Source organism: Dipodomys merriami, unplaced genomic scaffold (genome assembly GCF_024711535.1).
Source record: "Dipodomys merriami isolate MVZ:Mamm:240054 unplaced genomic scaffold, mDipMer1.0.p SCAF_16, whole genome shotgun sequence".
NCBI classification, from domain to species: Eukaryota; Metazoa; Chordata; class Mammalia; order Rodentia; family Heteromyidae; genus Dipodomys; species Dipodomys merriami.
The window spans coordinates 28,457,952-28,602,130 of NW_027202937.1; the positions used below are offsets into that span (position 1 = coordinate 28,457,952).

At 39.9% G+C, this 144,179-nt stretch overlaps 1 long non-coding RNA gene across 1 annotated transcript; it reads right to left on the reverse strand.

Annotated features, from left to right (window-relative positions):
• Nucleotides 1–39,985: 39,985 nt before the first annotated feature.
• LOC138827876 (uncharacterized) lies at nucleotides 39,986–112,184 on the reverse strand. The gene is made up of 3 exons (XR_011372191.1): nucleotides 112,143–112,184; nucleotides 63,680–63,786; nucleotides 39,986–40,176 (listed from the first exon to the last, which is right to left on the reverse strand). It is a non-coding gene; the product is annotated as an uncharacterized lncRNA (long non-coding RNA).
• Between the last annotated feature and the right edge of the window lie 31,995 nt (nucleotides 112,185–144,179).

A 144,179-nucleotide genomic window follows, 5' to 3' on the forward strand; every position in this document is an offset into this window, starting at 1 on the left:
GCTCTCGCATAGAAAGCAGCTTTAGAGTTCCAGTGAACAGTCCTAAGCCAGAGAATCACACCAAGTGTGCCATCACAGGACAGAGAGTTAGACAAGAGAGGGGAAGCCAAGGCAAGTGGTCGCCAGCAGCCGCCACGGCGGCGGCGGCGGCAACAGGGTCGCAAGCGGCAGAGACCACAGCCGGGGGCCATACCTGAGCGCTCACACAGAGAGTCCGGGACGAAGGAGCCAGACGCAGCGGCCGAGCGGATTCTACTCAACACCAGCAAGAACCAACAAAGAGCGGACATCCTCACCCTGCAGCTTGCAGACCAGAGTCGACCCAGGATCCAAGACTCGGCACCAGAGACGACCCAGGACCCAAGACTCGGCGTGAGTACAAGCCCGACATCCTCACTCCTCAGGGAGCAGAGGAAGGAAGGCCACCCCTCCCCCCCCAGCACCGGTGATCTCCATCTTGGATACCGACAAAGCTCGGAGTTGCTGCTAGCTTCAGCTCAGGCCTTGGAATAAAATGAGTCATTTAGCAGGTCACAAGAACTTAACGCCGAAGTGACCTGCCAGACTCAGCTCCATCCAGGGAAAAGTCACCCAGCACAGGCGCCAGCCTAGCCTCACTGGGTAACCAGAGCCAGAGGCTGCCCCTCCCTCTAGCAGCCACCACAATCAATTGAAAAACAGAAACCCTGAGAATGGCTCCAGGCTGGGCGCTGTGAGTTATCACAAAATAGCCCCAGGGAAAAGCTACTGTTTGCTGAAAGGCCTCAACTCCACCCAGAACCTAGCCTCATCACCACATCCCCCTCTTTTGTGACTCTCAAAGCAGACCACCCTCCCAGAAAACTAACCTGGGAGGGGGATCTCAAAATCTTGGGTAAAGCAGAGCATTTTTCTGCCTCTTCCAACCAACCGACTTAAGAAACCAATCAAGCCACAGGACCCCAAGCTGACCAGAGACTCCAAGAGACTGGTTGCAGACAAAAGGGAGATACAGGATTCTTCCCACTCCTCCCCCCCCCAAAAAAAAATCAAAAGACTTTTTTTTTTTTTTCTTCTTTTTTTTTTCTTTCTTTTTTTTTTTTCTCTTTTTTTCTTCTTCTTCTTTTCTTTTTTTTTGCTTGTTTTTTGTTTTTTGTTACCTTATATATATATATATATATGTATATAAATTTTTTTCCCTTCTAAAACTTTTATCAATCTTTAATTTTTGCCTCTTCTGAAAAAATAATTGTTTTCCAGTAACTTTTTTTTTCTCATCTTATAATTTTTATTTCAGAATTACGTGAATGAGAGTTTTCCTTTCTTTTCTTGTCTTCTTTCTCTTTTTCTTTCTTTCTTAATTATCTTTTTGTTTTTTATCTAGCTCTACTGAACTTCTGATCTTTTCTTCTCCCTTAAAGCTTTTCACATCTCCTCAATGTCCCTCCCCTTCTCTGAACATATTCACATTCCTCTCTAAATAGACGGTCTTTTAACCTCTATAATAACATTAATTTTTACGTTTCTATTCTTTTTCTGGTCTCTCTTTATTCCCCTTTCCGTCTCTTCTTTTTCTCTCTCTCTCTACTTGCATCCTACCCAACCCATTTCCTGCACTGTGAGTAGGACATAGTTAACTCTCCTTGTGCCTCCCCACACCAATCTATTCCTATTTTTTAACCACATCTCTCACTAATCCTAATAATTTCTGATTTTCCAAATTCTTTTCTGCGGTTCGAAGTCCTTTAACATATAGTCGTTTGATGTTGAATAGATGTATCTGTTGAACTAGATTGTATCTGTAGACTATTGACTGTACAAATGCAAACTTTGGTTGATGGTTGCCTTAAGATAGTGTTCTAGCACAAAACTGGTGCAATCTTTATCTCAAATGGGCCGAGTAAGCCGGAAAAACACAAGAAAAATGGCAAATTCGGGTATCTCAATTCCCAACCTTGATAATCAGGGATTAGAACAGATAAAGAATAACCCAGAGGAGAGTTCCCAAATAGCTCTACAAACACTAATAGCAAACATGATAAATGAGAAGTTTGACAATGTACAAAGGACTCTGTATGAGCGTGATAGGGAGAGAGAGGAGGCATCCCAGAAGTTTATACAGGAATATCATAAGCGTGAGGAAGCTTCTCAAAAACTGATACAGGATTTGCATGAACAACTTGAGAATACTCAAAGAGAAAGGGAGGAATGGCGTGAGCAGGCAGAGAACACTCAAAGAGAACTGCAGGAATCCCACAGAAGGGAGGAAACTAATCAAAGAGTAATTCACGAATTAAGAGACCAGGTAGAGAATACACAAAGATCACTAAAGACATTCATGGAATCCATTAACAAAGAGCTGAAGGAAGTCAGGGAGACCACAAAGGGAATGTTGAATGGAACCCAACAGAAGGAATGGGAGTCCAAAGAAACCATAACCAATCAACTAAGTGATTTGAGAACAAACACTGAACACCAAATTAAGGAAGTAAAGAAATTCATACAAGACCTAAAACAGAGCTTCAACAAAGAACTTGAAGCCATCAAAGCTGACCAATTAGAAGGAAAAGAGATAAAAAACAAAGTAGAGAGTCTTGACAGCAGGTTAGACCATGCAGAAGATCGAATCTCAGGGATTGAAGACAGCCTAGATATTATAGAGAAAGAACATACAACCATCCAAGACAAGTCCAAGAAATATGATAGGTCTATCCAACACCTGGAGGACACCATCAGAAGGCCCAATTTAAGGATAATGGGTGTAGAGGAGCACCTAGAAACAGAAGTTAATGGTCTAGGAAATTTGTTTAACAGGATCCTAGCAGAGAACTTCCCAAACATACAAAAAGATAGGCCTATTCAGATACAAGAAGCTTTTAGAACCCCAAATAGACCAGACCAGAATAGGACATCCCACCGTCACATTATAATCCACACAGGATCAACCCAGACCAAGGAAAAGATCCTTAAAGCTGTCAAGGAGAAAAGATTAATCACCTATAAAGGGAAACCAATTAGAATTACCTCAGATTTCTCAGCAGAGACAATCAAAGCAAGAAGAGCCTGGAATGACGTATGCCATGCCCTAAAAACAAACAACTATCAACCAAGAATACTGTACCCAGCTAAACTCTCCTTCATAACTGAAGGCCAAATAAAAACCTTCCATAGCAAAGAAAAATTGAAACAATACATCTCCACCAAACCAGCCCTGCAAAAGATTCTTAAAGATGTCCTACACATAGAAAACCAACAAGAACGCAACAAAGGCCAAGAAACTGCACACAAACTGAGAATCCAAGAACCTTAGGAAGAACCCAGTTTTCACAGCCCCCAAGAAGGTGGATAACATGGCAGGAACTCCCAAATACCTCTCAGTCCTATCTCTTAACGTTAACGGACTGAACTCTCCAATTAAGCGACATAGACTGTCTAGTTGGATTAAAAAACAAGACCCTTCTATCTGCTGCCTGCAGGAGTCACATCTTGCCCGTAAAAACAAACATATTTTCAAGGTTAAAGGCTGGAACAAAATCTACCAAGCAAACGGCCCTCATAAACAGGCGGGAGTTGCAATCCTAATATCAGATAAAATAGATTTCAAATTAAAATTCGTGAGAAGAGATAAAGAAGGTCGCTACATACTAATTAAAGGATCTCTCCTTCAGGAGGATATTACAATTCTAAATATCTATTCGCCAAACAATGGAGCACCCAAATTTATCAAAGAAACACTACTTTCCCTCAAATCCCAGATAGATCCAAAGACATTAATCGTTGGGGATTTTAACACACCACTCTCCCCACTAGATAGATCAACTCGGCAAAAACTCAACAGAGAAACCGCAGATCTAAACAGCTGCATAGATCAACTAGACTTAACAGACATTTACCGAACATTTCACCCAGCAGCATCAGAATACACGTTCTTCTCAGCAGCACATGGAACGTTTTCTAAAATAGACCACATTTTAGGCCACAAAGCAAACTTGTCTAAATTCAGAAACATTGAAGTTATACCTTGCATTCTCTCTGACCACAAGGGAATAAAATTAGAACTCAACACCAAAAGCCACCAAAGAAAGTCCGGTATCACATGGAGGCTGAACAACACACTGCTGAATCATGAGTGGGTCATGGAAGAGATTAGAAAGGAAATTCAAATGTTCATGCTATTCAACAAAAATGAACACACAAATTACCAGCTCCTCTGGGACACAGCAAAGGCAGTACTCAGAGGAAAGTTTATAGCTCTGAGCTCCTACATCAACAAATTGGAGAGATCGGAAACTAACAATTTAATGACACATCTAAACCTCCTTGAAAAAGAGCAGCAAGATAAACCCCAATCCAGTAGACGGAAAGAAATAATCCAAATTAAATCAGAATTAAATGAATTAGAATCCAAAAAAACTATAGAAAGAATCAACAAAACAAAGAGTTGGTTCTTCGAAAAACTTAACAAAATTGACAGACCCTTAGCAAACCTTATCAGAAAAAGGAGAGAGCACACCCAAATTAATAAACTCAGAGATGAGAATGGAAACATCACCACGGAAACAACCAAGATTCAGAACATTATAAGGGAATACTTCTCAAAACTTTATGCTAATAAGTTTGAGAACTTGACAGAAATGGACCTTTTCCTAGCAAATATTGACATGCCAAAACTAAACCAAGATGAGTTAAACCAGCTTAACAGACCCATATCAAGCATTGAAATAGAAACAGCAATAAGAGACCTCCCAGCTAAGAAAAGTCCAGGACCAGATGGTTTTACAGCGGAATTTTACAAGGCCTTCAAAGCAGAGCTCACACCAATACTCCTCCAACTCTTCAATGAAATTGAAAGAGAAAGCTCACTACCAAACACATTCTATGAAGCCATCATAACCCTCATCCCAAAACCGGGCAGGGACTCATCAAAGAAAGAAAACTATAGACCCATTTCTTTGATGAACATTGATGCAAAACTTCTCAACAAAATTTTGGCCAATCGACTTCAACAATTCATCCAAAAAATCATACACCATGATCAAACAGGATTCATTTCAGGGATGCAAAGCTGGTTCAATATACGCAAATCAATTAATATTATTCATCACATCAACAGGAGCAAGAATAAGAACCACATGGTTATCTCAATAGATGCAGAAAAAGCATTTGACAAGATCCAACACCCCTTTATGATGAAGGTTCTGGAAAAATTAGGAATCCATGGAACATTCCTCAATACAATAAAGGCTGTATATGACAAACCTACAGCCAGCATTATACTCAATGGTGAAAAACTAAAGCCATTTCCTCTTAACTCAGGAACAAGACAAGGATGCCCACTCTCTCCACTTCTCTTCAATCTAGTATTAGAATGCCTAGCTACAGCAATAAGGCAAGATGCAGACATAAAGGGGATCCAAATAGGGAAAGAAGAAATAAAACTCTCCCTCTTTGCAGATGACATGATCTTGTATTTAAAGAATCCCATAGACTCCACTCCCAAATTACTCAAGCTGATTCAAAACTTTGGCAAAGTAGCAGGTTATAAAATTAACCCCCAAAAATCAATGGCTTTTCTATATGCCAACAATGAGAAAAGTGTGGCTGAAATTAGGAAAGCAACTCCATTTGTAATAGCCCCACAAAAAATAAAATACCTAGGAATTAACTTAACCAAAGAAGTGAAGGACCTCTATGATGAAAACTTTAAAATCTTGAAAAAGGAAATCAACACAGAACTTAAAAAATGGCAAAACCTCCCATGCTCCTGGATTGGCAAGATTAACATCGTGAAAATGGCAACACTTCCCAAGGCTATCTACAAATTCAACGCGATACCTATCAAAATTCCACCCTCATTCTTCAAGGAAATAGAGGAGGCAATCCAAAAATTCATATGGAACAATAAAAGACCCCGAATAGCAAAAACGCTCCTCAACGGAAAGAACACTGCTGGAGGAATATCAATACCAAATTTCAAACTCTACTATAAAGCCATAGTAATCAAAACAGCTTGGTATTGGCATAAGAACAGACCTCAGGACCAATGGAATAGAATTGAAAACCCAGAAATGAACCTACAGACCTATAGCCATCTAATCTTCGATAAGGAAGCTAAAACAATAGAATGGAAGAAAGACAGCCTCTTCAGTAAATGGTGCTGGCAAAATTGGTTAACTACATGTAGAAAACTAAAGCTAGATCCTTATATATCACCCTGCACCAGAATCAACTCCAGATGGATCAAAGACCTTGAACTCAAAGCAGACACTCTGAAAACATTACAGGATGGAATAGGAGAAACCCTAGGTCTCCTTGGCTCAGGTCGAAATTTTCTGAATAGAGACCCGGAAGCACAACAAATCAAAGAAAGGTTGGACAAATGGGATTGCATAAGATTGCAGAGCTTCTGCAGGGCAAATGACATAGCTGGCAAGATCAATAGAAAGCCCACCGATTGGGAGAAGATCTTTACTAGCCATACAACGGACAAAGGTCTCATATCTAAAATATACTTGGAACTCAAAAAATTAAACCACCCAACAACAAATCCTCAAAGAAACAACTGCCCAATAAATAAGTGGGCGAAAGACTTAAAGAGAAGCTTCTCTGAAGAAGAAAGAAGGATGGCCAATAGACACATGAAGAAATGTTCAACATCCCTAGCCATAAAAGAAATGCAAATCAAAACAACATTGAGATATCACCTCACTCCAGTTAGAACAGCAAAAATCAAGAACTCTAATAACAACAGATGCTGGAGGGGATGTGGACAGAAAGGAACCTTACTTCATTGTTGGTGGGAATGTAAACTTGTTCAACCACTTTGGAAAGCAGTATGGAGGTTCCTCAAAAGACTTCACATAGATCTCCCCTATGATCCAGCAATCCCACTTTTGGGCATTTACCCAAATGTTTACAAACAAGACCACACTAAAGCTACCAGCACAACTATGTTTATTGCAGCATTATTTACCATAGCTAAGATATGGAACCAACCCAGATGCCCCTCAGTAGATGAATGGATCAAGAAAATGTGGTATATATACACAATGGAATTCTATGCCTCCATCAGAAAGAATGACATTTCCCCATTTGTTAGGAAATGGAAAGGTTTGGAAAAAATTATATTAAGTGAAGTAAGCCAGGCCCAAAGAAGCATAGGTCCCATGGTTTCCCTTATTTGCAATATCTAGTATAGGTATGAGTCAAGCGGAAAAGGCCAGATAATGTGATGTTAGGAAAATGAACCCTTAAATATGTATTTTAATGTTTTCGTTTCTTTCATGCATGTATTTCTAATGCATTTATAAGATTATTTCTTTGTTGCTTTGTATGTCCCTCCCCCACAGTGTAACCCCCGCTTTCACTATATTTGATGTCAGTATATCATGTGGAGGAGATGGGGACAAACAAATCGTTTAAGGATTCAGGTGGACCTGTTGCAACAATGAGAAGTACAAAATGTCATGTCAAAACCAGCTTTACAATTTCGGTGTGGGGGGGAGAGGGGGGTATAATTGGGTGGGGGGAGGGGGGTAAAATTGGGTGGGGGGAGGGGGGAGGCAGGGAAGGGAAGTGAAGGGTAAACAAAGGAGGAGGCTGCAATGCTTGGTAAGAAATGTATGCATTATCCTGCCCATGTAATTGTAGCCCCTCTGTACAGTATGTTCTCAAATAAAATAAAATACAATTAAAAAAAAAAAAAAAAAAAAAAAAAAAGAATCATAGGAAGAACACAGTTGGCACAGCCCCCAAGAACATGGATAACATGGCAGGAACTATCAAACACCTCTCAGTCCTAACTCTCAATATTAATGGATTAAATCTACCATTAAGTGACATAGATTGTCTAGTTGGATCAAAAAGCAAGATCCTTCTATCTGCTGTCTTCAAGAGCCAACAAAAACAAACATATTCTGAAAGTGAAAGGCTGGAATAAAATCTACCAAGAAAATGGCCCCCATAAGTAAGCGGGAGTTGCAATCCTAATATCAGATAAAATAGACTTCAAATTAAAATTAGTGAGAAGAGATCAAGAAGGACATTACATACTAATAAGGGATCTCCCCTTCAGGAGAATCTTACATTTCTGAATATCTATTCACCAAATAAGGGAGCACCCAAATTTATCCAAGAAACATTACTTTCCCTAAAATCTCACATAGATCCAAAGACATTAATTGTTGGGGCCTTTAACACACCACTATCCCCGCTGGATAGGTCAACCCGGCAAAAATTCAACAGAGAAACCTCAGACCTAAACAACTGCATAGATCAACTAGACTTAACAGACATCTACCGAATATTTCACCCAGCAACATCAGAATACATGCTCTTCTCAGTGGCACATGGCACATTCTCCAAAACAGACCACATTTTAGGTCACAAAGCAAATTTTTCCAAATTCAGAAACATTGAAATTATGCCCTGCATCCTCTCAGACCACAAGGCAATAAAATGACAATTCAACACCAAAAGCCACCAAAGAAAATCCTGTAACACACGGAGGCTGAACAACACACTGTTGAGCTGCCAGTAAGTCATGGAAGAGATCAGTAATTAAATTCAAATGTTCATGATATTTAACAAAAATGAACACACAGCTCCTCTGGGACACAGCAAAGGCAGTACTCAGAGAAGCAAGTTTATAGCTCTGAGTTCCTACATCAACAAATTGTAGAGATATGAAACCAACAATTTAATGAGGCACTTGAAGCTCCTTGAAAAAGAGCAATAAGATAAATCCCAATCCAGTAGATGGAAACAAATAATTAAAATTAAATAAGAATTAAATGAATTAGAGTCCAACAAAACTATAGAAATAATCAACAAAACAAAGAGTTAATTCTTTGAAAAAATTAACAAAATTGACAGACCCTTAGGAAATCTTATCAGAAAAAGGAGAGAACACTCCCAAATAAACTCAGAGATGAGAATGGAAACATCACCACAGAAGCAACCAAGATTGAGAACATTATAAGGGAATACTTCTCAAACCTTTATGCTAATAAATTTGAGAATCTGGAAGAAATGGATGAATTTCTAGAAAATATTGACATGCCCAAACTAAACCAAGATGATTTAAACCAACTTAACAGACCCATGGCAACCATCTAAATAAAAATAGCAATAAGAGACCTCCCACCCAAGAAAAGATCAGGACCTGATGGATTTATAGCTGAATTCTACAAGGCCATCAATGCAGAACTCACACCGATATTCCTCCAACTCTTCAATTAAATTGAAAGCAAAAATTCACTATTACACTCTTTCTATGAAACCATCATAACCCTCATCCCCAAACCAGGCAGGGAATTATCAAAGAAAGAGAACTATAGACCCATTTCTTTGATGAATATCAATGCAAAACTTCTGAACACATTTTTTGGCCAATAGACTTCAACAACTCATCAAAAAAATCATACTGCATGATCAAACAAGATTGACTTCAGAGATGCAAAGCTGGTTCAATATACATAAATCAATTTATATAATTCATCACATCAACAAGAGCAAGGATAAGAACCACATGATTATCTCAATAGATGCAGAAAAAGCATTTGACAAGATTCAAAACCCCTTTATGGTGAAAGCTCTGGAAAAACTAGGAATCCATGGAATATTCCTTAATATAATAAAGGCTGTGCATGACAAACCTACAGCCAGCATTATACTTAATGGAAAAAAGCTAAAGCCATTTCTTCTAAATTCAGGATTGAGACAAGATGCCCACTCTCTCCACTTCTCTTCAAGTTAGTACTAGAATGCCTAGCTAGAGCAATAAGACAAGATGCAAACATAAAGGGGATCCAAACAGGGAAAGATGAGGTAAAACTCTCCCTCTTTGCAGATGACATGATCTTGTATTTAAGGAATCCCATGGACTCCACTCCCAAGTTAATCAAACTGATTAATAACTTGGGCAAAATAACAGGGTATAAAATCAATGGCTTTTCTGTATGCCAACAACAAGAAGAGCGTGGATGAAATCAGGAAAGAAACTCCTTTTGTAATAGTCCCACAAAAAATAAAATACCCAGGAGTTAACTAAAAAAGTGAAAGACCTCTATGATGAAAACTTTAAAAACCTGAAAAAAGAATTTAAAGCAGAATTAAGGAAGTGGAAAAACCTCCCATGCTCCTAGATTGGGAGGATTAACGTCACTGAAATGGCAAAACTGCCAAAGGCTATCTACAAGTTCAATGTGATACCCATCAATACTCCAACCTCATTCTTCAAGGAAATAGAAGAGGCAATCCAAAAATTCATATGGAACAATAAAAGACCCTAAATAGCAAAAACAATCCTTAGCAGAAAGAACAGTGCTGGAGGAATATCAATACCAAATTTCCAACTTGACTACAAAGCCATAATCATCAAAACAGCTTGGTATTGGCACAAGAACAGACCTCAGGACCAATGGAATAGAACCAAAGACCCAGAAATGAACCCACGGACATATAGTCACCTAATCTTCAATAAGGGAGCTAAAAAATAGAATGGAAGAAAGACAGCCTCTTCAGTAAATGGTGCTGGCAAAATTGGTTAAACACCTGTAGAAAACTAAAGCCAGATCCTTATATGTCACCCAACACCAGAATCAACTCCAAATGGATCAAAGACCTCAAAGTCAATGCAGACACCCTGAAAACATTACAGGAAGGAATAGGAGAAACTCTAGGGCTCCTTGACACAGATCGAAATTTTATTAATAAAGACTCAGAAACATCATGAATCAAAGAAAGTGTGGACAAATGGGATTGCATGAAAGTGCAGAGCTTCTGATGGCAAAGGACTTAGCTAGCAAGATCAATAGAAAGTCCATGGACTGAGAGAAGATCTTCACTAGCCATACAATAGACAAGGGTCCCATATCTAAAACATATTTAGAACTCAAAAAATTAAATCCTCCAACAACAAATCTTCAAAGAAACCAGGGCCTGATTAATAAGTGGGCTAAAGACTTAAAAAAAAACTTCTCTGAAGAGGAAAGAAGGATGGCCAATAGACACATGAAGAAATGCTCAACCTCTCTAGCCATAAAAGAAATGCAAATCAAAACAACCTTGAGATTCCACCTCACCTCCATTAGAATGACTATAATCAAGAAACCTAATAACAACAAATGCTGGAGGGGATATGGCCAAAAGGGAACCCTACTGCATTGTTGTGGGAATGTAAACTTGTTCAACCACTTTGGAAAGCAGTATGGAGGTTCCCCAAAAGACTCCACATAGAGCTCCCTATGACCCAGCAATCCCACTTTTGGGCATTTACCCAAACACTCACAAACAAGGGCATACTGAAGCTACCAGCACAACTATGTTTATTACAGCATTATTTACCACAGCTAAGATATGGAAACAACCCAGATACTCTTCAGTAGATGAATGGATCAAGAAAATGTATATATACGCAATGGAATTCTATGCCTCCATAAGAAAGAATGATATCGCCCCATTTGTTAGGAAATGGAAAGACTTGGAAAAAATTATATTGAATGAAGTAAGCCAGGCCCAAAGAAACATAGGTCCCATGGTTTCCCTTATTTGCAATAGCTAGTTTATATCTAGGACAAGCAGAAAAGGTCAAAAGTTATGTATATATGAACATATGAGATGATACTAGCAAAATGAACCCCAAGATATGGACACCAGAGGTTCTATCTTTCTTGCTGTTGTTTTTAATGTACTTATAATATACTTTATGATATTTTTGTTTCTTTTGTATGTTCTTTCCCAATGGTATAACCCCTGTTTACACTCTATTTGATTCTGGTGCCCTGCATCTTGTATATACATTTTTCTAATTTGGGGAGTGGAAGGGCAATAACAAATTGCTGAAATAAGGATACAGGTTGACCCATTGTAACAATGAGATGTACAAGACACTATGTTGAACACAGACTTTAGGGCTTCAGGGTGGGGAAGGAAGAAGTTGGGGAGGTGGGGAGGGAAGCAAGGTAGGGGAAAAACAAAGGCAGGGGTAACAATGCTAGATAGCAAATGTACTCATTACCTTAGTCATGTGACTGTAACACTTTTGTACAATATCTTTACAGTAAAGATATATATTAAAAAAGTATCTCAAAAATTACATAGAATTTTTATCTTCTTTTCCTGAGTTGCTATCATCTGTCTTTTTTGCCCCTTTCCCATAAGGAATGTCAGACCTATATTAGAATACAGTCCTATTCTGGAAAGTTCTTGAAATCATTTCTCAAAAGAGAAGTTTGATAAAGTGATTATATCATATCATATAAGGTGTTTGGAAAATCATGTTTCACAGCATATAAAAGATATCATTAGCTATAGCTCTTTAGAAATATTCCTTTCCGGGCTGGGAAGGTGGCTCAGTGGTAGAGTGCTTGCCTTGCATGCATGAGGTCTTGGGTTCGATTCTTCAGCACCACATAGGCAGAAGAAAGCTGGAAGTGATGCTGTGGCTCAAGTGGTAGAGTGCTAGCCTTGAGCTGAAGAGCTGAGGGGCAGCGCCCAGGCCCAGAGTTCAGGCCCCATGACTGACAAAAATAAATAAATAAATAAATAAATAAATAAACTTTAAAAATAAATATTCCTCTCCACATTTAATCATATAGCCATACATTTTAAAAGCATAGACATAAAATATTTATTAACTAGCCAGGCACCAATGAGATCCCAAGGATCATTGTTCAAAGCCAGTCTCAGCAGAAAAATCAATGAGGCTCCATCTTCAAAATAACTAGCAAAAAGCCAGCTAAAGATAGGGCTCAAGTGGGTGAGTGTCCATTGATCAAGGGCAAGTCCTAGAATTCAAACCCTGGTAATGCAAAAAAAATCATGAACCAGGAACTGGAAATATTGACAAATATTAACTTGACAAGAGTAGATATAGATACACATAAATAAAGTTCTTAGACTGGACCTTGATTCCTTGTCCTAAACAACTACTTAACTTTTTGAAAGACTTTTGTCTTGTCTCCCCTGTATAACTCCTTAAGAGCACAAACTCAGAGTGTTCTCTAGAAATACAATGAACTTGCATTGTTGTTCATTAGCTTTAGCAACTAGAGTGAGTAAAGAAGTGTTATAGCACCCTTATCTAGGCTCAAACCATAGTCTGTCACACTTTCTCAGCTTCTTATATCTCTCTTACAAGTTATTCCTTCCTTTTAAGGCAAACAAATGAGGGTCCAGTGGATGAACACATTCCCATGAAGGTATCTTGTCATCTAGTGGTATGAGCTCCTAAATAACATGTTCCCAGCTCTGATCAGGCTTGTTTTGTCTAGCAAATGAATTATGTAAACCTTATCCACCAGAAACTGTTTCAAGTCAATTAATTGTTGTAATTACTTAAGATTTCTTTTTAATGAATATGGCTCTCCGGGGATTTGATGATATCCTGTCATCTGCAGGGTCTGATAAATGAAATGTGATTTGTGGCTCACTGCAAACTGAACCTTTGTACTTGGGCAATGTCTCTTCCTCAAGCTGGTTAAATGGGAGAGACGCCCTTGGTGGAGGGGGAGACAGTCAGAGCAACCAGTTCCCAGTTACCTTGAACATGAACTTGAATCCCACTCTCCCTCGCTCCTTCTGTCCCTTTGGAAAGAAATTAACCAAGTCCGTGACCTCAGTGAGGCTGTCGCATAATCATTATCCATCTCATCATTCCATCTCTCATCTCCATTAGGTTCAATAAATTGAGGTCTCAAACAGCTATTTGGGGATGGCATTGGAAGCTCACACAGAAAGGAAGGGTTATTTCCCCCCCCCCTCTCTCTCTCTCTCTCTCTCTCTCTTACTTTTTAAGAACTTTGCTAAGAGTTCATAGAGTCATGTTTATCTTTATTGGGAGCCTGAGTTTCATGTAAGTCATAAACTAGATCACAGCCGTGTATACATAAAAAATGGCACCATAGGCATGGCTCAGTTGGTAGAGTGCTAGACAATGAGTGAAAGTGTCAGGTACCAATCAAGTTTGAGTCCCAGTCTCCAGCCAAAAAAAGAAAGAAAAGAAAATGGAGCCATAGGTTTGGGCAACCAAAACTCAAATTTTCAAACCCATAGACACCATCTTTCCTAGAAGATAAAACTCTGTAATAAAGCATATGTTTTGAAATGTAACTGCTGTCTTCCATGTTTTTATTTTGTCCAACAAGTCACCCCCAACAAAACAATGATTTTCTGGGACATTTTTATTTGGAAGACATCCTGATCTATCATAAAGACATTTGTAGTCAAAATTTACAAAGAGGATTAAAAGAAACACATGTTAGTGAACTTACAAAATGTACCAAATGTTCAGCTGTTTTTATAGTTTCAACACAAACATTTTATTTAAAATTAAAGGGTCATATTGGAAATAACTTCAAGTAAAATATGTTTCTCTTAATAAATCTCATTTTTGCTGTAACTTATTTCAGTAGGTTGTGTGAAAATGATTACAATGCATATCTGTAAAGAACACCTCAACCAGAATTCTAGAAAATACCTATTGAGCCATACTTCTGCTTTTTTGGAAGGAGAAAGGAAGGAAGGAAGGGGAAGGGAAAAACATAGCAGAAATCTCAAGCCTAAATTTTTTTCCTTTCTAGCCTACCACAGAAAACTCTGTTCTACAGGACTAATGCAGGTAGAGGGTATCTGGGTCCCTGAATTACCTCATGGAGCACAGCACTTTTAGAATATTGACCATTAATGTCCACTGACCATTTTTTATTTCTGGAGTGCTGTGAGAGATGAAAGTTAATTTCACAGCCAGACACCAGTGGTTCACACCTGTAATCCTAGCTACCTAAGAGGCTGAGATCTGAGAATTATGGCTTAAAGCCAGCTGGGGTAGAAATGTCCTTGAGACTTATATCAAATTATTAACCAAAAAAGCCAAAAGTGGAGCAGTGGCTTAAATGGTAGAGTTCTAGCTTTGAGCACGAAAGGTCAGAAACAGGGCCCAGGCTCTGAGTTCAAGCCCCAGGACGAGCAAAACTCAAAATTAATCTTTCTCTTATTATATTCAGGGTCTCTTTGATGCAATGATCTTTCATTAATTAACCATATTGGTTATGACAGTGTTTCAATTTGTCGCTTGCAATTTTTAGGTAAATTACAATGTCATTTGTAAACAATAATAGTTCTTTTAGCTTTGATTGTTTTGCTTGAAGTTTGCCCTTCAAATATATCATTTAGGTGTTCCAGAGAGTTGAATGTACATACAGAATTGTTTTGAAAATCTTGAGTTTCCTCTCTTCTTTAGTTCTATCCTTTCTGAACTTCATAGCTCAATTTCTAGGTGCTATGAACCTGAACTTCTGTTCTATGGTTCCTAAAGCCAGTAAGATAGTAGATTTCTATCAAGCTGTTAGTAAAACCCATATGGGTAGTGATTGGGATTATCTCCCAAGCTAAAAAGTTTTAAAATGTGAAAGTCAGTCCCATTCTTTTTTAATGCTTCTCTAACATCTACCTGCTTTTATTTGCTTGTCAGGAACTTCAAGTATTAGAGATATGTGTGTATGTGTATGCATGATGTACTTATATATACACAAATATATGATATGTCATATATAGATGTGTATATAAATACATTAAAGATGTATATATTATGTATGCAAATACATACATGTGATGAATTGAGTATTATCACAGATATGCATATGAGTGTATATGCATATATCACATACATGTGTGCATGTGCATGTATCTTATGTGTGTATATGTGTATGCATATGTATATATGATCTTGAGGTTGTATTCATTACTTATGGAAGGAATGATTTAATAGGATCTACTCTTGGACTGTTAATCATTTTTACATATTTGTTTATTATCCTTGAGTCAGTGTACAGAGGGATTTCATTTCAACACTTCATTTTGTGAGTACAATGCATCTTCATCAATGACACCTATTTCATAATTCTTTCCTGTCTCACCCAACCCACCCATTCTCTCCGATTTCCTAGTTTCATTTTTGCATATATACATTGAATACTATGACTGCATCAGCTGACCCTTCCTCTCTCCATTTAAGTACTTCCCCTCTCCTTGACACCACAAGTTCTAGCTTATTGGTATTTATTTTGTTAAACTGTAACTTAGTTGTTCAAAGGAGGTGCACCATTGGAATCTTCCCCAGCATGCAGCATACCATATTTTGTTGACATGTTTATGCATATATGCATATAGTCTTGCATATATTTATATACATATTTATAAAGTAGATATGACTTCCACACATGAGATGTGCCTTCTTTTACTCTTTGAGTCTGACTTACTTCTCTTAACATCATTTTCTCCATTTTCTGCATCTATTTCCCTGCACATTACATATTACTTTTTATTATTTTCCTGATGGATGAGTAATATATGTGTGTATGTATGTGTGTGTGTGTAGTGGAATTTTACACACCACACACACACATAATGTTTTCTTGGTCCATTTGTTCACCAAAGGGTTTCTGAACTGTTACCATCACTTTGCTATGGTCAATAGTACAACAATTAACATGGTTGTGCAAGCATCCACTGTATCCTGACTTGTTATCCTCTTGATTTATGCCCAAGGGTATTTCTATGTTTAGTTTTTTTAATCATCTCCAAACTGCCTTCCACTGTGGTTGCATAAACTTACATTCCCAACAACAGTGTATTAAGAATCTATTTTCCTCCACATTTGTGCTAACATCAGTTGTTTGCATTCTTGATTGTGGCCAATCTTATTGGGGTGAGATGTGTTGTTTTGATTTACATTTCCTTAATCATCAGAAATTTTGAGCATTTCTTCATGTGTCTGTTAGACATTTTTATTTCCTCTGCTAGAAAGTGTCTATTTAGCTCCTTTTCCCATTTATTAATTGGGTTATCAATTCTTTGAAGGATTAGTTTTTAATTTCTTTGTATATTCTAGATGTTAGGACCTTGTCCAACATGTAGTTGACAAAAACATTCTCACATTCTGTAGGCTGTCTTTTAAACTTAGTAATTATGTCCTTTGCTGTGCAGAAGCATTTAGCTTGATGAAATCTCATTTGTCAATTCTCTCTCTTTCTTTCTCTCTTTCTTTCTTTCTCTCTCCCTCTCCCCCTCCTCCCTTAGTTGCTGAGCCCCTGGGACTCTACTCAGAAATTCCTGCATAGGCCAATACGTTCTAAGATTTTTCCTACCCCTTCCAGTAGTCATTTCAAGGTTTCAGATTTTACAATGATTGACCACATTTTTTGTAATTGTTGTAACTTGGAGATAAGTAGTTTAACAGTCACAATGAAACTTAAAAAGACTCAAATCATATGAAAAGCTATCCTTTTTTTGTGAATATTAGCCAAACAGCATGGTCCTTTAGTACCGCAGCAATTGTTTGAAATGTAATGGGATTTCTTTATCAAAATTCTTCAAACTTGAGTAATGTGCATGTATAAAACAATTTCAACACTTTTGCTTGAAAGAACATACTCCTGTCCTGTGGACATCTTGTAAACCACCAGGGATTAGTAGAAATCTGTAGGGAGTGCTGGGGAAAACACACCTGTCTGTCCATATAGCAGATAGTATCCTTTCTCTTCCTTATCACTATCCTCTCCATCTTCCCTTCTTTATAATCCTTTAGTCTCTTTTTCTTGTTCTCATTAAACTATTCTCTTTTTCCTCAAAAACAAACCCAGATGTTAACTTTGAGACTCTTTATTACTGACATTTATCCCTCCACAATCTGTCCTCAAGCACACAGCAAATGTCATTGACTTTTGCTGCTTCTTTCTCCAAATAGTGCCTGCATTCTTCTTCATTCCCCAAGCAAGACTAACAGATGCTGAAGACGCAGTATGTGTCCTATAAAATCTCAAGCGAATGAATGAATCTTGCCTTAGTTATGCCTCTGTGCATTTTTTGAGTCACCACTTCAGCTATGAAACTTCTTTACTAAGAGGTAAAATTACCTAATTTAAGCACAGTGCTTTATCTTGGATTTAAAGTTTAAGCTCCAGATTATGTTTTCTGAACTTTTCTTATCATAAATATTTAATCCCAAGTATTGTTGATGACAAGCTATCAACAATGAGTTCAAAGTTTCTTCGCAGGTACTTTCTGGGTCTTTGTTCATTACTGTCAACCAAGGGTCACACAGTGACCAAAGGTCAAACAAATCCCTAGGCAAGTGTGAGCAAATGAAGTGACAGTGAAAATGCTCCTCAAGATTTAAGATGTGAGTCCACCAAGTCAAGTCACCCTATTAATACAGTATTCATAAGCATACGAATGAAAAAAGTTAACGGGCATTTAAAGAGGCCCTTCTATGAATTTTACTAAGAGAATCTATAGATACTTACTTTTTGATTTTTTTTTGAGAAAGTAAAAAAAGTAAAGTAAGATTTTGAGTAGCACAGGAAACAAATTTTGCTTTGCACCATCTTTCTGAATTGTACTAAGGAATCATGGTCAGCAAATAGAGGATATAAAGAAACTATTAAAGACATCTGTAAGTGAAGACTTTCCAATTCCCCATTGCATTTCCTTCAAGATTAAAGTTTGGTAATTGTTACATGAAAAAAAAAAGAATAAGAAAGGAATTCAGAGGTGAGAGTCTTCTGAGACCTGATCTGACCAGAAGCCACTGGTGCTAGGTCAAACCTCCTATCTGGCCTGGGGAATTCCAGCACATGCTACAGGAAGTGTCTGTGATCACTTTCCCAGCACCTGTCCTTTAGTGTCTGTTGCTGAGCTCTGCAGCAAGGGAAGGCTGCCTTCTCCTCTATGTGAACCCCATCTGACATGGCATCCAACAGGCAGAACTAATCACCCAGATTCCTGCCTCGATCAGTTCCACACTGGGTCCCCTGCTTTTATTAACCTCTTTATTTTATGCAATTCTGTTCTATAGTCACTGTGTCATCGCTCAAGCCATTCAATATCCAATCTTGAATGCCATCTTCCATGCCATCATCTTATATAGTTTATAACGAATTATAGGTGATAACCAGATAGAGAGATAGATGATACATACATACATACATACATACATACATACACATATACATACATGCATACATGCATACATACATACTTAATAGATACATATGGACATAGACTCATAAATACTTGTTCACAGATTTAACTAAATAATTGGTTTTACTTGCCCACTTTCATGTGAACCATTCTATGTTCTTATACAATATTTCTACAGCATGCTGAGTAGAAAATTAAATGGATGCAAATCATTTTGAGAAATGACTCTATTCATTGAGAAAGGGCTGCTGTGTTACAGAATCCCCACAATATCCAGTAGACTCCTTTTGTTGATGTTTTATAGCACCACAAAACTATTTCCCCCGCTAAATATTTCCAATGCTCATACATGATTCCCCTGCCTTTCCCATCTCCCAGAGACTTCAATTTATAGCTCTTTGTACTACAAGTTTTTTGTTGTTGTTTTTTTCCCTGGAGATTTCTAAAAGCCTTTGCCTACTTTTACAAAACCTTTTTCTTCTTCAAAGAATATATAATCAACTTCCACACATTGCCTCCTTTGCATGAATAATTAATATTGTTTCATTTGTGCACTTTTTTGTCCTCATTGCTTGGAAAATTCGGTGAATGAAGAGATGCATTATGTAGGTTGAACAATGTTGCATATGCATTATGGGCATGAATAAATTATATGATACGTTGCTACAAAATATTTGGTTTGTTGGTTTGTTGGCAGTTGTTTGGTACTGTTCTCCATATGTACTGAAAATCACAAAATAGCCAATCAATCCAAGCAATTGTTTTACTCATACAAGCAAGGTAGAGCAAACAGAAATAAAACAAGAAAGTTGGACTTTTTTCTTGTTAGCTAATTATTTGTGAACAGAAATCCCCATTTCCACTGTTCACCTACAACGTCTCTATTTATTTGCATAGAGGCTCTGTGGCCACGTCTGTTAAACTTTGTAGAGTGCCATATTTTACTATAATGATTATTGTAGAGTGCTAATATCTCCCTCCTGCTCAAATCTGTCAAAGATATTTAAGGTATCACTGCACCACTAACTCAAGCTGCTCCTGAAGAATGAAACTAATCAGAATGGAAAGGGGGAAATAGAAAAGAAAATAAAAAAAAACATTTCCCCAAAGTGCATGATCCTGTGAGAACGTGTCTAGGCTAATCATCAGGAGTGTAAAAATTTTATTTCTCAGTTAATAAGCACCACCTGTGTTTATAAAAAGTCTCTGATGACTTGTTGTTTTGTGTCTCACAAAGAATATAAAATGTTCTCAGTATGGATTTTATTGAGTACATATGGATTATTAATATTCTTCAAATCCCACCTTCTGACTGATGTTGCCTTCATTACCCTCTTTTTTGTCACTATTCTACATGGTGTTTTTGTAAAAACAAAATTTTATTGAAACGTTATAATATAAAAAATCATCGACAACATATAAATCAATTGCCTGTGACATGTTACAGGGGAAAAGAAAACATCAAGATTGCCAATAACAGGCACTCAGTCTCATAAAAGTTGTAATCAACTTCCAAGCTAAGGCGTAAACTGTAATATATTGCTACAAACCTATAACAATAATAAACTATTTGAATTGCACCTTCACATTCTCAGTCGTTAATAACAAATAAGCATAGAAAAATTTTGACAGTCATTCATTTTAATGGGTGTCTGCTTGCTTATCAGATTTGTCATCTGGTATTATGGAATATAGCCTTATCCCAGGGAAGGATTGAGAGAGAGAGAGAAAACTTTGAAACTAGCCAGATAACAAGGGCTCAATCACCAGAAAACTCTAAAAGCAATTTAGTCTTTATGATAGTTCAAATGAAGATTTCACCAAATCTTTCTTCGGTCAGTAATGGAAAGGAAAAGCAAGTCCTCTATCAGCTTAATTTCTATTATTCATTCATTTATCTATTGCTGTATAAAAATCACCACCAAATAATGATTCAACAGCCATTTTTCTCTCCTTCCCCTCTCTCTCTTCTCTCCTCTCTCCCCTTCCATCTCTCCCCTCTCCTTACTCCTCCATCCTCTCTTTCTCTCCTTTCTCTTCTCTCTTCTCTCCTCTCTCCCTTCTCCTCTCACCTCCTCTCTTCTCCCTTTTCTTTCCTCTCTCCCTGTTAGCTTCAGGAGAGCCTTCTTCTCACATGGTGATTGAAGTTCAAAACAATTATACTGAGAGAAAGCAGGTGGAAACTGAATGGTCCACTACGATCTTGCTTACAAATCACACTTTCTGCACTGCATTACAGTCAAGTTGTCACAGAAACACAAGTTTGAAAGGGGAAACAGATTTACATCTTAATGAAGAATGGACCAGGTTCGTATTATGGACAAATGTGTAGTGGATATACTTACAATTCACAGTCTGCACCCTGGGTTTCCAGGCACACTTAGACATTCCAAGGCATACACTAAGACACAGTAAGTAGAGTTTTCGATTGGCAGCTCAGTAGTAGTGTGATATTCTTAAAAGCAGTCACAATGGCACAGTTGTTAGGTTGTAGATAGTTTGTAGATGCCTGTCAGACAAATACAGAGGGATTAATTAGTAGGAGATTTATTTGTGCCTTTACTAGACTAACAGACCACACAAATCTCAGAAGCATTGTTATTCAAAATATTCAAAATATGGTTTCTGGACAAACAATATGACATTTTTTGGGCTCTGGTAGGAAATGCAGGCCCTTGGCCCCAGTGGCAGATCTCCTGAATCTTCCATTATCCCCAGAAGATCTGTGTTTGTGTGTGTGTGTGTGTGTGTGAATGTGTGTGTGTGTGTGTGTGTGTGTGTGTGTGTGTGTGTGTGTGTGTGTGTGTGTGTGTGTGTGTGTGTGAAAGAGATAGAGAAAGATAAAAGAGAGACAGACCGGACTTTGAAAAGGTAGAGCACTCTCCAAACTTGATCATTGGTCTTATTTTTATCCAAATTTTTTCCTGCAATTACTGAGAATTCTTTGGGAGAATCACTATAACATTTTTCAGGTTGTTCTTTTTTCTTTTTTCTTTTTCTTTTCTTTTTCTTTTTTTGCCAGTCATTGTGCTTGAACTCTGGGCCTGGGCTGTCCCTCAGCTTCAGCTCAAGGCAAGCGCTATACCACTTAAGCAATAGCACCACTTCCAGTATTCTGGTGATTTATTGGAGATAAGAGACTCACGGACTTTCCTGTCTAGGCTGGTTTTGACCTATCATCCTCAGACCTCAGCCTCCTGAGTGTCTAGGATTACAGGCAAGAGCCACCGGTGCCTGGCTTTGGGGTATTCTTGGAGAACTGAAGCCTGTCCCACACCATGCTCAACTCTCCAAACTTCCCCCAAGAGAATGTGATGTTCTGGTTGGTTTCCTACCTTAGATCACAGGCATGAGATGGTGAAAGAAGGATTCTGATCCCAGATCTCATGTTGTCTTTCTTCCATCTATCTTCCATCCTCAGAACTTACTGCACCTTGGGAGAGTGGTCATTTCTCTTAACTCACTTCTCCATATGGTTGGAATCTTCCCTCCAATATAATCTAATTCATAATCTGCCATCTTCTCCACACCCAGAGCCCACAACTGTGCCAGGCATATAGGAGGAAATCAGTCAAAGCCTGAAGAATTAATCAGTTAACTAACATTAGCAGCAAGGGACCATAGAAATAGGCTGGCTCTTGGGTTGTGGAAACACAGTCAGGGGACATGGGTATGGCATCTGCATCTCTTCAGATGCACCTATGTTGTCTGCCCAGAGGCTGCAGCTTCCTGGAAGAGCACAGTACTGGTCCTCATCCTACCCAGATGGGAGTTTTCTACAGAGCTGTTCTGCAGAAGAGCAGGGGTCATTCATTCATTCATAGTCAAGGCTGCACATATTCTGAGAGCCATTTCCCCATCTCCAATCCCATCTTCCACCTTCTCTCAGTCTATAGCAAGCAATGTGTTTCATTGAGAAGAACAAGGAGAGGGAAAATGTGGAGGAGGATGAAGAGAAAGAGAAGAGAGGGAGCCATAGGAGAAAAGGAAGAGCATAGGAAGAAAAGAGGGGGGAGAATAAAAAGGAAGGGGATGGGAAGCTAGAGAGGAGAAAGAGAAGGGGAAGTCCAGGAGGTAGAGGAAAAGGAGGAGGAGTTGGGAGGAGTGAGATATCTGGGCTTTGAGGAATCTGAAGCTGATCAGGGAAGATGATGACTACAAAAGGCATCAACAATGCATGTGCTTTAGCAGGTGGTACTGGACAGGACACGTTCTACAGGTTTTCTGCATGGAGGGGAATGTCCCTCCCAGAAGAAATCGGCTTGGTGGCTGCAGGGGAGGAGGGGGAGGAGGGCAGGCGACTCCCCAGAAGTAGAGACCGCTGGAGTTTCGGGTGCTGTGGCCCCGCATTACAATGAGGGAGCTAGGTCAGATCTCAGAAGGACCCCTCTTGCAAAGTCCGCTCACAACAGCTAGATCCCGGTTCATCAATGGGTGACAGCTGTTGGGTAGGATTTTATGGAATATCAAATTGTCTCAAAAATAGCTTAAATTTTTGCTTATTGTATTATTTTTAAAGTAATTGATGTTGGAAATTTTTAGTTCCACACTGGTGGGCTTTTGAGCTAATGGTCTCAACTCCTAGCCAAAAATAATAAAACTCCATAAGGGCCAATACACAAAAGTCACCTATACCCCATTTGTGAATGTCAAGCTACAGAATATTCCACTGTGAGATGAGGAAGGAAGGAAGGAAGGAAGGAAGGAAGGAAGGAAGGAAGGAAGGAAGGAAGGAAGGAAGGAAGGAAGGAAAGAAGGAGGGAGGGCGGGAGGGAGAGAGGGAGGGTGGGAGAGAGGGAGGGAGGGAGGGAAAGGAAGGAAGGAAGGAAAGAAAGAAGGAAAGAAAGAAAGAAAGAAAAAGAAAGAAAGAAAGAAAGAAAGAAAGAAAGAAAGAAAGAAAGAAAGAGAAAGAGGGAAAGAGAGAAAGAGAGCAGAAGGAAGGAAAGAAGGAGGGAGGGAGAGAGAAAGAAGAAAAGAAGGAAGTAAGGAAGGAAAAGGAAGAGAGGAGAAAGGGAGGGAAGAAGGAAGAAAGGGAAAAAGGAAAGGAGGAAGGAAGGGAGGAAGAGAAGAAGGGAGGGAGGGAGAGACAAGTGGAGGGAAGAAGAGGAGATGAAGAAGGATTGAAGCGGGCAGGGTGGAGCAGGACAGGGTGAGATAAACTGGGGCGAAAGAGAAAAAGCAAATGACAAATTCTTTAGAAATGGAAGTAACATATTCAAATCTACCAAAATTCCTATGGTTCTCAAAAGAAAGCGTGATTATTTTTACATTTGCTTATCTTTCATGATAAAAATCTGAAATACCACCCCAAGTCTTGCTCATAAAAATCATGTAGACATAGAAATGATGTACAGGGCTCTGTGAACACTATTGAGTGGATTTCGGCTATGCATTTTTTAACATGGAAATCATTTTAGTGGAGTTTGTATTGTGTGTGTGTGTGTGTGTGTGTGTGTGTGTGTGTGTGTGTGTGTGTTTTAAGGCAGTGTCATTAGTCAAGCACTCAGGCTGCATAACCCTTCTTACAACAGGCTCAGTCACAAGGAACCATGTAGATTGGAAAAAGAAATACATTACTGCACACCCATAAAAGGCGCCTCTGTAAAAGCACTAGGGGCCGGAAGGGGGCAGGCATCTAGATAAATCAGCCTCAAACTCAGGATTAGATATTATCAAAACAGATTTCACTCGTTCTAACAGCTATTGGCTCTTAAATGTAACTAAACATAACTACATACATTGACCTTCTCATTAACAGGTAAACTGTTGGAGGCATTTTTTTTTTTTTTTGCAGAAGAGACTACACAGGATATCATCATTTTTAGACTGTTTTATCCATCCCCTTCCTGGGGACAGAAGGGAGAGAAAATTTTTCTATCCAGGTACACTGTGTACTTTGAGAAAGATGAAGCCTTTCATGTTGGAGAAAAATAACCCAATTTTTAGTGCTCAAGAATACAATAGCTATTTCGTTTTCAACCTGGTGGTTTGCTTACACTTTAGGGACCATTAGAGATCTCACACGAGGCAGACAAAGTGGATTTCATTTTTGCTCTCATGATCCTCAATAGCTGTGCAAGAAATAGCAATTCCTCTCTGTACCAAGTCATGCTAAGTAAGGACAGAACAGAAGAAACCTTACATAGTGGGCTAATTAGGTGGGCTATTTAGCAAAAACTACTGCTAAATTAAGCTACCTGCTTTTAATTCACCAGGCTTGAGCAGGATTACAAATTATTGGGATGAGATGGCCAAATGAACAAAAGGTGATCTGTTACCATGTTTGCTCACTATTACATTTCTTTTATTTTTATTTTTGCCAGTGTTGGGGCTTGAACTTGGGGCCTGAGAGCTATCCCTGAGCCTCTTTGTGCTCAAGGCTAGCACTCTACCACATGAGCCATAACACCACTTCTGGCTTTTTTTTTTTTTTTTTTGAGTCGTTTATTGAAAATAAGAGTCTGGATTGGCTTCCAACTGCAATCTTCAGATCTCAGCCTCCTGAGTAGCTAGGATTACAGACATAAGCCACCAGCAGTTGGCTACAATTACTATTTTGTTGCAGATAAATTCTTTATAACCTGAATTTGGAGAATAACAACATTGGGAATCACTGGAAATATCTATTGGGAGAGGGTTTTCTTTTTTCGGAAAATAAGTGCCATCTAGACAGCTTAATGAAGAAGGGAAAGCCTCAAGGTAAAATCTGAGTCTGTTCCTCAATAGGCCCTCACTCTCTAAGGTGTCATTTAGCCATACTGCATGTAGAACCTACACGATAACCTAATAGAATTTCTTCCAGGTGAGATTTTTATTTTGTGACACTACTGAGGCTTGCACTTGAGACCTGCCTGCTGTCCCTTAGCTTTTTCACTCAAGGCTGGCACTCTATCACTTGAGCCACAGTTCCACTTCCAGCATTTTTGTAGTTCTTGGAAGGTAAAGTATCTCCTGGACTTTTCTACCCAGGCTGGCTTTGAACCACAGTCCTCAGATCTCAGATGTGAGCCACTGGTGTCCAGCAAAGTGAGATTTTTTTTTGATCCTGTGAGTCAAAGCTTTTAGTCTCAAGTAACTTTACTAAAGCATTTCTTAATATCAAAGATGAGAAATGTGTTCCTACGTAAGCCATAGGATATAAAAATAATGACATCACTAAAGAAAAGCTTGAAAAAGTCTGATTGTATACAGATACAAGTATGTCAGCATGAATGAAAGTGTTAACCCAATCAAAAACAGTATCACTTTAATCCCTGCAGCAAACCCTCTCTGAAGAACGAGGAAGAAATGACAGATGTGAGTGGAGATGCTGGAGTGCTTCACCCCTTCTACATGGAGTTCTTGCCGGTCAGCCCACCTCTCTCCAGGTGTGAGTCTCTGAGTGTGTAGAAGTTGGTCATGCAAACTCCTTTTCCTTACCTGTCGCAGTGTGAAGCTACTCCGTTTCTGGCCCTGAGGACAAGTTCTCTTTTCTTGCAGCAAGATAATGTTTTAAAAAGCTGACTTTTAAACCTCTTACTGAATTTTTTAATGGATTAAATTCATCATGTCACCAGCTGCTGTGCAGCTAATAGAGCCATAAAACACTGTATTAAAGGATTACCCATGCAAAATTTCCTCTGGTGCTAATGTGAATTTTAATACTTTTAACATTTAGTTGAGATGGGAATGTCCAAGAACAGCTTGTTCAATAGGTTGTTCTATAAAATTAAGTTCCTCGTCTCATCAGAAATGCCAGGACTCCATTAAGTTAAAATTTTACAGAGAGGCTAAGATGATTCACTGTGCAGCATTTGTGAGGAGGGAGACAACATCTGCTTCTACATTAATGCTATTCAAAAAAAAAAGACAGAAGAGAAAAGCAGAATAGTTGTCGATCCAATAAGCTCATGGAGATCATGCTGAACAGGTCAGTTTCTGCCATCCAAAAATGATGCTGAGAGTTGGGGACATTTCGATCTAATCCCATTGAATGCCACTCATCAGTTCAAAAGGTTTTGACACATACAAAGCAGCAATTATAGGAAGGTACACAGAGATTAGACTTCCTTAGCACAAATCTGATCAAGTATGCCTAGGTGGACAAGAGCAGAGGGGAAAAAACATGCAGCTGGAAAAGAGAATAATTAAAAAAGGATGCTCAAAATCATGCAGTTCAACTTCTTTGTGCTACAGGGGCAATGCATGAAACATTAAGACATTTAAGTTTGCTCAAGGTCAAGCAGAATCAGATCTTTATTCCAAGATTAAAGTCTCTAAGTTTCCAGACTCCACCTGAAGAGACCACACGCTTAGCTTACTTACACTGATTTTGTTCATATACTATAAACATATACTATGGCTTATCTATTCAACAACAATAAAGAATGGATATGTACAGCAATAAGACTAGGATCCTCTTGGGAAAGGTTTATAAATAAATAAAACAACAAATGAGTTCCCAAGCAGACCACCTTCCGAAGCTTCAATCTGAAATTTTATATTCTTAGGCCCATCTCTACTGTTTGTGAATGGCCCTTCAAATCCTGGTTGTAATGGTTACCTGTGTGTCTGAAATGTGACATCATTTCATTACAGTGTATTTTTCTTCCTAAAGAAATTGCATCATATATGAGATTGTAGACACAATGCCGACTTTTCCTTCAGTTGTTGTTCAATAATCGGTCTAAATGGAACCATCAACTGAGGCTCTAAATTCTCAGCCCAATTAAAGCGCACATTAGAATGTGTCCTGTCCCTTGTTTGAAAATACAACCCAGGGATGATGAGTTTAAATGGAAATTCTCTAAAGTCAAAGGTTCTTTACCCAAGCTGAATTTTGTCCACAGCTTCATATTTTGTACTCTGTATGTATTACTGTTCTGAGAGCCTGTCATTTCTTATCAGAATGAGAAAGGCTAAAGAGATAATATTTCAATAACATACTGGCCTGATCATAAAATAACTCAATGGAAATGTGTAACTGCCTCAGGCAGTCCGGCAGGGTACTCAGCAGTCAGATGATTTCTATTCTTGGTTTTTTTTTTATGGTTACATTTTCTGTTATATCAGACATCCCCTCAAGTCTTAGTTATGCTTTTATTCAAAAGGGAGAACCATAGTATAAAGACCTACAAAACTTATTATGATATATTACTATAAAGAAATAAAAGTCGCTGCCACAGTAGCATATTGATAAGGACAGGCCTGCCACATTAATTGACCTTTTTCCATCTCGCCCACCAGGGCTGAGGCCTGAGTTTCTCAGTTGCTAGGCAACGTAGGTCACAGTTTTCAGGTCTTAAATGCACAACCTAGTCAAAAAGAAGATGTGATCTTCAGAGAGAGAGCAGATACTCAGCAGCGGTAAGAATTGCAACACAGACAGTGGGTTGTGATTTTTTTAACCATGCTAAAGGCAGAAAGGAAGAAACTTTGAATGGTGTGAAAGATTGTGAGAACAGATTTTTAAATCCCGGTGATTAGGGTCTATGGCTGAAACAATATGAAGAAAAGACAGGCAAGCTTCTCTGATAAATACACTGACATCTGGTTTAAGATTGTCGCTGACAGAAAAATCGTGATCAAATCCTCATTCAGAATCTGAGCGCACACAGACATGTGTCGAAAACACAGAGCGCTCTCAGAAGATTGATGGGGTGGGACTGATTTGTAGGTGTGGGTGTAGGGGAACCTTTTAACCTTCTTTCACACACATTACTCCAATCCACTGTGTCTAATGAGAGTGGTACCTGAAACACACCAGCCCCTAAAGGTCAGCTACAAGAAAGCTCATTCGCCACCCTTCCCCTGCCCCCACCAAGTCAACACTTCCCTTTAAACTTTAATAAAGGGCACAGGAGAGAACCTATTTCTCAACTAGAAAGAAACCTTGCGCTCCTATGTAATTGTATCTGACTGGAGGCTCCATGGGTGCAGATTTAACTTCAATTAGGCAACCCTCATAACATGTTAATTACCCCGTCTTTTTTTTTTCCAAACAAAAATTCAGTAGATTCAAATAAGCATCAAGATGATGCAGGAGAGAGCTTATGAACTTCTCATTTCATAATTTGAATATTTTTTGGTTAGAAACAAAGAGCAATTTTTTTTTTACTTTCTTTCAAGATTGTTTTTCTCTGTAACTATGTATGAGGGAGGAGACACTTGTAAATTTCTAAAGTTTTAATTCGTTTGATATGATGTTTGGAGGGGAGAAGAATCAAAGTGTGTGTGTGTGTGTGTGTGTGTGTGTGTGTGTGTGTGTGTGTGTGTGTGTGTGTGTGTGTGTTAGGAGAAGAGTAATTACAAACTACAGATGGATGATTTAGAATCTAGACTTTAAAGAGACAAACAGAAGGGTTTCCTGGTTTCACTCAGGGCCCTGTCTGTTCTTAGTGAGCCCACCTGGAGTCAGCACTGGCCACTAGATAGACATCCAGCTCATATAAATAGCAATGAGACAGCCAGGGGCACTGTCATGTGGCTAGAGACTGTGGCTGTCAGATAACTCTAATGATTTCTTTGGCCCTTCAGGGTGAAAAATTTACTTCATACATTTTTTTGTCTAATATTTGCCATTTTCCTTTCCCTGAAGATAACTGTCATTTTTAGATATGTCTGCTGCCTTTTCCAAATTGTCAGCCTCAAAAGAACATAAAAATGAGACAGTTAGAAAAGAAGTAGGACCCTATGGTAGTCTGTGAGTGCAAGTGCGCGCGCGCACACACACACACACACACACACACACACACACAGAGCTGGACTGCAGAGGTGAGTGGGAAAGCACCTTCTCCGCTATGGCCCAGCATTGCCTTAGAGCCACTGTGCCTGCTGCTTTCCCACTCACAGAGCCCGCTCTTGCTCACCCCTCAGGCATCACTACCTGAATATCACAGGTCACACAGCGCAGGAAAGGGAGAGACCAGCTGCCTCCAGAGAAGCTTCCTGTAATCCTCAGGTCAAGCCTCAGGTCATGCCTCAGGTCATGTGTTCTAGCAAGAAAGCACAGTGCTGAAACTTGTGCAGAAACTGGCTGTCTGCTTTCTGTGAAATCCATACAGAGCAGAGAGAAGACTTTAAAACTCCCACTGAACTACATTTTCTTGGGAATTCTATGCCTCCATCAGAAAGAATGACATTGCCCCATTTGTTAGGAAATGGAAAAATTTGGAAAAAATTATATTAAGTGAAGTAAGCCAGGCCCAAAGAAATATAGGTCCCATGGTTTCCCTTATTTGTAATATCTAGTATATGTATGAGTCAAGCGGAAAAGGTCAGATAATGTGATGTCAGGAAAATGAACCCTTAGATGTGTATTTTAATGTTTTTTTTCTTTCATGCATGTGTTTCTAACGCATTTATAAGATTATCTCTTTGTTGCTTTGTATGTCCCTCCACCACAGTATAATCCCTGCTTTCACTATATTTGATGTCAGTATAACTTGTGGAGGAGATGGGGAAAAACCAGTTGTTTAAGGATACAGGTGGACCTGTTGCAACAATGAGAAGTACAAGTTGTCATGTCCAAAACAAGCTTTACAACGTCGGTGTTGGGGGGAAGAGGGGAAGGAGAAGGATTGGGACTGGGGGGGGAGGGGGGAGGCTGGGAAGGGATGTGAAGGGTAAACAAAGGAGGAGGCTGCAAGGCTTAGTAAGAAATGTACGCATTATCCTGCCCATGTAATTGTAACTCCTCTGTACAGTATGTTCACAAATAAAATAAAATTAAATTTAAAAAAAAACTCCCACTGAACTAGAATGGGGTAATTGTTTTCCTGTTGACTCTATAAGAAGAAAAAACACTTGCACCCGGGCTTTTCGAGTAGTTCTTATTCTTAATAGATTATATTTTATAAAACTATGGATCCACAGTAGATTGGAATAATTTTTGTTTTAATATTAGTACTTGGGCAGGAACACTGGGTCTAGATGCTGTCCTTGAACTTTTTTGCTCAAGCCTAGTGCTCTACACTTGAGCCACAGCTCCATTTTCAGCTTTTTGGTACTTAACTAAAGGTAAGCATCTCATGGATTTTCCTGCTTAGGATAGCTTTGAACCATGATCCTCAGATCTCTGCCTACTGAATAGGTAGGATCACAGATATAAACCACCAGCACCCAGCACAGAATACTATTTAAAAAGAAAAAAAAACAATGAGGCAACAATACTTGATAAGAAATGTACTCATTATCTTGCCCATGTAATTGTAACTCCTCTGTACAGTATTCTTACAATAAAAAAAATTTAATCCTTGAGGACTATCCTAAGCTGTCCCAACTTGGAATGGTTCTGATAAAAGTATGTGAGAGCAAACCTCTAGACAGGGTTCTTACATTAGAGGAGGCTAGATCCCATTGGGAGTCCTCATCAAAACCCTGTCACCCTAAATATGGTTTTAAATACCAATGTATTTGCCATCTATTTCTTCCAACTAAGCATTCTTTCTCCGTGCCCGAGAAGCCAATCAATGCAGACACCCTGATACCTGTGTAGATTCCTGTTAAATTGATTCTCTGAACACACAAAGTCAATGTGGAACACTAGATGAGGAAATAGTTTTAATTTTATTTTACTTATCCACTGGAGGGTGGGATTTGGTAGAGAAACCATGAGTCTTGGTTCTAAAAGAAATCTTGGGTCCACCATACAACACTGACCTCTATTCCTCAGCTGCCCTCCATAAGTCACATCTCCCCCACTGTCTCCCTATCCCCAACCCCAGGGAATGGTCCTGATGCTCTCTCCAAAACACTTTGTCACTCAGATCCATCTAATCAGAAATTACCCATCACTGTACTTTTTTTCTCACACCTTCCCCTGCTCTGTTCTGTACTATAGAAAAGGTAGCTTCTAGGCTGCCTTGTCTTCTTAGTCTCCATTTAGGTTTGTTCAATGGGAGACAAGGGCAGGAGACAGGAATGCACAAGCAAAGGGCAAACTGCAGATTCTCTTCCTTCCTTACCTTGCATTTCTCCCAGCAACTGCATCTTCCCAGGATCCTGGCTTCTACCAAACAGCCCCATTGTGGTTTTCTAGGTCTGGTAACAGCTTCTGAGGTCTGGTAATACCATCTCTCCCTGTGTCTCTCTAGCCTTTCCTCCTGCTGCTAATCTCTGTGTCTCTCTCACTGCTCTAGAGTTCCTATATTCAATTCCTTTATATTCAATTCCCTTATATTCAATTTGCTATAGTTGAAATCTCTAAGGCGATCATTAGATCACTGATCATTAAGATGATCATTAGAGAATATATTCTCTCCAATATATGTGTTTGATGTTCTTGTGAGTTAGAAACCTAGCTGTCTGGACAATTTGTAAACTAGATGGAATAAGTCAGCCTACTCACACTGTGGTTTCTGGAGGACTTTGTGGTTTTCCAGGCCTGGGGTTTAGCTGTTTCAGCATATCCATGTAACATTGAGTCCTGTACGCATGTGCTACCTGAGGTAACCCTACACATAGCCTGGAGACTACATGTTCAGGGATGGCTTTGTGTGGCCATCCTTGGCCAAATGCTACTTTTGTCTAAAAAGAACCAAAGAAAAGCAATGGTGTGATACCATCCTTGGACAGTGTGCTATTACACTGTGGTCTGTTATTGCTTTTACACCCAGTGATGAGTCAGTGATGAGATCAATTGCTTTAAATAAAGCGTAACCTCCATTTTCACCTTACTTGGCATTTTTCCGTGGCCCGCGGCATCAAAGAAGAACCTGAGGAGAGAACCACTAGAAACAGCTACTAGGTAATCATCTGAAAATCTAGCTAGCTTGGACAAAATGATTTCTGATGGGACATGGGTCCATGTCAATCATAGTTATAAGCATGTATCCACCTAGAATGGAAGCTCTTATCAGAATCCTATTTCATTCATCCCATTGCCCCAACACCTCATGGATTGCGACCACATAAGTGGTACACAGTAAATACAACTTGTAAATTTTGACTTTTTTTGCCAGTCCTGGGGCTTGAACTCAGGGCCTGGGCATTGCCCCTGAGCTCCTTTTGCCCAAGGCTAGCACTCTACTATTTGAAACATAGTGACACTTCTGGCTTTTTCTGTTTATGTGGTGCTGAGGAATCGAATCCAGGGCTTCATGCATGTTAGGCAAGGACTCTACCACTAAGCCACATTCCCAGCCCTATTTTGACTTTTAAAAGGCAAAAAGAGAATACTTTATGTGGCTGTTTAAAAAAATATGTTCATTGTGTACTGTGAGAAGTTAAGGCTAGAAGTTAGTATTTACCATGTTTAAGCTACAGGAATCCTTGGTCACTCTGGGGTATTTTTTGTTTTTGTTTTTGCTTTTTGTTTTTGAGCAATTTTTGTGATACAATGGTCCAAAAGGAAGATAATTGTCCTATTAAACAAACCAAAGGTGGGGGGAGTAAATCATATTTGTCTTCAAAAAGGTAGAAGTCATTTCAATCAAATTCCTTGCTGAAACCTAAATTTAGACAGTGAATTTCTACCTGGGCAAAGTATACTTACTTGTGAGAAGTAAATTATCGCATCATAAAGCTGTCTAGTGGGATTCTAGCTGTTTGAGGTGTTAAATACCCATGTCACCTTCAAAGAAAACTACTTTTGACATTTACTTCTTAGAAGAAAGGCAGATACTAAAGTAGGCACTGCTGCTGGCCTGCGGCAAAAGCTGGGAAGCCCTGAAATTGTTGTTTCCTGCAGTCGTACCAGTACCCTGGGTCCCCTTTCACCTGCCCCTCAACCTCTGCTGCTAGCTCTCCTAGAACATGGTATACACTTTAGATATTCACTTGCATGAGCCACAGTGGCTGGTTATGGCTTAGAAACCTGCCTTTTCTGCAACAGACCCACGTTTGCAGTAACCAAGTCGATCATGTCTTTCTCGAGGTTTAAAAAACATTAGATTGACCATGAAAACTGCAGATTGCTGGGTAAACCTCAAGATGTAAGTTAGGTAGCACTGAGCAGAGTCTTCTTGTTTTTGTTATTAATAAGATTTTTATTATTGTGAAAATACTGCACAGATGAGTTACAATTACATGAGAAAGGTAATGAGTACGTTTCTTATCAAGCATTGTTGCCTCCTCCTTTGTTTCCCCTTACCATCCCTGCCCTCCTATTTCCCCCCCACGCCCCACCTGACCCCACCCCCCCAACCCCCCTGATCCCCCGCCAAAGTTGTAAAGTTCATTTTCCACATAACAACTTGTACATCTCATTGTTGCAATGGGTCCACCTGTATCCCTATTTAAACAATTTGTTTTTTCCCTTCCCCTCCACAAATTATACCAACATCAAATACAGTGAAAAAAGGGGTTATACCGTGGGGGAGGGACATACAAAGCAACAAAGAAATCATCTTATAAATATGTTAGAAACAATAGCATGAAAGAAAAGCAATTTGAGTCCAAAGAAGTGAAGGACCTCTATGATGAGAACTTTAAAAACCTGAAAAAGGAAATCAAAACAGAACTTAGAAAGTGGCAAAACCTCCCATGCTCCTGGATTAGAAGAATCAACATCGTGAAAATGGCAATACTTCCCAAGGCTATCTACAAATTCAATGCGATACCTCTCAATAGTCTAACCTCATTCTTCAAGGAAATAGAAGAGGCAATCCAAAAATTCATATGCAACAATAAAAGACCCCGAATAGCAGAAATGATCCTTAACAGAAAGAACAGTGCTGGAGGAATATCAATACCAAATTTCAAACTCTACTACAAAGCCATAGTAATCAAAACAGCTTGGCACTGGCACAAGAACAGACCTCAGAACCAATGGAATAGAACTGAAAACCCAGAAATGAAGCTACAGACCTATACCAACCTAATCTTTGATAAAGGAGCTAAAAAAATAGAATGGAAGAAATACAGCCTCTTCAGTAAATGGTGCTGGCAAAATTGGTTAACTACTTGTAGAAAACTAAAGCTAGATCCTTATATATCACCCTGCACCAGAATCAACTCCAAATGGATCAAAGACCTAGGAGTCAAAGCAGACACTCTGAAAACATTACAGGACGGAATAGGAGAAACCTTAGGTCTCCTTGGCACTAGCCAAAATTTTCTTAATAAAGACCCGGAGTCTTCTTGTTTGAAATGTACATCAAAGTCACAAGTGATGCTGACACAGTTGTGTGGGACAACTCCTTAAAAACTAAGGCGTTGGTGGTAGACTCCCTGAGAAGGGCTCACAGAGACAAAGTTAAAAGCTTCTGTACATGAGGTTTGCCTCTTTCTACATTGCCCAAACATATCTGATCATCTAAATTTTAAGAATTAAGCAGTAGTCAGCCAAATATTTTTTATTAAATAATTTTTCCTTGGTTTATCCGCCCCTCCTCATCCAGGATTCTAAACTCATCAGGGCCACGGGTGGCACATAGAAGAACAATTAAGCTACTTCTATGATCTTGAGTGTCCCCTGGCAGAAGGCCATGGTACAGGCCTGGAGTATTGTTTGCTATGTCTACATCCGTTTTCCATCCTAGCCCTACCACTTAGTGCCATTGGAACTCTGAACAAAGGACTGGATCTGTATGATGCTCAGCATGCTAATCCTTAAAATGAAACTTGTCTCTGGTTCTGTCACCTTCAAGTACTATCCCCAACTCTGAATTTTTGAAAAAAACAAACAAACAAAGGTACTGCATCTATATATGACAAGGCTTTGAATTTGGGATCCAAGGTAAAGTTTCATCCAAGCTAAGAAGAAACTCCCTTACTCATTTTTAAATAAATACATCACTCACAATTTGCTTTCTTGCCAAGGCTGCTGCTTGAGTAGTTAGCCTAAATGATGGTGAGAATTTTCAAAAGTGAAGTGGCAGTCATCCTTGTGCTCAAACTCATGGTCTGAACACTGTCTCTGAGCATTTTTGCTCAAGGCTAGCACTCTACCATGTGAACCACAGCTCCACTTCTGACTTTTTGGTGGTCTCATTAGAGATAAGAGTCTCATGGACTTTCCTGCCTGGGCTGGCTATGAGCCACTAGCCTCGGATCTCAGCCTCCTGAATAGCTAAGTTCACAGGTATGAGCCACCAGCACCTGACATGGCTGATTCTTTTTGACCTTGGGTTTCACTTGTGTCATTCCTTCCCCGCCCCCACCAGATCCTAGGATTTTTTTAAATTAGAAAACATACATGAAAGAAAAAAAAACCTGAGAAAAAGGAATTAAATCCATCCCGCTAAACTTGTCAGATTGATTAATTCATTTTACAATCCCCTCTTGCCACAAGAAAATGACATGTGACTTAGCAGTTCACTTAATTTGTTCAATAAACAATTTCAGAGTGCTAGACGCTAGGACTATGAAGATGAATAAGACCACGTCCTCAGTGAGTGGAGTGGCCATTTGTGCCGATCTCTCTACAGAGAAAATATTACAGATGGCTGAAAAGCATCACGAGAGGGTTCAGAGCCTTCCTAAGGAGTCTACGCATTAGATCCGATGGGACATTGTGCTAAATGAGTTTTGCTTTTGAAATCACAGGCGGTTCCCTAAAAGACACAGTAAATGAGTTGTGACTGGGTGCAGACTAAGACACTATGTTCAGAATTTTAAGCATGAATAAAAATCACCTGAAAAGGGCTTGATTAAAAAAACTTAGTTAATTAGTTATTTAATTAATTAAAACATATCCTGGGTCTCCTCCCAGCTTCCAAAAGCCAGGGGGGGGGGGGCGGAATCCAAGAATACGAGTACATCCTACCCATCCACGGGCAGTGATGCTATTGGTCTTTGAACCCGACTTTATGTGATGAGGAATCAGGAAATGAGTTGAGATGGCCCTGACAAAATGTACTCTGAGAGCCTGCCAGGACCATTCACAATGCGAACGTGCATTTGAACCAGCACTGGAGCAGGCTTTACGAGGGGCAACACCGCAAGTGGAGACAGCAGAGCAAAAGTCCGGATCTGAGTTCAGATTTTAGCTTTGCCAGGTACTAGCTTGATGACTTGGAACAGGTTTCCTACCTCTCCATTTCTTCATCTCAAACGTGTACAGAATAATGCCAGACTCCCAGGATTTTTACAAGAATAAAGCTGATGATGTAGATGAGAGGATTTAGTACTAATGCCAACACATAGTAGGCCCATAAAGGGTATTTACTTCTGCTGAAATATGACACTGACATTTAGAAAAGCAAATTTCATGGAAGGATGATTATAATAAATACCACATCCATGGTTGAAATCAAGTGGAAGAGGAGACGTTTTGAAGGTTAAATGAAATAATGCATGTAAAAGTCCCAAATAGGTACCTAGAATTTTTAAATAATTTATTTGTATTACCTCTATGTGTTGTACAAAGGAGTTTCTGTTCAACCTGTCAGTTTGTGAGTTCAATGCATCCTGACCTCTGTCACTCCCTTCATCCTTCTCCCCCACCCCTCCCAACCCCATCCCTCCCCTCAATTTACCGTGCTCCGTTTTCACATATCAGGGGTACTTAGATTTCATAGGCACCTGGCAATTTTGACTTCTTCACTCTTCTTATTGTGCTTTTATGTTTGCTGTTGTTTTTGTTTGCTTTCTACCCCTTCCTTCTTCCTACTTCTAATTGAGATTTCTGGGAAAGTCTCATGATGTAGATTGTAGATGTGCCAAGCAGAGTCAAATTTAAATCCTCATGAACCACATACTGTGTTTGTGGGTTCCCTCCGATGTTTTGAAGGGAAGATAGGCTATGAGCTCACCCTCCACCCACAGAACATTCCAGCCCCTGATAGTCTCAGCCCTGAAGACTGCAAGGCATTGTTATTCCCCAACTAATAAATCCACCCTACCACCAAGTCGCTCCTTCCCTGGGTGATGAAAGGCAAGGGAAAACCTGCTGAAGTGTAACATTAAGGATCAGAAACTTGAAAACGCTTTTTAGAATTCTATCAGAAAGATCATGAAAGCCACTTTGGTCAAACTCACTGTGCATGTGAAGGGCTTTTTGAACTTTTTACCTTTTGGTGATGCTTTTGATCTGCAATGCACAAGATCTCATTAAAAGCATATTATTTAGCTTAAACTTCGAACACTTACCTTTTTTTTTCTTCTAGTAGCCTGGGGCTTGGGGCGGTGTAATGCAGTTCATGCAAGCTTTATGTCAAGGGAACATGTCATAAAGTATCTGCCAGGGTATTGTTGCAAAGGTATGCTGGGGAGGGGTGGCTTCTCCACTCAGATGCTTTAGACAGCTTCGCAAGGTGAGGTCAGAACTCTCTCTCCCTTCCAATGAAGTGAATCCTAATTACTCAGGAATGCTCAGCCTGAGCTGGCTGACACCCAGGGCAATCAATCTTAGCCGAAGAGCCAGAGACACCTGGCTATTTTAGAGCTGGGTGACTTTTTTAAGTCCAGTTAAATTAATTGTCCTGTTTCTCAACCCTCATACTGTCTTTGGAAACAAAGTGCAACTTAAGTTATAAGACCCACCACTGATTTGTGACTTGCTTAGCTTTCCTTGCTGAACTGTGGCTGAGGTCTTACAAGGTAAAGCAAAGATTGTTAATGTGAACATGATGTGTATGTATAATCGTTTCCATTATTTTTATTATACTTGATATAGAGTTTATTGAACATGATTCTTTATATACCCCTATGTGGAAAATAGAATAACAGAGAACAAAACCTTCAGGGCACAGACCTGCTCAACTCTGATTAAGAACTACAGCAAATCAAGGAAAAATAGAACACTAAATCATGCTGGTTTGTTTCCAAGAGTGATATTTTTCCCCAAGATATATCACATTCTCTCTTCATGTAAATCTACACCTTTCTACCTCCATGATGAGATTAATGATGGGATTGTAAGGACACCAAGTCATTCTCATGATGCATTTCAAACTCAAGTACTGAATTCAGAGGTTGGAGGTGCAGAATAATTCATAGGTCAATGTTGTAAAGCATCCAAACCTCTGGTTTTCCTCCCTGGAATACTGCTGGCTTAGAACCTCATGTAGCTTCAGATACTATAGCCATAGCTCAGCTAGAAACAGGAAGATGTAAAGAAGGGGTTGGGTATCAGTCAAGAATTTCCAGAGAATCATCAGCAATGGGATAGATGTTTGCTTGGATGGATGGATGGATGGATGGATGGATGGATGGATGGATGGATGGATGGATGGGTGGGTAGATGGATAGATGGATAGATGTACAGAAATATGTATGTATAGAGAAAGACAAAAATGTGTACAAAGAGAGAGACACATTGAAAATATAAGGAACTGGCTGGCATGATGATGAGCACTAAGAAGTTCCATGATCTGGGCTGGGAATATGACTTAGTGATAGAGTACTTGACTAGCATAAATGAAGCCCTGGGTTCAATTCCTTAGTACCACATAAACAGAAAAAAAGCCAGAAGTGACACTGTGGCTCAAGTGGTAGAGTGCTAGCCTTGAGCAAAAGAAGCTCAAGAACAGGGACCAGGCCCTGAGTTCAAGCCCCAGGACTGGTGAAAAGAAAGAAGAAGAAGAAGAAGAAGAAGAAGAAGGAGGAGGAGGAGGAGGAGGAGGAGGAGGAGGAGGAGGAGGAGGAGGAGGAGGAGGAGGAGGAGGAGGAGGAGGAGGAGGAGGAGGAGGAGGAGGAGAAGCAGGAGCAGGAGCAGGAGCAGGAGCAGGAGCAGGAGCAGGAGCAGGAGCAGGAGCAGGAGCAGGAAGAGGAAGTTGTTGTTCCATGCTCTGCCTGCTGACTACAAGATGGTGTCCCAGGAAAACAAATCCAATGACCTGAGAACCAGGTAAGCCAATGATATGAATCTTAGTCCAAAGGCAAAGGATAGGATGAGATGTCCAGCTCATACCATGGCAGAAAAAAGGAAACAAGTCCTCCTGTCACCACCATTGTTCTATCCAGACCCGTAACCCATTAGGTGATGTTCACCCACACTGGGAACAGCAAACTTTGGAGAGAGCGCTCTCATCAGTTCAAATATTAATCTCATCCAGAAACTCCCTCACAGACATACTTAGAAGTAATGTTTAATCCAACCACATATCCCATGGTCCAGTTAACATATAAAATTAACCATCACAGGTGAGATCTTCCCCTCAATTCTTCTTTGTCCAGGTGATCCTATTGCAGACTTTCTCTTGTCTTACTGGTCAGAATTAGGATATATTTAATACAGCAGCAAAAGAAGCTTGGAAACTGGAAAGCAGAATGGCTATAATTGCTTGGACTAACAGCAATCTAGCCATAGGAACAGGACAACTGGCAGCCCAAACAAAATCAGGGTTCCACTCACTGAAAAAAACAAAAACAGAGAAGGGAAAAATTGGTATCAGGTAGATATTACTTGGCTTTTCATCATTGTGACAAAGTGCCTAAGATAAATAACTACAAGGAGGGAATATTTATTTGGGGTCCATGATTTCAGAGGTTTTAGCCCATGGTCAATTTGTCTCTGTTCTTTTTGATCCTGTGAAGAGACAGAAGAACATCATGGCAAGAAGAATGTGGTGAACAAATCTACCTACTTCATGATCTCTGGCTAGCAGAGAAAGAGAAAGAGAGAGAGAGAGGTTCCAGTATCCCTTTCAAGGGCACACCCCCAAATGATCACATTTCTTCCCACCAAGCCCCATCTCTTAAAGGTACCAAGAAAGTAAGTCCACCACTCCCAATAGTGCTAAGCTGGGAGCCAAAACTTTAAGTCATAAACCCTTGGAAGACACTCCAGATCCAAACCATAACAGCAGATAACTAGCAGGAGCTGTTAGGGCAATCTAGACAAGTTTAGACAAGACTAAAGGACTCATGAGGGTAGACAGAGACTTCTTGATGTCTTGATTTCTTCTGATAAGGATTAGGATTTATTAGCTTTGAGAATGCGCCAAAGTATAATGCTGGGTGTTTTGTTGTTGCTATTGTTTTTGTCAGTCGTGGGGCTTGAACTCTGGGCCTGGGCTCTGTTCATGAGCTCTTCAGCTCAAGACTAGCACTCTACCACTTGAACCACAGCTCCTTTTCCAATTTTCTGGTGGTTAATTGGAGATAAGCATCTCATGGACTTTCCTGCCTGGGCTGGCTTTTAACTGCAATCCTCAGATTTCAGCTTCCTGAGTAGCTAGGATTACAGGCATGAGCCACTGGTGCCTCGCTGATTCTGGGTTTTTTTTTAATACCTTTAACCGCGGAATTTTGCCATCAGCATCTCTCAGAGAAGAGACCAAAGCTGCTTTTCTTCCTCCTGTAAGCAAGAGCATGGAGGACATGCAGTATTCTACCAGACTCTCTATGTGACCACGAGCCTCCCATCACTTTTGCACCAGGGTTAAATTATTCTTTCTTTTCCCTTTGTTTCTCAATCCTCACAACAAGGAAATTCTAAAGCCATCCAGAGGAACAACTGTCTGGTCTTAGTTTTAAGAATCAGTTCCCTGGTTTTCACACGTGGATGTGTAAAATAGTTTGCATGTCTAGGAAGCCAGGTAGAAGGAAGGTGCAAAACTCCTACATAAACTCCAGAGCATGCTCTCAAATAAATTACCTAAAAGTAATTTCCTTCACTAAAATGTCTCATGTGGCATTTGACTAATAAGGTCTCTAAGTTCAATGCATTATCCAGGAGCACCATCCCTCAGAGCAACAGGAGTCTCTGAAGAAAAAAAAATTTTAAACTTCACAGTAAATTAAGTACAATTAGCAGAGCAAACATCAACACTAGCAGACCAGTAAAGAAGTAATCACTCAGCCTTCATTCTCAATGCCCATTAAGTCTTGAACCATTTCTCAAATCAGTGATCTCTATAAGTGATCATCATCATGAACGCCTGCCTAAATTAGGGAATCCTCATTAGGGTACCATAATGATATTAAGCTTCAGCCTTGGCTAAAAAGTGGAGGTAATAAAGCTTTCTGAGAAGTGACAGCTTATATTTTTGATCCACACAATAAAAATGTAGCTTAAGTACTTTCTAATGCTTTGATAAGCTAGGCTTTTGGAAATGTTCCTTTAAAGAATTTCCGTGGATAATGCACATAAAGAGCTGGAAGGGACCTGTATATCTGTTCTCTCTTTAACAAATGAAAAGACTATACATGTGAGATAATGTGCATAATGCCTTATACCTAGTTAGTTGCAGAACTGGCTTAGCATATAAAATATAGTCAGAAATGAGCTTTACCATGTCAGAAATCTAAACATAGCTGCATTTCTCTGCTTTAGCCAATTCCAATGGGTACCTGGGCACATGAATGGAACTATAACAAAGGAGCCAAGCTCACAGATTCTTTGATACCAAACTTCCAGCCTCCAGAACAGTGAGATAACACAGTACTTACTCGAAGCTACTCAGTTTTCTGATGCTTTGTTATGACTCCAAGTTAATGCATCTGAGTGGGAGCCAAATTTCAGGCTATCTAGTTAAATTTGAATTTCACATTAACAACAAATAACTTTGGTCATGTTAGTATAGCCCATTATTAGTATTAGCCCATGTAATTAGGATAGCCTATGCAATATTTGTGAGATGTGCTGTGTTCAAATGTCTTCTTCAATAATGACACTAATCATGTTGGATCAGGGCCCATCCTAATGAATTCATTTTAGCTAACTACATCTCCAAACACCTTACCTCCCAACAAGGTCATATTCTCCAAACATGATGAGAAGGTATCATTTTACCAAAAAAATGAATAATCAGTGAGAGCGAGAGCTACATATAATACTCTGTGTGTGTGTGTGTGTGTGTGTGTGTGTGTGTGTGTGTGTGTGTGTGTGTGTGTGTGTGTGTGTGTGTGTGTTGGTCCTGGGTCTTAAACATAGAGCCTGGGCACCGTCTCTAAGCTTTTTTGTTCTAAGCTCGTACTCTTACACTTAAGCCAGAAAGTCCATTTCTGGCTTTTGGTGGTTAATTGGACATGAGTCTCATAGACTTTCCTGCACAAGCTAGCTTTGACGCACAATCCTCAGATCTGAGCCTCCTAAGCAGCTGAGGTTACAGGTGTGAACCACTGGCACCTGGCTTGTAGCATACTTCTAAGGACAAGAGCTTATGAAAGGTCTACAGAGCCTTGAGGACCTTTCACTCAGGCACAAGTGGTCATCTGTTTTAATGAGAGATACACAGGGTCACTGACTTACATGGTTTTTCAGCTTTACCATGGTGTCAAGGAAATATACATTTACTAGAAAGTGTAGGTGGAATGTTTGTTGTTGCTATTGTTTGTTTTTTTATTTTCAAGTAGTTATACAAAAAAAGTTTCAGCTCAGCGTGTCAATTTATGAGTGCAGGCTGTACTTGGAATTTTGGATTTGGATCTTTTCCTGAGCTCTGAGCTCACAATTCCTCTGACAATTCTGGGTGTGGTACTGAGTCAGACACAGCTCCCGGTCAGTCCCTTTCATGATCATAAGGGAACACTGCTGGAAGTCTGCAGTATGCTGTATGGCTAAGCTAGAACATGTAATATGTCAAGTATAGTTATTTTTGGTTTGTGTTATTTTCAATTTGCTAAGAGCTTAGCAGGATGTTAACTGTGTGGTAAGGTGGTAAGTCAAGGAGCATTTCTATTTCTATAGGACCTAGATTCCCTACTTAATAGTACCCATCTAGGAATCATTCTTGGACATTGCTCTTAGTCTCTGTTCTTAGGTTCAGGACTAGATTCCTGGAAAGGAATGTGAGTCCCTTCCCTAATGCTCTGCCCCAGTTGGTTGCTAACATTGCTTAGCAGGACACAGTGGACTGCAGCCTCTGCCCCTCCCATAGAGTCCCCTTGTCCTATTTCTTCTGTGTCCAATCTAGTGACTTTGTCCTCTCTGACCATAACAGCAGCCTTTGATAAGATGTGCACAGGAGGGCTGTCTCATTAAGGCAGATTCACTTCCTGCTTGAAGTCTGAGCCGAAAGTGCACCTGAGAATTGAGTGTTGGAATGACTGGATGATTTTCAAAATTTTTATCATTAAGTAGTAGTCCAAAGAGGTTACAATTCCATAAGTCAATTTCTGAGTACAATGCGTCTTGATCAATGTCACCTCTTCCTTGGTTCTCCTCCATTTCCTCCCACCCATCTCAACCCTCAACTTACATAGTTCAGTTTTTACATAATGTACATTGACTATAATTACTACATTTGCTCACTCTTCCTCCCTTCTTTCATATGGATGGTTATTTCACAGCCCAATGTATGAGGGCTCCACAGAAGACCCAGATATGTCAAATGATTGCTCAGTGACTTACAGACATAAGACATTCTACAAAACTAGCTTAATATAGAGGAAGTCTACATGTTTCCTATAAAATAAGAAATATAAATAAATGAGAAGCAAATTGCTTTCAGACCAAAGTCTAATGGTTTGAACTCAAACCCTGGATGTTGGCAGCAGATTTAGACTTCTTCAGATTCCCAGTATTACCTGAAAAGACAAAAAAGATGCAGACTTCACCTGACTTAAAAAGCTGGTTCCTCTGATTGGTAATGACTTTGGACAGTGACTTGGATGTGCTTGGTTGACTTGTAATATTTTCTACAAATATTGCACTCAATGCTGTAAGGTGCCCCTAATTAGAATGTCTAATCACCTAGATTTATACATGATGGATAGGGAAGGAAGGGCTTACTACAATATTATAGGCCTTATGCCCTTAATATGGCATGTTAGTGATCCTGCTCTAAGAAGTGTTGATAAATTAACAAGATCTCATCCCTTCAACCTAAGATGTTAAAATGGTCTCAGAATAAAGAATGTCAAAGTTGCTAAACAAGAAATGAATGATATTTCCCATTTTACATTCCCAAACAAAGGAGAACTATTATTCACAACTAACATTTTTAAGCAATAAAATTGATTTATCTTATTCTTTATCTAATGGTTTTTTTGTCTTCTATTTGGAAAGAATTTAAATGTGTGGTATAACTTCTAGATGAAAAGCTCTTTAAAAGCCTCTACAATCCCAAGGCTTCTGAGTCAGGAGAGACTGAGATTATTATTGTTTTGGGCCAAGATGTATGCAATACTAAAGCAAAAAAGATTAAATTTGACCTTCAAAAATGTCTTAAAGTTTCAGACAGATCAAAGTAAGGATTTCATTTGGATTAAGGAAATATGTAATTTCAAATTCAGTTCCACAAAGCCACCTTTCAGGTTGATTGAGCTGCACTGTCAAATTATTTTGACTCTGATTCTGATAAACAATCTTTCTACACAAAGACAAGAGATCAAAAGATATACCTGAGTCAGTCATAATGTGTAAATTCCTATTTCTGGAGTTTTTCTTTAGTGATATCAATTTCCTAAAAAGTCAGCACCTCTTGCCCAATGAAGCTATATTACAAGATAAAATGAAAATCTTAAAATCCTAACCTAGTTCAACAACAATACAAAAATAAATTATTAAGTTAGAGTTATGTGATATTTGGTCTTAATGTATCAGCCATGCCCAGTATAGAATTTTAAAAATCTTATCTAGACTTGAGAGGGAAAAGGCCTGTATTCCTAGCTACTTAGGAGGCTAAGAGAATTGTAGATTAAAGAACAGCTGAGAAAAAAATGTCTAATAAAGCCCTATCTCAAATCAACTAGCAAAAATCCAGGATTGAGGCATGGCTCAAGTGGTAGAGCACCAGCTAGGCAAGCAAGTCAAGCAAGGGCAAAGCCCTAAGTTCAAGCCTCAGGACTACAGGGGAAAAAATGATGTTTTATAGTCATTGTTGATGTAATCTACCAAATAGATGAAATATATACTCAAGAAGCAGATCTTTTGATTAAATGTACATTGCAAAAATCAGTGTTTACTTGAAAAATGAACCAGAAATCCACCGAGGTAAATCAATTCTAATATTTTAATAAAAAGCCTCTCTCAATTCTGTAACTATAAATGACATGCCTTCATACAGTCATTATTGATATCAAAATATAATTAAATACCACAAGGCACCAATTGCTCATGCCTGTAATCCTTGATACTCAAGAGGCTGAGATCTGAGGATCATGATTCAAAGCCAACCCAACCAGAAATGTCTATGAGATACTTATCTCCAATTAGCCACCAAAAAACCCGAAGTGGAACTGTAGCTCAGGTGGTGGAGCTCTAACCTTGAGCAAAAAAGCTCAGGGACAGTGCCCAAACCCTGAGTTCAAGCCCAGAAATGGCATCATAATAATAATAATATCATCAGTATACATATTAGAGATTCTTTAATTTTAAAATGTTTTTGATTTTCAGATAGAATAATAATACCTGATGAGTATTTTTTAGAGTAAGAAAATTAGCTTCAGGAACAAAAGAATTGATAGAAAATATTGAAATACTTTAAATGCAGTAATAAGATTCATGAGTCTATCCGGCCAAGGTGGTGCAATATTCTCTCTTCCCCACCCCACCCCCACCCACCTACCCCCCCCCTCCCAAAACAATTCCAGAAAAATAAACCACTGAAAGATAGTGGGGTTTGTTTGATTGATTGTTGTTTTCAGGTAGGAAACTCACCAAAATCAACTTAGCAATGAAAATCATATGAACTAACAAGTGTGTCTTTCTCATTTTTACTATTTTTATTACTATCACTTTTATATTATTTTATTGATTTAACAGAAATACCAATAAGAATAAGCCATTGAATATTGCATACACTGAAGAAATCGTGTTATTTTTTTCAAAATACACAAGCAAATATTACTTGCATTTCTTATTCTACACTATATTTCTTATCTGTCAGAGACACTTGAATATATTTATAATTACCAGTGAATGTGATGAAATCAAAGAAAATATTATGTGACACAAAATTCTGAACATTCTAGAGATACAGATTTTCCAATATTTTTTAAATGACTTCTTTGCCAACCTAATAAAAAGCAATCCATTTTTAAAATACTTTAACAGAAGTCTTCATTCATAGCTTAGAGTTGGTGATTGTTATGATGCTTTAGAAATATCCCTAAAACTAAAGATATATTTAGCCTAAAACTAAATGTATCTTTAACTTCAACTTACTGAAGGCACCCTTTTTGTTTACTGGAGTGAATCAAACCCATTTTGGAGTTACCCTAGTTGACTAAGTACTGGCAATCAGTAAGTTAAACAGCACTTTCCACAGAATATTTAGCATCTATTGATCACATGAACAACCCAAATGGGAATTTAGCATCCTTTTCTCTGAAAATCACAAGTTAGAAAAAAAGTGAATTCTAGTCCCAGTTTTGCCACTTACCTATCTGTGCCACCTTAAGGAAATTATTTAAACTCTTTTTAACCTTCTTCCCTCCAAATGAACCGCTAAGGAAAATGAAGTGTTCTAAGATTCCATGCTGTGCTTAAATTCTACTCTAATATCATGAAATATAGTGAAGTATTTTAAGGTCAATTACAAAATTTAAGCTAAGAAAAATCCCTATAATGGTGATCATCCTTATCTCCCCTGATAAATAGAACCTGGAGTCCCAATCACACAAGGAAAAGGTTCCAAATGTAGCCTTTGCTTTAGAATTTGTTGGCTTGCCCTGGCTAAGTGATAATTAATTAGCCACCTGTCTGGACTGTTTCCGCTCACTTTTTAACAGATTCCAGCTCCAAGGAACTACCACTTAAACTCCCAGGAAGAGTGAGAGCCTTGACTTTTGAGGTATAGTCTCAGGTGTCAGTGGCTCATGTCTATAAATCTAGCTACCCAGGAAGCTGAGCTCTGAGGATCCTAGTTAGAAGCCAGCCTGGACAAGAGAGTCTATGAAACTCATCTCCAATTAACCATCATAAAGTTCAAAATGGAGCTGTGGCCTAAAGTAGTGATGTACCAGCTTTGAGCAAAAAAAAAGCTAAGACAGTGCTCAGGCCCTGAGTTCAAGTCCCATTACTTGTACCAAAGATAAAAAAAATAAGGGTCACATACCAATATTCCAGTCAATTGCAGTCAGTATGAATGACAGTGGTCCCATAAAATCATAAGGCCTGATGATGTAGGGCTTGTCTTTGTATAAGTACACTCTGTGAAGTTCATACAGAGTCCAAAAAAACCCCACCAAATGGCATTTCTCAAAATATAATCCATTGTCAAGCAAAACATGACTGTAAATATTAAATTGATCCTGCTTAAATTGATCCTGTAAGTATTAAATCCCATTTCTCATAATAGGTTCTATATTTAAGAAAAAAACTTGTTATTCCTTATATTTGAGCAGTATTATGTCTCCTCTAACCCCATTAGATTGCAAAAGCAATAATGTATGACTTCCTCAAATTTGAGAATGATTATATACAATATATTTGTATTATATGACATATAATAACATAAATAAAATATAATGTTAGGTATCATATACTACATATTATATAATAACATAATATGCAATATATTATATACAGAATATGTATTATATTATTATATTATGTTATAAATAATATACTTATATGTTGTATTTGCATATAATACAATAATATATAATATATAATGTTAGATATTATATATTATATAATATATAATAACATAGATGATACACAATATGTTTTTTTATTGTGAAAATACCTACAGAGGGGTTACAATTACATGAGCAACATAATGAGTACATTTCTTATCAAGCATTGTTACCTCATCCTTTGCTTCCCCTTCCCATCCTGTCCATGCTCCCCTCCCCACCCTCCCCCCCACCCCATCCTTTCCATCCCCCTACGCCCTGCCAAAGTTGTAAAGTTCATTTTTCGACATAACGTCTCCTACATTTCATTGCTGCAATGGGTCCACGTGTATCCCTATTTAAACAATTTGTTTTTTCCCTTCCCTTCCACAAATTATACCAACATCAAATACAGTGAAAACAGGGGTTATACTGTGGGGGAAGGACATACAAAGCATTCATTTCACCTAACATCAACTTATCTGACCATTTCTGCTTGTCTCAGACATATAGTAGTTATTGCAAGTAAGGGAAACCATGGGACCTATGTTTCTTTGGGCCTGGCTTACTTCACTTAATATAATTTTTTCCAAGTCTTTCCATTTCCTAACAAATGGGGCAATGTCATTCTTTCTGATGGAGGCATAGAATTTCATTGTGCATATATACCACATTTTCTTGATCCATTCATCTACTGAGGGGCATCTGGGTTGGTTCCATATCTTAGCTATGGTAAATAATGCTGCAATAAACATAGTCATGCTAGTAGCGTTAGTGTGGTCTTGTTTGTGAACATTTGGGTAAATGCCCAAAAGTGGGATTGCTGGATCATAGGGGAGCTCTATGTGGAGTCTTTTGAGGAACCTCCATGAACATGTTTACACTCCCACCAACAATGCAGTAAGGTTCCTTTCTGTCCACATCCCCTCCAGCATCTGTTGTTGTTAGAGTTCTTGATTATAGCCATTCTAACTGGAGTGAGGTGGTATCTCAATGTTGTTTTGATTTGCATTTCTTTTATGGCTAGAGAGGTTGAGCATGTCTTCATGTGTCTATTGGCCATCCTTCTTTCCTCTTCAGAGAAGTTTCTCTTTAAGTCTTTAGCTCACTTATTTATTGGGCAGTTGTTTCTTTGAAGATTTGTTGTTGGAGGATTTAATTTTTTGAGTTCCAGGTATATTTTAGATATGAGACCCTTGTCTGTTATATGGCTAGTGAAGATCTTCTCCCAATCCATAGGCTTTCTATTGATCTTGCTAGCTATGTCCTTTGCCATGCAGAAGCTCTGCAATTTCATGCAATCCCATTTGTCCAACCTTTCTTTGATTTGTTGTGCTTCTGGGTGTCTATTAAGAAAATTGAGGCCTGTGCCAAAGAGACCTAGGGTTTCTCCTATTCCATCCTGTAATGTTTTCAGAGTGTCTTCTTTGACTCTGAGATCTTTGATCCATTTGAAGTTGATTCTGGTGCAGGGTGATATATGAGGATCTAGCTTTAGTTTTCTACAAGTGATTAACCAATTTTTTTTATTGTGAAACTACTGTTCAGAGGGGTTGCAATTACATGGGCAAGATAATGAGTACATTTCTTATCAAGCATTGTAGCCTCCTCCTTTGTTTCCCCTGCCCTTCCCATCCTCCCCCTGCCCCCCCCACCCAACCCTCCTCCTCCCCCCCTACTAAAGTTGTAAAGTCCGTTTTCGACATAACGACTTGTATGTCTCATTGTTGCAATGGGTCCACCTGGGAAAAAACAAATCGTGATTAACCCAATTTTGCCAGCACCATTTACTGAAGAGGCTGTATTTCTTCCATTCTATTTTTTTAGCTCCCTTATCACAGATTAGATGGCTATAGGTCTGTGGGTTCATTTCTGGGCCTTCGGTTCTATTCCATTGGTCCTGAGGTCTGTTCTTGTACCAGTACCAAGCTGTTTTGATGATTATGGCTTTGTAGTAGAATTTGAAATTTGGTACTGATATTCTTCCAGCACTGTTCTTTCTGTTAAGGATCGTTTTTGCTATTTGAGGTCTTTTATTGTTGCATATGAATTTTTGGATTGCCTCTTTTATTTCCTTGAAGAATGAAGTTGGAATAATGATAAGTATCCCATTGAATTTGTAGATAACCTTAGGAAGTATTGCCATTTTCACGATGTTGATCCTTCCAATCCAGGAGCATGAAGGTTTTGCCACTTTCTAAGTTCTGTTTTGATTTCCTTTTTCAGGTTTTTAAAGTTTTCATCATAGAGGATCTTTACTTCTTTGGTTAAGTTAATTCCTACGTATTTTATTTTTTATGGGGCTATTACAAATGGAGTTGCTTTCCTGATTTCAGCCAGGATTTTCTCATTGTTGCACATAGAAAAGCCATTGATTTTTGAGGGTTAATTTTATACCCTGCTACTTTGCCAAAGTTTTGAATCAGCTTGAGTAATTTGTGAGTGAATAATATATATAATATATAATGTGAGATATTATATATTATATAATAGCACATATAATATATAATATATTATATGCAGTATATGTATTATATTATGTTATAAATATATTATTTATATATTGTATTTTCATATAATTAATAAATTAATATAATATGTGTTATATGTTATATATGTAATAATATTATATTATACTATATAATCATATATAACATATTTGCATAAGTATTCAAGGGATATGTTTAATGGACTAAATGCAGCACTATGTTGCTTTTTCTTTATAGACAAGGGATTTCTTTCCTCCTTGGTTGTGCATTTTAAACAATATTTTTAAAAGACTTTCATGAGGGATGGATCCTTAATTAAGACTCTTAAATGAAAGCAATAAATACACTTTATTAGCTATACTATCTTCTTCTTTAGTCAAAGGACAACAGACTGCTAGTTAACTGATCATGAAATATTAATTAAAAAGTAAATATAGATGATAGAAGGAATCTCATGACTATGGGAGCTCATTTTTCCTGCACACTGGATTTTTTCCTGTATACTTAAAGTCATATGCACACAAATTTGTCACCCATCTGGAAAACTAGAGGGTCTTACAGTTTTCATACCAGGTCTCATGCAATAACAGGAAGTTACAGTCTTTCCTGCACCAACATTTAGACCCTCCTGCAAGGCTGGTGGCTCACACTGTAATCCTAGCTACTCAGAAGGCTCAGATCTGAGGATTGTGGTTCAAAGCCAGCCTGGGCAGAAAAGTCTGTAAGATTCTTATCTCTCATTGACCACCAGAAAACCAAAAGTGGAGCTGTGGCTTACTAGCTTTGAGTGAAAAAGCTCAGGCACAGATAGTGCCCAGGTCCTGAGTTCAAGCACTATGACCAACAAAGAAAAAAAAAAGAATGAATGAAACCCCCCCTTGAACAACTAAAGCCAGAAAGCATGCCTGAGATGAGCACTCTCAGCATACCAGCCTCTACAATCACTACCAAAGCCCTGCATGGAAAGAGTCACCCTACCAACAACACAAGGCTGCAACAAACTGTCTACTGGTATGCACCTATCATTAACCAGAACCTTCTATAAGTTTTCATTATTTCATTTCCTCCTGATTTTACTTCCTCTTGATATTTTAGCCTGTCCCCTTAATTGGCTTGGGAATGGTTAACTTAAATTAAGGGTGGGAGGGGAATGTTTGTGAACATAAGAAAAACAAGCTTGAATGCTTTCTCTGGTAGCAAAACTGGCATTAGGCACAATCTCCTTGGGAAATTCTAATACTGGTCTCCTTTGTTGGAAGAAACCCTAAAAAAGAAGACAGGAAAATACCTTCACCTTCATGTGCAAACAACAGCAGAGATAAATGTGACTCAGGTCTTACTGGCAAACTATGGGCAAGCCAGAGCCATTAACCAGTCATTCCTAAACTTTCCAGTGCATTCAAAATCCCTAAGGCCATCTTGCTAAATTGGAACTTCTGATTTTGCAAGTCTGGAGCAGTGCCAATGCTGATATTTCTAACTTCACTGGAAAGAGCAAAGCCATCTCCTTCTCTCCCGGATACCCTGAAAATCTGACCTTTGTCCAATAAAGGAAGGGGTGCAGAACGTTGACTGAAGGCTAAAAGATTATTTTACAAGATGACCTTCTATAGTTAGAGATTCCCAATGACTTTTTAAATTCTTCGTCATTTGCAATATCGTTTACATAATAAAACCAAAAAAAGTCTTTGAAAATTTTTGTGAAACAACTTTTAACATCATTGATAATCCCAAGATGCTTTTTATTTTCTAGAATTTTCTTTACTTTCAAGGTTGAACGGGATTGGAGATTTTAGTTATCTCCTGGTAAATAATTTATTTTCTTTTAAAAGCTACCCCACAGGGCTTCTTTTGGTGTTAAGATCTACAAATTTTAACTCATATACAGATTTGTGTGACCATCACTGTAATTAGGATAGAGAATAGTTCTGCTACTCAAAATCAAAACAAAACAAACCAACAAAAATGGGTATTACAATATGGGTTCAGGTCCCCACATGTTTCAAGTTTTCTTTTCCCTCTTTTCTCTAGTTCTCCCATGTACGCTTTCATTTATTTTAAAAATGAAGCTAAGCATTGTTTGGGGACACTTTCCAGAAAATTTACCTTCTCTCTAAAGGAACAGAAAACACAAGTATAGAGATTCTAAAGCTTGCCACCAGTACAGCAAATCAAAGATGGCAAATTGGATCTGGGCCATACAACTGAATCAACACAGGTCACTTGCAAAAGGATATGTTTCCATAGCACACTATAGGAGTTAGTGGTGCAATGACCTCCAGTCACACCTGTTGGGCAGAAAGATTGCTCAGCTTCCTTCCTTAAAGTGTCAGTCAGCTTCCCATCCCTGTGATGGAATATCTAAGCTAGTCAACTTTAAAGGAAGAAAGGATTCTTCTGTCTCAAAATTTCAGGGGTTTTACTCCATAGTCACTTGAATCTCATTGCTTTGGGGCCTCTGGTGGTCCATTACTTTATAACAGAAGCACATGATATAGTAGCTGCTCACATCTGGTATCTGAGAAGCAGAGAGAGGAGTTGGGGTCCCAGTATCCCCTTCAAGGTCACACCCCCAATGACCTAACTTCCTCCCACTAGGTCCCACTTCTTAAAGATTCCATCTCTTCCCAATGGCATCATTGGTTGTCAACCAAGCCTTTAGTACATGGACTTTGGGGGGACTTTCTAGATCCACACTACTGCGCTGAGATGCACTACAATATTCTCTTTATTGAATCATCAATCGATAATGACAATAAATACTAATCCTTAAGATTGGAGAGTAAAACACCTAGCTGCAGGAGAACTGCATCTAAGAGCTTCAACATAGATTACTAGCAGAGGCAGATATGAGTTAGGTTTCTGCTTTTAAGGCAGTGGTAACTGTTGAATCTGTACCCCCAAAAAAGTTTCCAGTCACAGAAAAGCTGTCAGATTGTTAAATTATTCATAGTAACAACTGCAAGTTAAAGAATAAACCTTCAGGAGATGACAGAAAAGGTTTAATTTGGGGACCATTGCCAGCCCTGTATACTTGTAACTCCGTTCATGTCACATAACTAAAAGTCTTGTAATACCACCTCTGATTTATGGAAGGAAAAAAAAGATGATATTACTGAAAAGACCCATTACTCTTGTGCCTCCTCATATAGTTCAGTGTTAAGTACTCTGCAAAACTGAATCCTTGGTGGAATGCAATTCTGTAATTCAATTGAGAGATCCTGCTAATGTCCCAGTCTGCAAGAACATAGCTTAAGGGTTTAGGTTTAGCAGGAAATCTTACAACCCAGAGACAGAATTACAACCTGCCTTCTCAGACAAGGAATGAGGAAAGGGTGTTAGCAATGTGATATTAGATCATCATTAAGACTTGTAAACAAAAATTAAAGGATTATAAAGTTCAATTTGTATTGATGAGAAGGTAAAGAATGAGTAAAAGAAAATAGAGGGACAAAATGTTGATCATTATTGCAGCTGATGATTAGTATAGACATGAGAGGTAGGTTACTCTGTCCTTTTTCAAGTGCCCCTAATAAAAAGTTTTAAAACAAGAAAAAGGAGAGGATGTCACCAAAAAGTACTATGATGGGAAAATAAGGATTCTTAAAACTTAGAAGATGTAAATATTTCTTATTTAATGTAACAAATGTCCATAAGATAAATATTATATAATAATTTCTACGTGGTTGCAGGTCAATTAATTGGTATAAACTGAAACTTACTGTCTGTTCTGGAGTAATATGCTTCCATAGCACACTAAAGGAGTTTGTTATGCAGTAACCTGAGGATTTGTGTGATCTGCATGTTATTCACACACACATTCATGATAACGTTTGTGTGTATGTGTGTGTGTGTATGTGTGCGTGCATGCACATGCATGCGCACACTATACAGACAAGCTGTTGTCACTCTTAACAATGACAAATCATTGTCACTCCATGATCCTTAAAAATCTGTGCTTGGGAACAAACAGGTTAAACCTTATATATGGAAGGTCTATTTTGGCTCAGATGTTTGTGTATGATCAGTTGGCCTCATTGCTTTGGGTGTGGATCACATGATTGAGCAAAGTTCATGATGGCCAGGAGACGGAAAAAAAAAAAAAAAAAAACAGGAAGGGTCCTGCCTGGGTCCTGGATAAGTTTGGCCTAAGTCTCTTTCCATACTTAGGTGTCTAAACTTGTCTTGGTAAATACTAAACTGCAACTTAACTTAATATGCAAACAAAATGAAAATTAGGTGTATATTCTTGTAACACATTATTTGAATCTTAATCATATCAATTAGCTTCAGCCAATCAGAAGTTGCCAACTCTGAGGAATATAAAAGGCAAATGCCTCATAAACTTATAAGGCAAGTGCTGACTGCAGCCAATCAGGTTGTTTGTATGTGTCCCTTCCTTTCCCTGTCTATAAATACAAACTGTACTTGGTAGGGCAGGGCATTCCCTACCAACTTTCAAGATTTAGTTCTAGAACCTTCTTCTTGCTCAAATAAGCCTTAAGTTTAACTCAACTCTGATAGTTCCTGTTATGCTTTAGATGAAACTAGGAAGAAAGGCTTTCTCAAAATAGATAAAATTGTAATTCCAACAATAACTCATAGAAAATAAACAGGAAATAAAATTAGCAGTATGGTCAATAAAAGCTACAGGACCTGAAGGTTCAAAAAGAATTTTTACATAGGTCCCATGGTTTCCCTTACTTGCAATAACTTGTATATGTCTGAGACAAGCAGAAATGGTCAAATAAGTTGATGCTAGGCGAAATGAACCCCAAGATAAGGACTCAAATGGTTTTTCTTTCTAACGTATTTATAAGATGTTTCTAACATATTTATAAGATGATTTTTTGTTGCTTTGTATGTCCCTCTCCCACAGTATAACTCCTGTTTTCATTGTATTTGATGTTGGTATAATTTGTGGAGGGGAAGGGAAAAAACAAATTGTTTAAAGAGGGATACAGGTGGACCCATTGCAACAATGAGATGTATGAGACATTATGTTGAAAAACAAACTTTACAACTTGGGTGGAAGAGGGGAGGGGATGGGAGGGCAGGGATGGTAAGGGGAAACAAAGAAGGAGGCAACAATGCTTGATAAGAAATGTACTCATTACCTTGCTCATGTAATTGTAACCCCTCTGTACGGTATTTTCACAATAAAAAACTTCATAATAAAAAAGAATTCTTAAAATATTTTTTCAATACATATTTCTTCTAAAAATCTTTCCTGAGCATCTTATTCTTCCAGCTTGGAGATCATGGAGATTTGGGCATGGATAGGTACTACTGAAGAATATACCTCAGTGACTTCTCAAGGTCCAGTACATACTTGATGTAACCTTCCTTCCTGACAAGGTAAGCAAGGCTGGGGCTGGTTTCCTAGATGCCATAGTAAATTACACGTTTGCAAATGGCTCCCTCCTGCACCTATCCTGTCCCTGTATTGTGCAGCAGTTTGTATCTTGATCAACCCATGGATAGAACATTCATGGGACAGATTAATCTACCTAATGTGCCATGAAATGCCTGGCACTGTCTTGAGCAATCCAAGAGACATGACCTGTTCTGCTCTATAACTATGTTGATCTATCAGGCTCTGGAGCCATATTCTTCTGGTTGTTACCCCTGACAGTCACAGGGGAAAAGAAATCTCTGAGCAACTCCTGGCTCATCTGTCTTCCCAGACCATTCAGCTACACATCCTTCCTTTATTTTTGCCAAAGCAATTTCTCCTACATCTCAGTCAAAGCCTACTTACTCCTTAACAGGCAAATAAAGGAAGTGATCTCAAAAGAATTAGGGTGCTCTTTTTTTGCCAGTCCTGGGGCTTGAACTGAGGGCCTAGGCACTGTCCCCGAGCTTCTTTTGCTCAAGGCTAGTGCTCTACCACTTGAGCCAGCACCATTTCCAGGTTTTTCTGTTTGTGTGGTACTGACGAATTGAATCCAGGGCTTCATGCATGCTAGGCAAGCACTTTACCACTAAGCCACATTCCCAGCCCTGGGGTACTTTTTTTTAGGAGAACATGAGCTAATTTTAACAATGTGGGGTTTGTTGTACATGTTACTAAGTTCACAACAATATTACTACAGAGAAAATTACAAATTTAACACTGGGCTCTTGGTGGCTGCTAAGTGATTTTTTTATATCTAATTTAATTAGCCATATCAAACTTAACTAGTTTATTAAATTAAGTAAAAGCTGTGTCCTTACCATGCACCACAAAATACATGTGAAAATATAATTGTAAAAAAAATGCAGTGAGGGCTGGATGCAGGTGGCTTATGCCTATAATCTTAGCTACTCAAGAGGCTGAGATCTGAGGATCACAGTTCAAATCAGCCCAGGCAGGAAAGTCCGTGAGAGACTCTTATTTTCAATTAACTACCAAAAAAAGCCAGAAGTGGAGTTGTGGCTCAAATGGTAGATTTCTGGCCTTGAGCAAAAACTCTCAGGGATAGCTCTTAGGCCCTGAGTTCAAGCCCCAAGCCCCAGGATCAGAACACACACACACACACACACACACACACACACACACACACACACACACACACACACACAAAAGTAGTAAGGAGGGCAGGTGCATGTGCCACTGTGCCCAGCTATGGGTTGAGAAGTGGGAGGGGTCTCTCAAACTTTTCTGCCTGGGCTGGCCTCAAACTACGATCCTCCTGGTCTCAGCCTCCAATGGCAAGGCTTCTGGGTCTGACCCACTGGCATCTAGCTTTCCTTTTGTATCTTTTTTTGTTTTTTTTTTTTTTTTTTTTTGGTCATGGGGCTTGAACTCTAGGTCTGGGCGCTGTCCCTCAGCTCTTCAGCTCAAGGCTAGCACTCTACCACTTGAGCTACAGCGTCACTTCCTGTTTTCTGGTGGTTTATTGGAGATAGGAGTCTCACAGACCTTCCTGTCCAGGCTGGCTTTGAACCTCGGTGCTCAGATCTCAGCCTCCTGAGTAGCTAGGATTACAGGCGTGAGCCACCAGCTCCCGGCTCCTTTTGTATCTTTTGATATATGTGATTTTTTTAAAAAAAGATATCCATTCTAAGTTACACTCCTTTCTGTTCTCTATCTCTTTTTTACCATGTAAGTAATATTTGAGCTATTTTCACTTTTTTGGACCCAATGCAAAAACTGAACGTGGTGACTTCAATTAATTATAACGGGTCTTCATGACCAAATCTGGATTCTTTTTCTGAAATTAAAAAGCTGGTGAAAAAAATCTTCAAATGCACCTACCAAATCTTCAACTTATTCCCCTGCCCACTTCCTAGGCATATCTCAGTTACAATCAGAACCAAGTTGTCTTTGTTCCCTCTGGAATTTCCCGCTGACACCCATCAGATCCGTGAGTGCACAGGGTTAGGCCGACCAGGGCCTGGAAGATTGCCTTAGCTCACTCTGACTAGCATAACTAGACATGATTCTAAAGACCTTAACCCACCTCTCCTCCCTGCCCCCCAGAACTAATCTATATGCTAATTTGCACTTGATAATGCTGCCCCACAATATGGTAATTGCTGTAATGTTTTCCAGGGAGAAGGAAGGAAAAAAAAAAAGTAGAAAGTGAGCCCTGGCTTCATCACTAATGCTTATGTTACTGAGACACTTCACACACAAAGAGAGTGAGTCACTCTGAGCCTACATCCCCAAGTCTGTCACGCTTCATGTGGAAGAAGAACAGAGGGAAATCATTCTAGAACAATGGGGACTGTGCTCTGGGGCAACATGGTTTTCCAAATGATCCTCAGAAACAAGATGTGTGTGAGAGGCGGTGAGTTGAACCTTGTTGTTGAGTAAAACACAGTTACCACCCCCCACCTGTAAGAGCATCTGGATTTATGAGAAATCTCAGACAGTGGCTTCTCCCCACATGAGGTCATTCCCTGCCTGCCTGTTTTCCTACACAAGCTCTTCTGTGCTATTAAGATATCAAATGCAGGAATGACAACAAGATAGTCCTAATTAAACAGCAGCAGCAGCAGTGTGCGCCCTCATAGGAACAGCCCAAACCCAAATAAGAGAAGCTGGGGACCTGAAAGGAGAGAGTGGGGAAAGACAACCAGGGCTTTGAAGTCAGTTGGGTTTAAATGCTACAGGTTTGTTGTGTGTATTTAAAGGGCCAGATGACACAAAGAGCTCCCAAGCTGTCAGGCCAGAGACCAAAAACTCCTGATTCAGTGAGACAAAGTCAGTCTTGTGACCAGAATCCAATTGTAATTGGCCTCTGAGATCACTTATGGCAATCTGGGAAGTAATATGCTTCTGAATAATTATGAATAATTAGGCACATGTATGAATAATTACACTGATAATAACTATCTAACTCATTCCATTTTAAAATTGTAATTCAGTCATTATGGGGAGGGGGGAGTCATTCCCTTCATCCTACTCTCTGCATATTCATGGCCTAATCCATCTGCCAATCTGACAAAGACTAGGTTTTGTCTCCAGGAGAGCACTGAACTCTCCTTGGGGACAAAGGGACACCTTGGTCTTCAGCATAGAAGCTTCATATTCCCTTGATTGAATTGAGAGGAATCTATACATAAATAGACACAGAAGGGATGCCTAGAAGTAGTTTCCTAAAATACCAGAGCTTCGCCACCTAGTGACTCATTTATCAACATGCAAATGGATTTAATAGTGTTGTCCAGGAACTTATTGCTACATTCAGTGCTGATGCTATTGTCACTCCATGTTATTGTATAGAAAGAAGAGCAGTAGTAGGTTGTACAAGAGCGACCTTCTTCAGATCTTCTGGTTCAGTATTAGGCTGTAGAGAAATGCAAAAGTCCAAGACTGAAAATGGAATCTGAAAATAATGTGTCGGTGGACTTCAAACAAAATATGCCCTGTGTCCTACTGCCCTCATATCTTCCTTTTCTCATCTGCTTCTGTCTCTCCTCTCTCTCTCTCTGTCTCTCTCCTTCCTTCCCTCTCTCCTCCTCACTGCTTCCTTTTTTGTGCGTGCTTCTCTATTTATTATTGTCATGTCTCTTTCAGTTCTAAGCCTAACAAGGACAGTCATACCATAAAAGTAAGCTTATGCTTCCTTAATTCAAAAGTAGTATCTGTTCATTCCAATCCTTGGAAAGTATCAAGATGAGAAATGTGTGTGTGTGTGTGCACCCACTCACACACACGCACACGCACGCACACACACACACACACACACACACACACACACACACACACACACACACGCACACGCACCTTCCCTGGGCTTGAATTCAGGGTCTGGGTGATGTCCCTGAGCTTTTTTGCTCAACTCTAGCACTATACTACCTGAACCACAACTCCACTCCAAGCTTTTTTGGTTTGGTGGTTAATTGGAGATGAGAGTTCATGGACTTTCCTGCCTGAGCTGGCTGAAAACCATGTTCCTCAAATCTCAGCCTGAGCTGGCTTCAAACCATGTTCCTCAAATCTCAGCCACTTGAGTAGCTAAGATGAAAGGCATGAGCCACTGGCATGGGGCAGGATGAGAAATTTTTGTAAAGAATTTTTCAAAAACATAGAATTTTTCAAAGCAATCATTTCAAAAGAATAAATCATTTCAGTACTTGAGAAAATCAATAGTTACTTAATTGGGGAGAGAGGAGTGGGCAGTCCTGGGATTTGTACTCGAAGACTTGTCCCTGCTAGCTAAGCACTCTGCCAGTTGAGCTCCTTTTTGAGTAAGTTCCTGCCTTTGCCCTGGCAGGCCTGTAGTACGGGGCCTACAGTATGGTATTTCTTTTTATGCTTCCAGCATAGCAAGAATGGCAAATATGAGCCATCATGCCAAGCTTTTTTAGTGGTTGAGATGAATTCTCGAAAACTCTAAGCCTGGGCTGGACTCAGACCAAGATTTTCTCAATCTCAGCTTTCACAGAAGCTAGGTTTGCAGTTAGGAGCTACCATGTCTGTTTTAGCTTAAGATTTTAAAGTGTTCTCTTCCTAAACATATTTTAGACAATTGATATTTTATTACAAAATTTTGTGTCTTGACATTTCCCTTAACATTATTTTTTTCTAGGTGGAATAAATAGAAGATACTAAGAAATATATCTTAACTTTGAAAAAAAAAACACTAAAAATCACAGCCAAAAAGATTATTTAGCAATACAGGGAAATGCTTAACAAAAGAGAATCAAATTGCAAAAGCCAATATGCCTCATGGGTACAGCTATGCCTTTAAAGTATAAGAGTGGGAAGAAGGATTAATAATAGTGAGGCTGGGTGTCAGTGGCTCATGCCCCAGCTACTCAGGAGGCTGAGATCTGAGGATTATGTTTTGAAGCCATCCCAGGAAGCAAAGTGTGTGAGACTCTTATCTCCAATTAACAACTAGAAAACCAGAAGTGGAGCTGTGGCTCAAAGTGGTAGAGTGCTAACCTTGAGAGAAAAAAAAAAAGCTCAGAGACAGCATCCAGTCCCTGAGTTCAAGCCCTATGACTGAACAAAAAAATAAAATTAACAATAGTGTGTAACATCCAGGATCATACATTTTATAATTTTATAGTTTATAATTTTATAATTTATCATTTTATAATTTTTCATAACCTGGTCATATAAAAAATGTGCAGCAGTCAGATATTGAGAAACAGAGGAGTAAAACCTAGAAAGATGAACTGGGCATGGCAGTGCATGTTTGTAATTGTAGCCCATGAGAGGTTGAGGCAGAAGGATAGCAAGTTGAAGGCCAGTTTAAGCTACAATAGGAGGCACTATCAGAAGGAAGGAAGGAAGGAAGGAAGGAAGGAAGGAAGGAAGGAAGGAAGGAAGGAAGGAAGGAAGGAAGGAAGGAAGGAAGGAAGGATGGAAAGAGAGGGGAGAGAGAGAAAGAAGGGGGGAGGGAGAAAGGGAAGGAGGGAAGAAGGAAGAGAAAAAGAGAAAGAGAGAGAGAGAGAGAGAGGAGGTAGTCAGGCACTAGTGGCTCATGCCTGTCATCCTAGCTACTCAGGAGGCTGAGACCTGAGGATCTCCATTCAAAGCCAGCCCAAGCAGCAAAGTCCATGAGACTCTTATCTACAATTAACCACCAGAGAAAACAGAAGTGGTACATTGCTTCAAAGTAGTATAGCACTAGTTTGAGTGAAAAAGCTCAGAGACAGCACTCAGACCCTGAGTTCAAGTCCCAGGACCAAACAAAAAGAAGGAGGAGGAAGAGGAGGAGGATCTTGCCCAAGGTCATACTGCAAATGGAGAAAAGAGAATTATATACTTCCTGGATCAGCAACAAGAAGAATACAACTTCATCTTGCATCTTTGCTGGAGGCCCTTGTTTACAAAATAGAAATGTGGAGCTTTCCATTGTAAAACCAGAGGTAGGCCCAAAAGCAGGTGGATGAACAGCCTGGAGGCAGAGTACTTTCTTCTTTAGCCAAAAGGACTGTACCCACCATATAAGCTGCTGCTACACCATCCACACCCTGAGAGACACCTGCTTTTAAGCTGTCAGCAAGCCTCCCCCTGCCTCCCCTCCTGACTCCTTGCCAGCACAGAGAAGCTATTTCTATTCTACTGTTCTTGTTAATAATTCTGTTACCTCCATAGTCCCCCTTCTTCGCTGCCAGATACATTGCAGTGATGAAGGCAAGGAATACTTGGAAATTTTCACATGGGGGTGCTGCAGGGGAGAGGGAGGACGGGTCCTGGAGAGGCAGAAAAGAAGGGAGGGTGTTCTGCCAAAGCACTGGGGACATTAGGACATGTCAACACTGGCAAATGATTCATTGAGTTAATTATGATAAACACTGCCTGTGTGAGCATCTATGTGCATTGTACCTAACGATCTCAGGCGTCCATCAATGAAGAAAGCTGGGAATCAATCACAGGAACAGGCCCTAAATGAGAATCCCTTAGGAATGGGATTGGAATTGTAAATGCCTGCTGGAATTTCACACATCAAATTACAATAAACGGCAATTACAATAAGCAACTCAGTACTTAAAGGGTAGCATATGGGGTCTTGAGGATTTTCTTCTCCTTACAGATTTTTCCCTGGGCCAGTGGGAGCTTTGTACATCCATATCTCTTGCACACTTGGTGGATTCTGAAGCAGAGTGAAGGAGAGAGGTTTTTATAATTTCAAAACTGCTTGAGTGGCAATTTCACTTATCCATGACCCAATCTTCCCATGGCTTCAGATTCATTTCATGCCTGTGGCCTTTACTATTGCCTAAATTCCCGAGGAGCTTGAAAACAGACAATGGCCCCACCACATATAAAATTCTCGAACATGATAATATTGATACATTTCAGTAACATTTTTTCATCTGAAAATAAAAGTGTGATGGTTGAAAATACTACAGGATTGATCACATTTATATCCACAAAGACTTAAGCATCCTCTTAAGACAATAACCATCCTCTTGTTCAATCAACATAATGATCAAAGACAGCCTAGTCTCGGACATAACCATGGTCTAATACCTTAGATTGGTTGGCCCCAGAAACTCACTTTGAGAGCAAGAACTTTATTTGGAAAATAATTCCAGAAAAGAACAGGAACAAGGCAGAAAGGACCAGAGGAGAAGCAAGGGAGGGTAAAAAGGAAGGAAGTTGGCAATGGGTGTCTGGTAGAGCAGGGGTGAGCCAAACTAACACTTGTCTCTACTGGGATGCTCTGGAAGATGGTCGAAAGTTAGTGGTACTCAAACAAAGTCTTATCTCCAAGACAAGAACATCTGCATCTTTTTTCTCAGTGCATAATTTATACACACACACACACACACACACACACACACACACACACACACACACATATCAACTTGCCAGAGAAATGAAGTGTTGGGTATCTGGTTAAACACTGTTTCTGGGTTAGTCTGTGTGTTTTCAGATGAGGTCAGTGTGTTAGACTTTACATGGCCATAACAAATAACCTGAGAGAACCAGTTTAAGAGCGGCTAGGTTTCTTTTGGCTCATACTTACAAGGTTTTAGGTCATGGTCACTTGCCTCATTGCTCTGGGCTGTGGTGAGGCTGGACATCCTGGTGGCAGGATGGTGTGGTAGGCCAAAGTTGCTCATCAGATGATGTCTAGGAACCAGAGAGAGACAAATGAAGGGGCCTAGGACAAAATATATTCCAAGAATATGCCTCTGTTGACTTACTTTTCCAATTAGGATCTAAAAGCTTCCCTCCCCCCTTCCAATAGTGCCATCAAATTTAGAATTAATCAATGGATTAACCTATTAAGTCAGAGCCCTGTGATCTAGTCACTTCTCAATGATTGACGCTTAGGACCATGTATAAATACATAGCCCCTTTGGGGGACACTCCATAGTCAAAGCCTAACAGCAGTTGAATTGGAGATTGGGTATTGATAACCCTTCCAGTATGATGGTCCTCATCCAATCCTTTGTAGGTCTGCATAGAATAAAAGGCTAGGAAGAGTCAATACTCTCTACCTATCTTCAAGTGGAGACATTGGTTTCCCCATTCAAGCTAAGATTCTGGAGTCACAGATCGGAATGGAACGCTAGAGGAATGTCCTCAGTTCTTCTGGACTCTCAAACCTTCCCATGCAAACTAGAGCCACACCATGAGCTCTCCCAAGTCTGAAGCTCTCCCACTACAGTTATTTGAAATTCTCAGCCTCCAAAATCACAAGATCCAATTTCTTACCATGTCTCATAGATAGATGATTGATAGAGATAGATTAAGAGTAAGATAAGAGATACCTAGAGAGGTAGATGATAGAGATGACAGAAATAGACAGATGATAAATAGATAGATAGATAGATAGATAGATAGATAGATAGATAGATAGATAGATAGATAGATAGATAGATAGATAGATAGATAGATAGATAAGATTCTTGTTCTTGTTTCTCTGAACATGCCAGATTTTATCCAAAAAGCAACAAATCTACTGATTAAGGAATTTCGGAGTATTAGGAAACTGAGTCATGAGTCTTAGGAAAGATCAAGCAGATGAAAGGAGAGAAGGAAGGCAGAGACCTCCACAGATCAGAACAGGCTTTAATCATGGCTGCAGAAGGACTCCATGTAACAGCCAGCAGGGTCAGAGAAACAAAGAGCAGGAACTGTGGCTGAGGGTGAGGGCGGGAGGGGGTGTTAGGTTTTCATACGTCAGAAGATAGATCCTTCTTTGGAATGTCTTTTTCCTGTCCTGTTGGGGTTTTATGGTAGGGGTATCCTTCTAATGCTGACAGTCTGGTGCTTTCAGACAAGGTCAGGGCTGAAGTTTTCCTGAGAACCAGGAGGGGTCCCTGGGGGAAGGGTAATCAGTGGGCCTTGGGAGCAACACTAAGTCATGAGGACAAAGCAGATTCCTATCACTGGGGATAGATTTTAATAGCCTTGGGGTCATTGTGGAAACAAACTGAAGTTTGAGAATCATTGGTATGGAGCATGCCTCATAGCTAAGGCTGTTCACTAAAGCTTCACTCTCTGACATTTTTAGACTTCCCAGTGCATAGACTAAGAAAATGCCCTCAGTTGCTCAAAAGGAAACAAGCAGGGACTCAAGAGCATCTACTGCATCTACAGCATCTACCATACCATAGCTGCACTGACCTTGTGCCTCTGCCTCTGATGGTTGGACTGGCCTCTCTCCCACCCAAAGAACCTTTCTCTTTCAGTTGAACAGGTTTGGTTTCAACACAAAAGAACTGCTGAAAGTCTACAGTGATGACCAATACTGTTCCCCAAGTATTCATTTGTCTCTCAAGTATGTAAGAACGAAGAATTTTCCCTCATGCTCATTAGGTATGGCCATGCTACTTACTAAGAAAGTAAACATGTTGAGTGACATATACCTTCCAGCCATGACAATCATTGATACGTATCAAGAGGAGGCTTCAGACAGTCTTGAACACAAGGAACACAACCCCTTCCTAGGGCCAAGTTCATGGCCATGTGTGTGATCTCTGTAGACCCCAAAGCACATAAGGACCCCTATGGCTGTCACCATCTTGAAATTATTCATAACATTCATTTTGCATTGTGACTCCCAAATTATGTAGCCCATCCTGTCTCTGCAAAATCCTATCCTATATGTAATGACAAAATAAAGGTCAACATGGCTGCAAAATAGTCAAAGAGAAAGCCAAAATCCCTTCATAAGCATTTGATACTTCATTGGTGGGGACAACTGGCTGGGTGGATCTGTATCAACAACTGAAAATTTTCAGTACTTTATCTATCACTCATGGGCCTGGAGAGATTCCAGTGTGACAACCCTGACCTTGACATGGATTTTCAGTGGACGTGGAAACTTAGAGCCCACTGCGATTCCATCTGTTTCCCATCACTGAGCTTGCTCAGTCCTTGCTTATTTCTGAAGGATACTGAGCTGCACTTTCCAGGATTGCTGAGCCACTATCTCCAGCTGTTTCTCCAACTCTAGTCTGCTATAAAAGCTCCATTCCTACCTCACCCCCTTGGAACACTCCTTTGGTTTCTAAATTAAGCTTGTGTATCCTGATTTTCAAAACTGTTCTGCATCCAAACAAGACTGCCTTTACTTTCATTTTGACCTCAGCTGTGATTTCTGGTTCACAGAAGCATGAGCCAGATACAAACTTTCGGGCTGTAAAGCAGGGAGCTCAAAGCTAATCACTTAGATGAGTCTTTAATGGTACACCGTCCACCTAATCCCCAACAGCCTGTTAAGAAGTAAATAATTTTGCTAGGTTAAAACCAAATTTGTCTCAAAGGCCAAGAAATATTACAAAGAAAATTTCAAACATGAATCAATTTCCCCATCAGTATTATAATTATCGATACTCATTAGACACAATTTACTATAATTACTTGTAGTTGCACTCACTACTTAGAAGTGAAGGAACAGATTGAATCTGCACTATATATTGGTTTATCTAGTGACACACAATATAGAAGCCTAAAATTATCTAGCAGGTATATATGCTATACTATACTATACTATAATATACATTAACACTGTCCAAAATATAGTCTTCCAGGATGGTAAGCAACAGGATTTTCCAACTCTATAATCATAATTTTGAGCATCATTTGTTTTAAGGATTTTTTTCCTGTGATGAAGATGAAAACAATGTTGAATAACAGAGCCTTCATAGCAGTAATGATAAATGTACCACATAGTAGCATTCTGAGGGCCCACTCTATGCCAAGTAAACAATTCATTATCTTTTCAAAGTCACATGAACAGACTCTTCTCTGATTCCTTTTTACACTTGGAGACTTTCCAGAAACCAGGAAATCCTTTCTGTACAGGACAATCAATGAAAGGCAGACATCAGAATTTGAACCCTGATCTATCTACTTCCAAGCTACTCAGTAGGTTGAGTTCTGCGGATCCCAGTTCAAAGCCAACCCAGGCAGATAAATCCAAGAAACTCTTATCTCTAACCAGCAAAAAAGCTGAAAGTGGAGATTTGGCTCAAATGGTAGAACTAAAGTAATAGAATAATATATATTATATATTAAAAGAGTTCTATAATCTATAAAAGACCTTAAAATATGTCTTTTCTCATTTTATATGGAATGTATGATGTTTTCTGTGAGAAAATTATACATGGAGCATTAGTTATACATCCCTTACAAGTTTTATTTATTTATTTATTTATTTATTTTGCTGGTCCTAGGGCTTGAAATCGGGGCCTGATCTCTGTCCCTGAGCCTCTCTGTGCTCAAGGCTAGCACTCTACCACCTGACCCACAGCACCACTTCTAGCTGTTTCTGAGTAGTTTATTGGAGATAAGAGTCTCAAGGACTTTCCTGCCTTGGCTGGCTTTGAACTGTGATCCTCAGAATCTCAGCTTCCTGAGTAGCTAAGATTACAGGAGTGAGCCACCTGCACCCAGCTTAAAGTTTTTATTTTTTCAATGTAGTAGCTGAATTACATTTGATTGTTACATTTTGTCTTTCTGGCTCTAGAAACTGGTGGGAAAAGACAAATTAAATTGATGAGATCAGTAAAAGATTAAGTACTGTTGAAGAAAATGAAACATTGTATGGTATCTTGTGAACATCAGTCTCAGCCAGTGATCAATCTGCCACTTGAGATATTTGACTATTGATTAATTTTCTGAAAAATGTTGACATTAAGTCTTACTGTAAAAAGAAAAACACCTCCTGTGTCTCCTGCCACCAGAGTTAGTCACCTGTCTTTGCCTTTTTGCATGATTAATGTTGGTCTCAACTTAAAGAATCAATAAACATTTTCTGAAGTATAGATATCTACCTCCCTAAAGAGAGCTGCCTATTTAATTTCATATTCAAGTCTACAAAATTCATTAACCCTTTGGAACGGAAAGGTCAGGACTGGTTGGCTCATGATAATCAAGAATTTTTCACATTTGTTGATCTTTTCAGTATACCTACACTTATTCCTGGAATGAGTCAAGTCAAACATGGGAAGGAATGACTTTGAAGACTAAACGTAAGCTCTGTCTCAAGGAGATGAAGAACCAGAAGTATATAAACAAAGTATGTCTAACACACAAGAGCCTAGAAGGAAAGCAGAAGATCTCAGCCAGTAGATGTAAAAATTAGACAAGAAACAAGTTTTGGTCTGGTAGCACATACCTGTAAGCCCAGATAACTGGGAGATGAAAGTAGGAGGATTCACTTTAAGGTCAGCCTAGGAAAATACACAAGACCCTATCTGAATAGCAAACTAAAAGTAAAAAGGCTGGAAGCATGGCTCAGATGGCAGAGCACTTTCCTAGCATGCGTGAAGCCCTGAGTTCAATAAAACTGAACAGAGGGAGGTCTCCTCTGCTCCATACCGTTCTAAAGGGTTGTCAGAGCCAACGTGTCAAAGTTAGGAATTGTTGCAAACTATTTCACTCATTTTATTTTACCCAGGTAAAATAAATGGAGTAATTAGAAAGTAAGCAGGGAGGAGGGGTGACCTGACCCCTTTTGCTACACACATTCATCCTCCCGGGAGCCAAGGTGTAAGATCAGGAGCTCCAGCCTTGATGATTATCTGACATAGAGTCACATGTCACTCTGTATTGCTCCAAACCCAGAGATGGGTAAGGAAAATTGGTGACTGAATGCATGGCTGAGTTCTTTGTCTAACAGGGATTTTAGTTTCCAGGAGTTGGGGCTGAGTCCCAAAATAACAGGCAAGCAAGGAAACCTGATCTACTAGGTCTAGAAAGGTCTGATGACTCACTCAGGATGAAGCAGGGCCCCCACAGGAACCTTGTCAACACAGGATTTACACTCCAGAGTTTTAAGGAAAAGCTTTTTTTGAGTGCTCTGTTCTGGGCCATCAGCTTCCAGAGAAAGGTTGAGAAGATTTAATTTTCCCAAAGACAATGCCATGGCAAGCCTTGGTTTTACTCCAGCATTGATTCCAAAATCAGCCTGTTCTTGGGGTTATTCATGGCACAAATCTTCAGAGAGAATTCTCCATGAGCCTAGAAAGAATGAAAATTAACAGTCCAACCATGTCATTGAACCAACCTGGGACATTGTTTCATATATCTAATTACATGAGGATAATTTCATTAGCACCAGCTTTCATTTGAATTTGCTGCAAATGGTCAAAAAATTTTATCTCCTCCCTAGACCACAGCCATAATGAGATCTTGTGGCTGAGGATTTATTTCATGTGACAACTACCAGGTATGAAATTTTGAGCTAAGTGCATACATTAAGCAAGTGGGATATACTTCTTGGGTATTTAATTACCATTATTAACAAAGTACATGTATGAGTACTCTTCTGAGTACTCAAAGTACTCTTATGAGAAGCAGATAAAGGTCATGAAAGCCCAATGGACAACTTTATAAAGAGTATGCCTTTACAGAGGACAAAGACTGCTAGACTTCAGAGACTTCTATCTCTCCCAAAGTGGAGATGTGGGCTGAGATGCAGAAGAGCTCAATGTGTTCTCCACTTGCCTCAGTCTCCCTTATGAAGCCATTCTGCCCTAGATTTCCTTCTTCCCCTCCCTCCAACCTTCCTGTTTCCTATCATCTGTTCCTTCCTTTTCTTTCTCTCTCCTCTCCTCTTCTATTTCCGCTCTTCCTTTCTCAAGCCTTGAGAGAAAGAATTTATCTTAGTTCATGGGTTCAAATATTTCATTCCATACTCAGCTGTTTCTGTTGTCCCTGGATGTGTAATGAGACAGAGAACCATAATAATAGGGAGTAGTAGAACAGAGGTATTCATCTCATGGTGGCCAGAAAGCAGAGAACAAGACAGAGAGGGGAAAAAATAACCTGCTTCCTCCAAGTTGCCATCACTTTCGAGTAAAGCTAACAAAGTATTATTTTATCAGGGGATTCATTCATTGATTAGGTCAGAGTCCTCACACTGTGCCTAGACCCACCAGCTTGGGATCCAAACCATCAGCACATTTTTAGGAGGCCTTTGTGGGGGACATTTCATATCCAAACTACCACTACACACACACACACACACACACACACACACAATCACACACACACTCACACACCAAAGCTCCCTTTTTTTCCCTCACTCTTTCCTCTCCTCGTTCCTATCACTTCGTTTTCCTACTCCCTCTTTTCCTCCAGCTCTGTCCTCCATCTTGCCTCCTTCTTCCTATTTTCCTTCTTCATTCCCTCTTTCTCCTTCTTTCCCTTCCCTCAATTCTTCTATCTCTCCTCTTGTTCTCCACTCTTAACATGACCAGCAAACTAACTACAAAACCTTGTTACTTAATAACAAAAGCACTCATTGTAGTTTCAGCTCAGGCTAGTCTCAAAGCAGTTCGCTAAACTGTGATTTACATGTATTTACATCATCATGTGACACCTTAGACATTGACCAACAAATATATCAACTGACAACTTTTACAGCCCTGAACTGCTAGCCTAGAAAGTTGACATTAACACTATTTGTCATGAACTTTGCATCACTTGGCCAAAATGCTGCTAAGCCTCTTTAAATCCTTCTCTTTCCAGTGGCCCTCCGACTTTATCTTTCTTCTAAACCAAATTAAAACATGTATCTCTGTAAAGCAAATTAGCCCCTGAATATTTCACTATGTCCTATACCTAGAAATGCTTTCCTATTGAATCACTAAGAAGAGGACTAAGTTACCAAGAAAGCAGGGCGCCAGTAAACAGTCTACCTGCAGCTTTAGAGAAAGAGCCAGAACAATGACTATGCTTTGAAAATGTCAAGAATCCCAGATGACAAAGGCAGCCTCATTTGCTCCCAACCTTATTCAACCAAAAACAGATCACCTTTTATCCAGGCTGACAAGAGGTTTTCTTTTGTTTTTGTTTTTGTTTATCCTTCCCTGCAAAATAAATCAACAACAAAAATGGAGGATGAACTAGATTCCGTCTTTCTTCCCCCACACATCTTCTGCTGCCATAGCACGCTCATTCCCACACAATCTCCCCCTAGAACAGAAGAGAGCTTCAGGTGAAAGGTTACCTACATTTATAATGTCAGGCGCTGGGCCTGCCAGGTAAAAGGTAAATGGTAATTTCATCATTAGCATGCCTGACCTCCTTGGCCGCACCATATCTCACAGGAAATGGTAAGAACAGCTCACATGTCAAGACGTACACGCTTAAAGGTCAATGCGCACAGAAATCTTCCCGAGCTTACGACTGAATTGCTCACACCTTTTATTATTGCCCGCTTAAATAAATGATTCAAGGGGCAAGGCAAGAGAAGACTGGCTTTATGCCGACATTTATGTGAAAGGTACTTTGAGGTTTTGTTCCTAAACTATATCTAAAAATATTTTTGCTGCATTATTAAGGAGCAAGCAATCTTTGGAACTTTATAAATATTCCTAGGCTAAAAGGGTTTTCAATATTCCTTGAAATAGACCATCAGGTGAATGTGGGCAATTCTCCTTCCTGCTTTGCTTTTTATCCCAGATTAAGATAATTTTCTGGGTTTGTTTTGTCCTCCTTTATAATGGGGTAGACAAGCCGACAGTAAGAAAGTGGAGTTTTATTGTTGTTTTGTCAGTCCTGGGGCTTGAACTCAGGGCCTGGTCACTGTCCCTGAGCCTTTTCATGCTCAAGGCTAGTGCTCTACCATTTGAGTCACAGCACCATTTCCAGCCTTTTTCTGAGTTGTCTATTGGAGATAAGAGTTTCATGGACTTTCCTGCCAGGGCTGTCTTCAAGCCACAATCCTCAAATCTCAGTAGCTAGGATTATAGATGTGAGCCACTGGTACCCAGCTGTAATTAAGGCTTTTTGTTGCTGTTGTTTCTCTTTTAGTTGAGTTTAATTTAGTTGAGTTTTGTTTTGTTTTTGTGCCAGCCCTGGGGTTGAACTCAGAGCCTGGGCACTGTCCCTCTACTACTTGAGCTGTAGCTCTGCTTCTGACATGTTTTGGTGTTTATTTGGAAATAAAAGTATCAGGGGCTTACTCTCCAGGCTGATTTTGAACCTTGATCCTCAGATCTCAGCCTCTTGAATAGTTAAGATTAAAGGCATGAGCCACCAGTGCCTAGCAAAGGAATGTTTTATAGCAACATTACTCAACTTGAAAAGCAAAAGGGATGAATAGAGACTTGGAAGATTGTACTGCTTATTTTTTACCCTGACAATCAAACTTGTCAGTTGCTTTAAAGGAAACATGGCAGGAATGACATTGTCCAAAAAGAAATATATTCATTACTTGACTTATATAACTATAAACACTCCATATATCACCTTTAAAATAATGATTAAAACTTTTTTAATTTTTTTAAAAAATAAACATGGCAGTTTTTCTAATTTCAGGATCACTTGATCCTGAAATTCTGCTTCTAGATATACATCCAAACACTGAGAACAAAGACTCAAATTCTTGCATATCCATATTTATAGCAGCATTGAACACAATCAGAACATTATTAATCACACTCAAAAGTCAGAAAATATGCCAGTCACTGGTGGCTCACACTTGTAATCCTATGTACTTAGAAGACTGCAATCTGAGGATTTCAGTTCAAAACCAACCAAGGCAGGACAAGTGTGACTCTTATCTCCAATTAACCATCAAAAACTTAGAAGTAAAGCTGTGGTTCAAGTAATAGAGTGCTAGCCTTGAGCAAAAAAGTTCTAAGACAGTTCCCAGGCAATGAGTTCAGGCCCAAGCATGCTCATGCATGCAAGGTAGAAAACACCACGTGTTCACTGATGAATGGCTGAATGAAATGAAGTCTTTATACACAGTGGAATATCACTCAACCTTGCAGAGGAAGGGAATTCTGCTACATATGATAGTATGTTTAAACCTTGAAGATGTCAAGCAAAATGAACAAACTATGATTCCACTCCCAGAAGAGAGCTATCTATAATGACAGTAGGTTAATGGCCATTTAGGCTGGGAGAGCAAGGGTGATGTGAAATATGATGATTCATGGGTACAGAGTACCAAATTTGGCTACTGAAAATATCCTAAAATTGATTGTAGTGATGAATACACAACTCTGATATACTAAGAGCCATCAAATTTTACACTTAAAAGGGGTTATTTATGCATCACACTTAAATAAAGATGTTATATTTGAGCTGGGTGTCAGTGTCTCATGCCTGTAATCCTAGCTACTCAGGAGGCTGAGATCTGAGGATGGCAGTTAGAAGCCAGCCCAGACAGAAAAGGCCACAAAACTCTTATTTCCAATTAACCACCAGAAAAACCAAAGTGGCACTGTGGCTCAAAGTAGGAGAGTACAGGCTTGATCGCAAAAGCTTAGGGATAGTGTCCAGGCCCTGAGTTCAAGCTCCACAACCAAAAAAAAAAAAAAATACATTATATTTGCACAGAAATAGTAATATTACTAAGAATATAAAGGCAGAATGGCTAAATCACATCCTGGGCTTTCATTCATTAAATCTTACCATTCTAGATTTAAAAAAGAGTTCTAATTATTGCAATATATACCTTGATAATTCAGCAGCACTTACATCATACCTATTGATGCATTTTCCCCATACATGAGGCTTTTCTTTTTTCTTTTATTTAAATTTTAATTTTACAGTCAAGGTAATGTACCAAGGGGTTACAGTTACATAAGTAAGGTAGCAAGTACATTTCTTGTCAAACTTGTGAACCCTCCCTCATTTTTCTCCCACTTTCCCTCCCCTTCCACACACCTCCCACGTTGTACAGATCATTTCCAACGTATTGTATTGTGGGTATCCCCATTGCATTGGTTCCCCCTTTGTCCTTTGTCTCACCATTTTTTGTTCCCCTTCCCTTCCATAATTCAGATAAATGTATATACCATACCCAGGGTGCCAAAATCAAATACAGTGACAACAGGGGGGGAACACAAAAGAAAAAGAAGTCACATAGAACATTAAAAACAACAACAACAAAGAAAACCTCTTGTGTATGTCTTAGAGTTCATTCCGCTTAGCATCATCTTATATGGTCATATGTAAATAGCTATTGAGCAATTCTACTCATTTGCTAAGATTATCCTAGACATATACTATTTATTACAAATAAGGGAGACCATAGGACCTATATTTCTTGGGTCTGGCTTACTTCACTTAATATGATTTTTTCCAAGTCCTTCCATTTCCTTATAAATGGGGCAGTGTCATTTTTCTGATGGAAGCATAGAATTCATGTATATATATATATATATATATATATATATATATATATATAATATATATATATATATCACATTTTCTTGATCCATTCATCTACTGAGGGGCATCTGGGTGGGTTCCATATCTTAGCTATGGTAAATAATGCTGCAATAAACATGGTTGTGCTGGTAGCTTTCATATAGCCTTGTTTGTGAGGATTTTCTTTACTAAACTTTACACTCTACTTTCAGTCCATTGCTGCTTTGCCCTGCCCCTCTGCCTGCTCAGAGACAAAACACCTTTTGGAGTGTGTGGGAGAGGAAGTCAGTTCATCTCATGGAACTCAGACTACAAGGGGAGAGGCAAGAGAAGACAGGAGTCCCAATAGCCTGGCTCAGGACATAACCACAGTGACCTAACTTCCTTTCACTAGGCCCCATCTCCTAAAGATTCCAGCATCTCCCAGTAAGCACCACAGTCTGGCAACCAGTCCTTTAACACATATGGGCCGTTGGGAAATATTCAAGATGCCAACTACAGCAGGCAGTATTTGGAAAATTGGCTACCTTTCAAACTCTTTACTGTTCAGGAAAACAAATCACACTTGGGATAGTTCTTCATTCTGTATTTAAATAAAACCTAACCCTCTCTCAAGCTACTTTATCACAGCCACTGTTCTGTGCTCTTCAGACTGCCACATTGCTAGAGCCTAGGGCCACACTATGGAAAAGATCACCAGAATGCCAAGAGGAAATGAGGTTGGTCATTCAGTGGTTTATTTTTTAAGCTTCAAAGGACCATAAAAATGAGCTCAGGGAAAGAAAATATATGCAGAAGGGAAATCTACAAAAAGTCTTCACTATAAACACTTATTAAAAATTGATGTTTTTTGAGTATGCCAATTTTATGTTCTAATTTTAGCCTGAAAAGCCAATTTAAAGCAAAAGAAAGTGCCAACTGCATTCTACTTATCTGCGGTTTTTGAAAGAACAACAGCTCCTTAAAAAAACCTATTTGTAACATTATAGACTGAGTGCTCACATCACCACCAACACACACCAGCCCTACCAGTCAGTCATCTGTGGAGAGCGGAATTCTCAATGGGATGGAATTAGGAGATGGAGTCTTTGGGGGGTGGTCAGGTCATAAGGGTGGAGCCCTCATTAATGGGATTAATGCCATATAAAAGAGGGCTCAGAATACTGTTTGGCTCCTTCCCCCATTTGAACATACCCTTCATCAAACCCCAAATAAACTGAAATTTTGATTTTGGACTTACAGACTACAGCAGCTCAAATGGACTAAGACAAGCATCTACCTGTATTCACATCAGTAGTCACTTTGTAAGACATTAATTGCCCCTCTGGATGAGTGTGTGTGTGTGTGTGTGTGTGTGTGTGTGTGTGTGTGTGTGTGTGTGTGTTAGGGCATGAGTAATTCCCCTCAAAGACAATCAGGCTGTCTTCTCAGGATTTTGCCTCCAGATAGTCTAATAATTGTGATTTACTCTCATCTCTCAGACTTTCCTCTATCTTCCTGTTGGTGGTGCTTTCTGTCTTCACTCAACTAAAGATTGTTATTATTCCCACGAGGATCAACCAAGAGTCTCTCTACCCCAATACAAGCCGTTATTCTACCAAACTTGGCCCCATTTTGTTCTCCTCTCCCTTTTCTGCCCACTTCCTCTCCCTTCCCTTCTCTTTCTGTCTCATCCCCCTCCCCCTCCACTGTCATATGCATCCAAATTCCTATCCCACTTGTGTAGCTAAGAATCATTTGTAAAGAATTTACTGGATGGAGTTGTCAGGGAAAAATAGTCCATCAACTAGCATTCCACCACAGTCTTACCACTATGATGAGTGTTAAGAACTTAGGAATAACAGAGGATAAACCACAGGGGGGAAAACACACAAGAAAAAAGAAATCATAGTACATTAAAAACAATAACAACAAGCCAGGCACCAGTGGCTCACGCCTGTAATCCTAGCTACTCCGGAGGCTGAGATCTGAGGATCGAGGTTCAAAGCCAGCCTGGGCAGAAAAGTCAGTGAGACTCTTATCTCCAATAAACCACTAGAAAACCGGAAGTGGTGCTGTGGCTGAAGTGGTAGAGTGCTCGCCTTGAGCTGAAGAGCGCGCACACACAGACAATGTCCAAGCCCAGAGTTCAAGCCCCACAACCGACAAAAACAACAACAACAATAACAACAGAGCCTGGGAAGGTGGCTTAGTGGTAGAGTGCTTGCCTTGCATGCATGAGGCCCTGGGTTTGATTCCTCAGCACCACATAAATGGAAAAGGCCAGAAGTGGCACCGTGGCTCAAGTGGTAGAGTGCTATCCTTAAGCAAAAGAAGCTCAGATACAGTTCCCAGGCCCTGAGTTCAAGTCCCAGGACCCTCAAAAAAAAAAAACCAACCTCTTATGTCCATGTCATGGAGCTTATTTCACTTTTCTCCTGTTGTCACTGCCTTTGATTTTGGTAAACTGGGTATTGTATATATGTTTAGCTGAACTGGGGAAGCGAAGGGTAACAACAAAAAAAATGGTAAGACAAAGGACAAAAGAGGAACCAATGGAACAGCAATACTCACAAAGACAATATGTTGGAAATGATCTGCATAACTTGGGGGGGGCAGTTGGAGGGAGAGAGAAAGTGGGAGAAAAATGAGGCAGAGGTAGCAAATTCGACAAGAAATGTTCTCACTACCTTACTTAACTGTAAGTTCTCTGTACATCACCTTGACAATAAATTAAAAAGAACTTGTGAATAAAACAAATCTTCTATGGGCTTTCTGAAAACCCTTGTTGGAGAGCTATGTAATTGAACATTAGGCAGCAAGAAATAGGAGGCCCAATTTGTTAACAGTACTTGAAAGTTTGGGCTCTAATAAAGCTCTATACAGTGCCCAAGGCTATCCTGAAATGACAAAGACAGCCTCTTCCTCAAGCTTACTTTCTTGTCTTTCCACATCCCCATCATTTGGGAGCAGAAGGAAGACAGAGTTGAGATTTCATTGGGCTAGTTAGTGTCTGTGTGGATCAGTTTGATTATTTTTAAATGAAATGGGTGGTCTTAAAGGAAAGGACAAATAAACTCTGTGCTCTCTTTATAGAACTTTGAAGTTTCCATTAGGATCTATACAAGGAGCAGCAAGCCACAGATAAAAGTCTACTGAATCTGAACATTACTAACCCTGACCAAAACTGACCCCCATCACCTAAGAAGAAGAGTACAACTGAGAGACATCTGAGGTTTCCTCCTTATGTCTCTAAGGGTTATTGGACCAGCTATTTAGGTGGTTACTAAAAATGTAAGTATTATCTATAAGTTCAAGCAAATTCTAAGAAATGATAAATCAGTTTAGACAGCTGTGACATATTCTCTTTTTCACTGCAAGTGTTAACAATGACTTAAGATGGCTTACACATTATGTTATTTATTCTGTTCAATGAAAACTACCAGAAGCCAGGTTTTGGTGGCTTGTGCCTGTAATCATAGCTACATAGGAGGCTTAGATCTGGGATTATAGCTCATAGCTTATTCAGGCAGGAAAGCTCATGAGACTCCTATCTCCAATTAACCACCCCAAAAAGCCAGAAGTGGCACTGTGGCTCAAGTGCTAGAGCACTAACCTTGAGCAAATGAACTCAGGGAAAGTTTGCAGGCCCTGAGTTCAAGCCCCAGAACCAGCAAAAAATAAAAATAAAAAACTACCAGAGATGATCATCCCAGTCTGCAAGGCCTGAGGACAAATTTTCTCTTTTAAATCCTGAAAACAGATCAAATCATAATATGCTGAAGTCCTATTAACCTTCTTTCTACATACTCTGACGATCAAAACCCCTACATTTGTATGTTTGAATGCATTTATATACACAATTATTTGGGCATGGAGAAAACTAGAGATTTATTCAGTGTTGGAGTGGACTCTGAAACAAAAAGACTAAGGAGAAGCATGTGGAATTGAACAATATGGAAAAAGAAAAATATAAGGTCACAAAGACATTGACAAATACGGTATGAGCTTATTTTGTTCAGATGGTAATTCACACGTGGGCAGACTGAAAGAGAGAAAACTACTTCATACATGTAGACAGGGTGATAAGAGGTGCGGAGCTACGATCCAGAGAGCAACAACCTTCCCAGATGGCACTGGTTCCTGTCAGTCAGACTCAGAGCTCTGAGTCTGGGCCAGTGCAAAGTTAAGAAGACCCTGGTAACTACAGTCACACAGTGACCAAGGACAAGGCTAGGGCTCTGCATCCCCTTTTGTGGCCTCCCAACCATGTATACTCAAGACAACCCAAAGACAAGTGGTCAAGGGCTTCTACTGAGCCATGCAGAATAACAGATGTTTATTTGGTCACTGTCTCTCCCTGGTCCATGGACAAGTATTCAGACCATTATTGCAAAAACCTTGGCAAGACATCTATGTCTCTCTTCTGTGTGTTTGAGTATACTTGGCTCATATTTTTGATTTTCTTGAAAAAATGCAGAGTTGGGTTTAAAACTAACCCCACATGGGATCTAGCACCCATCTATAAATCCCAATGGCTCTGGCTGCATGCCAGATGCATGCATCAGAATCCTTTTTCAGCATTTCATATTAGCTAGATTCCCTTTTTAAAATAAATTTTTAAACAAAACAGCAGAGCTGGGCACTGCTGGCTTATGCCTGTAATCCTAGATACTCAGGAGGCTAAGATCTGAGGATCAAAGTTCAAAGAGTTTGTGCAGAGACGTCTGGGAGACTATCTCCAATTAATCACAGAAAAATCAGGAAGTGGTACTGTGGCTCAAGTGGTAGAGTGTTAGCTTTAAGCGAAAGAAGATCAAGGACAGGAAAAAATTATATTAAGTGAAGTAAGCCAGGCCCAAAGAAACATAGGTCCCATGGTTTCCCTTATTTGCAATAACTAGTATATGTCTAGGACAAGCAGAAAAGGTCAAAAGCTATATACATATGACCATATAAGATGATGCTAAGCGAAATGACCCCCAAGACAGGGACACAAGTGGTTTTTTCTTTCTTGCTATTGTTTTTAACAGACTTATAATGTACTATGTGATTTTTTTTGTTTCTTTTGTATGTTCTTCCCCCATGGTATAACCCCTGTTTTTACTGTATTTAATTCCGGTGCCCTGCATCTTGTATATACATTTTTCTAATTTGAGGAGGGAAAGGGAAAAAACAAAGTGCTTAAATAGGGATACAGGTTGACCCATTGTAACGATATGTACAAGACACTATGTTGAAAACCAACTTTACAAGTTGTGGGGGGGGGAGGGAGGAGTTGGAGAGGTGAGGAGGGAAGAATGGTAGGGGGAAAACAAAGGAAAAGGTAACGACGCTCAATAGGAAATGTACTCATTACCTTATTAATGCAACTGTAACCCCTCTATACAGTATTCTTACAATAAAAATATAATAAAAAATAAAAATAAATTTTAAAAATGAAGATCAGGGACAGTGCCCAGGCCAAGAGTTCAAGTCCCAAGACCAGCAAATAAATAAACAAATAAACAAATAACTGTAAAAAAGAATAAAGCAGCAGAGTAATGCGGCCTACGTGTGCAAGAAAGTATCTCTATGGAAACATTGTTTAAATTAAATAAAAACTTGGCTGGGCAACAGTGACTAATGCCTGGAATCCTAGCTATTCACATTCAAAAGACTGTAGTTCAAAGCCAGCTCAGGCAGACAAATATGTGAGACTCTTATTTCCAATTAACCAATAAAAAAACTGAAGTAGAAGTATAGCTCAAGTGGTAGGGTGCCAACTTTAAGTGAAAAAGCCAAGCAAGAGTGCAGGGACATGAGTTCAAAGCCCTAGTACTGGCCTGTTTGTGTGCACTGGGGTGTGTACACACATACACACACATGGCCATATTAGAATATTATTTTAAGCCAGGCACTGGTGGCTCACACATGGTAACACTAGCTACTCAGAAGACTGAGATCTGAGGATCATGGTTCAAAGCTAGCCTGGGCAGGAAAGTCCGTATCTCCAATTAACCACCAGAAAACAAGAAGTGGAGCTATACCTCAAAGTGATAGAGTGCTAGCCTTGAGCCAAAAAAGCTTAGGGACAGCACCCAGGACCTGAGTTCAAACCCCACAACCAATGAAAATTTAAAAATAAAATAAAAAATAAAAACTTGGCTCCAGGCTGCAACTGGTAAGACTGGCACGGGGCTCGCCTCAGGGCGCCAGGCAGCTGGTGGCAGTAAGGACCACAGAATGACAGGTTTAACTCCAGAGGGGAAAGCAGAGGGTGGAGAGGAAGAAGGGAGGGAAGGGGGATCTGTTCACTTCCGGTTCTAGAGCTCAGAGGTCAGCTAGGCCTGCTTTCATAGAACCCTCCCAATGTTGGTGCAAGTGGCCTGTTGGGGCCAGTCCCTAGGGTGCAGAGTGCCTGCCACATTGTCTGTGACTTGGACAGTGCAAATGGCATTGAGGAGGTCCTGCTGGTTGAAAGATGCTGGGAGGATGGCATCCTGGAGCTCATCTTGGGCCAGTATCATCAGTTGCACCCCACCTACCTGATTCACATCCTCTGGGTCATTTGCTTCCATCATGAAGAACTGAGTTCTTGGGAGCAGCAGGAACTCATCCTTAGCCACCCACACCACTACATCTGATGCTCTCAACACCAACAATCTGCAAGGTGAACTCCAGAATGGAAATGGTGGTCCTTTAGGCTGAGTCTCAGCTTGGGCATAACTCTTCTCCCAGATAGGCAATACCTAGGACCTCCTGGAAGATGCAATTTTTTTGTTTGGCAAAAATGACCCATGAACTAGTTCATAAAGATGCTCCCTGTGCTCATGGACTGATGAGAGTGATCCCAGCCACCAAGGTGGTAGAGCAGCAGGCAGGTATGAGATGCCCTCCCTCTGTGGGAGGGTCCCAGGAAAGGTGTGCAATTCCACAATTAAATAACAATTCAAGGCTCTGTGTGAGTGTGTGTGAGTGTGTGTGTGTGTGTGTGTGTGTGTGTGCGCGTGCGCGTGCGCACGAGAGAGACAGAGAGAGAGAAAGAGAGAGACATGGCAATCAAATTCAAGTATCACACACGCTGCTTAAAAGGCTCTACCACCAGCCACAGCCCGTGGCCTAAACCTGTAATCCTAGCTACTGTGGAGATTAGATCTGAGGATTGCAGTTCCAATCCAGCATGGGCAGGAAGTCCATGAGACTTACCAAACTGGAAGTGGATCTGTGGTTGAGGTGGTAGAGTGCTAGACTTGAACAAAACAAAAGCTCAGGGATAGCACCCAGACCCCGAGTTCAAGCTCCAGGACTGGCACCGAACAAAGGAGTGGAGCTCTACCACTGAGCTACAAACCCAATCCTCAATGCATATTTTTAAGGAGACAGATACAGACTTTCTGTACAAGCATAAGATTTTGTTGATGGCAATTTCTGTTCATGGTTCATGATGATGTGTAGCACTGAATCTTGACTGCTTCTATGTTTGTTTCAGGAACATTATTTCACTAGATGAGCCTGGATCCTACATTCCCCCTCTCTAACATCCATAGACCTTGGCATACTGTTGTAGATGTGTGAAGGCACACTCAGTGGATCCTCAAAACAGACCAATGAGCCACGTAAATTTTCTCCTTCATCAAAAACAGGAAGGTGTACATTTTAAGAGTACACAGTGAATTAGTAACAAAGCATAGCAGTGCAAGAGATTTTATAATGTATCTATCCTTTCTAAATTTCAAATCTGAGCCAAGCATCTGTAATCCTAGATATGCAGAAGGCTTAGAAGTGAAGATGGAGATTTGAAGCCTATCCAGGTCTGAAATTCCTTTTCCAATTAACCAGCAAAATTCGGGACAGGAGATGTTGTTCAAGAGCAAAAAAGTGAGCAGTACCCACACCAAAAAGTAAATAAATAAAATTAGATGGTGCTACTACTGCCCTCTTTTGAGAAAAAAAAATCTGATCATAAAAAATGAGCAACAAGTAAATATCACTTGACTTTTAGGCCGGTTAAACTTTCTCACTCACTTTCTCATTTCAATTTAATGTCATGTGGAAAAGTTCAGAGGTGAGCTCTCAGTAATACATTTCTTCTGACCATAGAGTAGGAAATCAAATTTCCATCACAATGCACCATTGTACCTTAGTGTCTTATGAATTGTTGTAGGCATACTTTGATTGTTTATTGAAAAATATCTGCTGAATTGTAATCATCTCTCAACATTAGTTGTGGGTGTCTGTTTAATGAGAAGCCCTTCATAATTTTCCAGCACATGGTTAATTCACAAGAATTTATATCATTAAAGTCATTAAGTTATGTTATTTGCTATGGGTTATTAAAGAAGAGGTTAATGACTTAAGTAAACTTCCTGCTCCTGCAAAAGAAGTTTATCTTCTCCTATAATTCATTTCATCTTCCTTCTTGCTTAAAAAAAAACACACATCCTCATCTCTAGTTCCTTTTTAATGTTACATGTTTCCATATCAAAAAATACCATCTGACTTGGTGAGCAAAAAACTTCAACTTGAACTAAAAAGTTACCCAAAATACCAGTAATATTTTCTTTCACTGCACTAGTCATTTAAAAGGTGATCTTTGATTTTTTTGTTCTCTTCATCATCTTCTCTCTGTCAGAAATGTGGCTTCAGAAATACAGTTCACAAAGCAAATATGTATAGCTCTGTTGGATCCCATTTGTTTCCAGAGTGCTTCAGACAGAGGACATGAAAATAAAAGAGAATGCCAGTTTCAGAAGCCAGTGAATATTTATACCTGGCTTTGTGAGCACAACAACTAACACATTTTAGTGAAGCTCCACTAAGTACCCTGTCATAGCCACACAAGCTCCCAAATGAGCCAGCTTCCTTCATGAACACTGAGACACCTGACACTAGTTAAAATGAGGGAAAAAAATCTTTTCAATCAAGCCTTTTAGAATTAAAAGAAGAATAGGAAAGGGGAAAGTTACTTATCATTGATTATCCTTAAGTAGTTGTATAAAAGAGTTTCAATTAAACGTGTCAGTTTGTGAGTGCAATGCATCTTGACCAATGTCACCCCTTTTAATGTTCTACATCATCTCTCCCAATCCTATCCATCCCCTCAAGTTACCTGATGCCATTTTCACATATGTATATTGAATGCTGGGACTATAATGAGTTGTGTTATTTTTACATCACATCTCTAAGACTAGTGAAACACACAAAGAAGAGTGAGAGAGAGAGAGAAGAAAGGAGAGAAGCAAACAAGGCAAAGGAAAGAAAGATGGAAGGAAGGAGGGAAAGAGGGAAGGAGAGTGGTTGTAAAACATTGCTTAACAATCAGGTGCCAGTGACTCATGCTTGTAATCCTAGTTACTCAAGAGCTGAGATCTAAGGATCAAAATTCAAACCCAGCCCAGGCAAGAAAGCCTGTGAGATTCTTATTTCCAATTAACTACCAAAAAGAGTTGTTTTTTTTCTTCTTTTTTTGCTGTTTTTGTTTTCTTTCCTTTTTGTTCTTTTTGTTCATTTATACGTCCTTGGGAGTGTAAGAGATGAGGGTATAGAAATAGTAGGACAAAGGGTGAACAATTACAGCAATGGTACTCATTGGACCCTATGTTGAAAATGAACTATACAACTTGTGGGTAGGGAAGGAAGGGAAAATCTAGGAGAGCGGGGTGATATTGTCCAAAAAGAAATGTACTCTTTACCTGACTTATGCAACTGTAACCCCTCTGGACATCACCTTTATAATAACAATAAAAAAAAACTGAAGAGCCAGAAATAACTCAAGGGCTGGAACACTAGCCTTGAGCAAAACACCTGAGAGACAGAACCCAAGCCCTGAATTCAAGCCCCAGGACTAGCACACAAACACAAAATAACTTTGTCATGTCCAGTTTTCTCCATAAATCTCTCTCCAGGACCAGGCGCCATGTCTGTTCAGGCACATCTATTGTTGTGGTCAGATGCAAGCATGTAGCATTGGCTCCTAGCATATCAAAATTTATTTACATCCACACAGTGAGAGAAATACCGAACCTTTTCTTTCCTCAATCCAGTAGGTGACTAGATGAATTTCGTTTGTACCTCAAGTCCATCCTTTGCTCTCCATACTCCCTGCAGGCTGGCTTTGACCTCCATCCTGCAGTCTCTTCATGTTCATCTCTTTCTCTACTCTGACTCTCTCACCTTCATCTACTCCTTTAGGATCAGAATTCAGTATCCCTGGTTTCCTTTATGTGTCTAGTCGCACAAGTTAATTGTCATTTTTTCCTAGAATGGAACTGAGATTTTCAAAGCTGTAATATTTTCTTTTGAGAAACACCTCTCAAAGAAGCAGTTATATATTCAAGCAAATCCATCTCCACTGATAAAGTAGGGTTGCCAGTTTCACAGATTGAAGCATGCTCAGTGTGATTTTCTTCGACACACATTTCTATCTGGTCTCTACCTCTCCCTGACCCCGTCCTGCCCTGTAATCTGCTCTCTACCTCATGGTTAGACAGATACCAGCCGGGCCACTCCATCAGCCTCAGAAAGATCTCTGCATTCCTGAAAGCTGAACTACAGAGAAAACACAAACATTGCCCCAGGTCAGGATAACAGCTCAGAGAATCTGGGCATGAAAGAGGCCGTCCATGTCCATCTGCCATCAGACAGCCCGCAGTGCTCTCCCAGGGCAGCTTCTGTGACCTCAACTCTTTCCCTAGACACCAGCTGCTGCTCTGCTCTTATTTGTAATGGTTGCCCTCAAAGCAAAGGGTGAAAATGGTTTAGGCATTGAGTCGGGGAGGAAAGTGGGAGAGAGGAAAGGAGGGAATGAGTCGTCATCATTGAGCTAAAAAGAATTCGAATTGCACCAAATGCAAGAGAATGGCTGGGAAGAAATAAGATGAGGGCCAAGAAGGATCAAAGAATGGCTTGCAGTGAAGTGAGTGCTAGAAAAGGAGATATGACCTTTCTGCCTTTTGTTCCAAGCCCTCAGTTTGGTGATTGTCCTTGGAATTTGCTGAGTAAGGCAGAAAGAAGAAACACCCAGAGGATGTGTGAACTATGTGATGGAAGGTGCTGGGGATGGCATCCATCCTTCTGACATCCACATGCCTGAAACCAGAAGTGGAGATCCTTACATGGCCTTCTCTGCACATCAAGGAAGCCCATGGGCACATGGCTGGCTTCAGCCTGTGCTAATGAGTACCTTTGTCCCTCAAACAGGGACAGGAGTAGGAGAACTCAAGCTCAGAACCTGGCTGGCCCACATTATGTCTTCTTTGCTTTCAGAATTTCTCGAAGAAAGCCATCTGAGTTTTGAGGGCCAGGCAATGCTTGGGTCAACTCAGAATCTCGGAGGATTCTGCTCTGGAAGTGTCCTCACTCACTCTGTCAGATCAATAGATTTTTTTGAGGCAACCACAATATATTCTTATCTGTTGTCTTCCCAGTAAACCTTGCAGAAAGAGTCCATGGCCTTGACTGTCAATGTGTCACAAGGTAAAGACTGAAAATTCAGGAACATCCAGAAAAACCCTAGACCATACTCTGCTTCACGCCTGAATCCATCTTGACTCCTGCAAAGAATATTTTTTTCTTCTTCCCTTGCCTGCTCATACAATGGTTAATCCAGTCCTCTTATATCAAAAATAGCATTTATTATAATCTTTAGATTTTTCACATGTCTGTAAGCCTCACAAAGACATGAACACTGTGTCTATCCTCACTTTTAAGTTCCAGTGTTTGGGGTCTGGGAATGTGGCTTAGTGGTAGAGTGTTTGCCTAGCATGCATGAAGCCCTGGGTTCAATTCCTCAGTACCACATACACAGAAAAAGCCCGAAGTAGTGCTGTGGCTTAAGTGGTAGAGTGCTACCCTTAAGCATAAGATGCTCAGGGACAGTACCCAGACCCTGAGTTCAATCCCCAGGACTGAGAAAAATAAATAAATAAATAAATTCCAGTGTTTAACCAGTGCCTGGTATATTATAGATGCTCAATAAATGACCTACTATAGTTCAGATAGTCATGCCTATAATCCTAGCTACTCAGAAGGCTTTCTGTGGATCACAGTTGGAAGCCAGCTAGGCAGGAAAGTCCATGAGACTCTTATCTCCAATTAATCACGAAAAGAGCCGGAAGTTGAGCTATGGCTCAAGTGATAGAACACTAGCTTTGAGCAAAAATGTGGACATAGGAGCAGTGTCCAGGCCCTGAGTTAAAAGCCCCAGTATGAAAGAAAGAAAGAAAGAAAGAAAGAGAGAGAGAGAGAGAGAGAGAGGGAGGGAGGGAGGGAGGGAGGGAGGGAAAGGAAAGAAAGAGAAAGAAAGAAAGAAAGAAAGAAAGAAAGAAAGAAAGAAAGAAAGAAAGAAAGAAAGAAAGAAAGAAAGAAAGAAAGAAAAGAAAGAAAGAAAGAAAGAAAAGAAAGAAAGAAAGAAAGAAAGAAAGAAAGAAAGAAAGAAAGAAAGAAAGAAAGAAAGAAAGAAAGAGAAAGAAAGGAAAGACAGACTGGAAGGAAGACAGACAGACAGGAAGGAAGGAAGGAAGGAAGGAAGGAAGGAAGGAAGGAAGGAAGGAAGGAAGGAAGGAAAAGAGAAAGAAGAAATGAGAAAGAGAAAGAGAAAGAAAAGAAAGAAAGAGAGAGAGAAAGAAGGAAAGAAAGAGAGAGAGAAAAGGAGAGAGAAGAGAGAGAGGGAAAGAAAGGATGGGAAGGAAAGAACGGGGAAAGGAATGGAAGGGAACATAAGGGGAGGGAAAGGAAGAAGGAAGAAGGGAGGAAAGACACACCCTTCTTAATCAGTGGTCACTGACCCCAAAATTAGATGGAGCCAAGCAATCAAGAATAAACTCACTTTCCTATTTTACCCTGGCAATATCTGGCAAATTTATTAAGGAAACCAACACAATTTTTAAATGATAAATAATGTCATTTGTAAAAGATATGCCAAATATTTCTATTAAAATTTATTTGCACCACTCCCAAAAGTAGGTGAGATCCCAAGACTTATAATCAAGAATTCCAATGATAGTTTTTAAATTTAATGGTTTCTTCTAATTCTCTAAGGTTGTCTTTTTAAATTACTAACTCCTGGATGCCACCCCATCCTCATTAGAATTGACAGAAACAGAGTTGAAGAATCTGTACATTATTAACAAGATCTTTGAGCAGTTTCCAGGATTCTGCTTTGTCCTCTTAGAAGGTAATGGTGGTAGAAGAAGCATAAATGAGGGGTCAGAATGAACCCTGAGCTTTGCCCTTGTCAGGTACTAAAAATAGAACTTTCTGCAATCATAAACTGCTGAGCTTATTTTCTTATTGGGTTGTGGCTAAGTTCAAATGCGAAGCAATAAGAGAATGACAATGTGCTGCAAATGACATTTGTTTAATGGAACTGCCCCAACCATCTCACTCATCTATGTATGTTCCAAAATGATACCGTCTCTCCATTCTGGGAACAGATGAGTATTTCAAAACTCAGCCATCCTGAAAATTTTTGGAAAGTAAATAATTTCCCAATCATGTGACAACTTGGAAGAAAAACACAGGTGTGATATGTCCCAAACCTCACTATCAAACAACAAGGATAGCATAAGCAAGAGTATAAGAAATCTTTTCCTTCTAGAACATTCCAAGCTGTCAATCTGAGACGTGAAGAACAAACTCAGTAGGTATTTTTGCACCTGCTGTCAAAGGGTGGGAAAGCAGAGGTCCTCATGCTATCTTTGCATTCTTCTTTCTAGCTATGAATCATTCCACTCATTAAGTTTCTTTATTTAGTCTGGCTGGGAAAAATGAAAAAGAGAGACCACATAATCCACTCCTTTGGTTTTCATTGTGCCATGCATACATAAACTGTTATGAAATTCATCTCTCACTCTTTTATTGGGGGGGCGGCATCTCTAAAGAATATTTCAATTGCTCCTTTCTAAATTTGCCAGCTTAGGTTGGGTACACAATGGAAGTAAGTGAGTTCTCTCTGCAACAGCCTTTAGTGATGTTCCAGTTCTGAGTGTTGGCATCCCAGAACAGCCAAAGCTGCATAGGTATCTGGGGCCACAAAGACAAATCAGGCCAGCAGGCATGCCATTGCATGGCACCAGGGCTGTCATGGGAAGGGTAGCTATGATCTAGAGGCTGTGAGGCTAGAAAGGCTAATATGCAAAGAATACTTTAGAGTTAACGAGAGTTGTCGATTCAGAAAATAAAAATACAAAAAATTATATTAAGTGAAGTAAGCCAGGCCCAAAGAAACATAGGTCCCATGGTTTCCCTTATTTGCAATATCTAGTATATGTCTGAGTCAAGCAGAAAAGGTCAGATAAGGTGATGTTAGGGAAATGAACCCTAAAATATGTATTCAAATGTTTTTTTTCTTTCATATGATTGTTTCTAACGCATTTATGAGATAATTTCTTTGTTGCTTTGTATGTCCCTCCCCCACAGTATAAACCCTGCTTTCACTGTATTTGATGTCGGTATAATTTGTGGAGGGGAAGGGGAAAAACAAGTCGTTTAAATAGGGATACAGGTGGACCCATTGCAACAATGAGAAGTACAAGTCATTATGTCGAAAACGAACTTTACAACTTTGGTGGGGGGGGCTGGGGGGGAGGATGGGAAGGGATGGGAAGGGGAAACAAAGGAGGAGGCTACAATGATTGATAAGAAATGTACTCATTATCTTGCCCATGTAATTGTAACCTCTCTGTACAGTATTTTCACAATAAAAAATAAAAATTAAAAAAATACAATAAAATAAAAATACAGGTCAACCAGTTACATTAGAATTTCAAATAAACTGTACAACTCCTTAGCATAAATACAGCCCAGCTACATTGAGACATATCTATGCTAAAAATTGCTTTGGGGAGAGGATGAGGTGACATGGATCAAGATGCATGGTACTCATAAACTGACGTGCTGGATTGAAACTCCTTGTACACTTACTTAAACATAATTTTAAAAAAGTTTAAAAAATTAAACAATAAAAATTCCTTATTTTAAATTCTGTATTTTGTCTGGAAGCCACAATAGCGACAATCTGTTCTGTTATTCCTTTCCCAATATCCTTAACCTTGGCTGGTCATGACAATCACCTGGAAATGTCTTTTGAACTATCCTGATACCCAGACCATATCCCAAGTCAATCAGATAGGACTCCTGGGGCTAGAGCTCAGGCTTCTGCATTTTTATGATTCCAAACATCAGTTAAAGTTCAGAGGCACCCATCAGACTTTCGAGTTTTAGCTAACCAATACAACTTTTAGAGGGATAGACAGAGCCTTGATACTTGGAGGAAGCTAATCTGTAAGCTTTCTCTCACTGAGGTTAAGGTTTGGCTTCTCATCTAATTCAGTCTTACCATGAAACCTTCAACAAACAAGCAGCAACGGAGCCCTAGCATGACACTGGAGGAACAGATGTGGACAAGGCCCAATCTCCATTCTCAAGGAGTTTATTATCTTGCTTTTACTACCTGTCTTTCTCTTCAAGGAAGAACTGAGTGAGCAAGTTTAGAATGGAATCTGAAGCAGGTTATATCCATGTATCTGTGGTAGATGACAGGGGAAGAGAGAGAGAATGAGAGCAAAGAGGAGAGAAAGGGTCTCTATTTCATATTATACATAAAAGTCAGTTCAGTAAGGTTATACATTTGATATAAAAGGTAAAATGGAAACTTCTTCATAAATACAATTTACATAAGAACACAAATCAGCCAAGCACTAGTGGCTCATGCCTGTAATCCTAGCTACACAGGAGGCTGAGATCTGAGGATTGTAGTTTGAAACCAGCTGGGGCAAGAAAGTCCATAAGACACTTATCTCCAGTAAGCTACTCAGAAAAAGCTGGAAGTGGTTCTGTGGCTCCAAACCACAGTGCTTGCCTTCAGCACAAAGAAGTTCAGGGACAGAGCCCAGGCTCTGAATTCAAGCCCCAGTCCTGGCACACACACACACACACACACACACACACACACACACACACACACACGAACACAAATCAAATCAGTTCACTGCTCTGGTCAAAAGCATCCTGAGGTTCTTCATGTTACTCAAAGGATAACCCTGAAAATCCCCACCTGTGTGATTCCTCTACTGAACTCTCTCCAACCACATATGATCCTACAGTGCTTCAGACTGAGGCAGGCAATCATCTTTCCAGCCCCCCCCCCCCCCACCCCTCCAGACCTCTCCTTCCCAGGAGTCACAGAGTCCATCCCTTTCAGAGACTTGATTCAGTGTCATTTCCCTATGGAAGCCTCTTCCTCACCACCCTATGTCTCTTATCCTCTTTGTTTTTCTATCCTATAGCACTGATGGCCTACTATCATGTAATAACTTATAACTTCCACACTGTCACTTACCTATCCTTGCCCTTCCAAGTATAAATTGTTGTGAAATATTTATTGCCTTCTTCCTCTCTCTCTTTCTCTCTTTCTCTTTCTCTCTCTCTCTCTCTCTCTCTCTCTCTCTCTCTCTCTCTCTCTCTCTCTCTCTCTCTCTCTCTCTCTCAAAAGTGTTTGACATAAATATATAATGAGTGAGTGAATGAAACAATGTGGAAACAGTTGAGAAAAGTAGCTGCCACTGAAGAAGCAAAATACAGCTTGAAGCAATAGGTACACAATGGTCAAATCTGTCTCGAATAAATCTGAGTCTCATCGGTATCAAACTTGATTGACCACTCTGAGGACACCAGTAATGAAGAGACACAGGTGAGGTTGGAACTACCATCAAAGTTCTCCAGGTCCTTCTTGTCCATCATACCAGTCTATTGATATAGTGCCTGTGTAAAAAAGAAAATTAAAAAAAGAAAGAACCAGTTCCATGTGCTAACACCCCCTGGGAATGAAGCAGTCACTACCAGACACGGTCCTCAGACCTTCAGCCACTGAAGTAGTACTTTACTAATGATTTCTTCTCTACACTGATATCGCCCCAGTAATATCTTCTGAAATCTCTCCCTTACCCAGGGACTCTCATGTGAAGTATGTCCCAGTCGAGTTACATCAAGGGCCAGTACTGGGATTCTGTGTGTAGAATGAAGTTACATAGATAATCTCAGATTGCCATCAAACAAACATGGCATCCAAAAACCTTTCCTGTGTCCCAGTGGATTTCTCAAGCTACTTCTCATATCTATGGACAAAAACTTTGATTCATTTATTAATTTCTGTTACATTTAAAGGTCATCTTCTAGGCTAATATTTTTAACCTACCAGTTTGGCCTAAAATTAGCCTGCTCTTTAACTTTTCTCTTACAGAATCATCATGGTAAAAGTATCCCTAGAAATCATACTTCCTAATTCAACCCTGTCATTTTATAAATGGGGGTACTGAGGTGACGTGGCTTACTTGAGATTGCAGGACCAGTTGGTGGCCATGCCAGGCCCAGGCTGGCAGCTCCTTAATTCTGTCTCAGGGGCTCTTTCTGCTAGGAATGTCTTGGCTTGAGTGTAAATAAATTTAATGATGCATTTCCTAGAAGCAGACAGAGGGAGATGGCAAGTAAGTGAGTACTGCATTCCTGAAGTAGGTAGAGAAGCACACGGAGAAAATGAGTAGACCCAATTCACAAATTTTGCCAAGGGCTAGACCTTTATACATTTTAATATACAGTGGTGATTATAACAGATCTACTCGGTCATTCTTTTCTTCCAAGGGACCAAATTTGCCTGCTCTTTTGGATGGTCATTATATGTGGGGGCAATGACATTCCATATACATTTTGCCCTTGACATCCTGGGGCATGCCTTCCTTCAGGGTTATAATTCTTCAGCTGACTTCCAGTCTTTTCCTGGATCGCACACCAATGACTTGCACCCAAGAGTGCATATCTATTATAATTGCTACCTAAAGAGAATAAGAATTACAGATAAGTAATTTTCTTTGTCTAACTCAACCCCCCGGAGGCATTTTAACAGCTAATACAGGTGATGACAGGCATTTCTGCTATAATTTATACAATTTCATTTTTCTTAATCGTGGATTTTAGTTCTTTTACGTCATCTGCGTGAAATGGAAGCAGAATTTTTGTCACTACTTTCACATGTAAGTTCTCTTGCAAAGTATTTAATATGCCCATGCAATTATGAGAAATTCAGAACATCTCCTCTGAAATGGCTTTTCTCTAATTGCCTCCAAATCCTCTTAAAACAACTTCTAAAGCATGAATGTAGGTGCTTCGCTGGGGCAAGGTATTTTGAGTACTTAAGAAAATGTGAACACTTAATAAATAGACCTTTATAGCTATTTTCTTTAGCAGAGAAAATCCTGATTAAGAATGTACACTTAAAGTGTGTGATTCAAAGCAGATTTAAGGAAGTAGAAAAAAAAAACCCATGCTCCTGGATTGGGAGGATTAACATCGTGAAAATGGCAATGCTGCCCAAAGCTATCTACAAATTTAATGTAATACCCATCAAAATCTCAACAACATTCTTCAATGACATAGAAGAAGCAATCCAAAAAATCATATGAAATAATAGAAGACCCCAAATAGCAAAAACAATCCTTAGCAAGAAGAACAATGCTGGAAGATTATCAATGCCAAACTTCAAACTCTGTTACAAAGCCATAGTTATAAAATAAAAAAATAAAAAAAAAAAAAAAGCTTGGTACTGGCACATGAACAGACCTGAGAACCAATGGAATAGAATCGAATCAAAGACCCAGAAATGAATGCACAGACCAACAGACACCTTTGATAAAGGCACAAAAAACACAGGATGGAAGAAAGAAGCCTCTTCAACAAATGGTGCTGGCAGAATTGGCTATACACATGTAGAAAACTGAAGTTAGATTCTCATATATCACCCTACACTAGAATCAATTCCAAATGGATCAAAGACCTCAAGGTAAGACCAGATACCCTGAAAATATTACAGGAAGGGATAGGGGAAACACTAGGGTTCCTTAGCACAGGTTGAAACTTCCTAAGATCCAGAAACATAACAAATTAAAGAAAGGCTGCATAAATGGATTGCATTGAACTGAAGGGTTTCTGCATGGCGAAGGATCTAGCTAGCAGGATAAATAGAAAGCCCACAGATTGGGAGAAAATCCACTAGCTTTACATCAGATAAGAGCCTCATATCAAGTATACACCCAAAGCTCAAAAAATTAACTCCCCCCCCCAAAGAACAAGAAACAACACCTCCATGAATAAATGGACTAAAGACTTAAAGAGTGATTTCTCCAAAGAGATAAGAATGACTGGGGCTGGGAAGGTGGCTCAGTGGTACAGCGCTTGCCTTGCATGCATGAGGCCCTGGGTTCGATTCCTCAGCACCACATAAGCAAAAAGAAAAAAGCCGGAAGTGGTGCTGTGGCTCAAGTGGTAGAGTGCTAGCCTTGAGCTGAAGAGCTGAGGGACAGCGCCCAGGCCCAGAGTTCAGGCCCCACAACCAGACCAAAAAAAAAAAAAAAGAATGACCAACAGACACATGAAGAAATGTTCTGGCCATAGAGAAATGCAAATCAAAGCCACATTGAGATTCCATCTCAAACCAGTTAGAATGCCCATTATCAAGAAAACAAATCATAATGGATGCTGGCCAAAAGGGAACTCTACTACACTGTTGGTGGAAATGTAAACTTTGTTCAACCACACTGGAAAGTAGTATGGAGGTTCCTCAAAAAAAACTAAACATAGAGCTTTCCTATGATCCAGTATTCCCACTTCTGGGCATTTACCCAAATGACCATAAACAAGTCCACACTAAAGCTATGAGCACAAACATGATTTTGATTTTGTTTTTGTTTTTTGGGGGAGTCTGGTTGTGGGGCCTGAACTCTGGGCCTGGGCGCTGTCCCTCAGCTCTTCAGCTCAAGGCTAGCACTCTACCACTTGAGCCACAGCACCACTTCCGGCTTTTTTCTTTTTGCTTATGTGGTTCTGAGGAATCAAACCCAGGGCCTCAGGCATGCAAGGCAAGCGCTCTACCACTGAGCCACCTTCCCAGCCCCACAAACATGTTTTTTAAGCATTATTTACCATAGCTAAGATGCAGAATCAATTCAAATGCCCCTCAGTAGAAGAATGGATCAAGAAAATGTGGTATATATACACAATGGAATTCTATGTTTCCATCAGAAAGAATGACATTGCCCCATTCATAAGGAAATGGAAAGACATGGGGAAAATCATGTTAAATAAAGTAAGACATATTTAAAGAAACATAGGCTGCATGGTTTCCCTCATTTGCAATAACTAGAATATGTCTAGGATATTCTTAGCAAAGGATCACAATGGCTCACTAGCTATGTGCATATAACCATTTAAAATGATGCTTATCTAAATGAACTCCAAGAAATGGAAACTAAAGGGTTTTTTAATTGTACTGATTGCCATTATTTCTTTTTTCTTTCTTTTTTTCACCCTTTGGTTTATTCTCTGTTGTCACTGCTTTTTATTTCTGTACTCTTTGCCTTGTATATAAGTTTATCTGATTTGGGGAAGGGAAACAATGGGACAAAGGCTGAACCAATCAACTGTGATACTCACTAGACATTATGGTGGAAATAAACTTTACAACTTGGGGGAATAGGGAAGGAAGTTGGGGGTAGTAGGAAGAAATGAGGAGAGGGAAACACTTCAAAAAGAAATGTACTCATTAACCTTACTTATGTAATTGGAACCCCTCTGTATATCACCCTTACAATAAAATTTAAATTTAAAAAATGTGTATGATTCAACATAGAAGAGAATTTTAGGGAAAGCCTATCTAGGTTTATCTAATTCATTTGTTTGGCTGGTTTGTGGGTATCATATATGACACAATGCCTGATTCATGGGAAGATATCTGCAAATATTGGTGATTTACACCAAATATAAGTGAGACCATCAAATAATACAGTACTGTCAGCATATCCTTTACCTCACACGTATTCTTTTAAAGGCAGTTCAGTACAGCCAGACCTAAGGAATCCAAGTCAAGCAAATGTCTACAGCCAAGAGCATGCAGACCCTCTGATTGCCTGAGATCTGCAGCCAGAGTCAGCCAACACATTTAATAGATAATGAGATCGGCTCAGCAAGTGATCAAACAGGGTTGTGTGGGAATGCAACTCAATGGTATGAATGGAAGGTAACAGTGCTTCTTCCAGGCTAAGGCAATGAGCTATTTGTGAAAGTCTCTATTCCTTGTGTACCTTTACATATCTTCCTGTCATTCAAAGTTAGTTTGAAAGCCACCATAAAGTAGTGAATGAAACCTCTGAAAAGGATATGCCTGGATCTCATGACTGTGACCAGATTTGGGGAAAGAAATGCTTCACCTATATAATTAAAGTAAGGATCTCAAGATGATGAACACATCCTAAAATATCCAGTGCACAGTAAATGTCATGACAAATGTCCTTAACGGGTAAGTAGAATATTTGTCCCTGCCAAGTCTTCATCAAAATCCCAGTTTCCGTGAAGAGGGAAGGGGAAGAGAATGCAGTCAAGAGCTCACTGCACATACCACAAAATTGAAAGTAGGGGAAGGGGTGGGATAAAGGGAGGTGAGAAAGTTGAAGGGCGTGACACTGATCAAGATGCATTGCATTTATAAATTGCTTTGTTAAACAGTACTGCCTTTGTACAACTACTTAGAGATAACCAAAAAAATGAATCCCAAAATTGCCCAGAGAATGACGTTCATTCTAGGCTAGTGTATACCTTTTTTTTTTTTTTTTTGGTCCGGTCTTGGGGCCTGAACTCTGGGCCTGGGCGCTGTCCCTCAGCTCTTCAGCTCAAGGCTAGCGCTCTACCACTTGAGCCACAGCACCACTTCCAGCTTTTTTCTTTTTGCTTATGGGGTGCTGAGGAATCGAACCCAGGGCCTCATGCATGCAAGGCAAGTGCTCTACCACTGAGCCACCTTCCCAGCCCCCCACAATTTTTTAAAAGCTCCGGCCTCCTGTGAGAAACCCAAACATTCAAGGATCCACAGTGTGATAGGGCCCTCAGAAAGGAGAAAGAACTTCACGTACTCACTCAGTCACAACAATATAAAGGCCCTCCTTCGCCTATTTTTTTTCTAAGAAGGAAATGACAAAAGCTCCACTTTCTTGGTATTCATAGGTATTTTATTTATTTCCTAAATATAAATTTATCAATAATAGCAATGCCCTTTCAAACTTAAAGAATGACTTGGAAAATCACCAGTTTAGACTTCTCCCTGCTACTAGAATCTAGGGATGTATGTTTGGGTTTCAACCTCTAGCACTGCAAACAATAAAAAGAAAGGAACTCGTTGAAGAACAATGCATTACTCAATTCTCCATACTTGGTGTAAGAAGTGCTGTATCTAGAGAGGTCCACACAAAAATCAACATAGGACAGGTTACCCCTGTTTCACCCAAGACTTTCAGTAACTGTAAACTATCCAAGCTGCATGAAATATACTTTCATTAGAGCATAATAAAATTGAATCACAGGTGCTCATAAAAAATGCATTGCACTATTTGTAGCAGGAATTATAGTTCTATGAATTGCACAAGTATCCACCATAGATTCAAACAAGAGGCTTCCTTACCCGTTCTTCCCCAGCAACCTGTGAAGACCATCATGCCTCACATTTCAAGCTAACAGCATCTATGTCCAGGCATCCCAGATCTCATCTGTGAATTAGTCCTCATCATCTTACCATCTTGAAGTGAAAGATTCTAAATAGTGTTAGAACACTTAGTGTAACCCTATGTGCAAAGTACTTACTCAGGAAATAAACCAAGCCTGATTAAATTGACAAACTAGATATTAGTGATGATAACCAAATGGAGAAAGTAAATGTGGACATGAGAATAAATTGCAAGCAATTTTAAGAAATAGCTCAATGCATTTCTAGCCAGTATGTCCTTTTGTCCTCATACCTGGAAGAGAAGTAGGGGCAGACAGAAGGAAGGGAGGAAAGAAGGAAGGAAGGAAGGAAGGAAGGAAGGAAGGAAGGAAGGAAGGAAGGAAGGAAGGAAGGAAGGAAGGAAGAAAGGAAGGAAGGAAGGAAAGAAGGAAGGAAGGGAAAAAGGAGGGATGGAAGTATAGAGGGACAGAGGGAGAGAGGGAGGGAGGGAGGGAAAAGGATGCTGTGAGGAAGGAAAAGAAAGAAGAACTTAAAGGACCAAGAGAAGCAAGATTTTCCATTTTCCTTAATTCTATGCTTCACCCATGTACCACAAAGGACATTCCCTTTAAACATTTAAAATTCCAATTTAAAAATAATCTTTTTTTCCCATAGTTTCACCCAAGCAGATCCAAACTTCAGTGCTGGGAAAGGCAGCAAGAAGCAAGGAAAGGGACTAGGTTTCAATTACTTTCTGTTATTTGTCTAGACAGGCGTTTCCCTGACAGAGATTTAGATTGCAACTGAAGGCTAGGGGGGAAAAGATTAGAAACGCTTTCTTCAGTCTAGACCTGGTGGTACATGCCTGTAGTCCCAGCTACTCTGGAGGTAGAAATAGGATGATTACAGTCCAAGCCAGCTCAGAGATAAGTATATGTGATCCTATCTGAAGACCATATTAAAAAGTAAAGGACTGGGTATGAGGCTCAAGCGGCAGTGTATTTGCTTAGCAAGTGCAAGGCCCTAAATTCAACCCACAGTAGTGGAATGGAGGAAGAGGGAAGGAAGGAAGGAAGGAAGGAAGGAAGGAAGGAAGGAAGGAAGGAAGGAAGGAAGGAAAGCAGGCAGGCAGGCAGGCAAGCAGGCAGGAAGGAAGGAAGGAAGGAAGGAAGGGAGGGAGGGAGGGAGGAAGGAAGGAAGGAAGGAAAGAAGGAAGGAAGGAAGGAAGGAAGGAAGGAAGGAAGGAAGGAAGGAAGGAAGGGAGAAAGGGAGAAAGGGAGGGAGAAGGGAGGGAGGGAGGGAGGGAGGGCAGGGGAGGGGAGGAGAGGAAGGGAAGAAGGGAGGGGAAAGGACTCTGTGAGGAAGGAAAAGAAAGAAGGAAGGAGTTAAAGGACCAAGACAAGCAAGATTTCCCATGTGCACAGTCCTCACTGAAAATAAATTGGTTGAAGGTCAAAGTTTCTTGCCAACCATAATCCCTTGGATCCCCAGGAAACCACAGCAAATGGAAATTGTCTAGAGGCGCTCAGGCCTTGTAGAGTTAGCCGCTGTTCATCAAGGCTAATATGAACATTGATGATTGATGAATTTTTCACTTTAGCCTCACCACATTATCTGTGAACATTATTTGTGTGTAAATCACTTGTGTAAAAGATGGCGAGTGAAGTTCTCAATGAAAGAAGTCAGAAAAGAGGAGAGACAGCTGAAAACATCTGAGGAACCACATGAGTGGGTGTATGAGGTAGACCCTGAGGTATGAGTGTCCAGGACCAGGCTACCTTCAGAGGGGCAAATAACTCATTTAACCAATTAATTATTGCAGTGCTGGGCATCAAACCCAGAAACTCATATGTGCTAAGCTCACACACACACCCCACCCCCCAGCGAGCCTTTGGGTGTTTGCCTTGATCCTCAGATCTCAGTCTCCTGAGTAGCTAGGATTATAGGTATGAGCCAGTGGAGTCTAGCTTCCTGGAGTCATTTATTTTTTTAATCAAACCCTCTGTCTCTTTAGGCCAACAGTAAAAGATCATGCAAAGTGGTGGAAACAGACCTAGGTTTGAAGACTTGACTGCCCCCATCAACTCTGTAACCTTAAACAAGTGACAATTGCTAAGTATCTGGGTGTTGTTTTTTGCATTCCATGAAAATAAAATAACACCAATCTCTCCTCATTCTAAGAAGACTGTCTTTTAAAATACTTAGCACAGTAATTGACACTACACTCAATAAAGTTTTACGATTTTGCACCTGCAAGCTTTGCCCAGCTACTCTGGGCTTGCTTTCCCTTAGAAGCATCGAGGGATAGGTGTGTTAGGAAGTTACATTTTTCCCACATACAAAGTAGAACACAGCTTTAGTGGCAATAAAACTAACTCATGTTTCCTTCCATCTAATCTGCAGGCTACTGCCAGCTTCCTGAGCACAGATAGCCAAAGCCTCCCCATTGGTCTAAAACCCCTCAGAGGCTGCTCACCCCATTTCCCTGGGATTTCATTCTAGTTAGCATGGCAGGTTGTGGTTCTTGGGAGTCCACTGAGTTTGGGCTTAAGTTAGTCTTGCCAATTAGTAAGAGGCTACCTCCAGTAAATCCCTTCATTTCTCCATGCAAAGGAGAAATAACAGTTATCAGGGGACAGCTGTTTGGGGGATATTTGCAAAGCAACTATACAGCCAGTTGTGATGGAGTGTGTCTGTAATCCCAGCTACTCCAAAGACTGATACTGAGAGGATAGTGGTCCAAGGCAGGCCCTGAGCAAAAATACTGTTAGGAAACTGAGTCTTAAGGGTATGAAAATAAAGAAAGAGCAGAAAGCAAAATCAACAGACCAGATCAACTTGTATGGAAAGTTGAAGAGGGATACCATAGTGACCTGAGAAGAGTCAGGAGACAAGAGGTGTAAGGAGCAATGGGTGGCAGGACTCAAGTAGGGTAATGGGTGGGGACAGGGTCCCAGGTAGCTGAAGGGCTCAAAGGGTTTCACCAGTTTATGGTGCATGTCTGGCTCCCAGACCTATTGCTTGCACAATCTCTCATGCACTTGCCCCCATCTTTCAAGCTCCTATCACCTGAGCGGATGCAGGAGTGGGATTTCATATCTAGGCTGGTGAGAGGGTAGTCAGTGGACCAAGCCAAGGATGCAATATTGAGTTATAAGAACAAAGCAGATTCCCATCAAATGTGAGACCCTATTCAAAGAAGAAATTCTAAGGCCAAAAAGAATTCCTAGACATGGCTCAAATGACAGAGTAGCTGCCTAGCCACTGTGAGGCCAGAGTTCCAATTCCACAACCACTAAAAAAACAAATTCAATTTAAATTTTAAAGCAACCATCAGTGAAGGGGGAGGGTTCCGTTCTCTGATCTCACTAACTCCATTTTGTCCCTCTCTGGATCTATTACCTTTATATTCTCTCTCTCTCTCTCTCTCTCTCTCTCTCTCTCTCTCTCTCTCTCTCTCTCTCTCTCTCTCTCTCTCTCTCTCTCTCTCTCTCTCTCTCTCTCTCTCTCTCTTTCTCTCTCTTTCTTTCTCGCTCTCTCTCCTTTCCTCTCTCCCTTCTCTCCCCCCTCTTCACCCTCTCCTCCCTTCCTCCCTTTTCTTTCTCCTTCTCTCCCTCTCCCTCTCTCTGCCTGGATTCCAAGAAAGACAGGATCAATAAACCTCTTTATGACAAGAATTGACACTACCCTCAAGCAACAGCCAGCCTTGCAGGACAGATCACACCCTGAATGAGGACAATTACCCCCGGTGATGAGACTGCACCCTGGAGCAGAAGACAACATCACAGGGGGTCCAGATTGTTCCTCTCAAGTGATGACAGTGATAACAACTTCTCCAGAACCCCTGGCAGAACCAGAGCTGAGCTCACCATCAACCAGACCACTGGCCCCACCGTGATTACCTGCTCTGCATACCCCAACCCCTCCTCTAAGTTCTCTACAAAATCTCAGGGTTCCTATGAGCAACTTGAAGATGGACTTGAGATCACTGTATCCCCATTAGTTGTTCTTCCCATATCTAAGTTTACCCATCTTCAAGATATTCAATTAAATATTGTTTTTCCCACAAGACCTCCTCTGACTGGGCTTCCTCAGCCTTTGTCTTTGACCTGCTTATGACCCTTCACCATGTACATCCCAGGGCTTGACATACCTTAATTCATTAGAATGAATAAGTAATGAATCATATGCATTGAAAGACATCTTTCTATATATGAGCTATTCTAATTTAACAAATAAGAAATTTAAACCAGAGATTATTTACTTTATATATGCAAATAAAAGTGTCCACGTATGTTTATCAGAAAGTTTAAGAAAGGTTTGTGTGTGTGTGTGTGTGTGTGTGTGTGTGTGTGTGTGTGTGTGTGTGTGTGTGTTGGGGGATCATTTTTTTGTGTCAGTACTTGAGTTTGAGCTCAGGCCCTATGCTTGTTTGGCAGATACTCTACCCTTGAGTTATGCCTTGAGTTGTAGGGATTTTTTAATAGGGTTTCATGTTGATGCCCAAGCCAACCTGGGCTGTGATCCTTGTATTTACAGTACCCTCATAGCTCAGATACAGGTGCAAATAATACACACAGCTTCTTGGTTGTGATGAGGTCTCTAAATTTTTGCATAGGCTGGAATAGTTGGGATTACAGGCATGAGCTACTATACCATGCTCCACCACTTTAAAAGTTTTTCAATGTCTTCCATCAATATTCCAAACATGTCAGGGCCTCTCTTTCCCTATAAAACAAAAACAAAAACAAAAAACAAGTGAGTTTAACTGTGCTACCCTAGAGATTTTTGTATGAGAAATCAAAGGAATCCGTTGTTCCATTTGTTCAATAGGAGAAAATGTGTCAAAAAAAATCACCTATCATTGTATAATCTAGTAAATCGACTAAATAGTTTTCTTTTAATTTGTTTGGGGTCACTGTTGGCACATCAGAGTGGGGAATGGGAGGGGAAAACTGGGAGAGGGAGAGGGAAGAGGTGCCCAAAATGAAGTGTACTCTTTACTTGACTTATGTAACCGTAACTCTTCTATATGTCACTTTTGGAATAAAAATCAAAGAATCGAAAAACTTACAAATGACACATCAAACACAGTTTGTATAGTTTCCCAAAAATTCATCTCTATGAATCCTTTACATTTTAACTTTTAAAAAAATTCTAAAGCAGGCACTGGTGGCTCACACCTTTAATCCTAGCTACTCAGGAGGCTGAGATCTGGAGAATCATGGTTCAAAGGCAGCCTCTGGAGGAAATACTGCCTAATTCCATACCCAATTATCAAACAAAAATTTTGGACTGTAGGTATGACTCAAATGGTATAATCCAGCACAGCAAGGAAGCTGAGCAAGCTTGAATCCCTGAGCTCAAACCCTGGTATAAGGGGGGGGGGGGGAAAAAGGCAAATTCTTTATACAGAACAAGGAAAAGTATAAGCCTAGTTGAGTGTAAGGTCAATAGCTTCATTGTGTTCACCTTGCCTTAAGAGCTTTTATCTTTGCTATTCTATGGTCTAGGCACACAGAAACTAAATGTAGTGTCTTACTAGTCTGTCTTGTAGTTGCTCAGAGCTTAGAGATAAACCATTACAATTTAGGGAGGAGGGGTGTGAGGGGTGGGAGTGTAGTTGAGGAGGTGGGAAGGAAGGGATGGTGGAGAAAAACAAAGGAGGAGGCAACAATGTTTGAGAAGAAATGTACTCATTACCTTGCTCATGTAACTGTAACCCAATAAAAAAAAACTTATTTAAAAAAAGAGAGAGATAAACCACTAATAGAGAATCACAAAATGGTGAGCATCTTCACAGAAGTATTATGATTCATACATCCTGACACAAGAAGCATGTCACAATCAGACATGGAGATTCTATCTGCCTGAAATTCAACCCTGTGTGCACCTCTAGCAAATCCTTGTAACCGATCAGGTCTCTAAAAATTTAGAGCATTGAAATTTGACAGTTGTACAAGAACTTTGTGAAAGCTCAACTCTTAAAATATATAGTATTTTTTAGAAAGTAACTTTTTTTCTTAGACCTATAAGAGATTTAATGACTAATAACAGTTGTCAATACCATTGTCTAGGGTGTTAGAATGCCTCCAGCCTCTCCTCAGTGATGGAAATGCTTCCCGCTAGGCCAATTTGATGACAACATAATATGATAGACCACAGGATTCGACTACACATTTTTATGAAGTCCAGCTCTTCTACTTTCTCCTGTTGTTCACTATTATTAAATTATGAAAAGAGAGAGTGACATGAGCAAGATGTTAGACTATGAAGTGCCAGGTCACTTCCCCCAGGGAAACATTACAGAAGAAAAGTTTAAACAACAACAAAAGAATGAAAAAGATAGCTTTCTAAGAACTCTGGAAACAAGTCAGGCAATGATCTAAGCAAATGCTCAATTGATAAATGAAGTATGAGTCAGCCGCTAGTGGCTCATACCTGTAAACCTAGCTATTTGGGAAGTTGAGTTTAGGAAGATCTGGTTGAAGCAAGCCCAGGCATATATACAAAACCCCCTTTTGTAGCAATAGTTGGGCAAAGTGACATTTGTCTGTCATCTTAGCTACACAGGAAGCTGAGATCAGGAAGACTGTGGTTCCAGGCTATCTCAGGCAGAAAAGTCTAGAAGACTCCATCTCAATGGAAGAAGATGGGCATGGCAGTATATCCCATTATCCCAGCTAAAATGGGAAATATAAAAGAAGCAGCTCATGGTCCCTCTATAAGTCTACCAAAGACTTAATAGCCAGAATATACAGGGAGCCAGAAAAAAACTAACCCTTCCCCCCAAAAAATCAATAAACCAATTTACAAATGAGCAAAAGTGATAAATGGAGACTTCTCCAAAAAAAGAATTAAAAATAGCCAATAAACACAAGAAGAAATGCTTCACATCTGTGGACACAAAGGAAATGCAAATCAAAACAACACTGAGATTCCATCTCACTCACTCCAGTAATAATGCCCCTCATCAAGAATACAAACAACAACAAGGCTATCAGGGATGCAGAGGAAAAAGGAATCCCATTGCCCTGTTGGTGGGAATGTAAATCAGAGCAACTACTATGGAAGGCAATTTGCAAATTCCTCAAAACACTAAAAGTAGAACTACCCTATGACCCAACTCTTGGGCATTTACCCAAAATATTATAAATTAGGATGCAATAAATATACTTATGCACCCAGGATTGGGAAGGTGGCTAAGTGGTAGAGTGCTTGCTTTCCATGTGTGAGGCCTCATCACCATATTAGCAGAAAAAGGAGAAGTGGCAATACGGCTCAAGTGGTAGAAGGCTAGCCTTGAGTTGAAGAGCTGAGGGACAGTGCCCAGGCCCAGAGTTCAGGCCCCAAAACCAACAAAAAAAAAAAAGATACTTGTACACTCATGTTCCTTGCTATAACTACTCACCATTTACCATGTACAGAAACAGCCTTGATGTACTACAACAGATAAATTGAAGGTACTCATCACCTTGCTCATGTAACAGTAACCCCTTTGTACAGTATTTTTACAATAAAAAATGTAAAAAAAAAAAAAGGTAAGTTGATGAAGAAAATGTGTTGAATTCATACAATGGAATTTTATTCATCCATAGGAAAGGATAATAGTATTTATGTAAGAGTGAAAAATGGAAAGTGGACCTAAGCAATGCCATCTTGTACCCACCACCATCTTAATGCCTTAATAGGTAACAGGACATTTCACTCAATTCCAAATACTGTAGCTGGGGCACAGGTCATTCAGAGAACTGCAGTCACGTCATCTCATGGTTAGACTCCAGGAAATCCCTATCCTTTACCCCCTGATTGTTAAGACTGTTAGATTCCAAGAGATTCCTAACCCTACCTGCACCCTTTAGTTAATTCATAACTGGCTTGTTTTGCTTCTGTAAATACGCTTTGCTAATCCTCATACCATGCAGCATCTGCTTTGATGTGGTTTTCGCCTTTATAAGCTTTATATTGACAACACTCAGGACTGTAGGTTCTTTGGGATGCTAGTCCACTTGCAGTTGCCAGCTTTCTAATGAAGATTCCTGATTCAACCTCTTAAAGTATAGCTTTTCTGTGTCTTGCTGATCAAGTTCCCATATAACAATAGAATCTAAAGACTCAATCCTTCCAGCTAAAAAAAATATTAGAACCAATAAGTATGTTCAGCAAAGTTATAAGATATGAAATAAACAAAAATAAAATATTTAGGAATGAAGTATTTAGGAATAAACTAAAGACTATTTAGGAATAATCAAGAATAAAATATTTAGGAATAGACTTAACCAATGAGGTACTTGGTGATGTCTACCATGAGCACTAGATCCCACAGCCACTTAACCATCATTGAGCTCCCTGACAAGTTTTCCTTGAATTGTCATGACTCCTTTCTGAAGTTTGTAAAACCTTTATAAGCATGTCCCCAAGACTCAGCCAACTTCACAATAGCAAAAAGATCACCATTCTCAGAGTCAAGATCACTCAGTCACTCCTTAAACCGTGGCTGTTAAACCCTCTGCTTTTGACAACATGTATGCATGACTATTGTTGACATTGAATTCTTGAGCTGCAAGGACAGTACACAGAGATTTCCTTGGTCTGTGACACCATGACATATAATGGAATCATTTGGATCAAGACTGAGATCATTCAGTCCTTTTTCAACAAATGCTATTAACTCATTTTGTGAGCTAACCACAGGTAGGTCTCCATCTGTCCCAAGGCCACTTAATTTTTCAAATATTAGCTCAAGTTTTTCTTCACTGATAAAACTCTCAAAACAGGTCCTTATCTCGTGGTGTCATGAGTGCTTTCCAGTGAAAAAAGCTCCTCTCTTGTGACAAACTCTGTAGTTATCCCAAGTAAAAACCAAACTGTTAGCATCGGTTATGTACATTGTCTTCTCACAAGCCACAGAGAAAAACTAGAAACCTCCTGTAGAATCCTTCAGTGGTTTTAGTTTTTCAACATATGTGCTAAGTCAGTAATCAAATCTGAGCTCATTCTCTGAGACAAATCAACACTCGGAAGTAATTTTACTTTGTTTGGTGCTAACAACTCCGCAGCAGCAGCCACTGTGAACTTCCTCATAAACTCTCCCTCTACAGGACATCTCAACCTCTGTGATTTAGCTTGTTCACTCCATAACTCCTCTGAATAATGTTGTCTCTGTCACAATGAAGACTAGTGAAAGCAGCTTGTGAGTCCAAACTCAACTGAAGAGCACTGATCTTTCCAGATGCATTTGGCCTCCCAATCATTAAGCTTAGCATGTTCTGAGCTGTAATAATGCTCCACATTAGCCATGCACTGGTGGCTCATGCCTGTAATCCTAGCTTCTCCGACGCTGAGATATGAGGATCATGGTACAAGGCTAGCTGGGGCAGGAAAGTCCATGAGACTCTTATCTCCAGTTAACCACCAGAAAATCAGAAGTGGAGCTATGGCTTAAAGAGATAGAGTGCTATTGCAACAATGAGATGTACAAGTCGTTATGTCAAAAACGAACTTTACAACTTTGGTGGGGGGGGGGGGGGAGGATTGGATGGGGGGCAGGGGGAAGATGGGAAGGGATGGGAAGGGGAAACATAGGAGGAGGCTACAATGCGTGATAAGAAATGTACTCTTTATCTTGCCCATGTAATTGTAACCCTTCTGTACAGTACTTTCACAATTAAAAAAAGAGAGAGAGAGAGTGCTATCATTGAGCAAAAGAGTTCAGGGACAGGGCCCAGACCCTGAGTTCAAACCCCACAATCAACAACAACAACAACAAATTTCCACATTGGCTTTCTTCATTACTTTATGTGCATCACCGCAATATGACATTCACAGATTTGCCTTTAACTGCAACACCAAAATAATCACTTGTATATTTCTCTGGAAAAGTCCAATACTCACCATCAACTTTTCTTTTAGTAGCCATTTGTAAGATGTCAGGCCTCTGAAATTTTAATAGCTACCCAGTGTGTACGCTGCTAGTGACTTGATTGCTTTGCTTTTGTTCACTGTTATTGAATTTGGAACATTTCCAACTTTCCTATCATCAACTCTGAAGGTTTCTTCTATGTACTGTCATGTCCTCAATCTTCATTTGAGATTTGGTTTTTATGAGGATTGGTGATCACGGATGTGTGGAGAAAGGCTGGATTGGAGTTGTCATCTGTGCTGACAAGTTGACAGCATCTTTGTCAATCATCAGAGACAAGGTCATCAGCATTGCAAGGAATCGGCTCATGGCATCTTGTCTTGTCATCACCAGATCACAACAGTTTCGCCAGTGTGCTAACACTTCCACAATGTGTGCACTCCCAGCCTGCCTGGCCCTGACTGTCCTCTGACTCACTGCAAAACAGGCAAATGGGCTGTGGGAAGCAATGAGGAGAATAGGTATCTGTCTGTCATGTACTTGCATGTATCCTGACTATGACACAATGGACATTCCTTGCCGGTCTCCCAAAACTCATGCTATGATTATAATTCACTTAATACAATGCATTAAACTTCAAGTTCTGCCTATGGCGGCTTGCCTTGACAGGGTCAGGCAAGGATTTCATGGGCCAGATAAGGCCCATAGGCCAGTCGGTCCCACTCCTGTGCACCCCTATGTTAAGAAAACACTAAGTATTTTCAAGCAGTTCAAAGTTAACATAAATTAAATGTGGAAGCAACATTCTATTCTTGGTCGCTCCTAGTTCCACTGCTGATCTCCCCTTAGCTATAGAAGTGCGCACTCGATAAATATGAACCACCAAACACAAACCAGCAGTGCTGTGCTGCAGAATATGCCTCTTGTCAGCTCTCCCTAGGACCTACATTTAATATACTTGTAACAGTAGCAAAGCTTCTGAGATGTGAGGTGGAAGTGTAAGTCAGAAATCATTTTGCTTTGTTTATTGTGCTGTCATTTTCTGACTTGTGGTAAAGGCCAAAGAATCTAATTCCCTTCACGACATGGATTAGAGTAGTTTATCTTTGCTTACGCAGATTCCATTGTAACACGATGCCCTGATCCATACTCTCTCTCTCTCTCTCTCTCTCTCTCTCTCTCTCTCTCTCTCTCATCCAAATAGAGACTGAGTTCTTAACTAGATATAAGCGAATTCAACATGTCACTCTGCTGTTAACATGTCATTTCTTTTGGGGGAAGGGAGGTCTGCCTGACATGAAATTGAAATATTAGCTATATCTCATATGAATATGCCCTTTATTATTTGAGGGTTTTTTTTATGTCGTGGTACTACAGTTTAAACTTGATACCTTACATTTTACTGTCAGGCACTAGGGCCACATTCCCAGCCTTTTATGGATTAAGTATTTTTGAATGGAGTGCTACATTTGTGCCCACATTTAGGCCCAGTGTCTTTGTAGAATGATGTGAGATCCACAGAGAGAAGAACTCAAGCCTTTCTGTACTATGAGCCTCCTCTGTACAGTTTCTGCATAGCTAGGATGATGGGTTAGTAGCATCCTGCCCTGCTTTTATTCCTTGAGATGAGGTTTTACAAACTTTTTGCCCAGGCTGATCTCAAACTTCAATCCTTTCAAATGGCTAAGATAACAGTTGTAAGCCACCAAGTGGTGGCCACTGTATACATTTCTATATTTACTTCCAGGTAGACATGTGTCAAGTAGCAAAACACTTACCTAGCAAGCACAATGCCCTGAATTCAATCTCTAGTACTATAATGACAATACCACCACTGCTAATAATAATATAAATGAAATTTTACTTTTCAAATAAGTAACAAATAACTGTCTCACTGACCATCTGATGTGTTGCTCACATAGTAACAATGTCAAGACAAGACACACAGAAGCAAGAGAAACATGAATAATATTGATCCTGTATTTAAGATGCTCATAGTGGTAACACAAGCCTATAATTCAAGCACTCAGGCTGATACAGGGGAACATGAGTTCTAAGCCCGCCTAGGCTACAGAATGAGATCCTATCCTTTTTCCAAAAAAAAGAAAAGAAAAAGAAAAGCTGGACACCTGTGGTTCACATATGTAATCTTAGCTACTCAGAAGATCATGGTTTAAAGCCAGCCCAGGCAAGAAAGTCCATGAGCCTCTTATCTCCAATTAACCACTGAAAAGCCAGAATTAAAGCTGTGGCTCAAGTGGCAGAGTGCTAGCTTTGAGAAATAAAGCTAAAGGACATCATGAAGGCCCTAAGTTAAATCCTGGGATCAGCACAAAAAGAAAAAGAAAGAAAGAAAGAAAGAAAGAAAGAAAGAAAGAAAGAAAGAAAGAAAGAAAGAAAGAAAGAAAGAAAGAAAGAAAGAAAGAAAGAAAGAAAATGTTCATATTTTCATCACTGATTTTTACATTAACTTTAATTTTAAAATGTTGTCCCCCAAATGATATTTATCATCTTAATTACTGAATTTCTTGGCACCCCCTTTAATTATGCTCATATCCCAGCAAAGCTCTAGATGACATCACAAAACATTTCAATGGAAAATAACGTGATTTCCTTAAGAAACCTATCCACAGACTGAGCACATTAAACTTAGTAACAGCCACTTGGAGTTTGTGGTTAACTACCCATCTTAGGTTCCTAGGGTTCCATACACAACACCACCAAGTGGATGGCTGAAAACAATGGAAACTGGCTCCATTCTAGAAGATCAAGGGGTCAGCGACGTAGCACTCTTTCTGCAGACGCTAAGGGACAATCCTTCCTCACCTCTTCCACCTTCTGGTGGTGGCTGTGAAACTTTGGGACTGTTCATGTTACAGAGGCAACCCTCCTATCTCTGCCTCTATTGGCACATAATCCTTTCTTTGTGGATCTCACATTATTGCCTGAAGATCTCAACCTATCATACTCTGGTGTGATCTCTTCTTAACTGTTTACATCAGCAGCCACCCTCCATCCAAATAAGGGCACATTGCAAGAGACAAACAAATAGAACTTGAACTCTCCTAATGTGAGCTATTGCTACACTCAAGATTCCACAGAAGAGGGGAGCCAGAGAAGACAGAGACGCAACAGAGAGTAAATGCCAAGTGAGAAAATGCACTATTTACATATGACCTCTCCATGCGGGCTTTCTAATCTCCTCAGGCAGACACCACCTTAGAGTGGTAAGCCATTTGTTTAATCATTTTGCTTTTTCCCCTGACTGCAAGTAATGAAATGCTGCACTCTCTAAAATAATTTCCTGACTATTTGCTAAGATTCATCTCTGACATTTCATTAAATATGATCATTTAACTGTACAAGTACAAATGCATTTTTAATTTAGCTTACTGCAGATATTTCAGATGTGGAGAAATGAATTCATATTGCTCTAGGACAAATATATCATTCACATATGCATGCCACAAAAGAACAAATTATTAAAAATTACTGAAACTTCCATGAAGATTTATATTTAACTTTTCCATTTTCAATCTCTATGTCATTGTGAAAACATAGAGCACGTTACTTTGTCAGCTGTGATTCTATGAAGAATGTGTGGGTTGTTCCACAAGGTTGTGATCAATAGCCTTCACCTCTGTCACACAACAGAGGTACTAAAAGAAATGGGGACTGAGGTTCAAGTCTGAGGTTAAGAGGCTTGCAGACTCATCACTAAGCAGTGTATTATCATTGTTGTCTATAAAAGAAAACAGCAATAGAAAATGTGTCTTCAATCCTGTGAACTGTGAGTCACATAAAACTTTTAATTAAAAAAACTCAAAATGTAAACCAACACTCTTGGTGCAGATTATCATTGGATTCAACACTGACTGGTAAAAGAATATGCTTGGTTTTTTTAGCCTGAAGCAATGAACTCAAGAACTTGCAAGTTCTACACCAGCAATTATCTCATAGGGTATCCGATACTACTGAATGTACTTTCATTACTATGAAAAGAAATCAACTTGTCTTCAAAAATCTTCTGGCAATATTTTAGATAGAGTGCTAAAGCAAACTAATAGAACACTTGCTTTGGAGAAAGTTTACTCAAATGAAGAAGTTGATGAGTTACAATTTTCAAAGTGCTAAAAAAAAAAAAAGGAGGGGCAGATATAGTGGAAGATATCTGTAATTTCACCTACCTGGGAGTCAGGGAAGAGTCTGAGGCAGGCCTGGCTAAAGCATGAGACCTTATCAAAATAAATAACTAATAAACAAACAAAAAGAACCGTGCACATAGCTTAAAGAACAGAGTGCTTGCCTAGCAGGTACAAAGACCTGAGTTTAAATGCTAGTTCTGCCAACAACAAACCAAAACAAGCAAAAATAACCCAATTATTCTACATCAATGAAATAAAAATAAATAATAAAAATGACAGGAAGCAGCAAAATTTCTCTTGAGCCTTCTCATGTATTCTAAGTACATTTTTAGACTGGGAATTCAGTGGTGAAATTTTCATCACTGTTCTCTACGGAATTCCCAAGTCATGGACTAAATCAAGATTTGAAGTTTGGAAGGTACTTCTGAGACAATGTGATACAATTTGGATAGTTTACAAAGAAGAACTAAGACTCAAGTAATGTGTATGTGCACACAATAAATCACATGGCAAACCCCACACTAAAACCCAGGATGCCTGATTCCAGGTCCAACCATGATCATTAAGAACTTCCTTTTGAAACTGAGTGAACAAAGGAAGGGATGACATTGTCTCAAAAGAAATGTTCTCATTATCTGACTTATGAAACTGTAATCTCTCTGTATATCACCTTTATAATAACAACTTAAAAATACATTTACATAAATAACTAAAATAAATTTTGGCCATGCGCACCCTTTTGTATGTAAAGATATTAAACTGTACAACCAAAGGGCCAACATATAGCTCAGCAGCTGGTCTACATGTGGATAATGTGTGTGGCTTACCTGCCCACAAGTACATGGATAAAAAACACATTAGAAACTGGTCTCATCATCCTTTCAAACAATACTTAATTTCAAAGAGCTTCTGACTCCCAAGTTAGTACTTGGCTAGCAGATATCTATGATAGTTTTATTAAAATAATTGATCAAACATTATTATCCTGGATTTTCTTGAGAGGGTGTTGCTGGATGAGATGAACAATGGAATTGGCAGACTGAGTATGGTAAGCAAATTAACCTCCTAATGTGGGCAGGCCTCAGCCAATTCAAGGTCTGAAAAAAAATGGCTCACACCTGTCATCCTAGCTACTCAGGAGGCTGAGATCTGAAGATCACCATTCAAGGCCAGCTGGGGCAGGAAAATCTGTGAGATTCTCATCTCCAATAATCCACCAAAGAACCAGAAGTGGAACTGCGGCTGAAAGTGGTAGAGTACTAGTCTTAAACAAAAGAGCTCAAGGAAAGTGCCCAGGCCCTGAGTTCAAGCCCCACAACTGACACACACATAAAAAGGTTAACTCCCACAAGTAAGAAAGAACTGGGCCTACCTGATGGCTTCATCTGGGACACGAGCTCTTTCCTGCCATCACACATATGCTGGGTGACCAACTAGCTCTTCCTGGTTCTCAGACCTTTGGACTCAAACTGGAGCCAAGCCAATGGTTCTCCGGAGTTTCCAGCATGATGATGGTAGATCCTGAGTCTTATCAGCTCCCATAAACTTCCTAACCAATTCCGTGTGACAGATCTCTTTATACATGCACACATGCACACACACACATACACACACACACATACAGTTTTAATTCTCTGAAAAATCTTGACTAATACAATGTCCATAGTCACCAGCATCTTTAATTTTACATCATTTTCAATTGCTTCTTAACATTTTAATTCTTGCTGGGTGCTGCTGGCTCGTGCCTATAATCATAGCTAGTCAGGGAGCTGGGATCACCGTTCAAAGCCAGCTTAGGTAGGAAAGTTCATGAGAGTTTTATCTCCACCAAAACACCAGAAGTTAAGCTGTGGTTCAAATGGTAAGGAGTTAGCCTTGAGCAAAAAAGCCTGGCCCCTGAGTTCAAGCCACAGGAGTTGCACCCAAAAATAATCAATTATTGAGGAAGATTAACTAAGAGTAAGGGGGGGTAAATATGATCAAATAAATGAATGCATGTAGGGAAATAAATGTGTTAACAAAGAAAGGAAAATACAAAACTCTTCATGCCAGAACTTCCAGTTAAGTTCTCAAATCCATGCCTCATTACTGTCACACATAAAAATGTAACAATATATTGGGATGAGAAAGCTACCATTCTTCAGCCCCCGTTTAGTGTGAAGCTAATATTCACCTGATCATCTGGACTCTCCCTTTGGAAGAGGTTTTGAAATATCAACTGAGCAATCACACTGTTTGCAGGACTACTGGTATTCTTCAGCTACTCACATTTGATTTGTATTTTCCCTCTCCTAGAGAGCTCCTCATAGAGCTGTGAAGAGTACAGTGTAGGAAAATGCAATTGATGAGGACTGGTTTCCCTAAAGTTCCCTCTATTTCTAAGTGGTAACAGAGAATTCTCCTTTGTCTTAATTCATTTTGTGTTTCCATAACAAAATGCCTGAGGCTAGACAGCTTAGAGGTTTATTTGGCTCATGATTCTGGTGGTTGAAATTTCCAATCCACCTGATGCCTATGTCTGGTAAGCCACGACCACCAACTTTATTAAAAATAGTGAATGACATGACACAGTAGAAATACAAATGAGTTTATGATACTAGAGAAGAAATAAGTTTTAGGGAAGGGGCCCTGGCACACTCAAGCTCTCTCCCTCCCTCCCATCTTCCCCAACCCTGAGGCTTGAACTGAGGACCTGGCCACTGTCCCCAAGCTTTTTTTCTCAAGGCTAGTACCCTGCCACTTAAGCCACACTTCTACTTCTAGCTTTCTGCTCTTTAACTGAAAATAAGAATTTCACAAGCTTTCTGTTTAGGCTGACTTCAAACCACAAACTTCAGTAGCTGGGATTACAGATGCAAGCCACCAGTACCCAGATTGCACTGTACCTTTAAGACGTTAGTAATCATTTCTATTGTGTTATTTAAAAACAATAGCATTATTTCGGTTACTTCTGGAGTACATAAAGCAACTGAACCCCATGCTTGCTCAAAACATGGTTTCCTATTCCTCATGGCTGGAAAAGAAGCAGTAGCTGGATTTTTATTAACGTGGGAATAACACAGATGCTTCGTTCATTTGAAGTGAAATGGCCTTAGTCTCTTGCTGTAACACCTTATGGAGAGGCCTAGTAGGCTTGTTTCAATTGTAATTCTAACCTATCTTCCTAAGATTTGTGCATGCAAAGCAAAGGCTTGTGCTGGAAACCTGGTCCTCAGTATAGCAATATTGAGGTCATAGAACTGGGCTGGGTGCTGGTGGCTCATTCCCAGGAGTCTGATATCTGAAGATCCTGGTTCAAAGTTAGCCTGGGCCAAAAGTATGTAAGACACTTGTCTTCAGTTAATCATCAAAATGCCAGAAGTGGAGATGGAAGTGTTTCAAGTGATAGAGTACTAGCCTTGAGCTAAGAAAATAAAAGAAAGTTCCCAGACCCTAAGTCCAAGCCCCAGTACTAGTACAAAATAAAAGGAGCCAGACCCTGTGTAAGGTGATTGGATCCTTAGGGACACTGCCTTCAAGAAAGAATTAATGCTGGCCTTTCACTGTGTGTTTGTTCTCTCAAGCAAAGATAAAGTAAGACCACTCCTTGGTGGGCTCATGGTCCCTTGGCTGCATAACCTGCTTCCTATGTTTCTCAATCACATGTGATACAGCCAGAAGGCTTTACGAATTGGACCTTCCAACTACCAGAATCATGAGACAAATAAATTGCTTTTTTGGATTAAATAGCCAGCACCAAGTCCTTTGTATAGCAACACAAAACATATTAAGATGCCAGCTTGACCCCTGCAACACACATAAAATGAGAAATGATGTATTCCTTCAGCTTTTCTGTGATTAGAGCCAGAACTCCACTCTTTCCCAGTCTCATCCCATTCCCTATCTCGACAGTTAAGTTCTGCACTCATTTGTTAATAACTCCCAAGGTTCCCACCCTTCTTCCCCAAGCTGGATGTTTGATGTGGCCACTCCTCAGAACTTTGAATAGTGATCTTTTCTATCCCCCTGTGGTGTGCTAGACCTGTAAGTTGGATCTAGGACTGATAAAGCCTTCTTTCTTTTTTTTTTTTTTTAATTGTATTTTATTTTATTTGAGAACATACTGTACAGAGGGGCTACAATTACATGGGCAGGATAATGCATACATTTCTTACCAAGCATTGCAGCCTCCTCCTTTGTTTACCCTTCACTTCCCTTCCCCGCCTCCCCCCTCCCCCCACCCAATTATACCCCCCTCCCCCCACCCAATTATACCCCCCTCCCCCCCCCCACACCGACATTGTAAAGCTGGTTTTGACATGACATTTTGTACTTCTCATTGTTGCAACAGGTCCACCTGAATACTTAAACGACTTGTTTGTCCCCATCTCCTCCACATGTTATACTGACATCAAATATAGTGAAAGCGGGGGTTACACTGTGGGGGAGGGACATACAAAGCAACAAAGAAATAATCTTATAAATGCGTTAGAAACACATGCATGAAAGAAACGAAAACATTAAAATACATATTTAAGGGTTCATTTTCCTAACATCACATTATCTGACCTTTTCCGCTTGACTCATACCTATACTAGATATTGCAAATAAGGGAAACCATGGGACCTATGCTTCTTTGGGCCTGGCTTACTTCACTTAATATAATTTTTTCCAAACCTTTCTATTTCCTAACAAATGGGGCAATGTCATTCTTTCTGATGGAGGCATAGAATTCCATTGTGTATATATATACCACATTTTCTTGATCCATTCATCTACTGAGGGACATCTGGGTTGGTTCCATGTCTTAGCTATGGTAAATAATGCTGCCATAAACATAGTTGCGCTGGTAGCTTTAGTGTGGTCTTGTTTGTAAACATTTGGGTAAATGCCCAAAAGTGGGATTGCTGGATCATAGGGGAGATCTATGTGAAGTCTTTTGAGGAACCTCCATACTGCTTTCCAAAGTGGTTGAACAAGTTTACATTCCCACCAACAATGAAGTAAGGTTCCTTTCTGTCCACATCCCCTCCAGCATCTGTTGTTGTTAGAGTTCTTGATTTTTGCTGTTCCAACTGGAGTGAGGTGATATCTCAATGTTGTTTTGATTTGCATTTCTTTTATGGCTAGGGATGTTGAACATTTCTTCATGTGTCTATTGGCCATCCTTCTTTCTTCTTCAGAGAAGCTTCTCTTTAAGTTGATAAAGCCTTCTTTCAAAGTAATTCTCCAACCTGAGTACCAAGCCTTCAGGTAGCACCTATTAAGAATGAATCTCCTTTTGGATAGTAGGTATGAATACAGTAGAAGATAGAAGACTAATGGAAGAAAGAAAGTAGGCTTCCCATCTAAACAGAAATCTACAAAGCCAGTCATAACCAATCTGGAAAATGTAGAAGGTCCCACAAGTCATTCCCAAAGCCTGTCACCCTCTTTCACGTTCCTTTTCATCCTTAAATCCCTGGTTCTTTCATTACTCCTACAGGCAGCAGAACTCTGACTGCCTTTCTGATAAGCATTCAGATTTCTATCACTGCACACTTTGAAAAAAATTTGCACCATTAGGTCTTCACCTCCCAATATGAAACCGAGTTGTTTTGTCTGTAATGACTGAATGATTATTAAGGCACCCATCACAGAGAAGTTCTGGCTGAATGAAGAGCAATGTGGTGAAGAACAGGGCTGAGAGTCCTGGGGCCAGCTATAGCCCCAGGAAACAACAATAGGACTTACCTATAAGGAGCTTCATTTACTCACCTCTTAAACACTGGCACTAGAAGAAGTGATGTTGAAGAGACCTATCATTCTATGTTTTGGGGACCTAAGTTCATACAACATCTTATACTTTTCAACACATTTTCTTTCATTCATTTTCTCCATCTTAGCTTCAAAACAGCTTGTGAGGTACAACAGAGAGACAGCATTATAAACCCCTACATGGTCAATAGGGGCTTTAAAGCTCACATTCAGAAGACTACATTACTTCTATCGGGCCACATCTCTCTGAAGGGACTACATATGGCAAGCTTTAGACAATTGGTAACAATCATAAGAACACATGGTCATATCTGTTTTGTAAGACAAGAAATACTATGTGAGGTGCCTGTAATCCTAGCTTCTCATGAGGCTGAGATCTGAGGATGGCAGTTCAAAGCCAGCCCAGGCAGGGGAGTCAGTGAGACTCTTATCTCCAATTAACTACCAGAAAAACCAGAAGTGGAATTGTGGCTCAATGTGATAGAGTGCTAACCTTGAGTAAAAAAACTCAGGGACAGCACCCAGGCTCTGAGTTCAAACCCCATGACCAACAAAAAAAAATGCTATAAGAATTTGATAATACCCCTTGACATGCTCAAATGTCACTTGGGACAACATTAGCCAGAAAAAGTATCTCCAAATTTAAGGGGAAGTTGTACCAGATCAGAAAGGAATTGAGTTCTAGTAAGTGCTGATTATTCAAAGAGGTACACGTTGCATAAGCAATATGGGCAAAAGTTCTCATGAGCAATTATCATTTTCCTGGGTCTATACTTATCAAAGGATCTTATTTCTAGTTCTACTTGGAAACATGTTGATTTGGGAAAGAAAATACTTTTCTGGATAGCAAAGAGATAGCCAATGGGGCTGTAGAGTGAGGTACTACTTACGATGAACAGAAACCTAGAGGAGAGAGATTTTGTATTGTTTTTAAAGAGTTGCACAAAGGAATTACAATTCCATAAATCTGATTAGGAGTACAATGCTTCTTTCTTGGAAAATATCATCCCCTTCTTCGTTTCCCCCCATTTCTCCTTCCCATCCCTACCCACAAGTTACATAGTTCATTTTTTACATAGTCTATATTGAATACAATGACTGTACTTGCTCACCCTTCTTCCTTCCATTCCTGTGTTCCTCATTACCCCCACTCAAAAAAAAGTTTCCATTTCCTGGTATTGGTCTTGATAACTAGTTGTTCAGAGGAGGGATGCCTTTCGATTTCTCCCTTCCTTCGGTCAGTCTATTTGTGTGTAAAGGCACAGGGCCCTGTAAATGTCATTATGCCTAATTGTATTTTAGACCTAGCTTCTACATATGATAGGAAATATGCATCATTTGTCTCTCTGAGCCTGGCTTATTTCACTTAACATGTTCTAGGTCCATCCATTTCCCTACAAATAACATAGTATTGCTCTTTCTAATGGATGAGTAAAATTCCAAGATGTGTATGTACCGTATTTTCTTAACCATATTTTCTGAGCTGTTTCTTCTATAACTAGTTATTGTGGATGGTGGGGCAATGAACATGAATGTGCAAGTGTCTTTACAGTATCCTGACGTACAATGTTCTGAGTAGATAACCCAAGAGTGGAACAGCTGGAAGTTCTATGTTTAATTTTTGAGGACTCTCCAAACCACCTTCCAGAGTGGTTGTACTAGTTTACATTCCCACCAATAGAGGAGAGGAACTCTTCATTGACACAGATCAAGTTAAATGCCATGGCACATGCAAAAGTCCACTTCCAATCACCAAGGAGATGACAATTTCAATCTTATTGTTACTAGTATCTAGGATTAGCCAATGGAAAAAAATCTCACTTTCGTAACAATTACTAGGATAATTTTAATAAGGACATTCAGTATGGTTTTATGTGGTTGAAATGTCCTATAAAATAAGACACTTGAGTCTTTTTTTCTAAATTAATTCCTACGGTCATGCTCTACTTCTCTCCGAATTCTGTCTCTGAGAAATCAGGAAAAAAGATACAAACATCTGCCTAATTCTGCCCCAACACAACTACTCAGAACTGGAGGGTTTCCATCACTTCTTACCCCTTTCACTTCTTACTCCCTTTTTAGAAAGGGGTATATGCAAAGACAGGCTTTCAATTATTTTAACAAGCTGGATTCTTATTCCTTGTCTACTCAAAACTTAATATGTAGCTAGGTGGTTCATGCCTGTAATCCTAGTGACTCAGGAGGCTGAGATCTGAGGATCGTGGTTCAAATCCAGCCCAGGCAGAAAAGTCCTTGAGACTCTTATCTCCAATAAACTACTAGACAAAAGACAGAGGTGGCACTGTGGCTCAAGTGGTAGAGCACTAGCCTTGAGTACAAAAGAGGCTCAGGGAGAGCACCCAGGCCCTGAGTTCAAGCCCCAGGACCAGCAAAAAATACTTTTTTATTGGGATGCTGGTCCTAGGACTTAAATTTGGGGTCTGGTCAATGTCCTGAGTTTTTAGCTCAAGTTTAATGCTCTATCTCATGAGTAGCTACGATTAAAGGCATGAGCCACCAATAGGCCTAGCAAAACGTTATTTTTAATGTATGCTTGAGTCCTACTTGTCTTGAATTACACAATTCAGAGAGGCAGAACTCTGTTAGTTTAATTCCATTTTATGCCATTCCATGCATTACACTGGCATACAGTTCCTGATGAGAATAAAACACAGATAATGTTGGTAAAGAATATGTTGATTAGTATGATAAAGATGATGATGAAACTCACAATGATTAATGATAACTCTAGGGTCTGCTATCAGAGATAAGCCATTTTTTTCATGGCTTTCACATTTCTTTCCTTCTTCCATAATATCATATTTCATTAAAAGGCTTTTACCTGCTCTTCGAGATGATTTGGTAGGGTGAAAGAAAATCAGAAGTTGTCCATAAGTCAGAAGGACTCCTGCTTTATCACAAGGGAACTCAAGAACAAAACACCTCAAATAGGATGAAAGAGAAATTTCAGAAGAAAAATAAATCAACATGTCCAAGATGACCATCCTTAAATAAGAGGCCTATTCCACTAGTATAGAAAAATCAACACAAAGAAGTTCAGTTTTGCCAAAAGATGTTTGAAATTGGAGCCTATCTGGAAGCAAAGATACCATCTAGTAATAAATGCACAGTCTGAAAAGGCAGGTCTGGGTTACCTCTTCCCATCAGATGATCTCAAGCTGATTAACCATGACGGGTCTCTCTGAATAATTGCTGTAATGACTCCAGTGAGCCCCTTACCTTGTTTGTCTTAGCAAAGAAACAAGTCTAGCTAGCTTAGAGGCTAGCCACCCCTAAACGTGACATCTCTAAGGAAGAGGCACCTAATCTAATGGAAGCATTATTTGATGCTGTTGATTGGAGGAAAAGATGGGAGAGAACGCAATAGTGGCTTCAAAGCTGGCTATAGATAAGGGTCTCGTTAAATGGTTGAGGACACTGTCTTGCAGGTTGACTTGATCTGATGACCAGTTAGAAGAGACTTCCCATAGCTAGAAAGACGAAAACATGTCACGAAGAATTCAGCTGTGGATTCAGCTCTTCCAGAAAGTGGAGGATAATTAGGGTTATGTGTCATCAGAACTTTTCATGTCAGCTAAAATGCACACACTTCCCAAATAAGAGACTGTCAGATCTGCTTAAAGCTATGAGAGACGGACCTTCATTCCAACCTGTGCCATCCCATTGGAAATGCCAACTTGTATCAGAATGCTGAGTGGTGAGCCGCTTCACTTGGGTCTTCTAGATTATTCACTTGTTTTGATAAAACTTTCTAACCCTTAAGGAAGTTGAGTATACCTGGGTTCCTCTAACACAGGCAGTTTGCCTCCTGGCCCTGATAACTTTTACAGAAACCAAAATAAATCATTCTAAATGTGAACAAAAAATGATCTCAACTGTCCATCCAATGACAAGATGTTTTCACAGGGATAAAAGCATTGTGTCAAAATTTCTATAATGCCCCAGAGACAAGTGGAGTTCATGAGGCTGAATTTAAATCATTCATATATTGTCTAACTATCTATTTATTTTCTGATGGCAGCAAAATAAATAAAGGCCTCCAACTTACTTGCTTGCTCAGCTGGTGCTATACCACTTGAATGACATTTTCAATCTGGCTTTTTGCTGGTTATATTGGAGGTAGAGTCTCATGGACTTTCCTACCCAGTCTCAGCCTCCCAACATTGTTCATCTATCTACCAATGTGCAGCCTCTTCTTTATGCAGAGCTCAGAGCACCTTATTAGACATATTTGGTTTTGTGTCAATCACTCTATGTAATATTGAGCTCTGAGAGGGCTGAAGCCCATATGTTCACCTTTTAATCCCTAGTGACTACCCCAGTACCTGGCACTTTGTTGATGTTGAATGAACATTTTTCTTTAAAGCCTGAGTCCTTTACCTTGGTTAACATCAGTATATTTTAACTAAAGTTATGGTTCTGAACTAATTTTCATAGTCTGTTGGTTTTATATCTGTGTTGTTTTTCTTTTCTTTTTCTCTCTTTCTCCCTGCCTTTTCCATTCTCTTTCATTCTGTCTAATAGACTTCAAGATTTTCCTTAAGGAAAGTGTTTGTCAGAAAAAGGAAAAAAAAGAGAACGGATATTCATTGGGTGATTACCATAATTTTGTGAAACTGGGGATTTAGCCCAGTGGAAGAATACTTGCCTAAAATTCGGGTATCTCAATTCCCAATCTTGATAATCAGGGATTAGAACAGATAAAGAATAATCCAGAGGAGAGTTCCCAAATAGCTCTACAAACACTAATAGCAAACATGATAAATGAGAAGTTTGACAATGTACAAAGGACTCTGTATGAGCGTGATAGGGAGAGAGAGGAGGCATCCCAGAAGTTTATACAGGAATATCATAAGCGTGAGGAAGCTACTCAAAAACTGATACAGGATTTGCATGAACAACTTGAGAATACTCAAAGAGAAAGGGAGGAATGGCGTGAGCAGGCAGAGAACACTCAAAGAGAACTGCAGGAATCCCAGGAACGGGAAGAAAGAGAACTGCAGGAATCCCACAGATGGGAGGAAGCTAATCAAAGAGTAATTCAGGAATTGAGAGACCAGGTAGAGAATACACAAAGATCACTAAAGGCATTCATGGAATCCATTAACAAAGAGCTGAAGGAAGTCAGGGAGACCACAAAGGGAATGCTGAATGGAACCCAACAGAAGGAATGGGAGTCCAAAGAAACCATAACCAATCAACTAAGTGATTTGAGAACAAACACTGAACACCAAATTAAGGAAGTAAAGAAATTCATACAAGACCTAAAACAGAGCTTCAACAAAGAACTTGAAGCCATCAAAGCTGACCAATTAGAAGGAAAAGAGATGAAAAACAAAGTAGAGAGTCTTGACAGCAGGTTAGACCATGCAGAAGAGCGAATCTCAGGGATTGAAGACAGCCTAGATATTATAGAGAAAGAACATACAACCATCCAAGACAAGTCCAAGAAATATGATAGGTCTATCCAACACCTGGAAGACACCATCAGAAGGCCCAATCTAAGGATAATGGGTGTAGAGGAGCACCTAGAAACAGAAGTTAATGGTCTAGGAAATTTGTTTAACAGGATCCTAGCAGAGAACTTCCCAAACATACAAAAAGATAGGCCTATTCAGATACAAGAAGCTTTTAGAACCCCAAATAGACCAGACCAGAATAGGACATCCCACCGTCACATTATAATCCACACAGGATCAACCCAGACCAAGGAAAAGATCCTTAAAGCTGTCAAGGAGAAAAGGGTAATCACCTATAAAGGGAAACCAATTAGAATTACCTCAGATTTCTCAGCAGAGACAATCAAAGCAAGAAGAGCCTGGAATGACATATGCCATGCCCTAAAAACAAACAACTATCAACCAAGAATACTGTACCCAGCTAAACTCTCCTTCATAACTGAAGGCCAAATAAAAACCTTCCATAGCAAAGAAAAATTGAAACAATACATCTCCACCAAACCAGCCCAACAAGACCGTAACAAAGGCCAAGAAACTGCACCCAAACTGAGAATCCAAGAACCTTAGGAAGAACCCAGTTTTCGCAGCCCCCAAGAAGGTGGATAACATGGCAGGAACTCCCAAATACCTCTCAGTCCTATCTCTTAACGTTAACGGACTGAACTCTCCAATTAAGTGACATAGACTGTCTAGTTGGATTAAAAAACAAGACCTTTCTATCTGCTGCCTGCAGGAGTCACATCTTGCCCGTAAAAACAAACACATTTTCAATGTTAAAGGCTGGAACAAAATCTACCAAGCAAACGGCCCTCATAAACAGGCGGGAGTTGCAATCCTAATATCAGATAAAATAGACTTCAAATTAAAATTCGTGAGAAGAGATAAAGAAGGTCGCTACATACTAATTAAAGGATCTCTCCTTCAGGAGGATATTACAATTCTAAATATCTATTCGCCAAACAATGGAGCACCCAAATTTATCAAAGAAACACTACTTTCCCTCAAATCCCATATAGATCCAAAGACATTAATTGTTGGGGATTTTAACACACCACTCTCCCCACTAGATAGATCAACTCGGCAAAAACTCAACAGAGAAACCGCAGATCTAAACAGCTGCATAGATCAACTAGACTTAACAGACATTTACCGAACATTTCACCCAGCAGCATCAGAATACACGTTCTTCTCAGCAGCACATGGAACGTTTTCTAAAATAGACCACATTTTAGGCCACAAAGCAAACTTGTCTAAATTCAGAAACATTGAAGTTATACCTTGCATTCTCTCTGACCACAAGGGAATAAAATTAGAACTCAACACCAAAAGCCACCAAAGAAAGTCCGGTATCACATGGAGGCTGAACAACACACTGCTGAATCAAGAGTGGGTCATGGAAGAGATTAGAAAGGAAATTCAAATGTTCATGCTATTCAACAAAAATGAACACACAAATTACCAGCTCCTCTGGGACACAGCAAAGGCAGTACTCAGAGGCAAGTTTATAGCTCTGAGCTCCTACATCAACAAATTGGAGAGATCTGAAACTAACAATTTAATGACACATCTAAACCTCCTTGAAAAAGAGCAGCAAGATAAACCCCAATCCAGTAGACGGAAAGAAATAATCAAAATTAAATCAGAATTAAATGAATTAGAATCCAAAAAAACTATAGAAAGAATCAACAAAACAAAGAGTTGGTTCTTCGAAAAACTTAACAAAATTGACAGACCCTTAGCAAATCTTATCAGAAAAAGGAGAGAACACACCCAAATTAATAAACTCAGAGATGAGAATGGAAACATCACCACGGAAACAACCAAGATTCAGAACATTATAAGGGAATACTTCTCAAAACTTGACAGAAATGGACCTTTTCCTAGCAAATATTGACATGCCAAAACTAAACCAAGATGAGTTAAACCAGCTTAACAGGCCCATATCAAGCATTGAAATAGAAACAGCAATAAGAGACCTCCCAGCTAAGAAAAGTCCAGGACCAGATGGTTTTACAGCGGAATTTTACAAGGCCTTCAAAGCAGAGCTCACACCAATACTCCTCCAACTCTTCAATGAAATTGAAAGAGAAAGCTCACTACCGAACACATTCTATGAAGCCATCATAACCCTCATCCCAAAACCAGGCAGGGACTCGTCAAAGAAAGAAAACTATAGACCCATTTCTTTGATGAACATTGATGCAAAACTTCTCAACAAAATTTTGGCCAATCGACTTCAACAATTCATCCAAAAAATCATACACCATGATCAAACAGGATTCATTTCAGGGATGCAAAGCTGGTTCAATATACGCAAATCAATTAATATTATTCATCACATCAACAGGAGCAAGAATAAGAAGCACATGGTTATCTCAATAGATGCAGAAAAAGCATTTGACAAGATCCAACACCCCTTTATGATGAAGGTTCTGGAAAAATTAGGAATCCATGGATCATTCCTCAATACAATAAAGGCTGTATATGACAAACCTACAGCCAGCATTATACTCAATGGTGAAAAACTAAAGCCATTTCCTCTTAACTCAGGAACACGACAAGGATGCCCACTCTCTCCACTTCTCTTCAATCTAGTATTAGAATGCCTAGCTACAGCAATAAGACAAGATGCAGACATAAAGGGGATCCAAATAGGGAAAGAAGAAATAAAACTCTCCCTCTTTGCAGATGACATGATCTTGTATTTAAAGAATCCCATAGACTCCACTCCCAAATTACTCAAGCTGATTCAAAACTTTGACAAAGTAGCAGGTTATAAAATTAACCCCCAAAAATCAATGGCTTTTCTATATGCCAACAATGAGAAAAGTGTGGCTGAAATTAGGAAAGCAACTCCATTTGTAATAGCCCCACAAAAAATAAAATACCTAGGAATTAACTTAACCAAAGAAGTGAAGGACCTCTATGATGAAAACTTTAAAATCTTGAAAAAGGAAATCAACACAGAACTTTAAAAAATGGCAAAACCTCCCATGCTCCTGGATTGGCAAGATTAACATCGTGAAAATGGCAATACTTCCCAAGGCTATCTACAAATTCAACGCGATACCTATCAAAATTCCACCCTCATTCTTCAAGGAAATAGAGGAGGCAATCCAAAAATTCATATGGAACAATAAAAGACCCCGAATAGCAAAAACGCTCCTCAACGGAAAGAACACTGCTGGAGGAATATCAATACCAAATTTCAAGCTCTACTATAAAGCCATAGTAATCAAAACAGCTTGGTATTGGCATAAGAACAGACCTCAGGACCAATGGAATAGAATTGAAAACCCAGAAATGAACCTACAGACCTATAGCCATCTAATCTTCGATAAGGAAGCTAAAACAATAGAATGGAAGAAAGACAGCCTCTTCAGTAAATGGTGCTGGCAAAATTGGTTAACTACATGTAGAAAACTAAAGCTAGATCCTTATATATCACCCTGCACCAGAATCCAAATGGATCAAAGACCTTGAACTCAAAGCAGACACTCTGAAAACATTACAGGATGGAATAGGAGAAACCCTAGGTCTCCTTGGCTCAGGCCGAAATTTTCTGAATAGAGACCCAGAAGCACAACAAATCAAAGAAAGGTTGGACAAATGGGATTGCATAAGGTTGCAGAGCTTCTGCAGGGCAAATGACATAGCTAGCAAGATCAATAGAAAGCCCACCGATTGGGAGAAGATCTTTACTAGCCATACAACGGACAAGGGTCTCATATCTAAAATATACTTGGAACTCAAAAAATTAAACCCCCCAACAACAAATCCTCAAAGAAACAACTGCCCAATAAATAAGTGGGCGAAAGACTTAAAGAGAAGCTTCTCTGAAGAAGAAAGAAGGATGGCCAATAGACACATGAAGAAATGTTCAACATCCCTAGCCATAAAAGAAATGCAAATCAAAACAACATTGAGATATCACCTCACTCCAGTTAGAACAGCAAAAATCAAGAACTCTAACAACAACAGATGCTGGAGGGGATGTGGACAGAAAGGAACCTTACTTCATTGTTGGTGGGAATGTAAACTTGTTCAACCACTTTGGAAAGCAGTATAGAGGTTCCTCAAAAGTCTTCACATAGATCTCCCCTATGATCCAGCAATCCCACTTTTGGGCATTTACCCAAATGTTTACAAACAAGACCACACTAAAGCTACCAGCACAACTATGTTTATTGCAGCATTATTTACCATAGCTAAGATATGGAACCAACCCAGATGCCCCTCAGTAGATGAATGGATCAAGAAAATGTGGTATATATACACAATGGAATTCTATGCCTCCATCAGAAAGAATGACATTGCCCCATTTGTTAGGAAATGGAAAGGTTTGGAAAAAATTATATTAAGTGAAGTAAGCCAGGCCCAAAGAAGCATAGGTCCCATGGTTTCCCTTATTTGCAATATCTAGTATAGGTATGAGTCAAGCGGAAAAGGTCAGATAATGTGATGTTAGGAAAATGAACCCTTAAATATGTATTTTAATGTTTTCGTTTCTTTCATGCATGTGTTTCTAACGCATTTATAAGATTATTTCTTTGTTGCTTTGTATGTCCCTCCCCCACAGTGTAACCCCCGCTTTCACTATATTTGATGTCAGTATAACATGTGGAGGAGATGGGGACAAACAAGTCGTTTAAGTATTCAGGTGGACCTGTTGCAACAATGAGAAGTACAAAATGTCATGTCAAAACCAGCTTTACAATGTCGGTGTGGGGGGGGGGGAGGGGGGTATAATTGGGTGGGGGGAGGGGGGAGGCTGGGAAGGGAGGTGAAGGGTAAACAAAGGAGGAGGCTGCAATGCTTGGTAAGAAATGTATGCATTATCCTGCCCATGTAATTGTAGCCCCTCTGTACAGTATGTTCTCAAATAAAATAAAATTAAATTAAAAAAAAAAAAAAAAAGAATACTTGCCTAACAAATACAAAGCCAAAGTTCAAAGTACAAATTTCAGTCCTCAGCACTGGAAAGACTTTAAATTTCTTTTTTTTTTTTTTTGGTCCAATCATGGGGCCTGAACTCTGGGCCTGGGCGCTGTCCCTCAGCTCTTCAGCTCAAGGCTAGTGCTCTACCACTTGAGCCACCGCACCTCTTCCAGCTTTTTTCTTTTTGCTTCTGTGGTGTTGATGAATCGAACCCAGGGCCTCATGCATGCAAGGCAAGCACTCTACCACTGAGCCACCTTCCCAGCCCCAAGACATTAAATTTTTTTAAAGGACAACTGCTGTTAGTTTGAGATGCTGCTAAATTTTTCAGTTTGTCTTATTTAACCCTAACAAACACACTGAGGGGCAAATTTTTTTTCAAGTAAGGAATTTTCTCTGTGTCTACATTAAACCATGTAAACTTTTCCCTGCAAGAGATATTTAAGAAAATAAAAATAGTTGTGCATTCATGGTAAACATCTGTAATCCCAGCAACTCAAAAAGCTAAGATCTAGGGATCACGGTTCAAAGCCAGCTCAGGCAAGAAAGTCCATGGGATTCCTATCTCTAATTAGTTACCAAACAGCTGGAAATAGCACTGTGGCTTGATGTGGTAGAATACTAGACTTTAACCCAAAAGCTTAGGGACAGTGTCTGGGCCTTGAGTTCAAGCCCAGGACCAGAAAAAGAAAAAAACAAAACTGTAGAAAGGGCTAATTGAAGTAGAGGGTGTCCCCAAAAGACTCAAAGATTTCCTAAGATTTCCTTGTTGTTCAAGTAACAGAGCCAAATGAATTTTCTATTCCTGTCTTCTAGGGAAACCCACAAAGCCTCTTCACATCTGCTTTCATCTCTGATTGTAAAGAATGCTAGGAAGAACAGAGACAGAACTTCTGCCCTTTTCTCCAAGAAGCATATGAAAATTCTACTTGTTTTTATGGAGAGAACGGGGCAAGTGATAGAGGAAGGACTGGATCCATATTTTTCTTTTTACAAATCTCTAGTCTATTTTAAAAAAAAATCACTCTGATTCATCCTTAGTACAGCCTAGTCATGTGCCTACACTTGTTTTAATGTTTCTCAACTTTTTGTCCTTTCTCATGAGGGATGGTGAACATGACGGAATTGAAAGATGATCCAAAAATTGGTCAAGCACACTTCGACATGTGTCCATGAAGGTTTTCTAGAGATGATTAGCATGTGGGTCCGCAAAATAAGGAAAATGATCTGCCCTGAAGGTGGGCAGCACTATCCAATAGGCTGAAGACCTAGAGAAACATAAAGCAGAAGTGGTAGGAAGCTTATGCTTGTATAAGCTCGAATCTTCGTGGGCAGGTATGTTTCTCACTGCTGCTGCTGCTGCCTGAGGGATCAGACTTCAGCTTCTTTGGCCTTTCAATCTGGGCTTGCACAAGAGATTGTCCAGTGTGCTTCCATCCTTCATCACTTCATCATTAGTCTCTTCATCTGAGGCTTCTAGCTTCTTGGACTGAGCTGATACTAGTTTCCCTGGCCTGTATATTCCCACTATGGGACTATCCAGCTTCTGGTCAGGTAAGGCAACCTAATAAACGCCTTCTTATATGTATGTACATTCTGTCGCTCTGTAGAACACTAACTAATATACTTTGCATTGCTCTTAGCAGTGACTAGCTATGGTGGCCAGGGTTACGACTATATAGCCTTTCTTGACTTGGTCCCAGCTTCATTTTTCAGCTTCATCTTTTGATGTTTCCTGCCTCACCTATATTTACATGCCTTACTCTACCTTTCAGAATCTCCAAAAGAAAAAACCTGCCCCTGGGTCCTGATCCTCTGTATCAGTCTCCACTTATTTGTAGTTTCCATGGTTTCAAGTACCCAAGGACAATCACTGTTGGGAAATGTTAAATGAAAAATTCAGAAATATGTAACTCCTAAGTTTTCCATTGCACAACATCCCCAGCAGCATAAGGAAATCTCAGCCTGTGGCACTCTCTCCTTCCTGGGAGCTGAGCCATCCCTTTGTGCTATGTATCCATGCTATCCAAGCTATCCACTCGCTACTTAGTAGCTATCTCTGTTATCAGACTATCATACAGTTGCAGCGCTTGTGTTCAGATAACCATTATTTTACTTACTTACTAAGGACCCTAAATTTAATAGTAAGAATGCTAGAAATGCAAATACACCAAAGAGAAAGCTAAAGTGCTTGAAGTTATTGACAAAAACCTCTATTCTTGTTGCTAAGACCTACATTACAATAAAATATTTTGTTATAAACATATGTATAAACACATACAGGTGATATGCATGAATATATATACATATATGATCAAAGTAAGTATGGTGTATGGTATACATGAAGAGTATGTGATATAACCCCAATGAACAGTTAGTAGGCAGTTTAACAAAAGGAATATTAGGAAGATGAAATGTGTCTTAACTGCAGGGGTGGGGATAGAAGTTAATAGGAGAGAGGCAGATGAAGGGAAAGAGGAAACATGGACAAATACAGTCATAATACTCAACGCACACACATGAAAATGGAACTTGAAAAAGTGATGGACTTGAGATTGATGGACAAAGGGGTAGGTGGGAGAGTAGTATTTTATAATTGATCTATTTTATTATTAGATTATTAATCTCAAGTTTATAAATTAAGCATGAAAACCAGGCACTGGTGGCTCATGCTTATAATCCTAGCTACTTAGGGGTTGAGACCTGAGGATCGTAGTTCAAACCAGCCTCAGCAAGAAAGTCCCTGAGACTCTTTTCTCCAATAAACCACTCAAAAAAAGCCAGAAATCACACTGTGGCTCAAAGGGTAGAGCACTAGTCTTAAGTATAAGGAGTTCAGGGACAGAGCCTAGGCCCTGAGATCAAGCCCCAGAACTAGCAAAAATAATAAACAAATAAATAAATAAAATATGATGACTGGGAATGTGGCTTAGTGGTAGAATGCTTGCCTTGTGTGCATGAAGCCCTGGGTTCGATTCCTAGAACCACATACACAGAAAAAGCCAGAGGTGGCACTGTGGCTCAAGTGGTAAAGTGCTAGCCTTCAGCAAAAAAGAAACTCAAGGACAGTGCCCAGGCCCAAAATTCTAGCCCCAGGGCTGGCAAAAAGAAAAAGAAAAAGAAACATAGTAAAAAGAAATAGCATGTACAGGCTCAGAAATAACTGCAGTCTTAGTCTTCCACTAGGGGTCTTGGCAATTATCACCCATGAGTAAGGGGGTACCACATCCATTCCTCTACTCTACTCTGCCTCCAACACTCAAAAGCGTCCTTAACCTGGCCATCTCCTTTCTGCACATCCTTCAGTTGTAGCTACAGAGCGGCTTCACAGGAAGTCTTTCTCAGTAGCCACAGAACTCAGAACTTCTCAGGTTCACAACTTCTGACATACACCCTGACACTTGAGAAACATCTATTTTTACCCAGAAGTCACCAAGGTGCAACAACAGCACATTAATGAATGTTTTCAGAGATTCCATGTCATAAAAATGGCACTTCCTGATGCTACCTACATACTTCTGTCTCAACCCTTCTACACCCTATGTTCATTGCTCATTCAAGTATCTCATCATTCAGCAGACTTTTCAATGACAGGACTAAGGGAATGAATGTGTAGGACACCTAGGGGCAGTCCAACAGGATCTGAAATGTCAGGGAGATGGCTATTTCCCCAGCAGAACTCAAGCAGGACCTACTGCAGTTCAGCACTTCTCTGTACAGGATACAGAATAACTACGAAAATCAAGACATTTTGGTTCTCAAGAGACTCACATGCTTCTCTTTTCCACATGTCTTGGTAAGAAAGAGAGTAGGGAATTCAGTTTTTCAACGGACCCAATTTATCTAAAACAGACCAATAGGCTAGAAGAATGGTTCAAGTGGTAGAGCACCTGCCTACCAAAAAGGGAACTATTTTAAGTTCTTGTCCAGCGTTGTGAAATTACTTCTGAAGGAAGTTTCAAGAGTAATACATATCTGAGCCCCAAGTCATAAGGAAAATGTGGCTTTTTACTTGGTACCTCATCATTATAGTATTAAATTCGACCCAGCTTTAATAATGAGGAAAAATATCACTTCAACACCTCTGTTCAAATTATTATGTGTGAGTATGATAGATGTTTAGGTATTAATTAAATAAGTTTAAGAAATGTTCACCATCCTTAGGGCAGACATGGTGGTACATACCTGTAATCCCAGCACTCAGGAGGCTGGGGCCTGAGGATCACTAGTTCAAGGTCATTCTGGACCACAGAATGTTAAATGAAAAGAGAAAGAGAAGGGTAAAGAAATACTCAGTATCCTTAGCAAAATTCCTTCATAATGATCAACTCATATGATACGTTGCGAATTACCCACAGGATATTTATAGAGTGCCTACATTTTCCTCGGTAGAATTCTCATGTTATACATGAAGAAGCTGAGTTGAGGTGGGGAATAGATAAGAACAACACACAGGGCACAGCACTAGCACTGTGCTACAAAGTTAATCACGTACAAAGCCAATGCATGCCCTACTTCTCTATAACTTTGTAATAGGAGCTTCTATTTTATAGCATGTAGGTTTGTGTAAATCTGTAATACAAAACAAAGTTCTGTAGAGAGGGTGTCATCTATACTAGTAAAAAGCATAATATCTTGCAAAAATACTGTTACACTTTGGATATGAAGCCCCTTCTCCCCAAAAAAGGTTCATGTATTGAAATACTGATTCCCAGTGCAAGTCATGCCCAAAGGTGGGACTTTGGGAAATTAATTGGCTCATAAGTGCTCTGACTACATGAATGGATTCATGAATGCAAGTTTTGAATGGATTATTAGGAAGATGGTGGAACTGTGGAAGATGGGTCCTGGTTGGAGGAAGTGGGTCATCGGAGTGTCTTTCAGGGCTGTATCTCGGCCCTGTCCCCCTCCCCCCGTTCTTCAACTCTGTGCTCCTACCCACCATCTGGCAAGAAATCTCCTTTACACACTCCCACTGCCAATTTGCCATGGCCTAAAACCTCTGAAACTATGAGCCAAAGCAAATCCTTCTCCCATTGTTTATGTCAGCTATGTGTCACAATGATGAAGGCTGCCTGACAGAAATATGTTCTGATTTTAGGAATCAAAAGCTTCTTAGTTCTTCTATTGATAGCTGCATTAGTCAGATGTCTGTTGCTGTGTCAAAATGTCTGAGATAGACAATTGAAAAGGTGAAAAGTTTTATTTGAGCTTATGATTTCAACTGTTTTGGTTCATAGTTGTTTGTCTTGTTGATTAGAGCCCGCAGCAATGCAGGACACCATGGAGGGGGCATATGGCAGAACAAAGTTGCTCACTTCCTGGATCCTAGAAAGCAACAAGAAAAAGGGAAAGGAACTAGGGCCCCCTGCTCCCCTTCAAGGATATGCCCCAATAACCTAACTTCCTTCCACCAGGCTCCACCTCTTAAAAGTCCCAACGTCTCTCAATAGCACCAGATGCACTTTTGGCAAACATTCCAAAATCTAAACTATAGCAATGTCTAAGTGACCTTGGGCATATAATTTCACCACTCTGGGCTCAGGTACTTCCTCTTCTGTAAAGTCAAAGAAGTGATATTGATATCAAAGGAAGTGTTTGAGGCATTGCAAATAATAAAGGAGCCAGAAGTCCCTTTACCCTGAAACGGATTAAGGTGGATTGTTTACCAATTAACAATTCTTCCATCCCACTGCATTGCTTGCTCAGGATGTTCCAAATGATTGGTTGCCATTGGCCCAATGACTCTTGATTCTCTTTCCCTGGTCTCATCCCTCTTTAGCTGCATGATCGGCAAAGTTGGACCATTTCTGCCACACACTGCTCATCATGATACGTCCACAGAATTCCAACTAAAACCATAGCTCTTCTCCATGAGCTTTCCAAGAGTGAGAACTGTTGCATATCTCTTTTGTTTGGCAAGAAACATAACACAAGGCCAGAGACAGCACACAACCCATTATAATACAGGACAGCGCAGCAGATTCAGTACTGATGTTCCAACTGATTGAGGCCCAGTTCACAAGGAAGTGATTTTTATTTGGCCACAGTTCACTGAGAACGTCCTTTCCCAAAACATCACATCAAATTAAGCTGACGATGATAAAAGCATAGTTTGCACAGATAATAGAAGCTAAGTCTGGGCTATCACAAGTGTCTCTAGCTGTTCCTCAGGATGGCAGGCACTGCCTGATGGCTAGAAGGCTGTCAGCTGATGTTAATAGCAAATACGCACACAGAACTTCTCTGAAACTTAAGAAAAAACACTGTTCAATAAAGAAATCCCTTACTTTTTGTGGTTGGAAGGGGTTGTGGTAGTGGTCATGGGGCTTGATCCTGGGGCCTAGAAGCTGTCCCTGAGCTATTTTTGCTCAAGGCTAGTGCTCTACCACATTAAGCCACAGCTCCACTTCCAGTTTTCTGATGGATAATTGGAGATAAAAGTCTCACAGAGTTTCCTGCATGGGATGGCTTTGAACTATGATCTTCAGATCTCAGTCTCCTGAGTAGCTAGGATGACAGGCGTGAGCCACCAGCGCCCAGCTCCTTGTCACTTTTCACCCTGTCTGCTGTGCCCTCCTCAATGCCTGGATTGTGGTCCATTTGCTTTCTCCCCAACAGCCTTGGCAGTTCCACCCTCCAGACCTCCCACTGCCACCAGTGCCCAGCCCCATTCTTTTTCTTTAATAAAATGAATCAAAAGCTCAATGTGGTGGCTCACATCTGTAATCCTAGCTATTCAGGAGGCTGAGATCTGAGGATTGCAGTTCAAAGGCAGCCTGGGAAAGAAAGTCTGTGAGACTCTTATCTCCAATAAACCACTTAGAAAACTGCAAGTGGCACTGTGGTTCAAGTGGTAGAGCACTAGCCTTGAGCTGAAGAGCTGAGGGACAGAGCCCAGACCCAGAGTTCAAGCCCACGACCAATTAAAAAAAAAAAAAAGAATCAACAGAGATGAGAATGGAGAGTGTGATATTTTTATATCTATACTGTTTTTAGGTTTTATTGTTTCTTTGTGCTGATCCTGAGGCTTGAACTCAGGGCCTGGGTGCTATCCCTAACCGGTTTTGCCACCAGTGCCTGAGTAAATTCTGATTTATAGCTACATAAGTCTGAAGAGTCCTTTGAGGCCAAATGCTGGTGGCTCATGCCTATAATCCTAGCTACTCAGGAGGCTGAGATCTGAGAATTGTGGTTTGAAACTAACCCAAGCAAGAAAGTCCAGGAGACTCTTATCTCCAACTAACCACCAAAAAGTTGGAAGTAGAGTTGTGGCTCAAGTGGTAGAGCACTAGCCTTGAACACAAAAGCTTAAAGACAGTGAATGCCCCAGCCCAGAGTTTAAGCCTCAGGAATGGCAAAAAAAAAAAAAAATCTATGCACAAGTTCAGTGAAAGAAATGTAGTATTTACTGATTTGTGATTTGTGTCTCCCATAAGAATGTGGATTCAAGGACTTGGTCTATTTTCTTCAACAGTACATGTCCTACCCCAGAACAGTGCCGACCTGCTAGGCTATCAATCAACTTACTGAATACTTGATTAAGTTAGTTAATTCATAAATTCCATTAAATTGCTGATCAACTTTTTGTTTTCTTTTTTTTCTATTAGTTAAAAAACATCAGTAGTTATGAGAGGGTGAATGGGGATGTAGAGAATATTAGTAGCCTCATAAGGCCCTGGGTTCAATTCTAGTGCATATGCGTGCACGTGTGTGTGCGCATGCGCGCGCGCACACACACACACACACACACACACACACACACACACACACACACACACACATGAAAACAGTATTACAAAACAATATCCTTTTTTCATAAAATATCTTTATACTCAGAGAGAAATAAAGAGAAATAAACCATAGCTCCACTTCTGTTTTTTACTGGTTAGTTGGTGATAAGGGTCTCATGGACTTTCCTGCTTTGGTTGGCTTCAAACCTCTATACTCAGATCTCAGCCTCCTGAGATTTTTAGGTGTGAGCCACCAGCAACCAGCAGAAGTCATGTTTTTGTTCACAAGATCTACTGTTCACAGATTTATCCATAAGCAGCAACACATGGATCACAGGCTCACCTTCTGTCCACTCCACCTCTCTGTCCCCCAGCGGCAGCTGCACCCCAACTCACCCTATCCTCCAGTAATAGCACACTGTCCAACATGGTGTCTGTGTATACCCTCTTTAGACAAAAGTAACATCTGGCCATAAGGCCCTCCCTCACATCCAGTCTCAATGCTAAATACAGGGCTACCTAAGGCAGCACATGACTTACGCATGTCAAATCGATGACAGAAAAAAAGGGAATCAGAAGACTGGAAAATACGCCATTCATTAATCAGTCCCTTTGTAAATAGTTCTGAGTTCTTGGTACCTAAGAAGATAGAAATGAAAATTTATAGCATAGGAAAAAGAAACTGATGGATGATTAGCTTGAGTCTCTTATTTGCTAAATGTAGATAATAGATTCATTATCTCACCCCTCCCCTCCTTAACAGTTATGGGTTTGATTGCCCTCTTGCCTACAGGTAATTCTCCATCAAAATTAAATCTGTCAGCTAGTGCTCAATTTTATAAACTATGCAGGCAGGGGAGAGATGAGAGGCTGGTACTGGGTAGGAGGGAGGTTCTGTTTCCCAGGGCTATAACACCAAAAGGAAGTCTTTCTGATCCAAAGGTCCTGGATATGTCTACATTCATGGTCCCATAGTGACATCAGCTGGTCAGATTCCAAACAACAGCCAGAAATTCGAAGCCAGTCCAGACAAATCCTCAGAAACTCCTACCTCCAATGAACCAGCACAACATCAGAACTGAAGGTATGCCTCAACTGGTAGAGTTTCTGCTGTGAGCAGAAAAGGCTGAGCAAAAGCACAAGGCTCTGAGTTCAAGCCCCAATGACAACATGCAGACACATAAAAAATATTATGAGCAAGAGGTAAAAAGAAATATTTAACCATGGGGAGAATGTGAGCAGAAGCCTCAAGGTGAGAATGAGGCTGTTTAGAATATGCAAGTACAGGGCTTGGCAGATGCTGAGCTTCATATGGGGAAGTTGTAGGAGATGTTGACTGAATGGAGTGGGGACAGGTGGTCAGATTTCTAGGGAGCAAAGGAAAACCCGGGAGAATCTGGGTTTAACTCAGAAATCTCAAATGAGTGAGATCATACAAGTGTCTCTGATCTCTGATAACTTACTAGAAGTAGAATTAGCAATGTAATGCTATCGATAGATGTATGGCCTCATGGGGAATTCTATACAAGACTACAGCCATCCTCTCCAGGGCAGTAAGAAAATCGTGAGTCCAGCGGCCAGGACTGAAGGGATCACATCATTAACACCCTCAGGCTGAGCTGAAGATTCTTACTAAACAGTGACTCTGGACCAGGCAGACAAGTCCTGGCTGCAAAGTTGCCAACATAATATTCTTATACCAGATTCCAAGTTTCATTCACAGTATCTACTTCTCCTCTGCCTTTCTAACTTTTTGGCTATCTGAATATCCCAACTCTTCAACTTTTACATATCTATTCTATTGTAATAGTATATCTTATAAATAGAGGAGCTGGGTGCTGGTGGCTCATACCTATAATCCTAGCTACTCAGGAGGCTGAGATCTGAGGATCACTGTTTGAAGCCAGGATAAGAAAGTTTGTGAGACTTTTATCTCCAATTAACTGCCAGAAAACCAGACATGGAGTGATGGCTCAAAGGTGGTAGGGTGCTAGCCTTATGCAGAAGAACTCAGGGACAGTGCTCTGAGTTCAAGCACCGTGACTATGACTGACCAAAAAAGGGGAAAAAAAGTAGATTAATCATTACATGCAACTATGTAAACACTTTGAAGTAAAAATGTAGCTGGTACTTGTGGCTCATCTGTAATCCTAAACTACTTATGAGGGTGAGATCTAAGGATACAGTTCAAAGTCAGCCTAGGCAGGAAAGTCCATGAGAGTATTATCTTGAATCAACTACAAAAAAGACAGAAGTGGTATTGTGGTTCAAGTAATAGAGTACTGGCCTTGAGCACAAAAGTTCAGTAACAATATCCAGACCCTCAGTTCAAGCCTAAGGACTGACACCAAAAAAAAAAGTAAATATCTCTTTTTAGTAGCCTATCAAAATGCCAACAGTCTCAATACTTACCATAATTTCTTATACATTAATACAATGTTGGTTCCAAGCTTTATAAAGTCAGAAATTGTACATCATTTCCTAGAATACCCTGATGCTTAGCAGTCACCAAGCACAGAGGACATGCCCCACTATTTTTTGGATGGACAGCTGGATCTGTGGAAGAAGTCACTTAAAATGAAAAACTTCCCGGGTTGGTGCTAATGGGGGTGGACTCATCCCATTGTTGTTGTTGACAGGATCGAGGTCACAAAGACACTATCCAACTGGAACAAAGAGAAGAGGAAAAGCCATCACAAATTGATGCAATGCCACAAAGGGAGAATTACTGAAGGTCAATTACCGTTGCAGATGGGCCTGGTGTCAATCCAGACAGCCACACCTCTGGATGAGATGGCAGGGTCATCACAGCATCTGAAGTCGCAGTGTGGCTGTGCATGCTCCCCAGATCCACCCTCGGGGCCCACAGTGGGGCAGCCTGAGCTGATTCACCTCACTCATCACTGCCAACATTGTCTATCACTTCATTAGGTGCCAGGCTCTGCTCTAAGTGCTCTACTCTACAGCTGGCCTCCATATCCAAGGGTTCTGCATCCGCAGATTCAACAATGGCAGATTGAAATACTAAGAAAAAATTGTATCGATATTAAACACGTTCATACTTGCTGTCATTATTCTCCAGTATAACAATATTGTTATAGTCTGCAGTATAACAATTGCATAATGATTTCCCTAGCATTTACATGGTAGTATTATAAGCCATATAGAAATGATTATAAATATACATGAAATTGTGCATAGGTTATATGTAAATAATAGATTGTTTTAGACAAGGAACTTGGGTCTCAGGTACTAGAGTATCTGTACAGTATCCTGGAACCAACCATCCTTCCCCCCATACTACTGAATTCACCTAACTAAGCTGGAAAGTGGATAATACAATTTTAGAAATTACACACACACACCCCTGCCACATTGTACAGCTGAACAACCTGAAATGCAGAACTGTGGAGTAACTTGCTCCTGTCTACTCTCCTAATAAGTAGTAGGAGTAGTGTTAAGAAGCCAGAGGCTGGAGGCGTAGCTCAGTTGGTAGAGCTTTAGCCAATGAGCGAAAGGGTCAGGCACTGAAGTTTAAGTTTTGGTCTTGGCCCTAAAAAGAAAAAAGAAAAGAAAAGAAGAAGCTAAAAGAAGAAGCCAAAAAGTACTTACTAAAAAGTGAGTTGATTAAAAAAAATGTGCTTCATATATATAATGGAATGCTACCCAATAATTAAAAAAAAAAAACTAATGATTTGCACAATCACATGGGAATCTCAATCTCTGGGAGCATAAAAACCAAAAAAGAGTATATTCAGTGTGATTCTATTTACATCAAATTACAGACAGTTTAAACTAACTTATAGTGACAGAAAGCAGATCAGTGGTAGCCTGCGGAGAGGAGAGGTGGGGGGTGGGGAAGAGGGCAGATAAGGAGGCTTCAGGACTGATAGATATGTTCATTATCTTGATATGATGATGGTTTCATGGAAATATTCATGTGTCAACACTCATCAAATTGCACCTTCTAAACATGTTGAGTTTATGGTATGTCATTGTACTTCAATATAGCTTAAGATACTTTTTCTTTCTTTTTTCTTTTTTTTGGTCAGTCATGGGGCCTGAACTCTGGGCCTGGGTGCTGTCTCTCAGCTCTTCAGCTCAAAGCTAGCACTCTACCACTTGAGCCACAGCTCTACTTCTGACTTTTCCTGCGTATGTGGTGCTGAGGAATCGAACCCAAGACCTCATGCATGCAAGGCAAGCACTCTACCACTGAGCCACCTTCCCAGCCCTAAAAAGGATACTTTTCATATGATTATGTTCATACAAAGTTTCAGCTCAGATAAAAAGGAAGAATGAAATAATGCTTTTGAACTCTTAAATTTGTACAAATAAGAAACTAACTACAAACAGGGGCTACCTTTTAAGGAAAGGGGAACATATTTCAGAGAATGGAGCCAAGAAGCACAGTGAATCATCCCCAAGCATTAGGACTGGCAACCCACACTAGATTTCACAAGTGTTGTGTGTCTAGAACTGCCATAGGCCCTTATCACTTTTAATTTTAAAATTAAAAAAAACTACTGCCAAGCACTGCTGGCTTGTGCCTGTAATCCTACCTACTAAGGAGGCTGAGATCTGAAAATCATGGTTCAAAGCCACCCCAAGCAGGAAAGACCATGAGGCTCCAATTAATAACCAAAAATAAAAAAAAAAAACCCAAAGCCAGAAATGGAGTGGAGCTGTGGCTCAAGTGGTAGAGTGCTAGCCTTGAGCACAAAAGTTCAAAGACAATGTCCAGGTCCTGAGATCAAGACCCAGGACCAACACAAACACACACACACACACACACACAACTCTACTGTTACAATTAACATACAAAGACAAGACAACAATATTTAAGTTGTACATTTTCAGCCACTATGAAATAATCACCATCATCAAGATAATGAACACCATCACACCACACAGCATGGTCTCCAATGAATCTTCATTAATAAGATACCACATTGTCCCCTTCCCAGGACAGACATCATCTGTATCTTTCTGAGATATCCAGAGAAACCTCATCAGGCCTTCCACAGTGGTCCAGGCAATCATCATCCCTCTAACCAGATGAAGTCTCCTTCCTATCCATGTGCAAAAGCTTTTCAGCCTTCTTGCCTACCAGAAAGTGCTTCCAGGTGCAATGCTGCAGTGACAAGCCCAGGTGAAGTAGTAGTCTCCCCACCATGTCTGCCCCCTGCCCAGCCATGCAGGTGTTAAGTAGATGGTCCCTAACTACCCATGGTTCTGTTTAAGATTCATCAACTTATACTAAAGTCATTTAGTAAGAAACCACACTTGCAAGTTTGAATTTGGATCTCTTCCTGTCCAATCTTCTCTCATGATGCTGAGGAACCGTAGCCCATAGCAATTCTGTCTGCCCACACTGCTCCTAGTCAGTCCTGCAGTCATAAAACAAAACTACTGACCTATGCTCATTAAAGCTAGGATACTCAGCAGGGTTATTCAATGTAGTGTGTGTGTGTGTGTGTGTGTGTGTGTGTGTGTGTGTGTGTGTGTGTGTGTGTGTGTGTGTGTGTGTGTGTGTGTGTGTGTGTGTGTGTGTGTGTGTGTGGTGTGTCCTGGGGCTTGAACTCAGAACCTGGGCACTGTCCTGGGCTTTTGTGCTCAAGGCTAGCACTTCAGCCACAATTCCACTTCTTTTTTTTGGTAGTTAATTGGAGATAAGAGTCTGACACATGTTCCTACCCAAGCTGGCTTCAAACTACTATCCTCTCATCTCAGCCTCCTGTGTAGCTAGCATATAGCCTTGAGCCACCAGCACCCCACTCAATGCATTTTTGAGATATAATATTTTTATCTTCTGGTATTTTTCATTTGTGATAGATTAAGTGGGACATGGTCCTCTTGTAAATTGAGGAATACATCTATATCTTCAAATCAGCTCATGTTTTATTTCCAAGAAAATATAGTTAAGACCTTAGCTCCTTGGAGAGGGAGTTTTAAAACCACTTATTGGCTGAAGTTCACCTTAATTCTATCCTTCACCCATGCACCACAAAGGACATGTCCTTTCTTCAGAGAAGTCCAATTTTAAAATAACCTTTTCTTCCCACAGTTTCACCCAAGCAGATCCAAAATTCAGTGCTGGGAAAGGTAGCAAGAAGCAAGGGGAGGGACTAGGTTTCAATTACTTCCTGTTATTTCTCTAAACAGGAGTTTCCCTGACAATAGAGACTTAGGTTGCAACTGAAGGCTAGGATGAAAAAATGTTAGAAATGCTTTCTTCAGTCTAGGCATGGTGGTACATGCCTGTAGTCCCAGCTACTCTAGAGGTATAAATAGGAAGATTACAGTCCAAGCCAGCTCAGAGATAAGTATATGTGATCCTATCTGAAGAATTATATTAAAAAGCAAAGGACTGGGTATAAGGCTTAAGTGGCAGTATATTTGCCTAGCAAGTGCAAGGCCCTAAATTCAACCCACAGTAGTGAGATGGAGGAAGGAGAGAAAGAAAGGAAGGAGGGAGGAAGGAAGGAAGGAAGGAAGGAAGGAAGGAAGGAAGGAAGGAAGGAAGGAAGGAAGGAAGGAAAGAAGGGGGAGAGGCAGGAAGGGAGGGAGGGAGGAAGGGAGGGAGGGAGGGAGGGAGGGAGAGAGAGAAGAAAAAGGAAAGAAAAGGAAAAGGAAATAAGAAAAAGGAAACTTTTCCTTTATAAAAAAAATTAAGTTAAGGGGGCTGGGAAGGTGGCTCAGTGGTAGAGTGCTTGCTTTGCATGCATGAGGTCCTGGGTTCGATTCCTCAGCACCACAGAAGAAAAAAGAAAAAAGCCACAAGTGGCGCTGTGGCTCAAGTGGTAGAGCGCTAGCCTTGAGCTGAAGAGCTGAGGGACAGAGCCCAGGCCCAGAGTTCAGGCCCCACGACCAGACCCCAAAAAAGAAATTAAGTTAAGATTGCTAAGATTGCTTTAGACACAGAAGTTCTAACATTTCTTTTAAAGGGGTCCTTCACTTTTTCAGAAACACCATGTCTGTAGTAGTCTCTCCAAGCTTCTACCACTGAGAAAGCGGAGTCGAGACAATTTGTGACTGTCTAGGGATCTTCCAATCACAGCTCACAGTTCTTAAGGACTTGTTCCCAAAGAAATCTTACCTAAACCTGATTTAAATGATAGGAAGTTGTGCATGGAGTTGGAGCTTCTTTTCTTTCATTCAATTGTTTCTTTGCTTTTTTTCGTTCCTAAAATGAGACTTTGGGGAAAGTATATTTTGTACATGAGAGGAATATGCATTGTTAGGGTCAGAAGGTTTACCATAGCAGATTATATTTTCCAAAAATGGCTGCAATGATTAAGTTTAGTCCCACATGCCCTTCCAGAACCTTGTCACTATCTCTGCAAGAGGTGGAGTCTATTTCACCTCTCCTAGAATCTGGGTGGCCTTGATAAATAGGCTATGATAGAAATGTCACTGTGAGAGTTTCCAGTCTGAGTAATTTTAGAAGTACATTTTTCAAAATGTCATTTATCTGTATGAAAGCTGCAACTGTCTTTTCATGCATAAAGCTTTAACATTACTCCAGTAAACCTCACCAGAAAAGAGAAGAAATGAAAACACACAACCATGACCATTGCTTGAAATGTAACAGACACAAAAAAGAAAGAGCAAGTTCAAGTCAACATTGAGTATCTAATCTTTACCCAACACTGTGACAAGCAGGATACACACAGATAAACAACAAAGATACTCTATACTTACGTTGTTCACTAGCAGAGGAGACAGGATAAATTAAATGACTAAAATGGCTTAGTATAAAAAGTTCTAGAGGGCTGGAGACATAGAGTAGTACAATACCTGCCTTGCAAGCACAAGGCCATGAGTTCAAACCCCAATACTGAAAAAAATAATCTAGAAAATACAAATCCATGTGATGTGAAGGAGAAAGGAAATAATTACATAAAGTTGATAATTTAACTGTTAAAAATGATTAAGAATTTACCCACGTACTGGTAGCTCATTCCTGTAATCCTAGCTAGTCAGGAGGCTGAGATCTGAGAGTTGCACTTCAAAGCCAGCCTGAGCAGGAAAGCCTATGAGACTCTTATCTCCAATTAACCACCAAAAAGCTGAAGCTACGGCTCTAGCGATAGAGCACTAGCCTTGACCAAAAGAAAGGAAAGAGCTCAGGGACAATGCCCAGCCCTTGAGTCCAAGCCCAAGACTGGAATAAGAAAGGAAAGAAAGAGAGTGAGAGAGAAAGAAAGAAAGATAGAAAGAAAGAAAGAAAGGAAGGAAGGAAGGAAGGAAGGAAGGAAGGAAGGAAGGAAGGAAGGAAGGAAGGAAGGAAGGAAGAGAGGGAGGGAGGGGAAAGGAAGGAAGGAAGGACGGAAGGAAGGAAGGAAGGAAGGAAGGAAGGAAGGAAGGAAGGAAGGAAGGAAGGAAGGAAGGAAAGAGAGAGAAAACTCTGAGAATAGAATGTACTTTCTTATCATGAACCTTTTTAAAATGTTCCTGCAGGACTGGGGAAGAAAAATTTGAGTGCATGGAGAGAGTGTGAAACTAGATCAACACTCTTCATAGTAAATACAGAGTAGCACTGAGATTGGTGATCAGAAGATTGGTCTAGCTGGGGGCCAGTGGCTCATGCCTGAAATCCTAGATACTCAGAAGGCTGAGATCGGAGGATCACCGTTCAACACCAGCCTGGGCTGGAAAGTCCATGAGACTCTTATCTCCAATTAACCACCAGAAAACTGGGAGTGGTGCTGTGGCTCAAAGGGTAGAGCATTTGCCTTGGGACAGTGCCCAGGCCCAGAGTTCAAGCCCCATGACCAAAAAAAGAAGGAGAAGATTGGTCTTTGTGGGTTTAAAGCAGGAATCACAAATTCAAGTGCCAGATAAAAAAGAGAAATAGGAGAAATAGGCTACTGCAAGACTAAAGTCAGTACCTAACTCACTTCCTTAGTCCTAAAGGATGCTAACTAGAGGATAAGGTCTCTGTTGAACTGGAGGAAGAATAATTTCCCTTCAAAGGGAGCAGGAACTATTCAGCTCCTGCATTAGCTCCTAAGCAAGTACCCAACCTTGCCAGATTTTTTCTATTCTTCAAGGAAAGACAGATATCTGTGTTTTTATATTGAATCTCCTAATCCTGGAAAATTTCAACTAATTCAAAATTTTTAACGATCTAGGCCAATATTGTGCTGGATAAACAAAACACATCTGCAAGTGAGCATGGTTCACTGGCTACAAAGCCAGGACCTTCCTTTTCAATTACTCAGATTGAACTGAGTTTTATTTGGAGTTTATTCTTAGGGAATGGGTTTTTCCTTTAACACTCACTGAAAATAGAGAGTAAAGGGGGGTAGTGCCACACTGGACAGGGTTGACTAGGAACGTTCAAGATTTCCTCAAGCTGTCATATGGCATTTAGTAATGCCAGGCCAAAGTTGACTGTCATCCTAGAAACTTCTTCCAGACTGAAGATTCAGACTTGGAAAAATAGGCAGTTTGAAAGAGAGGAACCAATGCCAGTGAGTGAAAGATGGAATTCTCTGACAGATCAATGGGTAGTAA